At 43.1% G+C, this 144,179-nt stretch overlaps 2 protein-coding genes across 4 annotated transcripts; one reads left to right on the top strand and one right to left on the bottom strand.

The window, feature by feature from the left end:
• The first annotated feature begins 52,856 nt into the window (after window positions 1–52,856).
• Window positions 52,857–138,042, top strand: tsc22d1 (TSC22 domain family, member 1). Of its 3 annotated transcripts, none has more exons than XM_041844579.2 (3): window positions 52,857–56,278; window positions 134,864–134,915; window positions 136,357–138,042. In XM_041844579.2, exons 1-3 carry the CDS (start codon window positions 53,589–53,591, stop codon window positions 136,621–136,623), a joined length of 3,009 nt encoding a protein of 1,002 aa, XP_041700513.1. In that variant the 5' UTR covers window positions 52,857–53,588; the 3' UTR covers window positions 136,624–138,042. The 3 variants fall into 3 exon arrangements, with proteins under 3 accessions (XP_041700513.1, XP_041700516.1, XP_041700515.1); XM_041844582.2 differs by lacking the exon at window positions 52,857–56,278 and adding an exon at window positions 116,154–116,371; XM_041844581.2 differs by lacking the exon at window positions 52,857–56,278 and adding an exon at window positions 133,476–134,304.
• A 1,855-nt stretch (window positions 138,043–139,897) lies between these two features.
• On the bottom strand, window positions 139,898–143,231 carry serp2 (stress-associated endoplasmic reticulum protein family member 2). The gene is made up of 3 exons (XM_041843577.2): window positions 143,032–143,231; window positions 140,558–140,630; window positions 139,898–140,403 (listed from the first exon to the last, which is right to left on the bottom strand). Exons 1-3 carry the CDS (start codon window positions 143,113–143,115, stop codon window positions 140,363–140,365), a joined length of 198 nt encoding a protein of 65 aa, XP_041699511.1. The 5' UTR covers window positions 143,116–143,231; the 3' UTR covers window positions 139,898–140,362.
• Window positions 143,232–144,179: the final 948 nt, after the last annotated feature.

Here is a 144,179-nt window from a genome sequence, read left to right as displayed (position 1 = left end):
GGTCTAAGGCACTGCATCGCAGTGCTAGCTGTGCCACTAGAGATCCTGGTTCGAATCCAGGCTCTGTCGTAGCCGGCCGCAACCGGGAGACCCATGGGACGGCGCACAATTGGCCCAGGGTAGGGGAGGGAATGGCCGGCAGGGATGTAGCATTTGCAACGCCAGGGTTGTGGGTTCGATTCCCACGGGGGGCCAGTATGAATTTTAAAAAAAATACAAATAATGTATGCACTCACTAAACTGTAAGTTGCTCTGGATAAGAGCGTCTGCAAAAAGAAAAGAAAATAAACATTATTAGATTCAGTTAGCTAGGCAGCATAGCTACATGATGTAATACTTCCCAGACACATACATCTATAGATGAGGTGCCAAATAAAATCATGCTATGGCCACTGAATTTACTGTTACATTTTTCAAAGAGAGCAATGTTGTTTTACACAGAACTAAATGTTTGTGTAAAGTATGCTGCTTGGCACTGTTTAATATAATAGTCTTGTTAATTTGAAAGACTATCAGTCAGATATTTTTTTTTTCCTTGCTCCAATTCATTAACTGACATACAGTGGGCTGTACGTGACAAGTCAGTGATATCTGTGAAATGTATAAGTGCTCTTCTGTCAGCTGTAACTGAGATGTGTGTTTATGAAGTGGTGCCATGGAGGAGCTTGAACAGGTTGTTTCAGGTGTGTTTAACTTACCTATGTTCACAGTAATACAGTACATTACCAGTCAGTTATACATACTGCTCTGATCCTGCTCCTTGGACCTGTCTTTCTAGTCCAGAGGAGGAAGGAGGGCAGAGGCTGATCAGAGTGACAGAGACAGGGACATATTACATCTCTGTTTGATGATGTCCCTGTCTCTGTCACTCTGATCAGCCTCTGCCCTCCTTCCTCCTCTGGACTAGAAAGACAGGTCCAAGTATAACTGACTGGTAATGTACTGTATTACTGTGGGGGCTATCGTAGTATATGTATTGGTTGAAACTCAATGTTAAATTAAAATCTCCCTACCATCATATCTAAGCCAATATGACACCAATGTTGATGAACATTTGCAAATCAACTAGACTGGAGGTACACAACACACCCCCCGCCTCTCGTCATGAGCCGTCCGGCCGTTACCGAGAACCACATTCCAGATTTTTTAACAGGATTTTTAACAGGGTCGTTAGCATTATGAAAAAAAATGACAATTTCTTGCCCCGACCTAGCTCAATATCTAGGCGTCGGATAGGAACAACACTACAGCATCCATAAAGTGATCATTAGACTTGCCACTTTTTGCTAACATCTTTTCAGCTGAATCTCAGAGTTCTAAAACCAGACCAAATAACTTGAGATGCGCAGCAACAGCGCTAGTAGCTAGCTAACGCCAGTCGTCTGAGAGGAAATCTACAAGCAAAGGAAGCTAGCTATATTTTGCTATGGAAGGTTTTTCACATGGCTGAAATCATCTGAGTAAACTGTTGGCCTTGACACTAGCTAGCTAAGTAAAGTTCATAGTCAACACCAAACTATTGGAAACTGCCACACTGCTAATGTGTAATGGGCATTGTTCTTCTAACATGAACTAACGTTACTCCTGGATTGCTTAGCAATGTAAACTGAACAAAAATATAAACGCATCAGGTAAAGTGTTGGTCCCATGTTTCATAAACTGAAATAAAAAATCCCAGTAATTGTCCATACGCACAAAAAGCTTATTTCTCTCAAATGTTGTGCACAAATTTGTTTACATCCCTGTTAGTGAGCATTTCTCCTTTGCCAAGATAATCCATCCACCTGACAGGTGTGGCATATCAAAAAGCTGATTAAACAGCATGTTCATTACACAGGTGCACCTTGTGCTGGGGACAATAAAAGGCCACTTTAAATGTGAAGTGTTTTCCCACAACACAATGCCACAGATGTCTCAAGATTTGAGGGAGCGTGCAATTGGCATGCTGACTGCAGGAATGTCCACCAGAGCTGTTGCCAGAGAATTTAATGTTAATTTCTCTACTATAAGCTGCCTCCAATGTCATTTTAGAAAATTTGGCAGTACGTCGCACCGGCGTCACAACCACAGACCACGTGTAACCACGCCAGCCCAGGACCTCCACATCCGGCTCCTTCACCTGCGGGATCGTCTGAGGGAGGTGGGGGGAGTATTTATGTCTGTAATAAAGCCCTTTTGTGGGAAAAAAAATAATTCTGATTGGCAGGGGCTGGCTCCCCAGTGGGTGTGCCTCGCTGCACCCCTGCCCAGTCATGTGAAATCCATAGATTAGGGCCTAATGAATTTATTTCAATTGACTGATTTCCTTATATGAACTGTAACTCAGTAAAATCTTTGAAATTGTTGCATGTTGCGTTTATATTTTTGTTCAGTATAGCTAGCTATCTAACATTAGAGCCCTTACCTTATGCATTGATTTAGTACGCTTCCTCCTCTGTCAATGCAATTTTCTTCTTGTCATTAGAATCCACATTTGTGCTGACTGATTAACACAGTGTAAAATTACTTTTCAATATATTTCCGAAAACCTGAAGACTCCATCCAAGTAAAACGTAGCCAGGGGTGCGGGTGCAACCAGATGAAACAACACCAACATCATTGCTTGCTTGCGCGACATTTGCACAGTCAAAAGAAAATTCCATGCTTGCTAACTTGGTTAGCTATGTGACTGTTTTCAACACCAACTGTTTTAGACTATTTTTTTAACCAAGCAAGATAAATAAATGTTCAATCAGTACTGAGGGAATGAACAACAACAAAAGCTTCCTGTCATTACCAGACTGCCATGGGATCTGAAGGTCCTGGGTTTGCCTCATTCTCTTTCGTGTATAGTTTTGACACCCCCCTCCCAGTCTCGACAAACACACACACGGTGTGTGCTTATTTTCAATTATTAGGTGGCTCTTAACCCTTTAACAGGCTGCTCAACTGGGCGGTTGAGCTAATTTTGACAACCAATAATTTGTTTTTGTCCTTTGGATTTTTATTGATTTTTCCACTAATGTAATTCACCATAGAAAAATGAATACAAAAAATAAATGCAAAAGGCCCGGGGTTCAGGGATATATCACGTACAATACTCACAACACAATATACATACAGTTATGTCATAAGCACATTTAGTAGTTAATGTCCCAATACTGAGCCTCAAACCGTATCTATTTCTCCCATCTGTCGTCAAACTCGTTATCCCTCATTCTTAACAAATAAGTAAACTTTTGACATCCAATTTTTTATGAAATTAAACATATTAAAGAACAAATTGTGAGTGATTGAGGCCCGCAATTCTGGCATTCCTGCATGTTCCTATCGTTAGCTAGCTAGCTATCCAGCCTGCTGTGTACCGTAGTCCTAGTTATCTAGCTAACTGGCTAGCACCCAGTGTCCTTCGCTAACGCCTGCTGAACAACTGTCCTCGCCATCGTTAAGAGAATTGTGGGAAAACAGTGCCCAACAGGCGAGGGCAAAGGACACTGTCTACCATTGTCCCTAGCTAGCTAGCTAGCTGCCGGCGGTGTCGCCCCCTCCTCTTCTTCTGTGGGGTTTATCGGCGGTTGGCATCCAATGTTATGGTGCATTACTGCCACCTACTGTACTGGAGAGATCCCACCTGTGTACCGGAGTCCTACCTTAAAAATGGACCAATAGAAGTATGAAGATGCAGGAATGCCCACATGCAGGAAAGCCCAGAATTGTGTGCTGCAATTGCACCATTCTCCGTCTTGCTACTACGGAGGAGAGAACGGTGGAGACTGGAGAGACCAACTCTCAACTGTCAAGGAATACGTCATTGCCCTCATCCGTCAGATGCCCTCCACCCCTAAGGTACATCCCATGGACACACTGCTTAACTGCAGGGTGGCAGATTGTGTTCCCTGAAATGCGTACACCAGTTGATTGACGGAACCTGTTGATTTTTCAGTTCCCTCTGGAAAATCAGCTGTTAATATTAAATAAATACGTATAACTACATTATTTCAGTTGCCATTGTCATTCTTGTGTATTTTTACTTTACTTGTATTGCTGTCTTATGCTGTATTATATATAATGTTGTATAATAATGTTGCCTAATCACCTTCCGGTGTAAAAACCATGGAAAGTAAAAGCAAAACACTACGTTTTAAGTGAGAAGGCATTGGTTTGAAGGAAATTCACATGAGCACCACAATGCCTACCCCACCCATGCTCTACCAAGGTTTTCCAGCACACAGCTTTGACCTACTACAGTAGCTTTGTTGGTCTATTACTTCAAACAATGTGTATGCAGGTTGCTTAGGATTCAAACCTCCTCAAACAGCCTAATTCATAACTCTTAAGTGGAATAATGGACTTTACAGTGTCCTGCTATTAATGCTATTAAGCTTGTAACTCTACACATGTGTTGGATGCATTTGCTGTTTGTTTTAATTGTGTTTCAGATTATTTTGTGCCCAACAGAAATGAATGGTAAATAATGTATTGTGTCAGTTTGGAGTCAATGTTATTATAAATAAGAATAGAATATGTTTCTAAATACGTCTACATTAATGTGGATGCCACCATGATTACGGATAATCCTGAATGAATTGTGAATAATGATAGTGAGAAAGTTATAGACGCACAAATATCATACCCCCTCATTATTCACAAATCATTCAGGATTATCCATAATCATGGGAGCATCCACATTCATGTAGAAGTGTTTAGAAACATATTCTATTCTTATTTACAATAAAAGTGACCCTAAAAGGTTAATATTAGATTGTGTAGTAATGCAGGAAATGACCTTTAGATGCCCCAAAACATTCTGAGGGAGGACCCCCAGGTTATGTCCCCCCCATTTCTAAAACCAAAGTTGCGCCCCTGCTGACAGGTGTATAAAATCAAGCACACAGCCATGTAATCTCCATAGATAAACATTGGCAGTAGAATGGCCTTACTGAAGAGCTCAGTGACTGTCCATGTGGCACCGTCATAGGATGCCACCTTTCCATCAAGTCAGTTTGTCACATTTCTGGTCTGTGTGCTCGAATAATGGTCTGGGGCTATTTTTCATGGTTCAGGCTCCCCAGTTCAAGTGAAGGGAAATCTTAACGCACAATCCTGTGCTTCCAAATTTGTTGAAACAGTTTGGGGAAGACCCTTTCCGGTTTCAGCATGACAATGCCCCTGTGCACAAAGCGAGGTCCATACAGAAATGGTTTGTCGAGATCAGTGTGGAAGAACTTGACTGGCCTGCACAGAGCCCTGACCTCAACCCCTTCGAACATTTCAATAATTGAAATGACCATTATTCCCAGATCCCAGACTGTACCTTTAAGCTTTGTCATGTAGCTACTGTAGGCCTACCCATCATCTCAAGATGGAACTTTGTTGTTCACTGATTGTTATACAGTGGGGGGAAAAAGTATTTAGTCAGCCACCAATTGTGCAAGTTCTCCCACTTAAAAAGATGAGAGAGGCCTGTAATTTTCATCATAGGTACACGTCAACTATGACAGACAAAATGAGAAAAAATAATCCAGAAAATCACATTGTAGGATTTTTAATTTATTTATTTGCAAATGATGGTGGAAAATAAGTATTTGGTCAATAACAAAAGTTTCTAAATACTTTGTTATATACCCTTTGTTGGCAATGACACAGGTCAAACGTTTTCTGTAAGTCTTCACAAGGTTTTCACACACTGTTGCTGGTATTTTGGCCCATTCCGCCATGCAGATCTCTAGAGCAGTGATGTTTTGGGGCTGTCGCTGGGCAACACAGACTTTCAACTCCCTCCAAAGATTTTCTATAGGGTTGAGATCTGGAGACTGGCTAGGCCACTCCAGGACCTTGAAATGCTTCTTACGAAGCCACTCCTTCGTTGCCCGGGCGGTGTGTTTGGGATCATTGTCATGCTGAAAGACCCAGCCACATTTCATCTTCAATGCCCTTGCTGATGGAAGGAGGTTTTCACTCAAAATCTCACGATACATGGCCCCATTCATTCTTTCCTTTACACGGATCAGTCGTCCTGGTCCCTTTGCAGAAAAACAGCCCCAAAGCATGATGTTTCCACCCCCATGCTTCACAGTAGGTATGGTGTTCTTTGGATGCAACTCAGCATTCTTTGTCCTCCAAACACGACGAGTTGAGTTTTTACCAAAAAGTTATATTTTGGCTTCATCTGACCATATGACATTCTCCCAATCCTCTTCTGGATCATCCAAATGCGCTCTAGCAAACTTCAGACGGGCCTGGACATGTACTGGCTTAAGCAGGGGGACACGTCTGGCACTGCAGGATTTGAGTCCCTGGCGGCATTACTGATGGTAGGCTTTGTTACTTTGGTCCCAGCTCTCTGCAGGTCATTCACTAGGTCCCCCCGTGTGGTTCTGGGATTTTTGCTCACCGTTCTTGTGATCATTTTGACCCCACGGGGTGAGATCTTGCGTGGAGCCCCAGATCGAGGGAGATTATCAGTGGTCTTGTATGTCTTCCATTTCCTAATAATTGCTCCTACAGTTGATTTCTTCAAACCAAGCTGCTTACCTATTGCAGATTCAGTCTTCCCAGCCTGGTGCAGGTCTACAATTTTGTTTCTGGTGTCCTTTGACAGCTCTTTGGTCTTGGCCATAGTGGAGTTTGGAGTGTGACTGTTTGAGGTTGTGGACAGGTGTCTTTTATACTGATAACAAGTTCAAACAGGTACCATTAATACAGGTAACAAGTGGAGGACAGAGGAGCCTCTTAAAGAAGAAGTTACAGGTCTGTGAGAGCCAGAAATCTTGCTTGTTTGTAGGTGACCAAATACTTATTTTCCACCATAATTTGCAAATAAATTCATAAAAAATCCTACAATGTGATTTTCTGGATTTTTTTCCCTCATTTTGTCTGTCATAGTTGACGTGTACCTATGATGAAAATTACAGGCCTCTCTCATCTTTTTAAGTGGGAGAACTTGCACAATTGGTGGCTGACTAAATACTTTTCCCCCCCACTGTATACTGCAAAATTCACGTAGGCTGGTCTTCATTAAAATGCAAATCAATTTATAACATTTTTGACATGCGTTTTTCTGGATTTATTTGTTGTTATTCTGTCTCTCACTCTTCAAATAAACCTACCATTAAAATTATAGACTGATCATTTCTTTGTCAGTGGGCAAACGTACAAAATTAGCAGGGGATCAAATACTTTTTTCCCTCACTGTAACAACTCACACTGCACTGTCAAAAAATGTCAGAATATCGGTCTTTAATCGTTTGGCCGCTGGTTTCATCGTTTGATTCAGGTCTAGTGTGATTGATGCAAAAATAATAGCTAAAGTTTGTGAGCTATCTAGCTAATGTTAGCCAACTTTTGGCTAGCTCTAATGGTACATCAACTGGCGAAAAGTAGCCAAGTTAATGTACTTTTGTTGAAACGGGACAAAACAAAGGCTACAAAACATTTCCATACACACAACAGCTGTTAGATACTGCTACCTGACAGATACGGAGATAGCTAGAGGCTAGATTTTTTACATTACATTTACGTCATTTAGCAGACGCTCTTATCCAGAGCGACTTACAAATAGGTGCATTCACCTTATAGCCAGTGGGATAACCACTTTACAATATTTTATTTATTTATTTTTTTTAAATTTGGGGGGGGTGGGTTGGGGTAAGGGGGGTAGAAGGATTACTTTATCCTATCCCAGGTATTCCTTAAAGAGGTGGGGTTTCAAATGTCTCCGGAAGGTGGTGAGTGACTCCGCTGTCCTGGCGTCGTGAGGGAGCTTGTTCCACCATTGGGGTGCCAGAGCAGCGAACAGTTTTGACTGGGCTGAGCGGGAACTATGCTTCCGCAGAGGTAGGGAGCCAGCAGGCCAGAGGTGGATGAACGCAATGCCCTCGTTTGGGTGTAGGGACTGATCAGAGCCTGAAGGTACGGAGGTGCCGTTCCCCTCACAGCTCCGTAGGCAAGCACCATGGTCTTGTAGCAGATGCGAGCTTCAACTGGAAGCCAGTGGAGTGTGCGGAGGAGCGGGGTGACGTGAGAGAACTTGGGAAGGTTGAACACCAGACGGGCTGTGGCATTCTGGATGAGTTGTAGGGGTTTAATGGCACAGGCAGGGAGCCCAGCCAACAGCGAGTTGCAGTAATCCAGACGGGAGATGACAAGTGCCTGGATTAGGACCTGTGCCGCTTCCTGTGTAAGGCAGGGTCGTACTCTCCGAATGTTGTAGAGCATGAACCTACAGGATCGGGTCACCGCCTTGATGTTAGCGGAGAACGACAGGGTGTTGTCCAGGGTCACGCCAAGGCTCTTCGCACTCTGGGAGGAGGACACAACGGAGTTGTCAACCGTGATGGCGAGATCATGGAACAGGCAGTCCTTCCCCGGGAGGAAGAGCAGCTCCGTCTTGCCAAGGTTCAGCTTGAGGTGGTGATCTGTCATCCATACTGATATGTCTGCCAGACATGCAGAGATGCGATTCGCCACCTGGTTATCAGAAGGGGGAAAGGAGAAGATTAGTTGTGTGTCGTCAGCATAGCAATGATAGGAGAGGCCATGTGAGGATATGACAGAGCCAAGTGACTTGGTGTATAGCGAGAATAGGAGAGGGCCTAGAACTGAGCCCTGGGGGACACCAGTGGTGAGAGCACGTGGTACGGAGACAGCTTCTCGCCACGCCACTTGATAGGAGCGACCGGTAAGGTAGGACGCAATCCAAGAGTGAGCCGCGCTGGAGATGCCCAGCTCGGAGAGGGTGGAGAGGAGGATCTGATGGTTCACAGTATCAAAGGCAGCAGACAGGTCTAGAAGGACAAGAGCAGAGGAGAGAGAGTTAGCTTTAGCAGTGCGGAGAGCCTCCGTGACACAGAGAAGAGCAGTCTCAGTTGAATGACCAGTCTTGAAACCTGACTGGTTTGGATCAAGATGGTCATTCTGAGAGAGATAGCAAGAGAGTTGGCTAAAGACGGCACGCTCAATAGTTTTGGAGAGAAAAGAAAGAAGGGATACTGGTCTGTAGTTGTTGACATCAGAGGGATCGAGTGTTGGTTTTTTGAGAAGGGGTGCAACTCTCGCTCTCTTGAAGACGGAAGGGACATAGCCAGCGGTCAAGGATGAGTTGATCAGCGAGGTGAGGTAAGGGAGAAGGTCACCGGAGATGGTCTGTAGAAGAGAGGAGGGGATAGGGTCAAGCGGCCTACCGTCACAAGTCGCAAGATTTTATCTGGAGAGAGAGGGGAGAAAGAAGTCAAAGCTTAGGGTAGGGCAGTGTGAGCAGGACCAGCAGTGTCATTTGACTTAACAAACGAGGATCGGATGTCGTCAACCTTCTTTTCAAAATGGTTGACGAAGTCATCCACAGAGAGGGAGGATGGGGGGGGATTCAGCAGGGAGGAGAATGTGGCAAAGAGCTTCCTAGGGTTAGAGGCAGATGCTTGGAATTTAGAGTGGTAGAAAGTGGCCTTAGCAGCAGAAACAGATGAAGAAAATGTAGAGAGGAGGGAGTGAAAAGATGCCAGGTCTGCAGGGAGTCTAGTTTTCTTCCATTTCCTCTCAGCTGCCCGGAGCTCTGTTCTGTGAGCTCGCAATGAGTCATCAAGCCACGGAGCTGGAGGGGTGGACCGAGCCGGCCGGGAGGATAGGGGACATAGAGAGTCAAAGGATGCAGAAAGGGAGGAGAGGAGGGTTGAGGAGGCAGAATCAGGAGATTGGAGGGAGAAGGATTGAGCAGAGAGAAGAGATGATAGGATGGAAGAGGAGAGAGTAGCGGGAGAGAGAGAGCGAAGGTTGCGACGGCGCATTACCATCTGTGTAGGGGCAGAGTGAGTAGTGTTGGAGGAGAGGGAGAGAGAAAAGGATACAAAGTAGTGGTCGGAGACTTGGAGGGAGTTGCAGTGAGATTAGTAGAACAACAGCATCTAGTAAAGATGAGGTCAAGCGTATTGCCTGCCTTGTGAGTAGGGGGGACGGTGAGAGGGTGAGGTCAAAAGAGGAGAGGAGTGGAAAGAAGGAGGCAGAGAGAAATGAGTCAAATGTAGACGTAGGGAGGTTGAAATCCCCCAGAACTGTGAGGGGTGAGCCATCCTCAGGAAAGGAACTTATCAAGGCGTCAAGCTCATTGATGAACTCTCCAAGGGAACCTGGAGGGCGATAGATGACAAGGATATTAAGCTTAAATGGGCTAGTGACTGTGACAGCATGGAATTCAAATGAGGAGATAGACAGATGGGTCAGGGGAAAATTGAGAATGTCCATTTGGGAGAGATGATGATTCCTGTGCCACCACCCCGCTGACCAGATGCTCTCGGGGTATGCGAGAACACATGGTCAGACGAGGAGAGAGCAGCAGGAGTAGCAGTGTTTTCAGTGGTAATCCATGTTTCCGTCAGCGCCAAGAAGTCGAGGGACTGGAGGGTAGCATAGGCTGAGATGAACTCTGTCTTGTTGGCAGCAGAACGGCAGTTCCAGAGGCTGCCTGAGACCTGGAACTCCACGTGGGAGGTGCGTGCAGGGACCACCAGGTTAGAGAGGCAGCAGCCACGCGGTGTGAGGCGTTTGTGTAGCCTGTGCGGAGAGGAGAGAACAGGGATAGGCAGAGGCATAGTTGACAGGCTGCAGCAGATGGCTACAATAATGCAGAGGAGATCGGAATGAAATGAACTAAACATCTGGGAAAGGAGAGAGCGGGGCCTCCCTCACCACAACCCCCAAATATAACTCTCCCAACTTCCACCTCAGAAACTATAATTGTTGTAAACTACAGCGGTTCAATGTTTTCTAGGAATAGACTAACTAGTTTATTCAGCTAGCTAACTAGGTGCAGTATTATTCAGTGAAAATCGTCCGGGCACCTCGTCATAAGACGCCACAGCCAGCTAGCATGCCGGCCACAACAAACCACCAGTGTATCAACACGCAAGCAGATCGTTCGTGTCCGTGTCTAACGTTGTGGGTTAGTCCCGACAGCTTGAGCGAGTCCGTCGTCAACTTATTCAGCCAGTTAGTTAGCTAGAATAGTTAGCAAACTAGCTAGCCATTGCTTTCAGACAAAGAAGAACCCCTCCTTTCACGGCACGAACACACAGAGAGTGCCAAACTAACGTTAACTAGTCACCCATGTCCCGAATTCCTTGAACGATTCAGGGCTACCAATATGTAAAAAAACAAAACACAAATGTTGGTTATGACTTACCCCTAGCAGCTACTGTTAGCTAGCCAAGTGCAAAGCTAGCCACTGAATTGACTCAGCCAGTTCGCGTCTGTTCGCTCGGTCGTTCCAGCTATTGTTTACTAGTAGCTATCCAGGTAGCAACAAGCTAGCTAAATTTCAAGCACAGTAGCCACTTGCTACCTAACGTTAGCGGTTCAGACAATGAGGTTAGAAAACAGCTGAATGGTAGGCAATTATTGTATGTAATTATTGTAGGCAGTAAATATATGTCTCGCCCTGGCTCTGGGGACTCTTATATGTTGAGCCAGGGTGTTAGTTTCTATGTTTAGTGTTCTATGTTCATGTTCTAGTTCATGTGTTTCTATGTTGGCCGGGGTGGTTCCCAATCAGAGGCAGCTGTGGCTTGTTGTCTCTGATTGGGAACCATACTTAGGCAGCCTGTTTTGCACTTGTCATTTGTGGGATCTTGTTCCGGAGAGGTTTGTGTTTTGTTAACATTATCGTTTTGTTGTTTTGTATTAGTGTATAAGTACTCATTAAAAGATGTACGCATATCACGCTGCGCCTTGGTCCGTTACTTACGACGATCGGGACAGAAGATCCCACCAAATAAGGACCAAGCAGCGTGTCCAGGAGCAAACGCCGGAGGTAACGCTAGTGGATGTCCTCCTCTGTTGGGGGAAGATCACCGAGGAGGAGGCCGTCCGCTACCGGAGGGCGATGAGGGAGGATGCCCAGGCAGGAGAGGAGAAGCGGCGCCAACCGGGCCGTCGTCGGACAGGCGAGAGGCAACCCCAATACATTTTTTGGGGGGGCACACGGCATGGACGACGGGGCTGCTGGAGGCAGCTACAGGGCGAGTTTGTGGACTAGGAGAGGAGGCCACCAGGTTACGGGGGCCATTGGTCAGGAGGGAGAAGGAGAGTGTAGAGGCACGGCGAGAGGAACTGAGTAGGCAACAGAGGGAGCGGAGGTTTATGAGGAAACCCCGCTCCTCGCACCAAGCAAGTGGTGTGTGTCACCAGTCCGGTCCGGCCCGTTCCTGATTCCCGCACAAGGACAGTGGTGTGTGTTCCCAGTACGGTCAGGCCCGTTCCTGCTCCCCGCACTAAGTTAGTGGTGCGTGTTCCCAGTCCGGCCCGACCCGTACCTGCTCCCCGCACTAAGTTAGTGGTGCGTGTTCCCAGTCCGGCCCGACCCGTTCCTGCTCCCCGCAATAAGTTAGTGGTGCGTGTTCCCAGTCCGGCCCGACCCGTTCCTACTCCCCCGCACTAAGTTAGTGGTGCGTGTTCCCAGTACGGCCCAACCCGTTCCTGCTCCCCGCACTAAGTTAGTGGTGCGTGTTCCCAGTACGGCCCAACCCGTTCCTGCTCCCCGCACTAAGTTAGTGGTGCGTGTTCCCAGTCCGGCCCGACCCGTTCCTGCTCCTCGCACCAAGCCAGTGGTGCGTGTCGCCTGCCCGGCCCGGCCTGTTCCTGCCCCTCGCACCAAGCCAGTGGTGCGCGTCGCCAGCCCGGCCCGGCCTGTTCCTGCCCCTCGCACCAAGCCAGTGGTGCGCGTCGCCAGTCCGGCCCGGCCTGTTCCTGCCCCTCGCACCAAGCCAGTGGTGCGCGTCGCCAGCCCGGCCCGGCCTGTTCCTGCCCCTCGCACCAAGCCTGTGGTGCGCGTCGCCAGCCCGGCCCGGCCTGTTCCTGCCCCTCGCACCAAGCCTGTGGTGCGCGTCGCCAGCCCGGCCCGGCCTGTTCCTGCCCCTCGCACCAAGCCTGTGGTGCGCGTCGCCAGCCCGGCCTGTGCCTGCCTCCCGCACCAAGCCAGTGGTGCGCGTCGCCAGCCCGGTCCGGCCTGTTCCTGCTCCCCGCACCAAGCCAGTGGTGCGCGTCGCCAGCCCAGTCCGGCTTGTTCCTGCTCCCCGCACCAAGTCAGAGGTGCGCGTCGCCAGCCCGGTCCGGCCTGTTCCTGCTCCCCGCATCAAGACAGTGGTGCGCGTCGCCAGCCCGGTCCGGCCTGTTCCTGCTCCCCGCACCAAGCCAGTGGGGCGCGTTGTCAGTCCGGCACAGCCCATGCCTGTTCCACCGGTGCCTGGTCAGGTACCGGTCAGCTGCTCCACACCGGAGCCTAAGCAATCCGCTCCACCGATGTCCAGTCCAGCTCCAGCCAACGGGACCAGACCAGGGGCACTACGGAGGGGTAGCTAGAGAGTGGTGGTCACGCCCGGAGCCGGATCCGCCTCCGAGGCGGAATGCCCACCCGGCCCCTCCCCTGTTGGGTTTAGTTGGCGCGGTCGTAGTCCGCGCCTTTGGGGGGGTACTGTCACGCCCTGGCTCTGGGGACTCTTATATGTTGAGCCAGGGTGTTAGTTTCTATGTTTAGTGTTCTATGTTCATGTTCTAGTTCATGTGTTTCTATGTTGGCCGGGGTGGTTCCCAATCAGAGGCAGCTGTGGCTTGTTGTCTCTGATTGGGAACCATACTTAGGCAGCCTGTTTTGCACTTGTCATTTGTGGGATCTTGTTCCGGAGAGGTTTGTGTTTTGTTAACCTTAGGACTTCACGTATCGTTTTGTTGTTTTGTATTAGTGTATAAGTACTCATTAAAAGATGTACGCATATCACGCTGCGCCTTGGTCCGCTTCATCATGTGACGATCGTGACACTAGAGCTGAACTGGCTGTGGTAGCTACTAGCTAGCTACTGTAGCTCGTTCATTCACTTCAGGCAGAACTTCAGTCGAGAGGGTATGAAACATTAGCTAACGTTACAAGTCAGTTAGCTACACTACTAGCTCAGCACTGGGAATAAATTCTTTTTTTCCTGTTAAGTCGAACAGCAGTTACCTTGCATCAGTCAAATAAAGAGTAGCCAGTTTCTGCTCTGCTGGTTTTTACAACTTGGAGAAAAAGCGCAACACACAGCACCTGCCTCTGTTCATCTCTCCGTGATGGTCCGCTCTGTGGTGTCTGCATGGTCCTAAAGCCCACCGATACCTATTTTTGTATCATAGTGCAATGATAAAACTGGGGATAACAAAAATGCAATTCAGAATGTGTGGGGGTCTTGTCCCCCCCATCCCCAGTGAAAGTTGCACCCCTGCCTGTCAGCAATGGGTGTGGCTGAAATAGCCGAATCTACTAATTTGAAGGGGTGTCCACATACTTTGTATGTTTAGTGTATATATACAGTGGGGAAAAAAGTATTTAGTCAGCCACCAATTGTGCAAGTTCTCCCACTTAAAAAGATGAGAGAGGCCTGTAATTTTCATCATAGGTACACGTCAACTATGACAGACAAATTGAGAAAATAAAATCCAGAAAATCACATTGTAGGATTTTTAATGAATTTATTTGCAAATTATAGTGGAAAATAAGTATTTGGTCACCTACAAACAAGCAAGATTTCTGGCTCTCACAGACCTGTAACTTCTTCTTTAAGAGGCTCCTCTGTGCTCCACTTGTTACCTGTATTAATGGCACCTGTTTGAACTTGTTATCAGTATAAAAGACACCTGTCCACAACCTCAAACAGTCACACTCCAAACTCCACTATGGCCAAGACCAAAGAGCTGTCAAAGGACACCAGAAACAAAATTGTAGACCTGCACCAGGCTGGGAAGACTGAATCTGCAATAGGTAAGCAGCTTGGTTTGAAGAAATCAACTGTGGGAGCAATTATTAGGAAATGGAAGACATACAAGACCACTAATCTCCCTCGATCTGGGGCTCCACGCAAGATCTCACCCCGTGGGGTCAAAATGATCACAAGAACGGTGAGCAAAAATCCCAGAACCACACGGGGGGACCTAGTGAATGACCTGCAGAGAGCTGGGACCAAAGTAACAAAGCCTACCATCAGTAACACACTACGCCGCCAGGGACTCAAATCCTGCAGTGCCAGACGTGTCCCCCCTGCTTAAGCCAGTACATGTCCAGGCCCGTCTGAAGTTTGCTAGAGTGCATTTGGATGATCCAGAAGAGGATTGGGAGAATGTCATATGGTCAGATGAAACCAAAATAGAACTTTTTGGTAAAAACTCAACTCGTCGTGTTTGGAGGACAAAGAATGCTGAGTTGCATCCAAAGAACACCATACCTACTGTGAAGCATGGGGGTGGAAACATCATGCTTTGGGGCTATTTTTCTGCAACGGGACCAGGACGACTGATCCGTGTAAAGGAAAGAATGAATGGGGCCATGTATCGTGAGATTTTGAGTGAAAACCTCCTTCCATCAGCAAGGGCATTGAAGATGAAACGTGGCTGGGTCTTTCAGCATGACAATGATCCCAAACACACCGCCCGGGCAATGAAGGAGTGGCTTCGTAAGAAGCATTTCAAGGTCCTGAAGTGGCCTAGCCAGTCTCCAGATCTCAACCCCATAGAAAATCTTTGGAGGGAGTTGAAAGTCCGTGTTGCCCAGCGACAGCCCCAAAACATCACTGCTCTAGAGGAGATCTGCATGGAGGAATGGCCCAAAATACCAGCAACAGTGTGTGAAAACCTTGTGAAGACTTACAGAAAACGTTTGACCTGTGTCTTTGCCAACAAAGGGTATATAACAAAGTATTGAGAAACTTTTGTTATTGACCAAATACTTATTTTCCACCATAATTTGCAAATAAATTCATTAAAAATCCTACAATGTGATTTTCTGGATTTTTTTCCCTCATTTTGTCTGTCATAGTTGACGTGTACCTATGATGAAAATTACAGGCCTCTCTCATCTTTTTAAGTGGGAGAACTTGCACAATTGGTGGCTGACTAAATACTTTTTTCCCCACTGTACAGTATATATATCATTAGGCTATATGTATTTTTAGATATATACCTATTGTAAATGTGTATTATTGTAGTGTCACCACCAACAGTTACAGAAATCAGGAATGCAGACAAAGACTTCTATATATGAGTGACCGTGTCCAACACACCAAGGGCTGTGGCGGTCATGAAATTTTGTCAGCCGGTGATTGTCAAGCAATTGTTGTTTTGGCGGACGGTTGTTGTGGTTGGTCCTGTGTTTTCCCTGGCGTCCTTTCCCCCTTGCGGCAGGTGTGGGATGCAGGCGCGCGCTCGGCCCCTATCCTCCGCAATCAGCCATGTGGAAATTATCTCAACTGAGATAAATGTCCTCCTGTGTGCTACCTATATCCCCCCACTAGAATCCCCATACTTTAATGAAGACAGTTTCTCCATCCTGGAGGGGGAAATCAATCATTTCCAGACCCAGGGACATGTACTAGTCTGTGGCGACCTAAATGCCAGAACTGGACAAGAACCTGACACCCTCAGCACACAGGGGGACAAACACCTACCTGGAGGTGACAACATAACCAACAAAAACGGGTCACGACTCCTGCAGCTCTGTCGCACACTGGGTATGTACATAGTCAATGGTAGGCTTCAAGGGGACTCCTATGGTAGGTACACCTATAGCTCATCTCTTGGCAGTAGTACTGTAGACTACTTTATCACTGACCTCAACCCAGAGTCTCTCAGAGCGTTCACAGTCAGCCCACTGACACCCCTATCAGACCACAGCAAAATCACAGTCTACTTGAACAGAGCAATACTCAATCATGAGGCATCAAAGCCAAAGGAACTGTCACGCCCTGGCTCTGGGGACTCTTAAATGTTGAGCCAGGGTGTGTAGTGTCTATGTTTTGTTTTCTATGTGTTTCTTTCTAGATCGTTTCTTTCTATGTAGGCCAGGGTGGTTCCCAATTAGAGACAGCTGTGGCTCGTTGTCTCTGATTGGGAACCATACTTAGGCAGCCTGTTTTGCACTTGTCATTTTGTGGGTTCTTGTTCCGGAGAGGTTTGTGTTTGTTAACCTTAGGACTTCACATATCGTTTTGTTGTTTTTGTTATTATTAATAGTACTCATTAAAAGATGTACGCATATCACGCTGCGCCTTGGTCCACTCATTACGACGATCGTGACAGAAGAACCCACCATAACAGGACCAAGCAGCGTGTCCAGGAGCAGACAGCCTGGACTTGGGAGGAGATCCTGGACGGGAAGGGATCCTGGACTTGGGAGGAAATCCAGGCCGGAATGGATCGCCGTCCGTGGGAGGAGACTGTGGAGGCGCGCCATAGAGAGGAGCAGCGGCGCCAACCGTGCCGACGTCGGACACGCAAGAGGCAACCCCAAGACATTTTTTTTGGGGGGGGGGCACACGGCTTGGACGACGGGGCAGCAGGAGGCAGCTACAGGGCGAATCTGCAGAATAGGAGAGGAGGCCACCAGGTTACGGGGGCTATTGGTCATGAGGGAGCAGGAGTTAGTTGGTCAGAGGGAGGAACTACTGGAGGCGATAAGGGAGAAAGAGAGTGTAGAGGCACGGCGAGAGGAACTGGTTAGGCAGCAGAGGGAGCAGAGGTTTATGAGGAAACCCAGTCCCGCTCCTCGCACCAAGGAAGTGGTGTGTGTCACCAGTCCGGTCCGGCCCGTTCCTGATCCCCGCACTAAGTTAGTGGTGCGTGTTCCCAGTACGGCCCGACCCATTCCTGCTTCCCGCACAAGGCCAGTGGTGTGTGTTCCCAGTACGGCCCAACCCGTTCCTGCTCCCCGCACTAAGTTAGTGGTGCGTGTTCCCAGTACGGCCCGCCCGTTCCTGCTCCCCGCACTAAGTTAGTGGTGCGGTGTCCCCAGAACGCCCCAACCCGTTCCTGCTCCCCGCACTAAGTTAGTGGTGCGTGTTCCCAGTACGGCCCAACCCGTTCCTGCTCCCCGCACTAAGTTAGTGGTGCGTGTTCCCAGTACGGCCCGGCCTGTTCCTGCCCCTCGCACCAAGCCTGTGGTGCGCGTCGCCAGCCCGGCCCGGCCTGTTCCTGCCCCTCGCACTAAGTTAGTGGTGCGTGTTCCCAGTCTGGCCCGGCCTGTTCCTGCCCCTCGCACCAAGCCTGTGGCGCGCGTCGCCAGCCCGGCCCGGCCTGTTCCTGCCCCTCGCACCAAGCCAGTGGTGCGCGTCGCCAGCCCGGCCCGGCCTGTTTCTGCTCCCCGCACCAAGCCAGGGGTGCGCGTCGCCAGCCCGGCCCGGCCTGTTCCTGCTCCCCGCACCAAGCCAGTGGTGCGCGTCGCCAGCCCGGTCCGGCCTGTTCCTGCTCCCCGCACCAAGCCAGTGGTGCGCGTCGTCAGCCCGGTCCGACCTGTTCCTGCTCCCCGCACCAAGCCTGTGATGCGCGTCGTCAGCCCGGTCCGGCCTGTTCCTGCTCCCCGCACCAAGCCTGTGGTGCGCGTCGTCAGCCCGGTCCGGCCCATTCCTGCTCCCTGCACCAAGCCAGTGGTGCGCGTCGTCAGTCCGGCACAGCCCGTGCCTGTTCTACCGGTGCCTGGTCAGGTACCGGTCAGCTGCTCCACACCGGAGCCTAAGCAATCCGTTCCACCGATGTCCAGTCCAGCTCCAGCCAGCGGGGCCAGACCAGACCAGGGGCGCTACGGGGGGGTAGCTAGAGAGTGGTGGTCACGCCCGGAGCCGGATCCGCCTCTTGAGTTTGTGTGGCGTGGTCGCAGTCCGCGCCTTTGGGGGGGGGTACTGTCACGCCCTGGCTCTGGGGACTCTTAAATGTTGAGCCAGGGTGTGTAGTGTCTATATTTTGTTTTCTATGTGTTTCTTTCTAGATCGTTTATTTCTATGTTGGCCAGGGTGGTTCCCAATTAGAGACAGCTGTAGCTCGTTGTCTCTGATTGGGAACCATACTTAGGCAGCCTGTTTTGCACTTGTCATTTGTGGGTTCTTGTTCCGGAGAGGTTTGTGTTTGTTAACCTTAGGACTTCACGTATCGTTTTGTTGTTTTTGTTATTATTAATAGTACTCATTAAAAGATGTACGCATATCACGCTGCGCCTTGGTCCACTCATTACGACGTTCGTGACAGGAACTGAATAATATTAAGAAATGCTATAGATGGAAGGAAAGTAGTGTTAAAACCTACCAAAAAACAATTAGGAAACAACTAATTCAATCCATTCTAGACAACTTCCTGGACAAAACGTTCCACTGTAATAGTGAAGGTGTAAACTTGGCAGTAGAAAACCTAAACAGTATATTTGACCTCTCAGCTTCCCTATCAAATCTAATGAAGAATCCAAAAACCTAAGAAAGAAATTGAGAAACCTATCCAACCAAAAACATAGAGACCCAGAAAACCTGAGCCTACGCCTTCACTACGGTGAATCACTAAAACAATACAGAAATACACTACGGAAAAAGAAGGAACAGCATGTCAGAAATCAGCTCAATGTAATTGAAGAATCCATAGACTCTAACCACTTCTGTGAAAATTGAAAAACACTAAACAAACAACAACACGAAGAGCTATCTATCCAAAACGGAGATGTATGGGTAAACCACTTCTCCAATCTTTTTGGCCCTATAACAGAGAACAAACAGCAAAAAAAATATACATGATCAAATGCAAATCTTAGAATCAACTATTAAAGACTACCAGAACCCACTGGATTCTCCAATTACATTGAATGAACTTCAGGACAAAATACAAACCCTCCAACCCAAAAAGTCCTGTGGTGTTGATGGTATCCTCAATGAAATGATAAAATATACAGACCACAAATTTCAATTAGCTATACTTAAACTCTTTAACATCATCCTTAGCTCTGGCATCTTCCCCAATATTTGGAACCAAGGACTGATCACCCCAATCCACAAAAGTGGAGACAAATTTGACCCCAATAACTACCGTGGGATATGCGTCAACAGCAACCTTGGGAAAATCCTCTGCATTATCATTAACAGCAGACTAGTTCATTTCCTCAGTGAAAACAATGTACTGAGCAAATGTCAAATTGGCTTTTTACCAAATTACCGTACGGCAGACCACGTATTCACCCTGCACACCCTAATTGACAAACAAACAAACCAAAACAAAGGCAAAGTCTTCTCATGCTTTGTTGATTTCAAAAAAGCTTTTGACTCAATTTGGCATGAGGGTCTGCTATACAAATTGATGGAAAGTGGGGTTGGGGGAAAAACATACGACATTATAAAATCCATGTACACAAACAACAAGTGTGCGGTTAAAATTGGCAAAAAACACACACATTTCTTTCCACAGGGCCGTGGGGTGAGACAGGGATGCAGTTTAAGCCCCACCCTCTTCAACATATATATCAACGAATTGGCGAGGGCACTAGAACAGTCTGCAGCACCCGGCCTCACCCTACTAGAATCTGAAGTAAAATGTATTCTGTTTGCTGATGATCTGGTGCTTCTGTCACCAACCAAGGAGGGCCTACAGCAGCACCTAGATCTTCTGCACAGATTCTGTCAGACCTGGGCCCTGACAGTAAATCTCAGTAAGACAAAAATAATGGTGTTCCAAAAAGGTCCAGTTGCCAGGACCACAAATACAAATTCCATCTAGACACCGTTGCCCTAGAGCACACAAAAACTATACATACCTCGGCCTAAACATCAGCGCCACAGGTAACTTCCACAAAGCTGTGAACGATCTGAGAGACAAGGCAAGAAGGGCCTTCTATGCCATCAAAAGGAACATAAAATTTGACATACCAATTAGGATCTGGCTAAAAATACTTGAATCAGTTATAGAACCCATTGCCCTTTATGGTTCTGAGGTCTGGGGTCCGCTCACCAACCAAGAATTCACAAAATGGGACAAACACCAAATTGAGACTCTGCATGCAGAATTCTGCAAAAACATCCTCAGTGTACAACGTAAAACACCAAATAATGCATGCAGAGCAGAATTCGGCCAATACCCGCTAATTATCAAAATCCAGAAAAGAGCCGTTAAATTCTATAACCACTTAAAAGGAAGTGATTCCCAAACCTTCCATAACAAAGCCATCACCTACAGAGAGATGAACTTGGAGAAGAGTCCCCTAAGTAAGCTTGTCCTGGGGCTCTGTTCACAAACACAAACAGACCCCACACAGCCCCAGGACAACAACAACAACAACAACACAATTAGACCCAACCAAATCATGAGAAAACAAAAAGAGAATTACTTGACACATTGGAAAGAACAAACAAAAAAACAGAGCAAACTAGAATGCTATTTGGCCCTAAACAGAGAGTACACAGTGGCAGAATACCTGACCACTGTGACTGACCCAAATTTAAGGAAAGCTTTGACTATGTACAGACTCAGTGAGCATAGCCTTGCTATTGAGAAAGGCCGCCGTAGGCAGACCTGGCTCTCAAGAGAAGACAGGCTATGTGCACACTGCTCACAAAATGAGGTGGAAACTGAGCTGCACTTCCTAACCTCCTGCCAAATGTATGACCATATTAGAGACACATATTTCCCTCAGATTACAGCGATCCACAAAGAATTCGAAAACAAACCCAATTTTGATAAACTCCCTTATCTACTGGGTGAAAAACCACAGTGTGCCATCACAGCTGCACGATTTGTGACCTGTTGCCACAAGAAAAGGGCAACCAGTGAAGAACAAACACCATTGTAAATACAACCCATATTTATGTTTATTTATTTTCCCATTTGTACTTTAACTATTTGCACATTGTTACAACACTGTATATATACATAATATGACATTTGAAATGTCTTTATTCTTTTGAAACTTCTGAGTGTAATGTTTACTGTTAATATTTATTGTTGATTTCACTTTTGTTTACTATCTACTTCACTTGCTTTGGCAATGTTAACACACGTTTCCCATGCCAATAAAGCCCTTAAATTGAAATTGAATTGAATTGAAATAAATGCAGTCAGAGACCTACTTGAGCAGTACCGCCCCCTCAAGATTCTGAGCCTGCCTGGCAGGGTTGGTCCTACAAAGCCAGAGCCCCCGATGGGGGAGCATAATATACAAGGAAATTCTCAAAGCTGCTAATGAGAACATTGACGACCTTGTAGCTAGCCAGTGGGGATTCCGGTGGGGTACCCCCACCCAGGTAGTGGCAGTGCTGGCAACACTGGCTGCAGTAACCCATGGGGAGGGGGTCACACTCGGACAATCAGAGAGGGGGCTTACTATTGTGGCCCAAGTGGCACAAAATAATCAAAGGTATGACTGCACGGAGATGCTTGGGAAAATGGTTACAACGGGGGACCAGAGTGTTTGTGTCTCAGGTGAAGAGGGTGGATCTGATCTCCATCACCTAGGATTTAACATAGATTAAATAGATTAATCAAATCTCACATTGTTGTTCACTTTTGCTCAATCTTGCATGCTTTCTCAAACGGCTGTAACTGTATATGCATTCGTAAATCAGGTCCTTTCTTGAGTTGGGCTCTGGGTTGTATCAACCATTGAGCATCTGATCTTGTGGCTGGTTGTGGGGGGGGTTGAGTGTGTGAGCGTGTGTGCGTGTGTGTGTGTGTGAGTTTTAGTCCAGCATATGTTGCGGGCGGGGGGGTTGAAAATATTATGTAATACAATGGCAATTTGGGTTATAGGTTAAAATCATACGCATGAATGCCGACATTATTACGCACATTAATTGATAATGATGGAAAAATAAGATATGCAAGATATTTGAATAGATCTTTTTTAAATAGCTATATAAATATATTGAGGTGAGAGCATTGGAAATGCTTTTGGCGGTTGACCTGCTTCTGTTTTGTGGGTGGCACAATGTGATGTTTTCGATGGATGGGTCCTGGCCACTCGGGGGCATAGGGATCCGGGGGGACAGGGGTGGTATCCTGATCACTGGGATTACGGCCCAACTTGGGATGGGGAGGGGTTTTAGCTGGGGAATTAGTAGAGAACAATTGGAGGGTTATTTAGTAACATTGCAAATATCATGGTATAACTATATGGACACTCAATCACTATGGTATTTTCTATTGGTAAATTTACAAACATATATAATGACAAATAGATTTGAAACTTGTATCTCATTATGGTATGTGGTGAAATAAGTATAGCCAGTTATAATTGTAATGTCTTAGCAGATAACAACAAAAGAAGAACAATATTTACATGGCTCAGAGAGAAGGAATATAATATCTATTGTTTACAGGAAACCCATTCAACAATTCTAGATGAAGTTGCGTGGAAAAAGGAATGGGGGGGCGAAATATACTTCTCCCATTGTCACGATCGTCGGATACAGAGGACCAAGGCGCAGCGTGGAAGGCGAACATACTTTTATTTATTAGAATAATCACCCGAACAAAACAACAAATCGATACGTGACGTCCTCGGTTCAAACACAAACCTACACTGGAACAAGATCCCACATAAAACAATGCCAAACGGCTACCTAAGTATGGCTCCCAATCAGAGACAACGAGCTACAGCCGTCTCCGATTGGGAGCCACCCTGGCCAACATAGAAATACAACACTAGAACAAACAAAGAAAACTCACACCCTGGCTCAACATACAAGCGTCCCCAGAGCCAGGGCGTGACAGTACCCCCCCCCCCCAAAGGCGCGGACTCCGACCGCGCCAACCAAACACCACAGGGGAGGGACCGGGTGGGCACTCCGCCTTGGCGGCGGATCCGGCTCCGGGCATGATCCCCACTCCCTCTCTAACCCCCCAAAGTACCCCTGGTCCGGTCTGGCCCTGCTGGCCGGAGCTGGACTGAACACTGGTGGAGCGGATTGCTCTAGCTCCGGCATGGAGCAGCTGACCGGTGCCGGACCAGGCACCGGTGGAACAGGCACGGGCTGTGCCGGACTGACGACGCACACCACTGGCTTGGTGTGGGGAGCAGGAACGGGCCGGACTGGGCTGACGAAGCGCACCACCGGCTTGGTGCGGGGAGCAGGAACGGGCCGGACCGGGCTGACGAAGCACACCACTGACTTGGTGCGGGGAGCAGGAACGGGCCGGACCGGTTGACGGGCGCACCACTGACTTGCGCGGGAGCAGGAGCGGGCCGGACCAGGCTGACGAAGCGCACCACTGACTTGGTGCGGGGAGCAGGAACGGGCCGGACCGGTTGACGAGCGCACCACTGACTTGGTGCGCGGGAGCAGGAACGGGCCGGACCGGGCTGACGAAGCACACCACTGACTTGGTGCGGGGAGCAGGAACGGGCCGGACCGGGCTGACGAAGCGCACCACTGTCTTGGTGCGGGAGCAGGAACGGGCCGGACCGGGCTGACGGCGCACCACTGGTTTGGTGCGAGGGGCAGGAACAGGCCGGACCGGGCTGGCGACGCGACACCACAGGCTCGGTGCGAGGGACAGGAACAAGCCGGACCGTACTGGGAACACACACCACTGGCCCTACGCGGGGATCAGGAACGGGCCGGACCGGACTGGCAACACACCCCAGTACCTCTCGCCGTGCCTCTACATCCTCCTTCCCCCTGGTGACCAGTGACTCCCGTAACCTGGCGGCCTCCTGCTGCCCCGTCGTCCACGGCGTGAGCCCCCCCCTAAAAATGTTCTGGGCGTCTCTCCTCCCCGTGGGCCAGGCCTCCATAGCTCTCGCCAGACTTTCGCTCCTCTGCTTCCAAGTCTAGCCTCTCTCCTCCTCCCGCGGCTTGACCCAGTCGAGGTGGATATCCGCTAGCGATACCTCTGGCGTTGGCTCCTGGACACGCTGCTTGGTCCAGTCTTGGTGGGATCTTCTGTCACGATCGTCGGATACAGAGGACCAAGGCGCAGCGTGGAAGGCGAACATACTTTTATTTATTAGAATAATCACCCGAACAAAACAACAAATCGATACGTGACGTCCTCGGTTCAAACACAAACCTACACTGGAACAAGATCCCACATAAAACAATGCCAAACGGCTACCTAAGTATGGCTCCCAATCAGAGACAACGAGCTACAGCCGTCTCCGATTGGGAGCCACCCTGGCCAACATAGAAATACAAAACTAGAACAAACAAAGAAAACTCACACCCTGGCTCAACATACAAGTGTCCCCAGAGCCAGGGCGTGACACCCATGGGCTAAGAAACTCAAAAGGGGTGATGATATTAATTAACAGTAATTTCGATCCGAATGTGCAAATTGTCCAAACAGATACGCAAGATAGATGGATTATTTTAAATATGTTATTGGACCATAAACAAATATGGCTCATTAACCTTTACGGACCAAATAATGATGATCCACACTTCTTTGAAAATATATATAATAAATTATCGACCTTGCAAGCAATTCAAGACTCTATTATTATGGTGGGAGATTATAATACCGTTTTAAATAGCTCGATGGACTGTAAAGGAAATCACAATACAAACAATTTTTTCTATTGATAATGTAAAATTAACAGCCATACAGAAAGACTCATGTGAAGGTGAAATTACAGAGGAGGAACTTCTGGATGCAATTAAAGACTTTAAGTCCGGGAAAACGCCAGGGTTGGATGGCATACCAGTCGAGGTATACCAAACCTTTTTTGATATACTCAGAGGACCGTTATTAGCATGTTTTAACCACTCCTATGTAAATGGTAGATTATCAGACACTCAAGAAGAAGGCCTGATTTCATTACTGAAACAGGATACAAGTGGAAAATATAACGATCCAGTCCATTAAAAAAATGGCGGCCCCTTAAACTTCAGTGTTGTGATGCAAAAATTCTAGCAAAATATACAGTGGGGAGAACAAGTATTTGATACACTGCCGATTTTGCAGGTTTTCCTACTTACAAAGCATGTAGAGGACTGTAAAAATCCAGAAAATCACATTGTATGATTTTTAAGTAATGAATTTGCATTTTATTGCATGACATAAGTATTTGATACATCAGAAAAGCAGAACTTAATATTTGGTAAAGAAACCTTTGTTTGCAATTACAGAGATCATACGTTTCCTGTAGGTCTTGACCAGGTTTGCACACACTGCAGCAGGGATTTTGGCCCACTCCTCCATACAGACCTTCTCCTGATCCTTCAGGTTTCGGGGCTGTCGCTGGGCAATACGGACTTTCAGCTCCCTCCAAAGATTTTCTATTGGGTTCAGGTCTGGAGACTGGCTAGGCCACTCCAGGACCTTGAGATGCTTCTTACGGAGCCACTCCTTAGTTGCCCTGGCTGTGTGTTTTGGGTCATTGTCATGCTGGAAAACCCAGCCACGACCCATCTTCAATGCTCTTACTGAGGGAAGGAGGATGTTGGCCAAGATCTCGCGATACATGGCCCCATCCACCCTCCCCTAAATATGGTGCAGTCATCCTGTCCCCTTTGCAGAAAAGCATCCCCAAAGAATGATGTTTCCACCTCCATGCTTCACGGTTGGGATGGTGTTCTTGGGGTTGTACTCATCCTTCTTCTTCCTCCAAACACGGCGAGTGGAGTTTAGACCAAAAAGCTCTATTTTTGTCTCATCAGACCACATGACCTTCTCCCATTCCTCTTCTTGATCATCCAGATGGTCATTGGCAAACTTCAGACGGCCTGGACATGCGCTGGCTTGAGCAGGGGGACCTTGCGTGCGCTGGAGGATTTTAATCCATGACGGCGTAGTGTGTTACTAATGGTTTTCTTTGAGACTGTGGTCCCAGCTCTCTTCAGGTCATTGACCAGGTCCTGCCCTGTAGTTCTGGGCTGATCCCTCACCTTCCTCATGATCATTGATGCCCCATGAGGTGAGATCTTGCATGGAGCCCCAGACCGAGGGTGATTGACCGTCATCTTGAACTTCTTAAATTTTCTAATAATTGCGCCAACAGTTGTTGCCTTCTCACCAAGCTGCTTGCCTATTGTCCTGTAGCCCATCCCAGCCTTGTGCAGGTCTACAATTTTATCCCTGATGTCCTTAAACAGCTCTCTGGTCTTGGCCATTGTGGAGAGGTTGGAGTCTGTAGGTTTGAGTGTGTGGACAGGTGTCTTTTATACAGGTAACGAGTTCAAACAGGTGCAGTTAATACAGGTAATGAGTGGAGAACAGGAGGGCTTCTTAAAGAAAAACTAACAGGTCTGTGAGAGCCGGAATTCTTACTGGTTGGTAGGTGATCAAATACTTATGTCATGCAATAAAATGCAAATTAATTACTTAAAAATCATACAATGTGATTTTCTGGATTTTTGTTTTAGATTCCGTCTCTCACAGTTGAAGTGTACCTATAATCAAAATTACAGACCTCTACATGCTTTGTAAGTAGGAAAACCGGCAAAATCGGCAATGTATCAAATACTTGTTCTCCCCACTGTATAGCGCATAGAATTAAAAAGGTATTGTCGGACATTATTCATTCTAATCAGACAGGTTTTTTACATGGGCGATACATTGGAGATAATATAAGGTAAGTACTGGAAACAATAGAACACTATGAAAAATCTGGGAAGCCAGGCCTACTATTCATAGCAGACTTCGAAAAGACATTTGATAAAGTACGACTGGGGTTTATATATAAATGCCTGGAGCATTTCAATTTTGGACAATCTCTTATAAATTGGGTTAAAATCATTTATAGTAACCCTAGGTGTAAAATAGTAAATAATGGCTATTTCTCCGAAAGTTTTAAACTGTCAAGAGGAGTGAAACAAGGTTGTCCACTATCGGCATATCAATTTATTATTGCCATCGAGATGTTAGCTATTAAAATCAGATCCAACAATAATATCAAGGGATTAGAAATCCAGGGCTTAAAAACAAAGGTGTCATTGTACGCTGATGATTCATGTTTTCTTTTAAATCCACAACTTGAATCCCTCCACAGCCTCATAGAGGATCTAGATACATTTTCTAACCTCTCTGGATTACAACCAAATTATGATAAATGTACTATATTACGTATTGGATCACTAAAAAATAAAAATTTTACATTACCATGTAGTTTACCAATAAAATGGTCTGATGGTGATGTGGATGTACTCGGAATACATATCCCAAATTGATAGAAGAATTTGGTAATGACTAATTATTACACCCCGAAACTTTGGGAAATGTGTTAGAATCATAAGACTATAATCTGATAATGTGTGTAGTACAATGAGGCAGTTGTCTTATTTTTGTAGTTAGGCAAGCAGAAGTGCAAAACGATTGAAACCAATAACAGGAGACCGGTTTCAAAAACAGATGTCCCCACACAGGAAAAGGGAGTGAGAGGCTTGCAGAATATTGTGAGAACAGCGATAACTATGTATGGGAATAGAGAAAAAATGCAGCCTGCCCGAGAAAGGAGTAGGCTATGATAAGAACGTGTGTGTGTGTGTGTGTGTGTGTGTGTGTGTGTGTGTGGCCTGATGGTCAGGAGTGCAGAGGATAACCACATGAGCTGAACCCAGGTGTGAGTTTACAAGATGTGTACAGTGGAAAAATACAGCCCGCCTAAAGCGGGGTGGGATTTTTCCTCAGATGTATGTGTATAAAAAGATTGTGCGCTCATTTTGGGACAGAGCGCTCTCTGAATAAACATACTGACCATTGCAGAAAGGAGTCTTTGTTAATTCATTATTTAAACTAGAGATTTACAACCTCTGGGAATTATTCAAAGATTTGAGAAGTAGTTGACCAACCATTGAGATAACAAAATTCTCGTGACAATTGGTCCTTCGAGCTGGATCTCAAGACCCGTTGTTGTCATCCCAGGGAACCCCGAAACCATGCACGGGCGGATCTAGGATCCGTGAGACAAAGACCTGACATCTGAGATTGATGGTTTAATTCAGGCCGGTGGTGACTTGGTTCACGACAGGAATGGTGACGAGATCTAACCAAAATTGAAAATCCCACCCTGCAAGAATAAGGTCAGTAATCTTTATTCATGGATTTTTGGGGAATTGAATCTGTAACCTACAGTAAAAATTAATAGTTTAAATTTGCTGTAGTGAGTTTCCGTCAAATAATCCAAAATGGGATCGACATTGCGGTAGCCCGTTTTAGACGTTTATCTAGAGAAAACCCAATGAGCTAGTATTCTAGATAAATATAAAACGGGGAAAGGCTGGGTGTAAGATCAAAACTGGAGTGGGGGTCCGAAATTGACTCCAGGTAATTGAGGCCATTACCAAAAATAAACTAACCTTGTGTTGTGTTCAATCTGGGATTGTCAATAGTACCCAGGAATGAAGTAAACTTTGGCGTTTTTAGACGTTCATCTAGAGAAAACCCAATGCGCCAGTATTCTAGATAAATATAAAATGGGGGTGAAACTTCAAGGAGGGAAAGAACTATTATCGTGAGAGATAGATACATTAAACAAGTCAAAAGTCATAAACAACTGTAGATTAGCCGTAACGCTATCCATTTCAGTGAAAACTGGAGCCTTACAAACTCCAGGTTACCGATAGTGTTAACTAATAATCATATAAGGTTGTGTACGTGTGAGACCTAATGATCCATCGAAAGTCGCGATAATTAATTGTTTCAAGGAAGGGACTGAAATAGGTCACGTGAGAAAGGTTACTACAATTGAGTATTTTAAGAGAGGTATGGATTCGAGGGGCGTCTGGACGCAGACCAACTCGAATCCATGGTAAAACAGATGCACAAGGTGTGTAAAGGCAGAGCAGAGGGAGAGCAAATGGAAGGGCTAGATACGGCCAGGGTGTGGCTCTCTGAGGCTCGAAAGAGAAAAGAGGGAGAAAGACAGAAAAAAGGAAGTGAAAGAGAAAGAAGTGGAAAGTAAGAAAGAGAAGGCTAAGACAGAACCCACAGCTCCCCCAGTAGAGCGGTCCAGATTCAGAATATATCCCTCCCTGGTAGATCAGGCCTGGAAGGAGAATCCAGACGATGAAGTGGTTGTGGTGGGGGAAGGGTGCCACAGCAGGCTGCTTCCGTGGAGCCTCCATCCCCTTACCAGAACCAATGGGAAGCTGAGGGAGGACAGGGAGTAGGAGAGGATAAGGTAAAGGCAGAAAATACAGTTGAGGTTCTTAAAAAACTTTTGGAACAACAGCAGCAAACCCAATTGGAATTGCAGAAATTAGAGAGAGAGAGAGAGACGGAAAGAGAAGACTAAGAAAGTAACTAGAGTACTAGGGTACAATAGGGGGGTCAAGGGACCGAAGGGTGGAAGACCCAGGTCCCTGAGGAGACTTGAACCCCATAACAAAAGTCCAGTTAGGAGGGAAGAACAGGAGGATTCAGAGCTGAGCTCAGGAGGGAGTCAGGAGATGAGGGAGTAGGAGGGGGCTGGTACCCAATGATAGCCTTACCCAATCCATTGGCAGGGGCTGAGGGATCCCCGGCAACCTTAGATGTATACAGGGCATGGACGCAGAGAGATGTGGTCCGAGCCGTAGAAGGGGTGGTACACCCGAAAACAGGAATAGAGGGATTCAGGAGAGATATGGAAGGGCTCACTGCAAGGTTTAAGTTAAACACGGGGGAATTGGAAAGGGCAGTGAGACAGATAGTGGTAGGAAAGGATTGGGCAGCTGTGAAGGGAGACTGGAACCCAGGAAGGGGGGACAGAGTTATTTTACAGTGGGCGGTAGACGGAGAGTATCGAGATAAACTTAATCAACTATGTAACAATCTCAGAGATTACTACCATAGACATACAGATTTTTCTAAAATCCATGAGTGCAAACAGGTAGCAGATGGGCCGTATCATCAACAATTAAAAATAGCCTTTTTAAGAGGAATAAGGCCTGAAATTTCTCAAACAATGAAAAATACCCTGATTGGCTGGCGCAAAGCAACACTGATTGAGGTTAAAAGGTATGCCGTTCACCAAGAGCAGAACAGGAGAGAAAAGAGGAGTAAGAGAGACCTGAAGGGAGTTGAGTATCTCATGCCAACTCTCGGGGAGATAGGAGGCCAGAACAAAGGGTCTGTTTTTTGTCAGTTCTGCTGGGAGTATATTTGATGAAGGGGATTTGTGTTGAATGAGAGGCTAGAGATTTCATAAAATAATAATTGGAATAATAATAATATATTAACTTGCTCACCCAAATGTAGACATACGTCATGGGTGAGACATAATTAATATGGGTTTTCTGAATCAACTGACCATAAACTCCCGAGTGGCGCAGTGGTCTAAGGCACTGCATCGCTGTGCCACTAGAGATCCTGGTTTGAATCCAGGCTCTGTTGTAGCAGGCAGCGACCGGGAGACCCATGGGGCGGTGCACAATTGGCCAAGGGTAGGGGAGGGGATGGCCGGCAGGGATATAGAGCATGGCGTTTGCAACGGCAGGGTTGTGGGTTCGATTCCCACGGGGGGCCAGTATGATTTTTTAAAAATGTTATAATGTATGCACTCACTAACTGCTAAATGACTAAAATGTAAATGTAATGTATAAGTAATGTGGTTAAAGACGTAAATTATAATATTGTACAAAGCCAATTTAGGGTTTCCATTAAGGAATGTCATTTTGTATCAGATCAAACCATTGTGATAGTAGTGGGATTTATTTGTCATTTTAATCACATAGAGTGAATAAATCTGTCTTTATGAGTGTACATCATCTGCTGGTATGTGTTGCTGGAACGGATACTACAGAGTATCTGGTTTGGGGATGTATAAGGGAAGGTTTGAAACGTTTGCGTGGTAGTCATTTATTTATTTGTTTATTTCGTTGCCTAAGGGTTTGCTAGAGTAATGTCTATAAATAAATTGGATATTGATAATATGGATATGAATTCAATATATGATGGTAAAATACAGCAAGTGTTCGGTGTTACTTGTAGCCTACTTAGAAAGGACAGATGCCTAGATCTGCTGTATTCTAAACAATGACGGATTGGGGGTTTCATAAGAGGTGGCTATTATTTTAGTTGATAACAGAGGTAATAGGATGTAGTTTACGACGCCTAGAGAAGCGAATGTCTTATATTCATGGGTAGTGAAGTAAGGGAACTCAGAGAATAATAGTGTCACGAACGTTAGACGGAGTAGACCAAGGCGCAGCGTGATGAACGAACATCTTTCTTTATTTAATGAATACACGATAAACAAAACAACAAACGATGACGTGACGTCCTAGGTTAACAACCAACACGGAACAAACCAAACGGAACAAGATCCCACAACTATTGTGGGAAAACAGCCTGTATAAATATGGCTCCCAATCAGAGACAACCAGCAACAGCTGACACTCGTTGCCTCTGATTGGGAACCACTCTGGCCAACACAGAAATACAAAACTAGAATCCCGACATAGAAACACAACACATAGAAATATACACACCCTGGCTCAACATATAGAGTCCCAGAGCCAGGGTGTGACAAATAGGAGTATTAAACAAACACTAAGAATAATGAAGCAGTGTTGGAAGAAAGCAGAGTATGTAAGATAACATCGACTAACTGGTCTAATTGATACGTTTATACGAAAGAGATTATCCTAGCAACACATGGTGGATAGTATAACATAGTAGTTTAAGTTGCATCTCTGGGAATAGATGTTTTGTTTGTTTTGACTATAACTTAAAAATAATTGGTTATCTGTTAAAGCAATGTTAGATGGAAAGACAGCGGTAGAGGATAGAGATTGTACAGCAGGGTTCTTCAATCCTGGTCTGGAGGGCCGAAACACCTCTGTTTTTCATCCTCTCCTTCTAATCAGGGGCTAATTCAGACCTGGGAAAACCAGGTGAGTGCAATTAACTACCAGGTAGAAATAAAAAAACAGAAGTGTTTCGGCCCTCCAGGACCAGGATTGAGATTGTACAGGGTTTCCTGTGTAAAAAAAAAAGGTGAGTTATGCAGACAGTTCACATTGAACAATGGGTCACGCCCTGGCTCTGGGGACTTTTATATGTTGAGCCAGGGTGTTAGTTTCTATGTGTTAGTTTCTGGGTGTTAGGTTCTATGTTTCATTTTCTATGTTCTTGTTCTAGTTTATGTGTTTCTATGTTGGCCGGGGTGGTTCCCAATTAGAGACAGCTGTGGCTCGTTGTCTCTGATTGGGAACCATACTTAGGCAGCCTATTGTGCACTTGTCTTTTGGTGGGATCTTGTTCTGTGTAGGTTTGTGTTTATGACCGAGGACACACGGCATGGACGACAGGGCTGCTGGAGGCAGCTGCAGGGCGTATCTGCAGAATAGGAGAGGAGGCCACCAGGTTACGGGGGCTATTGGTCATGAGGGAGCAGGAGTTAGTTGGTCAGAGGGAGGAGCTACTGGAGGCGATAAGGGAGAAGGAGAGAGTAGAGGCACGGCGAGAGGAACTGAGTAGGCAGCAGAGGGAGCGGAGGTTTATGAGGAAACCCAGTCCCGCTCCTCGCACCAAGCAAGTGGTAAGTGTCACCAGTCCGGTCCGGTCTGTTCCTGCTCCACGCACCAAGCCAGTGGTGCGCGTCGTCAGCCCGGTCCGGCCCGTTCCTGCTCCCCGCACCAAGCCAGTGGTGCGCGTCGTCAGCCCGGTCCGGCCCGTTCCTGCTCCCCGCACCAAGCCTGTGGTGCGCGTCGTCAGTCCGGCACAGCCCGTGCCTGTTTCACCGGTGCCTGGTCAGGTACCGGTCAGCTGCTCCACACCGGAGCCTAAGCAATCCGCTCCACCGATGTCCAGTCCAGCTCCAGCCAGCGGGACCAGACCAGGGGCGCTACGGGGGGTTAGTTAGAGGGTGGTGGTCACGCCCGGAGCCGGATCCGCCTCCGAGGCGGAATGCCCACCCGGCCCCTCCCCTGTTGGGTTTAGTTGGCGCGGTCGCAGTCCACGCCTTTGGGGGGTACTGTCACGCCCTGGCTCTGGGGACTTTTATATGTTGAGCCAGGGTGTTAGTTTCTATGTGTTAGTTTCTGGGTGTTAGGTTCTATGTTTCGTTTTCTATGTTCTTGTTCTAGTTTATGTGTTTCTATGTTGGCCGGGGTGGTTCCCAATTAGAGACAGCTGTGGCTCGTTGTCTCTGATTGGGAACCATACTTAGGCAGCCTATTGTGCACTTGTCTTTTGGTGGGATCTTGTTCCGTGTAGGTTTGTGTTTATGACCGAGGACTTCACGTTTCGTTTTGTTGTTTTGTTTCGTGTTTTGTAAGGTACTCATTAAAAGATGGACGCATATCACGCTGCGCCTTGGTCCACTCATTACGACGACCGTGACAGGGAGATCGTTTTTACTATTAGGCTGATGGCATGGTAAACATTTTTCGTAGGTTCTGGATTTATTAAACAATAGGTTTATATTTTAATAAATTAATGCAACAGGTTTAAATCAGTAGATTACCGGAAAATGGTTATGGGTTTGCTATTTATAGGTTTAGTGAATTTAATGAAACGTGGAGTTATCCGATGTGTTCTTGTCACGCTCTGACCTATATAACTCTAGTTAGTTTGGTCAGGGTGTGCATGTTTAGTTCGATGTTATGGTAGATCTATGTTTAGATCTATGTTTTATACGTCTATGTTTGGCCGGGTGTGATTCCCAATCAGAGGCAGCTGTCGCTCGTTGTCTCTGATTGGGGATCATACTTAGGCAGCCAGTTTTCCTGCCTGTGTTGTGGGATCTTGTTTGTGTTCGGTGAGTTTGGGCTTGTGTGTATAGCCTTCCGCCGTCACGTTTCGTTGACTTTTGTTGTTGGTTTAATGTTTATACGGTTTTATAAACATGGATGCATTTCACGCTGCGCCTTGGTCTGACCCGTCCTTCAACGTCCGTGACAGTTCTGAGGGAGTGTTTTTTTGTTTTCCTTTCTTTCCCAGGATTGATGGAAATCCCCTACAGTATATGTTAAGGGACAGTAGGAGACAACGTATCAAACATTTTAAAAAATAGATGCCTGGGATAAAATATCACTGCTTACTTACACGGAGTAAGGGATTATATTGGCAAATGAGTGAAATATGACATTAAGAAGGGTGACTGGAACAATATGGGGAAACAGATATTTCCTATGTTCTTGATCAAGTAAAGAAGACAGGTTAAAGAATTGAACATGTGGAAAAAGAAGGGGCAATCCTACGAGATCTATTAAAGTCACTGTTTTGATATGCGGAAATATTGACACATTGGTAAAGCCATGTGTCAACAGAGGGGATGGTAGAGCAGGTTAGGAAACACTTTGTGGCCTATGGTATAACGAACTACTAAAAGATGTGTCATCTGTGCACAGAATAATCACCAAGTTAGAGAGAGCACCCCAGGGGGAATATCCCCTGGCAAAATATCCAGTCCAGCAATTGGAAATTGATTTTTATAGAGTTATCACGGAGTGAAGGGAAGAAATTGGGTACAATGCCTACCAATAGTGTTGATCACCATTAGAGTAACCCTAGATAAAGATGGTTTATCCCCCATCGAGAAGGTATTTGGGAGACCATACAGAATGCCTGAGTTAGTCGGACCAGAGCAGGCAGAGATAGAAACTGAGCGCACCCTAGCCGAACACATGAGAAGGTTGTTTATTAACCACACCCGTATGTCAAAGGTTTTGTGCCCCACAGGAGAACTAAAGGAGAAGGTAACCCACTCTATCCAACCAGGTGATTGGGTGTGGATCCAATCCCTAAAGACAAAGGACTGGAAGCAGCCCCGTTGGGAAGGTCCATATCAGGTCCTGTTGGTGACGGCCTTCGCTGTAAGAATTGCGGAAAGATCCACCTGGGTGCATGTCACACACTGCAAAAAGGTAAACCCAGCCACACCTGACGAACAAACACAGAGTTAGGAGAAAGAACCGATCACCACTAGGGCTCGGGGGTTGGCTCCTTAATAAAGATTCCCTTACCCTGTCTGATCATCCCTGTGTTAGTTCGATAAAAGGTAAAGCAATGGGTTGGCCTCTTGCGTCTGACATGTTTGCAGGACGAGGGTGGGGATTTACATGTTTCCTGACAGTAGGTGGCTGTCTGATTGTGGGAGCCAGATTCCTAGCACACCCAAACCCGCCTGATCCGCCAGAAGTAGCAGTTAACCTAACTCAATTTAGGAAGGTAATGCCCGGGGAAAGCAAAAGCAGGCAGAAAAGACAACTTGATGTAGGGAAAGTTTCAGTGGTTGAAGGAAAGGACGCCTCATTCGAGTTCTTTATAGACCAAGTGGGGAATCTGGCCGATTGGCAGGCTAAGAGTCTCACAACCTGGGGACGATATGTCTGTATGTCACCATGTAACTCCTGGGATCATGTTGTGGCTCATACAGAGCGTGCAGGGTATGTAAATTTGAACACCCGTTACGGTCCAGATGGACGGTTGTGAAGGCAGGGAAATATATCCCAAGTCATGAGTGTAACCCCAGACGACAGAAATATTGTTTAAAAGTACGGATGAACATAAAAAAGGTACAGCAGATGGATTTTGGTCTATGGTATGTAGGGTTTGACCAAAATGGAGTGGATACCGTAGTGCCCCTATGGGTAAAAGAGCAGCAGGTCAAATCACAATACATCCTTACCACTGATAATACAATAGTGAATTCCTCTAAAGGTCAGGGAATTGAACCATTCAATTCGATGGAAATGATACAGGTAGTGGAGACCAAGGACCTAAAAGAAGTGGTGGAAGTGGAGACTGGGTTCCGGGATCCGAACCTATGGTTGGAATGGATACAGTATACGGTAAGAACTATGTCCAAATAGGACTGTTACGCCTGTGGAACAGCTAAACCTAGGTTAACCACTACTCCGTTCCCCTTGACGGCCTTTAACTCTCCGTCAGGTTTATCCTGCATGGTTAAATTGTTCAAGCCACCTGGGAATGTGGTGAATGAGTCTTGTGTTAACTTGCACTATCTGTATCCCCCGGTAACGAAGTCTCCCCGACCTAGATTACCTCCGTTTGAAGTCTCAGGGGAATCTTATTATTGTTTTTCTAGGATGAATAAGATAGGGTAGGGCATCTTAGCTCCTGCTCCCACACAGAGAATGTCACAACTAAAGAGACCATGGCTAATCTCTCCTCTTTGTTGCAGCCAGAGGATTTTAGGTACCAAAATCAGGCCCGCGCTGACATCTGGTGGTTGTGTGGTGGTAACAGACTGTGGCCCAGACTACATGTAAATTGGACTGGAACCTGTGCGTTAGCTCAGCTGATAATGCCTTTCACTCTCATCAAACAATCTAACAGGTCAAAGACTGGTGGGTTGTCGCGTAGAAAGCGAGACCTCCTCCCGGGATCCTTTGATGAGAGAGTGTATATCGATGGGATAGGAGTACCTTGAGGGGTTCCAGAATAATTCAAAGCTAGGAATCAGATCGCGGCTGGGTTTGAGACAAGTCTTTTAAATTACATCTACTACAACCAGCAAAGATTTATTAACCACACTCGTGATGCGATAAAGGGATTGGCTGAGCAGACAGCGGCAACTAGCTTAATGGCATGGCAGAATAGAATAGCTTTAGATATGCTTTTGGCTGAGAGGGGCGGGGTTTGTGTTATGTTTGGATCTATGTGCTGTACATTCATCCCCAATAAAACAGCACCTGGTGGGTCAGTGACCAAAGCTCTTCAGGGACTCACCACGCTGGCGAACGAACTGGCTGAGAACTCTGGTATTGATAACTCACTAACCGGTTGGTTTGATAACATGTTTGGAAAATGGAAAGCTATTGTTGCAACTTTATTAGGGGGGGGCTCTGACTGGGATGTTCATGTTGATGTTATGTGGATGTTGCTTAATTCCGTGTGTGAGAGGTCTTGTGTTTAGGTCACTGGAGAAAGCAGTGACCCAACAGATGGTGAGGTATGGACCCATTCCAGACTCAGACCAATGGAACGACAACCTATATCCTCCCGCTCTGGTGGACGATGCAGACGATTTCAATCCTGATGAACCTGAATTGGATGAGACAATTATTAATGTTTAGTATACTATCTTTTCAATGAAGATCATATCGAAAATCCTAACAAGAAGTGTCATGATTGGAAGTAAAATTTGGTAGTATGCCAGGCAAATTGTGTTATTATTGTGTGTTTTGTACTAGTGATTCATTTTATATGCAAATCAAGTTATATGCTTCGATGTGTGTGTTTCATTTTATAACAATGTATATTCTGAGTGTATGTGTGTAATATTTAGTCAAAGGGTGGATTGATAGAAGAATTTGGTAATGACTAATTATTACACCCCGAAACTGTGTGAAATGTGTTTCATAAGACTTTAATCTGATAATGTGTGTAGCTTAGATAGAAGTACAATGAGGCAGTTGTCTTATTTTTGTAGTTAGGCAAGCAGAAGTGCAAAACGATTGAAACCGAACAGATTGAAACCGAACAGCGATAACTATGTATGGGAATAGAGAAAAAATGCAGCCTGCCCGAGCAAGGAGTAGGCTATGATAAGAACATGTGTGTGTGATTGTGTTTACTTGATAGCTACCTACACATAATTAGCTACCTGGAATAAAATGTGTTTAAGATAAAAAATTCATTAAAAGTCTTAAAAGCAATACAAATCCATTTGTCCAGTAGGCATCTACAGAGGGAGCTAAGAGCTGTGTTGTCTGTCATTTCCCAGCAGCTTCAGTAGAAAGGCAGAGCCTCGGGAGGACTTAGCAGAGACACGTTGCCAAACTTTGATGGTCAGGAGTGCAGAGGATAACCACATGAGCTGAACCCAGGTGTGAGTTTACAAGATGTGTACAGTGAAAAAATACAGCCCGCCTAAAGCGGGGTGGGATTTTTCCTCTGACGTATGTGTATAAAAAGATTGTGCACCCATTTTGGGACAGAGCGTTCTCTGAATAAACATACTGACCATTGCAGAAAGGGGTCTTTGTTAATTCATTATTTAAACTAGAGATTTACAACCTCTGGGAATTATTCAAAGATTTGAGAAGTAGTTGACTTCAACCATTGAGATAACAAAATTCTAGTGACACAAATGAAATAAATGATCTCACTCCAAAAAAATTTAATAGAAAGTTAGCAAAAATAGATAAGATCTTGCTACCATGGAAAGGTAAATACCTGTCAATTTGCGGGAAAATCACCCTGATTACTTCTTTAGTATTATCCCAGTTTACCTATTTGCTTATGATCTTGCTAACGCCTAGCGAACAGTTTTTTAAATTAAATGAGAAGAAAAAAAATCCATTTTATTTGGAACGGCAAGCCAGACAAAATTAAACGGGCCTATTAATATAATGAATATGAATTAGGAGGACAGAAATTATTAAATATTAAAGCATTAGACCTATCACTAAAAGCTTCAGTCATACAAAAATTATACTTAAATCTGAACTGGTTCTCTAGCAAACTAGTAAGATTGTCTCACCCAATGTTCAAGAAGGGACTTTTTCCCTTTATTCAGATTACAACCCCTCACTTTCAGGTATTTGAAAAGGAAATAATCTCCCAAATATCACTATTTCTAAAACAAGCCATAGAAATTTGGTTGCAATTTCAATTTAATCCTCCAGAAATGACAGAACAAATATTGCAACAAATATTGTGGTTAAACTCAAATATACTAATTGATTAAAAAAACGTTCTTTTTTGAGAAAATGTTCAAAAAAAGGTATAATCTTCTTAAATGATATTATCGGTAGGAATGGTGGAGTTATGTTGCACATGCAGCTAACAAAAACATATGGAAATGTCTGCTCTACCCAAAATTACAACCAAATAATTGCAGCATTACCGCAAAAATGGAAGAGGAAAGTGGAAGGAGGAAAAAGTAAGGAACTTGTCTGTCGGCCTTGCATTAAAGAACATAATTGGTTAAAGAAAATTGTGATAAATAAAAAAGTTTACCAGTTTCATTTAAGGACCAAAAGATTGACAGCCGTCCCATACAGATTGCAAAATAGTTGGGAAGAGATTTTTGACGTACCGATTCCATGGCATAGTGTTTATGAACTGATACGCAAAACGATGCCGGATTCAAAACTTTGAATTTTTCTATTTAAATTATTATATAAAATTCTTGCTACCAATAGAATGTTATTTGTATTGGGGATACAATCTTCCCAGCTCTGCAGATTTGGCTGTGAAGAGACATAATCATTAGTTCATTTGTTTTGGTACTGTCCATTTGTAGCTTGTTTCTGGACACAGGTCCAGGAATGGCTGAAGGATTGCAATATTTGCATGGAGTTGACCCTGCAGATAGCACTACTGGGTGATCTGAAAAGTCATAGTCAATCGATCAATAATATAATAATACTTTTAGCAAAGATGTTTATTTTCAATTCACAAACTGTAGAAACAATGAGAATAGAAAGGTTCAGAACTTTTGTAAAACATCACAGTACAGTTGAAAAATATATGGCAAATAGAAATCCAATATGGATGGTGTTAAGAGATAGATGGGAGGTGTTGAATGGAGCTGAAGGATGGGACTAATAACAACAACTAATAACAACAAGATAACTAGTGTAAGACATGCTGTGTCCATAATAAGTATATAGGGTATATATTGTGAGCTTTTGTGAAAGAGCACAGTTAGAAAGATATGGCATATAGAAGCATACCAGATGGACATCATGAAAATGATCGGAGGAAGTTCAGAAGTAAAAACAAACAAAATATAATTAGTGACTGTGTCCATAAAATGTATATAGTATGTATAAGCATGAAGTAGAGGCCTAAGCATTGTTGTTCACTAGTTTACTCCAATTAGAGAGGGGATGGTGGGGTTGGAAAGTAATAAAGGGAAATATATATATTTTTAAAGGATAAGTATGTATGTATATATGTACAGTGAGGGAAAAAAGTATTTGATCCCCTGCTGATTTTGTACGTTTGCCCACTGACAAAGAAATGATCAGTCTATCATTTTAATGGTAGGTGTATTTGAACAGTGAGAGACAGAATAACAACAAGAAAATCCAGAAAAACGCATGTCAAAAATGTTATTAATTGATTTGCATTTTAATGAGGGAAATAAGTATTTGACCCCCTCTCAATCAGAAAGATTTCTGGCTCCCAGGTGTCTTTATACAGGTAACGAGCTGAGATTAGGAGCACACTCTTAAAGGGAGTGCTTCTAATCTTAGCTTGTTACCTGTATAAAAGACACCTGTCCACAGAAGCAATCAATCAATCAGATTCCAAACTCTCCACCATGGCCAAGACGAAAGAGCTCTCCAAGGATGTCAGGGACAAGATTGTAGACCTACACAAGGCTGGAATGGGCTACAAGACCATCGCCAAGCAGCTTGGTGAGAAGGTGACAACAGTTGGTGCGATTATTTGCAAATGGAAGAAACACAAAATAACTGTCAATCTACCTCGGCCTGGGGCTCCATGGAAGATCTCACCTCGTGGAGTTGCAATGATCATGAGAACGGTGAGGAATCAGCCCAGAACGACACGGGAGGATCTTGTCAATGATCTCAAGGCAGCTGGGACCATAGTCACCAAGAAAACAATTGGTAACACACTACGCCGTGAAGGACTGAAATCCTGCAGCGCCCGCAAGGTCCCCCTGCTCAAGAAAGCACATATACATGCCTGTCTGAAGTTTGCCAATGAACATCTGAATGATTGAGAGGAGAACTGGGTGAAAGTGTTGTGGTCAGATGAGAACAAAATGGAGCTCTTTGGCATCAACTCAACTCGCCGTATTTGGAGGAGGAGGAATGCTGCCTATGACCCCAAGAACACCATCCCCACCGTCAAACATGGTGGTGGAAACATGATGCTTTGGGGGTGTTTTTCTGCTAAGGGGACAGGACAACTTCACCGCATCAAAGGGACGGGGCCATGTACCGTCAAATCTTGGGTGAGAACCTCCTTCCCTTAGCCAGGGCATTGAAAATGGGTCGTGGATGGGTATTCCAGCATGACAATGACCCAAAACACACGGCCAAGGCAACAAAGGAGTGGCTCAAGAAGAAGCACATTAAGGTCCTGGAGTGGCCTAGCCAGTCTCCAGACCTTAATCCCATAGAAAATCTGTGGAGGGAGCTGAAGGTTTGAGTTGCCAAACGTCAGCCTCGAAACCTTAATGACTTGGAGAAGATCTGCAAAGAGGAGTGGGACAAAATCCCTCCTGAGATGTGTGCAAACCTGGTGGCCAACTACAAGAAACGTCTGACCTCTGTGATTGCCAACAAGGGTTTTGCCACCAAGTACTAAGTCATGTTTTGCAGAGGGGTCAAATACTTATTTCCCTCATTAAAATGCAAATTAATTTATAACATTGTTGACATGCGTTTTTCTGGATTTTTTTGTTGTTATTCTGTCTCTCACTGTTCAAATAAACCTACCATTAAAATTATAGATTGATAATTTATTTGTGAGTGGGCAAACGTACAAAATCAGCAGGGGATCAAATACTTTTTTCCCTCACTGTATGTACAGTGGGGAGAACAAGTATTTGATACACTGCCGATTTTGCAGGTTTTCCTACTTACAAAGCATGTAGAGGTCTTATCTATATAATATTTTTATTTGGAATTTGGGAGAAATTTTGTCAGTAGTTTATAGAATAAAACAAAAATGTTAATTTCACCCAAACACATACCTATAAATAGTAAAACCAGAGAAACTTATATTTTTGCAGTGGTCTCTTAATTTCTTCCAGAGCTGTATACAGTGGGGAGAACAGGTATTTGATACACTGCCGATTTTGCAGGTTTTCCTACTTACAAAGCATGTAGAGGTCTGTCATTTTTATCATAGGTACACTTCAACTGTGAGAGATGGAATCTAAAACAAAAATCCAGAAAATCACATTGTATGATTTTTAAGTAATTAATTTGCATTTTATTGCATGACATAAGTATTTGATCACCTACCAACCAGTAAGAATTCCGGCTCTCACAGACCTGTTAGTTTTTCTTTAAGAAGCCCTCCTGTTCTCCACTCATTACCTGTATTAACTGCACCTGTTTGAACTCGTTACCTGTATAAAAGACACCTGTCCACACACTCAATCAAACAGACTCCAACCTCTCCACAATGGCCAAGACCAGAGAGCTGTGTAAGGACATCAGGGATAAAATTGTAGACCTGCACAAGGCTGGGATGGGCTACAGAACAATAGGCAAGCAGCTTGGTGAGAAGGCAACAACTGTTGGCGCAATTATTAGAAAATGGAAGAAGTTCAAGATGACGGTCAATCACCCTCGGTCTGGGGCTCCATGCAAGATCTCACCTCGTAGGGCATCAATGATCATGAGGAAGGTGAGGAAGTTATATGGAATTGTTTTAAAAAGGTAATGCCAGGATTATTTAGCTATTTCATTTAGAATATAAAAAAGTAAGTATATAAAGTATATAAAATACAAATACAAATGTATTTGATGAAACATTATTTTTTTCCTTACTGCTATTAGCACATACAAACCCATTGAATAACAGATTCACTACATGGAACAACAGATAGTCCCAAGATAATATCAAAAGGAAGTTTGTTCTGAAGTGTCTCTCCTACATCTGAGAAATATTTTTTGGCATTAAACAGTCTCCATATGAACTTCCATTAATTTTTTCAACTGGTTTTGGGGACCTTCAGATGAGTCTTGTGAGGCCTGTGGGTATCCTAGAGCAGTGTGTAGCCCAAATGGATCGGACGCTACAGACAGATCGGCTGTACCGACTTAAGAGGAGTCTCCTGACACTTGTCAAAACGGAAAACACCATTGTGTTCTTGAGAGTCTCATCTTTCCAGAGAGGGGTCATAATAGTTTGTATGCCAAACCGTTCAGATGCTACAGATTATTTTGTGAGAAGACTGATTTTCGGGATGTCTCATGGTCTGACAAACACCGCTATAGCGCTGTCACTTTCCACCGCAGATGCGGAAGTGCGACATCGGTGGGGCGGATGCGGCGGATTGAGACGCATCCAATGCAAAACCAGATATCTCTAGCTTAAACTGACAGATTCTTATGGGTATTTTTTTTTAATGCTTATTAGATTTCCATGGGGGCGCAGACATCGACCTTAGGGGGCTAACTTCTATGCGGTCCCAAATCACGTTATTGTAGGAGCACCTACTCTAAGCGTATGAATGACGCTGTTTGAGAAGGTTTGAATCCTAAGCAACCTGCATACACATTGTTTGAAGTAATAGACCCACATAGCTACTGTAGTAGGTCAAAGCTGTGTACTGGAAAACCTTGGTAGAGCATGGGTGGAGTAGGCATTGTGGTGCTCGTGAATGTCCTTTCTTTTTCGGCTTCAGACCAATGCCTACTTCTCACTTAAAATGTAGTTTTTGGTTTTTAATATACTATATACAGAGGGGAGAACAAGTATTTGATACACACTGCCGATTTTGCAGGTTTTCCTACTTACAGAGCATGTAGAGGTCTGTAATTTTTATCATAGGTACACTTCATCTGCGAGAGGCGGAATCTAAAACAAAAATCCAGAAAATCACATATGATTTTTAAGTAATTAATTTGCATTTTATTGCATGACATAAGTATTTGATCACCTACCAACCAGTAAGAATTCTCACAGACCTGTTAGTTTTTCTTTAAGAAGCCCTCCTGTTCTCCACTCATTACCTGTATTAACTGCACCTGTTTGAACTCGTTACCTGTATAAAAGACACCTGTCCACACACTCAATCAAACAGACTCCAACCTCCCCACAATGGCCAAGACCAGAGAGCTGTGTAAGGACATCAGGGATAAAATTGTAGACCTGCACAAGGCTAGGATGGGCTACAGGACAATAGGCAAGCAGCTTGGTGAGAAGGCAACAACTGTTGGCGCAATTATTAGAAAATGGAAGAAGTTCAAGATGACGGTCAATCACCCCTCGGTCTGGGGCTCCATGCAAGATCTCACCTCGTGGGGCATCAATGATCATGAGGAAGGTGAGGGATCAGCCCAGAACTACACGGTAGGACCTGGTCAATGACCTGAAGAGAGCTGGGACCACAGTCTCAAAGAAAACCATTAATAACACACTACGCCGTCATGGATTAAAATCCTGCAGCGCACGCAAGGTCCCCCTGCTCAAGCCAGCGCATGTCCAGGCCCGTCTGAAGTTTGCCAATGACCATCTGGATGATCCAGAGGAGGAATGGGAGAAGGTCATATGGTCTGATGAGACAAAAATAGAGCTTTTTGGTCTAAACTCCACTCGCCGTGTTTGGAGGAAGAAGAAGGATGAGTACAACCCCAAGAACACCATCCCAACCGTGAAGCATGGAGGTGTAAACATCATTCTTTGGGGATGCTTTTCTGCAAAGGGGACAGGACGACTGCACCATATTGAGGGGAGGATGGATGGGGCCATGTATCGCGAGATCTTGGCCAACAACCTCCTTCCCTCAGTAAGAGCATTGAAGATTGGTCGTGGCTGGGTCTTCCAGCATGACAACGACCCGAAACACACAGCCAGGGCAACTAAGGAGTGGCTCCGTAAGAAGCATCTCAAGGTCCTGGATGGCCTAGCCAGTCTCCAGACCTGAACCCAATAGAACATCTTTGGAGGGAGCTGAAAGTCTGTATTGCCCAGCGACACCCCCGAAACCTGAAGGATCTGGAGAAGGTCTGTATGGAGGAGTGGGCCAAAATCCCTGCTGCAGTGTGTGCAAACCTGGTCAAGACCTACAGGAAACGTATGATCTCTGTAATTGCAAACAAAGGTTTCTGTACCAAATATTAAGTTCTGCTTTTCTGATGTATCAAATACTTATGTCATGCAATAAAATGCTAATTAATCACTTAAAAATCATACAATGTGATTTTCTGGATTTTTGTTTTAGATTCCGTCTCTCACAGTTGAAGTGTACCTATGATACAAATTACAGACCTCTACATGCTTTGTAAGTAGGAAAACCTGCAAAATCGGCAGTGTATCAAATACTTGTTCTCTCCACTGTATGTAACTGACTCTCTCCTGTAGTATACTATCCCTGTTTGTGTGCACGAGAGCAATCTGAATGCAAGGACCTAACCCTGCCAACTTCTACAGGCTTGGATTCTCTCTTCCATTATTAAATACAGTATTTCCAATGGCTATTCTCATGTTTCCTTTCAGTCAACAGCCAGACAGAAAAGATAAGGTTACGTTTTTTAACATTTACAATCTGTAGAGAATAGAAAGGTTCAGAACTTTTGTGAAACATCACAGCACAGTTGAAAAATATATGACAAATAGAAATCAAAAACCGGATGGTGTTCAGAGATAGATGGGAGGGGTTGAGTGGAGCTGAAGGTTGGGACTAAAACTAACAAGATAACTAATGTAAAATATACTGTGTCTTTAAAATGTATATAGTATGTAGAAGCTGGAAGTTGAAGCCTAAGTGTTGTTGTCCATTAGTTTACTTCAATTAGGGGAGGGGTGGTAGGGTTAGGGGAAAATAATAAAGGAAAATATGTTTACAAAATACAAAAATATATATATGGGGGATTGGAAATGATTCAGACAATTACATTGATGGAAGCCACAATATATCTGCAATATTACAGCTGTAGGAATTATGTGATGACTTAAGCACAATGACAATGTGTTCATTTAGCATGAATATCCCAAATCAGGATTTCTTTCCTGATCGATTATTATAATTGAATAGGATGTTGATTACCCAGAGTGATTATATGGGGTAGAACATTCCATGACTTCTGATGCAATCTGCTCCATATGTGGGTGTGTTCTGTCATGTTGAGGTACCGTTGAGACATCATACTGTACCTTGTGGACTTGGCCTTGATGTGCTTTGTCAAGGCAGTTCATTATGAGATAAGAGTGCATACCTGTTGGAACGGAATTCTTTAGGTAAAGAACACGGCTGTCACATTTGAAAGACGTCCTCAGGGCTGTTCCCCGACAAACATTGAAAGGTCACATATAACATGTACATTTCTATAGCTGACTCTATGGGTCTTTGTTTATTGAGTAACCTGGAACATTCCAGGTTGAATATACTTTCTCAGTGAAGCGTAATCCTTCTACTCAACATAACATATCATATTCAACATATTAATGTATGATAAGATACTATTTTATTCCAGAGCACTGTAGCAGTGGGGCTCTATATACTACACTAGCCAGGGCCATAGCCTATGTGAAAAGAAAAACTAATGAATAAATATGCTGAGCTACAGGGTATTTAAAGTACCTAGTACAACATACACATTTTCTGGTAGGAGGACTGTCCAACAAAAACAAGCCATTGGTTCCCATTAGGAGCGGACACACACACACACACACACACACACACACATACACACAGGGGCGGCTGAGTGGACACAAGGCCCAGACAGAGGGCCTGGGACCGGCACAGACACTCCACCCCGCATCACTGGGCATGGCCCGCTCCTCTTCTGGCCCTAAGCCTCTGTTGTTTCAGAAATTCCTCCTCTGTTAACCAGTCACCAGCATGCTGCACTGAAGTACATGCACATCAGCCTCCTTAATATCAAGAGCTGTGAAATACAGTATAGCCTATTGGTTTGCCTTTGAGTTAAGTTTTTATTGTGGTATACACCGTCCAATGAAATGCTTACTTGCAGGTTCCTTCTTGACAATGCAACAACAACAAAAAAAACATAGCTGCAAGCAGCAATGCCGAGGTTCAGCTGTGGGACCACTGTGCCACCCTCAGGACAAATTGGACACATCGCCCTATGATGAGTTACTTCTGCACTGTTTACCACACTTGCCAAATATCAGAACTCAGAATCAAACTGATCATGCAATATGCTTATGATGTATTTTGTACAATTTGTATTGATGTTGATAACTTTAAACAGCTTCTCCAGAACTGCTGGACCAATCAGCACCAAATTTGGTATATAGCATCTATGGATGCACAACTTCAACATTTTCCAGCTTGCATTAATGTTTTTAGCGCCACCATGCGGGCAAAACTGAACCATACTTTCAGGTTAGCTAGACTCATCCCTGAGCATGTGTGACCAATTTCATCACTCTAAGTCAAACAGATCAAAAGATACAAACATATGGCCCTTATAGCGCCACCGTGTGGTCGATCTAAATGTGTCCGCATGTGTTGAGTCTTCACAGTGGTTGGAACGTGTACTAAGGTGTTACAATTTGAATATCCGTGATTGATTTATACGTACAGTACCTGTCAAAAGTTTGGACACACCTACTCATTCAAGGGTTTTTCTTTATTTTTTACTATTTTCTACATTGTAAAATAATAGTGAAGATATCAAAACTATGAAATAATACATATGGAATTATGTAGTAACAAAAAAAGTGTTAAACAAATCAAAATATATTTTATATTTGAGATTCTTCAAAGAAGCCACCCTTTGCCTTGATGACAGCTTTGCACACTCTTGGCATTCTCTCAACAAGCTTCATGAGGTAGTCACCTGGAATGCTAACAGGTGTGCCTTGTTAAAAGTTAATTTGTGGAATGACAAGGTAGGGGGGGTATACAGAAGATAGCCCTATTTGGTAAAAGACCAAGTCCATATTATGGCAAGCACAGCTCAAATAAGCAAAGAGAAACAACAGTCCATCATTACTTTAAGACATGAAGGTCAGTCAATACGGAACATTTCAAGAACTTTGAAAGTGCAGTCGCAAAAACCATCAGACTAGCTATGAAACTGGCTCTCATGAGGACCGCCACAGGAATAGAAGACCCAGAGTTACCTCTGCTGTAGAGGATAAGTTCATTAGAGTTACCAGCCTCAGAAATTGCAGCCCAAATAAATGCTTCACAGAGTTCAAGTCACAGACACATCTCAACATCAACTGTTCAGAGGAGACTGTGTGAATCAGGCCTTCATGGTCGAATTGCTGCAAAGAAACCACTACTAAAGGACACCAATAACAAGAAGAGACTTGCTTGGGCCAAGAAACACGAGCAATGGACATTAGACCGGTGGAAATGTGTCCTTTGGTCTGGAGTCCAAATTTGAGATTTTTGGTTCCAACCGCTGTGGCTTTGTGAGACGGTGTGGGTGAACGGATGATCTCTGCATGTGTATTTCCCACCGTAAAGCATGGAGGAGGAGGTGTTAGGGTGTGGGGGTTTGCTGGTGACACTGTCTGTGATTTATTTAGAATTCAAGGCTAACTTAACCAGCATGGCTACCACAGCATTCTGCAGCGATACGCCATCCCATCTGGTTTGGGCTTAGTGGGACTATCATTTGTTTTTCAACAGGACAATGACCCAACATACCTCCAGGCTGTGTAAGTGCTATTTTACCAAGAAGGAGAGTGATGGAGTGCTGCATCAGATGACCTGGCCTCCACAATCCCCCGACCTCAACCCAATTGAGATGGTTTGGGATGAGTCGGACAGCAGAGTGAAGAAGAAACAGCCAACAAGTGCTCAGCATATGTGGGAACTACTTCAAGACTGTTGGAAAAGCATTCCAGGTTAAGCTGGTTGAGGGAATGCCAAGAGTGTGCAAAGCTGTCATCAAGGCAAAGGGTGGCTATTTGAAGAATCTCAAATATAAAATATATTTTGATTTGTTTAACACTTTTTTGGTTACTACATGATTCCATATGTGTTATTTCATAGTATTTATGTCTTCACTATTATTCTACAATGTAGAAAATAGTAAAAATAAAGAAAAACCCTGGAATGAGTAGCTGTGTCCAAACTTTTGACTGGTACTGTATTTATGTGCCAGACCACTCCCGCGTGAATGCTTATTGATCAATAGCGGCCATGTTGTTTTAGGTCTGGAAAATATTGCGTTGGGAGAACTTCGCTGCTGAACCCCTAATAATAAAAGATAATAATACGAACATAAAGTAAATTGCTCAGTAGAATAAAATAAACATTTTGGCATAAATACACTGAACAAAAATATAAACGCAACATGTAAAGTTGACCTTACAGTGAAATGCTTACTTACAAGCCCTTAACCAACAATGCAGTTTTAAGAAAAATAAGTGTTGAGTAAAAAATTTATAAGTAAAAATAAAAAAAATAAGAAAAATAGAAAACGAACATGGAGTGAATACAAAAACAGGAGAAGCGTCGGAAATTGTCCATACGCACAAAAAGCTTATTTCTCTAAAATTTGGTTCACAAATCTGTTTACATCCCTGTTAGTGAGCATTTCTCCTTTGCCAATATAATCCATCCACCTGACAGGTGTGGCAAATTAAGAAGCTGATTAAACATCATGATCATTACACAGGTGCTGGGGACAATAAAAGGACACTCTAAAATGTTCAGTTTTGTCACACAACACACTGTCACAGTTGTCCAAATTTTTGAGGGAGTGAGCAATTGACATGCTGACTGCAAGAATGTCCACCAGAGCTGGTGCCAGAGAATTTAATGTTCATTTGTCTACCATAAGCCGTCGTTTTAGAGATTTTGGCAGTACTTCCAACTGGCTTCACAACCGCAGACCACGTGTAACCACGCCAGCCCAGGACCTCCACATCCAGCTTCTTCACCTGCAGGATCGTCTGAGACCAGCCACCCAGACAGCTGATGAAACTGTGAGTTTGCACAACCAAATAATTTCTGCACAAACTGTCAGAAACCATCTCAGGGAAGTCTTGACCTGACTGCAGTTTGGCATCGTAACCGACTTCAGTGGGGCAAATGCTCACACTGGAGAAGTGTGCTCTTCACGGATTAATCCCGCTTTCAACTGTACTGGGCAGATGGCAGACAGCGTGTATGGCGTCGTGTGGGCGAGCGGTTTGCTGATGTCAACGCTGTGAACAGAGTGCCCCATCATGGCGGTGGGGTTATGGTATGGGCAGGCATAAGCTACATTCAACATTTGACCGTCAAAGGTCGTCAGAGGCGCTACCCCATTGTAGCGAGCTCATTCACGTGCGCATCAACAATTGTTTTTTGTTTGTCTTGCGTATATTAGTTTGTTTTGTAGTTGTACCGACGGCACTAAGAAGATGGAGTACTGGAAGTATTTGTTTACACTGTTGTTAGCTGCAGTGAGTTTAGAGACTGTAGAGTGTACCAAACACTCGGATAATGCAGAGACCTTGATAACATACAGCCGGGATGAACTCCATGCCCTACAGCCAAGTAAAGTTGGCCGACTACAGCTAGAGCTGCCCCCTGAGATTAAACAGTACAGTTGTCCGACTACAGCTAAAGCTGACCCCTGAGGTCCCAGCCACAATGGCTAACCACGTTGCGGGCTGCGTTCAAGCCCACAAGAAAACCCAGCTAGCTTGATAGGCTGCTAGCTAGCAGCTAGGCTAGCTGTTACGCCAAACAGCTCCTCAGACCCGGCCTTGGTCAGCAGGATCACTGGACAGATAGTAGCGGTCCCAGCAACTGATGCCAACCGCGTCGCGGGATCCAAATTCAAAAGGTAGATAGCTAGTAACCAAACTTTTTCAATAGACTTCCCAAAACAACAAACCGAGCTCTCCCTCATTGCATGTTCAAGAGGAAGTGACGAGCACCGCCTCTGGATGTGAAAACCAAAGACGAGGTGGGAAAGATTTTTTTGTCATTCCCATCAAAGAAATGAGTGTTTACAAAATGACAGCCGTGCCGGGTGTATAAATTGAGCATTATTGTTACGGCAGGACAATAGTGCTCAGTGTGTTTTGTTGTGGAGTGCCAGAGTGATTTAAAGCTGCTGACTGCACCAGACGCTTACATCGCGCTCGCTTCTCGCTGGCTCTCTCTCCCTCCGTCATTTGTATGGATGAGCGCAATCTGTCTGCCTGCATGGTCTGGTCACAGCCTGCTGCTGCCTGTCTCCCTGCCAGTCACCCACAATGGGCACATGCTCTCACTCGCTCTCAATTCAATCGTCTATTGCTCTCTCTCTGTACTGTCTATCTCCCCCATAGTCGCTCTCTCTGATTCTCTCTCTATTTCATTCACTCACTTAATCTTCCTCTCTCCTCTCCACAAACACATCCCTCTCTCTCCCTAACTCCTCTCACCATACAGCGTCCCACCTGAGTGTAACAGTCCTGAGTGTAAGAGTCCTGAGGGCCTTCTGGTGTTTTAATTAACTAGCTGGTGTCTGTGACTGAGCAAATTAGTCAGGGATGGGAGGAGGTGAGAGGAGAGTAGAGGAAATAGGATGAGAGGAGAAGAGAAGAGAGAATAGGAGGAGAGGAGTATGTCATGACAACGATAGTCAGAGAAGTTGGCCAAACAAAGCACATTCAGATGGTACCAGACTATCTGCTGTTATACACTAAGACATTCCCAACAACAGGTAGGTCTGGTCTCCATGGCAGCCCACACTGATAAAACAGAAGGCACCAGAATACAGGGAGGTGGAGGTACAGTGTACACATCCAGAACACACTTCCTGGCGACGGGAGGGGTTTTTGACCTGGAGTACCCACCACAATAAACACACACACACACAATACATGCATGTAGAATAATCGTCAGTGCAGTGAACACGTCTGGCCGCTCCATTCTGTCTGCAGAATAGTCCAGTACCTCTCTGCATGCCTTTGTTTCACAATAAAAACACACAACTGATCTTGTTGTTTGTGTTGTTAGAGTTTTGTTCAGACCAAAACATTTCATTTTGTTGTTTTTGTTAGAAGTTAAAGGTAAAACAGAACTCTGAGGCCCTATGAAAACGACATAACAATATGGCTGATGGAACATACACTTTTTGAGTGATTTATCGCACCATGTTGATACTCTTGTCTACTGTTCATGAAAATTATGTGATTGGCATTATGACACCCATAACACATTTCCCTATCCATCTCTCATAAGCCTATTTGAAATCATGACAAGCTGCAAGCACATGATTTTATCCAGTTGAGTTGCACAAGGGTAAAGGAATGGGAATATGCTGTAAGAGTCGTTTTGCCCCACTGTCTCTGTCCCTTGGTATTTTAGGCCTACTGAAACTCTTTTTTTGTCCGTTGCCTGCCTCTCCCCTGTTGTTCCTCATCCTCTTCTCTCCAGACTGCTTTTTGTCTAGCTTGTCTGGGCGTCAGAGAGCATGCGCGGTCGCCATGTTAGCAAGTTCTCTCCTCCTCGGTCGTCACTAGTTACCACAGCCACAAATTCATAAACCACGCCCATTTCTACAAATTGTCTTCCGATTTTAAACCTAACCCTAACTTCAACCACACTGCTAATATTATGCCTAACCCTAACCTTAAATTAAGACCAAAAAGCTTTTTTGTTTTCATGAATTTTTACGATATAGCCAATTTTAACGTTGTGGCTGTGGTAACTATGTAGAAAGCCTCCTCCCGTCACACTCCAACGGCTCGAGCCACAGTGCAAGAACAAGAAGGCGGACTGGCTGTGGATAGCTTTTGGAAGAGGGAGTGATACAGCAAACATTGGACTAGCTAGCTATAACAAAGACTTTTCAGAATGGATTAACCCGTTTTGCGAGACAATTAAGTGGATATATTCTCCTAAGGACAACATTATATCGGTAAAGGATTGCTTGTTTTCATTTTTTGCTTCTGAGAAATTCAATAATGCAACTCACCACAGTGTGTGGATAGTGATGGAGTTAACGTTGCACTTCTGTATCAGCTCTCGTTTTGGATGTGTACTGCTTACTCAGTTTGTGTTATAACAATTTATTTTACCTATTGAGATAATATATTAAACGACGAAATGTTGGCTTGTATGTGAGAACATACGCGTCTGTAACTGGCTAGCAAGCCCAAACGCGGATGTTAGACTAGCTAACTAGCTAGTTAGCTTGTTAGCATTTCGGCTCGTCAACTGATTGTCAAACGCGAGCATTCTCCGTCACGAGGGGAGACGTTTAGATAATCCAAAAAGCTAAATAATTTGACCTTGTCTTTCAGACGGATTATTTATTGTCGGTTGATATATTGTTAAATATCAGTCTTTGTCAAAACGGCGGCCCTAACGAAGTGTAACGTAAACCCTGGAATCTTTCAAAATGCACCATCCTCATTCTGCAGGAGACTCTGGCAGCGTCAGAAAGATGGCGCACCCGGCGAATTTTCCTAGAAGGGGTAACGTTAGTAACATTAACACCGGCGCCGGGAGTGTTCCCACGTTGTCAACACCGACTAGTTCTGCTGTTAGCAAAAGCCACGTTCCCATTGAAGACTACCAATCCCCCCTCTTGATGCAGTCTCAACCCCCTGTTGGATCATCCTCCCCCGGGCCTCAGCACCCTCCCCACAGCCTGAACCTGCACTCCCAGCCCCCGCCACAGCCCCAGCCCCAGGCTCCCTCCTCTGGGTCTCAGCTGATGAAGAAGAAGAGCGGTTTCCAGATCACCAGTGTGACTCCAGCCCAGATCTCTGTGAGCACCAACAACAGCATAGCAGAGGACACAGAGAGCTATGATGATCTGGATGAGTCTCATACAGAGGATCTGTCCTCTTCAGAGATCCTGGATGTCTCCCTCTCCAGGGCCAATGACATGGCCGGGGGCGCAAGGAGCTCCTCGGAGGAGACGCTGAATAACTTCCATGAGGCGGACACCCCCGGGGCCATCTCCCCCAACCAGCCCCCCCACTCCTTACCCCAGGGACCCCAGCCCGGAGGGATGGTGAACGGAAATGTGCACCACTACCATCATCACCAGGGGCAACATAATCATCCTCAGCAGGCCCTGGCTCAGCCTCCTTCCTCTGCCCCCCACTCTACCCCCACCCCTGGAGGGGCTGGGGGTGCCCTAAAGATACCTTCTACCATGGATGTCCCTCTAGAGAATGTTTCAGTGGGTTCTGCCAGTGTTGCTACTCAGCCTGTAGCAGCTGTCTCTCTCCCTGGAATGCACAGCTCTGCTGTGGTAGCTACCGTTAGCATAGCTAATCCCCTGACCAGCAATGTTTGTAATGTGAATATGTACAGTTCTTCCAATGTGCCTGTGATGGGAGGTGTTAGCACCAGTGCTAGCAGCAGTGGTGGTGGCTTCCCCCCTAGTGTGATGAGTAGCGGTGGGGGGGTTGGAGGTTCGATGGGGAGTAACTTTGGCAACACCAATGTCAATCCGATCCAACACCAAAGCTCTGGAACTGTGAACTCGAGCGTCACTATGCCTTCTGCTGCTGCCAGTGCCTCTGTGGTGTTGGGGCCCTCCAGTGGCACACAGGGTGGAGGAGCTGCCATGCCCCAGCCAGGGATGAGCTCCTCGGGCATGGCTCTAGCCTCTGTCCCCTCCTCTCAGCCAGCCCCAACCCCAGCTCCTGCCACCACCAGCTCCCGTTTCAGAGTGGTCAAGCTTGACTCCAGCTCAGAGCCATTTAAAAAGGGCAGATGGACATGTGCTGAGTACTATGACAAGGAGACCCCAGCTTCGGCCCCTGCCCCCATGTCCTCTGAGGCTACTGCCCCTAGTGGCCGGGTTGTGGAGAGCATGCGGCCGTGTGGGCCTGAGAGTGTGAAAGGGGGGTCGGAGAGGGAGGGCACCAGTGGGAGTTCAGTGACCAGCACACTGAGTCACTACATAGAGAGTGTGGGCAGTGGAGAGGCTGGAGGCCCCCCATTACTCCAGCCCCACCCTCACTACCAGGACTACGCCAACCCCCCTCAGGCCTTCCAGACCTCCCACCCAGGTTTCCCCATGGGGTTGTCCCACCCCCAGTCTCACCTGCTGACCACCGTGGCTCCCTCAGTCCCTGCCAGCATTCACCAGCCTGCCCCCATCAACATGGCAGGCCTCCAGACCACCATAGGCCACCCTACCACTCCTATGCCCCAGCAGCCGCTCACCTACGCCCAGGCAGCCTCGATCCCGGCCCCAGGCTCAGCTCAGGGCCTAGTGGGGGTGTCCCAGCAGCAGATGGGCTATGCTCTTACCCAGCAGGCTTCTGCGCCTCCCGAGGTAGCCCTAGCGCACAGGCTGAGCGAGGGAGGGGGCATGCCTCCAGACTACCCCCAGCCCCAGGCAGGCCTACCCCAACCTGCTGTCCCGCAGACCCTGCCTGGACCCGGGCAGATGATGGGAGTCTCGCAGCAGCAGGTGGTTGGCTCCGTGCCCCAGCTCCAACCCCAGGGTCTCGTCCAACAGCAGCCCCAGCAGTCCTCAATCCAGGCCTCTGCTATAGGAGGGGGGTTAATGCCTCAGATGGGCCCAGGAGGAGTGACCGGGTTTGGGCAGCAGCCACAAGGACATACTCTCCCCCTGGACCACCAACATCAGCAACAACAGCAGTCATTCCCAAGCCAAGCCCAAGGACTTGCCACCCAGCTGTCCAACACTTTCCCCCCTAATCAGGGCTGCCTAGTCTCCAATGTGCTTCCTCCTAACCCCCAGAGCGACCCCCAGCCCCAGAACGGCGGTGGACTGGCCCAGTCTCATCCCCAGGTCAGCATGCTCCAGGACTTCAGCAGTGCCCAAGCCCACACCCAGGCTGTGGCTTCCCAGGCCAGTGCCCTATACGCCAGCCTGCCCTCCTTCACCACCACCCAGCTGGAGGATGCCCAGCGCCTGCTTTTCCAGCACCAGTCTGCCCTGCTGGCCCAGGCCCTGCCCAAGCTGGCTGTGGAGGGTGGCTCTGCGACGGGCACAGGCCTGGGGCTGGGGACCGAAAGTAACGCTGCCGCCGCCACGGCGGTCAGTGCCTTAACCTCCTCCGCTGGACTCTTCAAAGCCATGGACAGCGACGATGATGGGTGAGTCCCAAATCAGTGCCTTTTAGTATATGTTTTTGATCTATTTATTGATTTTTGGGGTATAAAAGTGACAGTAGGCCCTACACTAGTAGGTCTGCTGATAGACAATATCACTGAAGAGATGGTCCCATTTTGTCTCCTTTCTACCTTCAGCATACTGCTTTTAAAATTCCTTCCCTAATGTTGGATCTGATGTGCTGAATGGCATTTAGACCATGAAATGTTTAGTCAGCGTTGGCCTTAAAACACAGTGTCCTGAACATGACCTTGCATTCTAGCCTTCGAGGGGGCGGGGGGGTTTCTTCCTAGTGGAGTGATGCAGCCTGCTGAGTGCCTGGTGGTTGTTTGGTTTGGGTAAATCCAGGTCGCCACGGCAGCACCGTGTGTGGGTGAGTGGGATGCCAGACAGTGTGTATGTGAGATGGCAGACAAAACCATGTGTGCACTCTCACTGTCTGAGAGCGCTCTATGCTACTCTGCCTCTCCTCCTCCTTAGACACTAGACAGGGCATGCTTAGCTGGAAGTGACATTTTGTTTACTTCAGACTGCAGTGACTCTGCATTTAAAACACACAGACTAGGGATGTGACAAATTGACAATTTTGCTTGATGTAAAAAAAACCCCACCAATTTCAGTTTTTCTATTCACAGTGCAGAATAATGGTCCTATTAGGTATGTACGAACGCTAGGGCCGGGCAGTCATGTACCCTTGAAAGCGCCTCAGCTACGGCATGTTTGTCTGTAAGGGTACACTACTGCTTTTTAAATGCCGACACAAAACCTTCTCTGGAGATAGTTTAGAAGCGCCACTGAACGGCATTTAACTTATCTGTAAAGGATTCTGCTTCTGAAGCGGGACTAACGTCCATCACTAGGCGGCCAGAATTTTCAATCAAATAATCTCGACCACTCTATCCTAAAAAAGTACTTTTAAAGTTTGTTAAATACCGTAACTTACCAAGACATTTAGTATAAAGAAAACGCATCTTCTGCTAGGAATCGACTCTTAAGATTCAGTATTTTTGGAACGGAGGAGACTGATTAATTGCAGTACTTCAGAGAACACAAACACTCGCATCTTTCATAGTGAGCTAGCGAGGGATGGAGAGAGAGGGTTCGGCCACCAGGAATGCTGTATTTCGCAGTTTCTTGGCTTGCGTTGTCTCAACTTCAATAAAGCATAGCCTATCATCAATTAATAGGCTAGGATATTTTACATGCAACAGACTGAAGGCTGAACACACACTCACTCATTAGCGAAGAGAGAGCAGGCGAGCCAGCTGCACTGTGATTTTAATTTTGTGGTGGAAAACCACCACAAAATGTTTCTTAATGTTAAGGATCCCAATTTAGTTTAAACGTTCACACCCCTAACACACACATAGGTACACACACACACAAACTGCCCAAGTCGTGTCAGCTTTTGACAGACATGCATCACAGACAGATTGATCCATCCCTGTCTGCTGCACAGAGCAGTATTTCTTCTTCTACCATGTTGTTTTCACCTTTTCCGATCTGTGCAGATGAGGAGGGGAAAAATAGAGAGGCTGGATTGCCCTATACACTCAGCACTTTGTTTTACTGCACTGGAAAGGGGGTTTAGGTTTCATACACATTTAATGATCTGACACAGGCCTAGAGGTGGTATAATGCAGGTGGATGCAGCAGTACTATAGGAAACTTCTTATGTTATGCTGAAGAATGAACTGTTAAATTGTTGAGACGGATGTAATGCTTTGGCAGTGCTATGAATGTAAGGGAAAGCCAATGGAATTTCACTCTAATATGTTTAGAAATCAGTATTTGAGGTTAGTGGGGAAGGAATTGTAATGTGCTTGCCTTTGCAGCAGAAAGTTATCAGCGTTTAGGTTACTAACCTTCTTAAACCTCTATTTTGTCTAGAACTGGCTCTCATGTGATGGTGTTGGAATATGGTGCCACCATGTGATCTTAAAGCCAGCGTGTAGAGCATGTTTTAGACAAAGTGTAGTGAACCAGGGATATGGACCAACAAGAACTTTGTTTCTCATTTTGAATATTCTACAGCCAGCTAGACGTGGTCATATGGCGGTCTTTGCCACTTAGCCGTAGCGATATTGGAGCTGAGGGATGGCTGCTGTTGTCACATGATGATGTACTCTGAGGAATGTATAATCTAGGAGGATAATGTGGATTACAGTCTTTAATAAATGCAGTGTTTGAGCTCGCAGCCCAAAGCCCTTCACAAATGAGCAGATCATCTTGGTGAATTAGCCTCCTAGCCAGTGGTTTACCTTCTGTATGACATTGACTTGTATTGAGTTTAGCCTTAGCCACCTCAGGATAATCTATTAGTTTGTGACAAGAAGTACAATTAAATGTTCTGCAAATGGGGGTAGTATGATAATTGATGTTTGTAACATGTAGATGTATAGACCTAGTTTTTTCAGTACCTGACAGAGCGTGCTGTAGCAGATGTCAGTAGGATATGATGATGATGATGATGAGTGGCTGTGTCAGTGACACACCTAAACAGCCCAGGCAGCTCCACTGTCAGAGTTCATCAGCACAGGCAGGCAGCAGGAATTAATGAATGCTTACTCTGTGTTAACCCCTCATTACACACGCCGCTATGCTGCACACTCAACCAGGGTGTTACACCTCGATCACACTGACAGCTTCATTGCGTTTTGGTACAAAAGAAGTACATTCATTTCCAATTGAACTCTGAATTTGCCTTGCAGCATTACGTTGCAGAGGCAGTTACAGTGCGTTCTGTGTGGTGCATACGTTGGATTTATCGAACGTGTGCATTAAACTGTATGTGTAGACAGCTTGACAGAAATGTTGAACTTTTGTTGCACACATATCCAGATGCGGTTACCATTTTGCGCAATGACGCTGTCGGTGTGATCGAGACCTTAGTGTTAGGAGATGGATAACTAATGACTGCCTTCTGAAGTTGGGCCTCTATTGTACTAGGCTAATTGACATCATGCCTTGCATCGTTTTACCTTTCGTTCTTGTAATGCTGATAGCGGTCAGATTTTTTCAGCCCTGAAATGCAAGGTATATTGAGTCATATTGCTGACGTCGTTTTCTGTTTAGTTGGATCCCCAAAACACATAGGCCTAAGGTTTCATCACGTTAGCATCTTCGTTTGCAAACCCTGCAAGAACCCACTGCTCTGGTCCCTTGCCAATAATTCTCCTTGTGCTGGCAGATTTCTCAATTTCACTGATTTGCATCTCTTTATTAGGGCCAGGAGGTTTTTTTTCACATTAACAGCCCAAACTCTGATGATGTAGGACATAATGATAAAAACTCACTGAATTGTAATGTTGTTAGTTTGGACAGGCATTTTTGGGAGAACAGACACATCGACAAAAGTCTGTATCTCAAAGTCTTAGGGTAAAATATGAATAGCCACTTTGAAAGGAAGGCTTGGCTACACACAAAAACAACAATAAGGAAAATATTCACATTTTCAAATATACCATGTATTCAGACCCCTTGACTTTTTCCACATTTTGTTACTTTACAGCCTTATTCTAAAATGGATTAAATTGTTTATTTTCCCCTTATCAATCTACACACAATACCCCATAATGACAAATCAAAAACAGGTTTTTAGAAATGTATTTTTTTATTTGGTATTTAATTTTTTTGTAAATTGTATTATTTTTTTTTGTCAGATATTTTTTTTATTTTTTTTTATTTTTTTAATCGGGGGGATGGATCAGCTTAATATTGCAGATAGATTGTATCTTCTATCAATGTAATTGTCTGCATCACTTCCAATCCCCCATGTTTTATATATATATATACTCCCCTTTATTACTTTTCAACCCCGCCATCCTTTCCCTACTTGGAGTAAATTAGTGAACAACAATGCCCAGGCCTCTACTTCCGATCTATACTTACTATCTACACCTTATAGACAGAGTTAATTTTACATTAATTCTATTATATATATATATATATATATATATATATATATATACTTTTTTATTTATTATTTTTTGCTCCTGAACAACTTCTACTCTCAACCTCTCCGATGATGTCCATCCGGTTTGCTTCTATATGCCATATCTTTCTAACTGTGCTCTTTCCCATAAGCTCCCAACATACAACGTATATACTTATTATGGACACAGTATGCTTACATTATTAGCTATCTTTGTTATTATTTGTTGTTATTGGTTATTAGTCCCATCCTTCAACTCTATTCAATACCTCCCATCTATCTCTTAACACCATCCATATAGGATTTCTATTTGCCATATATATTTCAACCGTACTGTGATGTTTTACAAAAGTTCTGAACCTTTCTATTCTCATTGCTTCTACAGATTGTGAATTAAAAATAAACATTTTTGCTAAAAGTATTATTATATTATTGATTGATTGACTATGACTTTTCAGATCACCCAGTAATGCTATCTGCAAGGTTAGCTCCAGGTAAATATTGCAATCCTTTAGCCATTCCTGGACCTGTGTCCAAAAACAAGCTACAGATGGACAGAACCAAAACAAATGATCTAATGATTCTGTCTCTTCACAGCAAAATCTGCAGAGCTGGGAAGATTGTATCCCCCATATAAATAACATTCTATTGGTAGCAAGAATTTTATATAATAATTTAAATTGAAAGATTCTCATTTTTGAATCCGGTGTCGTTTTGCGTGTCAGTTCATAAACACTATGGGATCGGTACGTCAAAGATCTCTTCCCAACTATTTTGCAATCTATATGGGACGGCTGTCAATCCTTTGGTCCTTAAGTGAAACTGATAAATAAAAAAGTATATCACAGTTTTCCTTAACCAATTATGTTCTTTAATGCAAGGACGACAGACAAGTTCCTTACTTTCTCCCCCTTCCACTTTCCTCTTCCACTTTTGCGGGAAGGCTGCAATTATTTGGTTGTAATTTTGGATAGAGCAGACATTTCCATATGTTTTTGTTAGCTGCATGTGCGACAACTCCACCAGTCCTACCGATGATATCATTTATGAAGATTATACCTTTTTTTGTCAATTAGAATATTTGAATTTAACCACAATATTGGTTGCATTATTTGTTCTGTCGTTTCTGGAGGATTAAATTGAAATTGCAACCAACTTTATATGGCTTGTTTTAGAAATAGTGATATTTGGGAGATGATTTCCTTTTCAAATAACTGCAAATGAGTTGTTGTAATCTGAATAAAGGGAAAAAGGCCTTTCTTGAACAGTGGGTGAGACAATCTTACTAATTTGCTTGAGAACCAGTTCGGGTTTAAGTATAACTTTTGTATGACCTGAAGCTTTTAGTGATAGGTCTAATGCTTTAATATTTAATAATTTCTGTCCTCATTCAAATTCATTATATAAATATGCCCTTTTAATTTTGTCTGGCTTGCCGTTCCAAATAAAATTGAATATTTTTTTCTCATATAATTTAAAAAACTGTTCGCTAGGCGTAGACAAGACCATAAGCAAATAGGTAAACTGGGATAATACTAAAGAGTTAATCAGGGTGATTTTTCCACAAATTGACAGGTATTTTCCTTTCCATGGTAGTAAGATCTTATCTATTTTTGCTAACTTTCTATAAAAATGTATTGAAGTGAGATCATTTATTTCCTTTGGGATATGTATTCCGAGTATATCCACATCACCATCAGACCATTTTATTGGTAAACTACATGGTAATGTAAAAAGTGTATTTTTTTAGTGATCCAATATGTAATATAGTACATTTGTCATAATTTGGTTGTAATCCAGAGAGGTTAGAAAATATATCTAGATCCTCTATGAGGCTGTGGAGGGATTCTAGTTGTGGATTTAAAAGATAACATGAATCATCAGCGTACAATGACACCTTTGTTTTTAAGCCCTGTATTTCTAATCCTCTGATATTATTATTGGATCTGATTTTAATAGCTAACATCTCGATGGCCACAATAAATAGATATGCCGATAGTGGACAACCTTGTTTCACTCCTCTTGACAGTTTAAAACTTTCTGAGAAATAGCCATTATTTACTATTTTACACCTAGGGTTACTATACATGATTTTGACCCATTTTATAAGAGATTCTCCAAAATTGAAATGCTCCAGGCATTTATATATAAACCCCAGTCGAATTTTATCAAATACCTTTTTGAAGTCTGCTAAGAATAGCAGGCCTGGTTTCCCATATTTTCAATAGTGTTCTATTGTTTCCAATACTTGCCTTATATTATCTCCAATGTATCTTCCATGTAAAAAACCTGTCTGATTAGAATTAATAATATCCGACAATACCTTTTTAATTCTATGCGCTATACATTTTGCTAGGATTTTTGCAACACTGAAGTGTAAGGGGCCTCCAATTTTGTAAATGGACTGGATCTTTATATTTTCCACTTGTATCCTGTTTCAGTAATAATGAGATCTTCTTCTTCAGTGTCAGATAATCTACCGCAGTGGTCTAAGGCACTGCAGGGAATGGCCGGCAGGGATGTAGCTCAGTTGATAGAGCATGGCGTTTGCAACGCCAGGGTTGTGGGTTCGTTTCCCACGGGGGACCAGTATGAAAAAAAAAAATATATATATATATATATATATATATACAGTGCCCTCCACAATTATTGGCACCCCTGTTTAAGATGTGGTCGAGGACTTCCAAAAATTCTCCTTTTTTTTAAAACAACATAGAACCCAAATGCAAAAAAAGAGAAAAATCCAACCTTTTATTTAAGTACATTACTTTGGTGTAAAAAAAAAATCACACATTTAGAAAAAAAAAAACCGTGAAATCATGTGTCCCACAATTATTGGCACCCCTGATGTTAATACTTTGTACAACCCCCTTTTGCCAACAAGACAGCACTTAATCTCCTCCTATAACATTTCACGAGATTGGAGAACACAGAGAGAGGGATCTTTGACCATTCTTCTTTGCACAATCTTTCTAGATCATCCAGTGTCCTGGGTCCTCTCTTATGCACTCTCCTCTTTAGCTTGCCCCACAGGTTTTCGATTGGGTTGAAGTCTGGGGACTGAGATGGCCATGGGAGGACCTTGAGTTTGTGACTGCTGAACCATTTTTGTGTAGATTTTGCCACATGTTTTGGATCATTATCCTGCTGAAAGACCCAATGACGACCCATCTTCAGCTTTCTGGCAGAGGCCATCAGGTTTTTATTTAAAATGTCCTGGTAGTTCAAAGCGTTCATAATGCCATGCACCCTAACAAGGTTCCCAGGGCCTTTGGAAGAGAAACAGGCCCACAGCATCACAGATCCTCCACCATACTTCACGGTGGGCATGAGGTGCTTTTCGGCATACTCATCTTTTGTTTTACGCCAGACCCACTTAGAGTGTTTGTTGCCAAAAAGCTCAATCTTAGTCTCATCTGACCAAAGCACACGATCCCAGTTGAAGTCCCAGTGCCGCTTAGCAAACTCCAGACGTTTACGTTTGTGAGTGTTAGTGAGAAAAATGCTTTTTCCTTGCATGCCTCCCAAACAGCTTGTTGGCATGTAGAGAGCGTCTGATGGTTGTTTTGGAGACTTTGTGACCCCAAGATGCCACTCTTTGATGCAATTCTGTGACAGTGAGCTTAGGACTTTTTTTTACTTCTCTTACCATCCTCCTCACTGTGTGTTGTGGCAAGATAAACTTGGGACCTCTTCCAGCCTTGTTTGTCACTGTTCCAGTTGTTTTAAACTTCTTAATGATTCCTCTGACTGTAGATACGGGCAAGTTAAGGCGAGTGGCTATTTTCTTGTAGCCATTGCCTGACTTATGAAGGTCGACACAAATCTGCCTTACTTGAATGGTGTGTTCTCTTGTCTTTGCCATGTTGACAAATGGGTAAGAGAATTAGGCCTCTGTGTCACGTCATATTTATACCCCAGGGAAACAGGAAGTCATGAATTACTAATTAAAAGTTCCTAGATACCCTGACCAACTTTAGCAACTACAGAAAAATATATATTTTTAAAAATCAATTAACATTTTCAGCGGAATTGTTAGGGGTGCCAATAATTGTGGGACACATGATTTCAAGTTATTTTTTTTCTAAATGTGTGATTTTATTTTTTTTACCACCAAAGTAATGTACTTAAATAAAAGGTTGGATTTTTCTCTTTTTTTGCATTTGGGTTCTATGTTGTTTAAAAAAAAATGAGAATTTTTGGAAGTCCTCGACCACATCTTAAACAGGGGTGCCAATAATAGTGGAGGGCACTGTATATATATATATATATATATATATATATATATATGTATTCACTAACTGTAAGTCGCTCTGGATAAGAGCGTCTGCTAAATGACTTAAATGTAAATGTTTACATAGGAGTGGTTAAAACATGCTAATAACGGTCCTCTTAGTATATCAAAAAAGGTTTGGTATACCTCGACTGGTATGCCATCCAACCCTGGAGTTTTCCCAGACTTAAAGTCTTTAATTGCATCCAGAAGTTCATCCTCTGTAATTTCACCTTCACATGAGTCTTTCTGTGTGGCTGTTAATTTGACATTATCAATAGAAAAAAAATCTCTACAATTAGCTTCAGTTAGAGGAGATGGAGGCGACTGAAAAGAAAACATATGCTTAAAGTACTTTGTTTCTTCCGTCAAAATATCATTTGGTGATTTATGGGTGACTCCGTCAATTGTAACCAGTTTCATTAAGTTCTTTTTGGTAGCATTCCTATGTTGAAGATTAAAAAATAATTTTGTGCATTTTTCCCCATATTCCATCCAGTTTGCTTTATTTTTATAATATATTACACTTGATCTTTCTTGAATAAGTTTCTCCATTTCTTTTTGTTTTTCCTCTAATTTATTCTGAGCCTCTATGTTACACTTTTTATTGCCATTTATCTGTTCTGTTAGACTTTCAATTTTTTTTTAGAAATGTTTGCAAATTGTTTAAAAATAAAAAACAGAAATAATACATTTACATAAGTATTCAGACCTTTTACTCAGTACTTTGTTGAAGCACCTTTGGCAGCAATTCCAGCCTCGAGTTTTCTTGGGTATGACGCTACAAACTTGGCACACCTGTATTTTGGGAGTTTCTCCCATTCTTCTCTGCAGATCCTCTCTCGCTCTGTCAGGTTGGCTGGGGAGCGTTGCTGCACAGCTATTTTCAGGTCTCTCCAGAGATGTTAGATCGGGTTCAAGTCCGGGATCTGGCTGGGCCACTCAAGGACATTAAGAGACTTGTCCTGAAGCAACTCCTGCGTTGTCTTGGCTGTGTGCTTAGGGTCGTTGTCCTGTTGGAAGGGGAAGCTTCACCCCAGTCTGAGGTCCTGAGCGCTCTGAAGCAGGTTTTCATCAAGGATCTCTCTGTACTTTGATCCGTTCATCTTTCCCTCGATCCTGACTAGTCTCCCAGTCCCTGACGCTGATAAACATCCCCACAGCATGATGCTGCCACCACCATGCTTCACTGTAGGGATGGTGCCAGGTTTCCTCCAGATGTGATGCTTGGCATTCAGGCCAAAGATTTCAAGCTTGGTTTCAGCAGACCAGAGAATCTTGTTTCTCATGGTCTGAGAGTCCTTTAGGTGCCTTTTGGCAAACTCCAAGCGGGCTGTTGTGCCTTTTACTGAGGAGTGGCTTCCATCTGGCCACTCTACCATAAAGGCCTGATTGGTGGAGTGCTGCAGAGATCGATGTCCTTCTGGAAGGATCTCCACAGAGGAACTCTGGAGCTCTGTCAGATTGACCATCGGGTTCTTGGTCACCTCCCTGACCAAGGCCCTTCTGCCCTGATTGCTCAGTTTGGCCGGGCGGCCAGATCTAGGACGAGTCTTGGTGATTTCAAACTTCTTCCATTTAAGAATGATGGAGGCCACTGTGTTCTTGGATCTTCATTGCTGCAGAAATGTTTTGGTACCCTTCCCCAGATCTGTGCCTCAACACAATCCTGTCTCGGAGCTCTATGGACAATTCCTTCGACCTCATGGCTTGGTTTATGCTCTGACATGCACTGTCAACTGTGGGACTTAATATAGTCAGATGTGTGCCTTTCCAAATCATGTCCAATCAATTGAATTTAACACAGGTGCACTCCAATCAACTTGTAGAAACATCTCACGGATGATCAATGGAAACAGGATGCACCTGAGCTTAATTTCAAGTCTCATAGTAAAGGGTCTGAGTACTTACTTAAATAAGGTATTTTTTTATTTATTTATTTGTAATACAGATGGAAAAAAAATTAATAACCTGTTTTCACTTTGTCATTATGGGGTATTGTGTGTAGATTGATGAGGGAAAAACGTTTATTTAATCAATTTTAGAATAAGTCTGTAGCGTAACAAAATGTGGAAAGAGTCAAGGGGTCTGAATACTTTCCAAATGCACTGTATATCCTTAACTAGGCTTGTCACGATACCAACATCTTTACAAACTATATACCAGGCCAAGCATCCTGTCAGCCCCGTCCCCCGGACGCTTGTTCGTGTTTTCTAAACATTCTCCACAAACTTGTCACTGGAATTCATACTTCTACGCAATACGACACATTGAATTTAACTTCAGTGTACAATAGAATACTGTATAGAATGGCTGATTTGCAAATGTTTGCAAAGGCCTACCTGTGATTTGGCTGGAGGAAGGACTATACATCAGTGGAGGCTGCTGAAGGGAGGATGGCTCGTAATAATAGCTGGAACGGAACAAATGAAATGGCATCAAACACATAGAAACACACACACTGCTCACAACTTTTTAAAATGTTAGGCACCAAACAGAATTTAAGGAGCATCAGAAATAAATAGATTTTTGATAGTTAAGAATTACATTAGGCCTATATGAATCCTACCTTTTGAACAACGTTGTTTGTTATCAAACCGATAATTAGCGACACGGGATTAGTTTAAAACAGCCCGCGACATGGTTTGTGAAATTATATAAAATGCGTGCGAATTCCGATTATTAAAAAAATAAAAAAGGGCTTCTCCGGTAATATGGGTCTTTTTTTTTTTTTACTGTTTAGGCTAGAGACAAACTGGTTTCTTTGCTGTAAAGCTGCAAACATGCCTGTCGCGAAGCGGTGCTCCATTGTCCCTCTGACACTCAGAGGCTGCATGACAGTGAACTTGCAAAGTCTACTCAGACTGGTCTGTGCTCTTGGTTATAACAGGCGCTGAAATGATACAATGTTTCAATATTGCTTGCTTTGCGCACTGCTCCAATGTAACAAATATACAAATCTAACAACAGACTCATCAGGTTGTGGGTCTGCATCCCCACTTGCCATCACAGCTAAATTATATAATTGTTTTACTGACTGAGTAATAGCGTGAGGAGCGAAAGGAGAGAAGCAGGTGAGAGGAGCGGGCTGGTAGGGGTACAGCTGCCACAAGTGATATGTGCATGAAAGTGAAGTGGATATTATTGGACCTGCCATACGAGACTAGTGACTGTTGCTTAAATTCAACTGAATTTATAAACAAAACTGAATTTCTAAACATTCTAAACAGGCACCAGCAGGTTCTTTAGATCGGTAGGGCTGAAAAACTTGGTAGTATCATATGAAACGGTACTACAGTATTCTCAAATTCTGGTATCATAAGTATCATGACATTTTGGTACCGTGATATTTCCGTGGTACCGGTATACCGTGCAACACTACCCCTAACCCTAGACTCAGGAATTGATACACCCATTTAATTTCCATGTTTATTTTGAGCTAGCTGCTCTCATTCCTCACTCATTCCTTACAGTGGAGAAAAAAAGTATTTAGTCAGCCACCAATTGTGCAAGTTCTCCCACTTTAAAAGATGAGAGGCCTGTAATTTTCATCATAGGTACACGTCAACTATGACAGACAAATTGAGGAAAAAAAATCCAGAAAGTCACATTGTAGGATTTTTTATTAATTTATTTGCAAATTATGGTGGAAAATAAGTATTTGGTCACCTACAAACAAGCAAGATTTCTGGCTCTCACAGACCTGTAACTTCTTCTTTAAGAGGCTCCTCTGTCCTCCACTCGTTACCTGTATTAATGGCACCTGTTTGAACTTGTTATCAGTATAAAAGACACCTGTCCACAACCTCAAACAGTCACACTCCAAACTCCACTATGGCCAAGACCAAAGAGCTGTCAAAGGACACCAGAAACAAAATTGTAGACCTGCACCAGGCTGGGAAGACTGAATCTGCAATAGGTAAGCAGCTTGGTTTGAAGAAATCAACTGTAGGAGCAATTATTAGGAAATGGAAGACATACAAGACCACTGATAATCTCCCTCGATCTGGGGCTCCACGCAATATCTCACCCCGTGGGGTCAAAATGATCACAAGAACGGTGAGCAAAAATCCCAGAACCACACGGGGGGACCTAGTGAATGACCTGCAGAGAGCTGGGACCAAAGTAACAAAGCCTACCATCAGTAATACACTACGCCGCCAGGGACTCAAATCCTGCAGTGCCAGACGTGTCCCCCTGCTTAAGCCAGTACATGTCCAGGCCCGTCTGAAGTTTGCTAGAGCGCATTTGGATGATTCAGAAGAGGATTGGGAGAATGTCATATGGTCAGATGAAACCAAAATAGAACTTTTTGGTAAAAACTCAACTCGTCGTGTTTGGAGGACAAGGAATGCTGAGTTGCATCCAAAGAACACCATACCTACTGTGAAGCATGGGGGTGGAAACATCATGCTTTGGGGCTGTTTTTCTGCAAAGGGACCAGGACCACTGATCCGTGTAAAGGAAAGAATGAATGGGGCCATGTATCGTGAGATTTTGAGTGAAAACCTCCTTCCATCAGCAAGGGCATTGAAGATGAAACGTAGCTGGGTCTTTCAGCATGACAATGATCCCAAACACACCGCCCGGGCAACGAAGGAGTGGCTTCGTAAGAAGCATTTCAAGGTCCTGGAGTGGCCTAGCCAGTCTCCAGATCTCAACCCCATAGAAAATCTTTGGAGGGAGTTGAAAGTCCGTGTTGCCCAGCGACTGCCCCAAAACATCACTGCTCTAGAGGAGATCTGCATGGAGGAATGGGCCAAAATACCAGCAACAGTGTGTGAAAACCTTGTGAAGACTTACAGAAAACGTTTGACCTGTGTCATTGCCAACAAAGGGTATATAACAAAGTATTGAGAAACTTTTGTTATTGACCAAATACTTATTTTCCACCATAATTTGCAAATAAATTCATTAAAAATCCTACAATGTGATTTTCTGGAATTTTTTCTCTCAATTTGTCTGTCATAGTTGACGTGTACCTATGATGAAAATTACAGGCCTCTCTCATCTTTTTAAGTGGGAGAACTTGCACAATTGGTGGCTGACTAAATACTTTTTCCCCCACTGTATCTCTACACTGTAAACCCCAAGGCATTTTTAACTCAAATACTTCTAGTAAGTTGAACTCAGTCAGTCATTATTACTTAATGTTTGTGGTACTGACTCAACTAAATGAGAAGTCACATCAACTAAAATTAACTTTTTACCCAGCATGCTCTACTGCAGTACGTTTTTGGGGGAATTGTTTTTATCTGTGTTTTAGCGTGTACATTGAGTGATTTGATTTAATCTTATGCTACATAAAGATAAATAACATAAATTTTCCTAAACTAATCCAATCATTTGTTAGATTTTCTGCACCTGTTACTGAAATTGTTGTTCCAGTTTAAATGGCTTAGGTAGTTTCCTCACACTGTTCCTAACCCTGGCATTCATTATGAATCCAGGTTGCGGATGAATAAAAATTCCATCTGTTGGATATCCTGACTCTGGCTGGATTCCAATAGGAATTACACATCACTTTGCAAGCCAGCAAAATGTGGGTTGCAAAATTCGGGTAAATTTTCCAGGTTTTCCAGAAATCTCGGTTGGAAGATTCCTGGAAATCCTCCAACGAAGATTAATTTTTGAATCTGCGGATTTTGGCAAAGTTAGTGGAATTTTGTAACCCTACTTGCAGGCCTGATGTGGCCTTTAAACCATGACTTTCGTGCCACTGTATGAGGTTAAAGCTAGGCCTCAATTCACTCAAATGCAAGGCACACTGGGAAATGATTTTGGAGGCGTGGCTTAGTGGGGGCGTTACTGAAGAGTTTCAAACTGATACAACTCAGGATCACAGTGACTTGGTTTGAGTAATGACTACAAAATCACTTTATGTAACTGTACTCAGATATATTAAGTGCAACGGGTTTCCTCAGAAGTTTTGAGTAATGACCATACATGAAGGGTTAAACTGTTCTTAATTTTCATTACCTGAAATGGTTAAATAAATACGTTTCATTGAATTATAACCTACCAGAGCGCAGGGTTCTCACTTTCTCCAACATTTCTTGTCAGATCGTAAATCACCTCAGGCTTGACAGCTGCAGTTCACAAGTGCCTCTAGCGCCGCAGGGCCGACCACACAGATACAGACCAATATTGTCACTGGGGGGTCCCCGTACTTACTCAAGGAAGTAAACAGACTAGGGCTGTCCCCGACAAAAAAAGAAAGTTATTTTGACCAATCGATTGGTCGAAATGGTAAAACGTGTATTGTTCCATATATAGACACACCCTATGTGTTTTAATAAAATCATCTATATTTGTATTGACCTTGTCTGATGCTTTAAGCGCAATGTTTGATGAAATAAGACACAAATGACTCAAGAGGGAGCCAGAGATCAAGATAACCAGAAAACCTAACCCGACCATCCTCCTCCCACTCCTACTGGCTTTCGCAGATTCTGCCGTTACTGTCCTGAAGTTGCCGGTAATGGGCTACACAAGGAATCGGCAACCTTTCTCATGTGGAGTGCCAAATTATCTTACAATTTCACCAATCTGCCAGTTATGGTTTTAATATGCACATTTTCGTGGAGCCGTTTCATTTCATTTATAATAATGTCTTCGTATCTCAAATTCATTGTCATGTGGTTAATCAAATTTCAATCCAAATATACATTTAAATGATACTGTCTAGGTTTGTAACTTCTATTGCCATTGTCAACTACAGTAGGTAAAAATAGCTTATAAAGCCAACAAATAAAAACATTGCAGCCTGCAGGTACAAAATATCCTGATTTTAATATAAATATCCTATACAATTATTCTGGGCCCTCAGTTTCCGGTAGGCCTATTTTATGATGTTTTTATTTATTTTTATTTCACCTTTATTTAACCAGGTAAGCCAGTTGAGAACAAGTTCTCATTTACAACTGCGACCTGGCCAAGATAAAGCAAAGCAGTGCGATTTAAAAACAACAACACAGTTACATATGGGGTAAACAAAACAGTCAAAAATACAACAGAAAATATATATACAGTGTGTGCGAATGTAGTAAGTTATGGAGGTAAGGCAATAAATAGGCCATAGTGCAAAATAGTTAAAATTTCGTATTAACACTGGAATGATAGATGTGCAAAAGATGATGTGCAAATAGAGATACTGGGGTGCAAATTAGCAAAATAAATAACAATATGGGGATGAGGTAGTTGGGTGGGCAAATTTCAGAATGGCTGTGTACAGGTGCAGTGATCGGTAAGCTGCTCTGACAACTGACGCTTAAAGTTAGTGAGGGAGATAAGTCTCCACTGGATCAGAGCATGACATTTTTTTCCCTTTCACGCTGAGTGGTTATTGAAAGGGAGAGAGCTGGAAATATTTTTCAACTACATTGAGGAACTATTTTCAGTCTCAATGGATGTAAAAACAGACTTCGCTTGCTGTTTGAGGTGAAGAAAACATTACTTTGAGAAGCTCCACAGCTCATTAGTTGTGGTGCGTTAAGCCAATCAGAAATACTATCAGGTCTCCAAATTGCACATTTATATGCCTACATTTGCGCGCAGGCCAGGTAGCCTATAGACCTATTTCAATGCATAATCAGGTGCGCATGCTTTTTTAAGTCTTTGCTATGCTATAATTAAAGGCTTTACACTTTTTGTTTTGTTAGAACGGCCTCTGGTATTGTTTAATTTATTTAGTGTTTACACTGTTCCAAATTGTCAGAAATTATATTCATAATAATAACCCTCCTTTTTCTTGATCATCATGTTGTTGTTGTTGTTATTATTATTATAATTATTATTATTATGATCATCATTATAATAACAAGTAATGTCATTATAATTAGGAGGCAGTAGGCTTAGTATAGCAGCCTTGTATAAACACCATTGAGCTGTAGGCTCAAGAGTGCATCCTGTTTAGTTTTAATACCGTAACTTACTTAGGCCTATATTTCAATAGTTACAGTGCATTCGGAAAGTATTCAGACCCCTTGACTTTTTCCACATTTTGTTACTTTACAGCCTTATTCTAAAATTGATACAATTATTTTTTCCCTCATCAATCTACACACAATACACCACAATGACAGTGGAAACAGGTTTTTACATTTCTTTTGTACATTTATTTAAAATAAAACACAGAAATAACTTATTTACATAAGTATTCAGACCCTTTGCTATGAGACTCAGAATTGAGCTCAGGTGCATCCTGTTTCCATTGATCATCCTTGATGTTTCTACAACTTGATTGGAGTCCACCTGTGGTAAATTCAATTGATTGGACATGATTTGGAAAGGCACACATCTGTGTATATATAAGGTCCCACAGTTGACAGTGCACGTCAGAGGAAAAACCAAGCCATGAGGTCGAAGGAAAGGAATTGTCCGTCGAGCTCCGAGACAGGATTGTGTCGAGGCACACATCTGGGGAAGGGTACCGAAAAATGTCTGCAGCATTGATGGTCCCCAAGAACACAGTGGCCTCCATCATTCTTAAATGGAAGAAGTTTGGAACGACCAAGACTCTTCCTAGAGCTGGCCGCCTGGCCAAACTGAGCAATTGGGGGAGAAGGGCCTTGGTCAGGGAGGTGACCAAGAACCCGATGGTCACTCTGACAGAGCTGTAGAGTTCCTCTGTGGAGATAGCAGAACCTTCCAGAACGACAACCAAGATTGAACTCTTTGGCCTGAATGCTAAGCGTCACGTCTGGAGTAAACCTGGCACCATCCCTACGGTGAAGCATGGTGGTGGTAGCATCATGCTGTGGGGATGTTTTTCAGAGGCAGGGATTGGGAGACTAGTCAGGATCGAGGGAAAGATGAACGGAGCAAAGTACAGAGAAATCCTTGATGAAAACCTGCTCTAGAGCGCTATGGACTCAGACTGGGGTGAAGATTCCCCTTCCAACAGGACAATGACCCTAATCCCACAGCCAAGACAACGCAAGAGTAGCTTTGGGTCAAGTCTCTTAATGTCCTTGAGTGGACCAGCCAGAGTCCGGACTCAAACCCGATTGAACATCTCTGGAGGGAACTGAAAATAGCAGTGCAGCAACGCTCCCCATCCAACCTGATAGAGCTTGAGAGGTTCTACAGAGGAGAATGGGAGAAACTCCCCAAATACAGATGTGCCAAGCTTGAGGCAGTAATCGCTGCCAAAGGTGCTTCAACAAAGTACTGAGTAAAGGGTCTGAATAATTATGTAAATTTGATATTTCAGGATGATTTTTTTATATATACATTTGCAAAAATGTGTATAAATCTGTGTTTGCGTTGTCATTATTGGGGTATTGTGTGTAGATTGATGAGGAAAAAAAACAATTTACTCATTTTTAGAGTAAGGCTGTAACTTAAGAAAATGTGGAAAAAGTCAAGGGGTCTGAATACTTTCCGAATGCTCTGTATATAGGCTACTGTATCAATCAATCATTAATTTGTTCATGTCGTCACAAAGCATACGAGTCATTCATGATTTGAAATGCAATCAAGCATTTTAGTTTCAAAATAAAATAACAAAGCTATCCTTGAATAATTTAGCGTAAACCACAAATAAACCGTTCAATTTTGGAAATTGCATTCCCGAATGAATGGGACTGTTTTTAGCCTTTGCTGTAATAAAGGCTTGACATTTTGTTTTACAACAGACTCTGGTACGCTTAAAGTTTTAGTGTTTACATTGTTCCAAACGGTTAGAAAAATGATATTGTAATCTAACTGTACATGTTTGGCACACATAATATGCATGCAGTGCTTGCTCCTTACCTTCTTTTTCTTGACCTCCAATATTTTCCACAACTACATTTTACATTTTAGTCATTTTAGCAGACGCTCTTATCCAGAGCGACTTACAGTTAGTGAGTGCATAAATCTTTTAATACTGGCCCCCCGTGGGAATCGAACCCACAACCCTGGCGTTGCAAACGCCATGCTCTACCAACTGAGCTACATCCCTGCTGGCCATTCCCTCCCCTACCCTGGACGACGCTGGGCCAATTGTGCGCCGCCCCATGGGTCTCCCGGTCACGGCCAGCTACGACAGAGCCTGGATTCGAACCAGGATCTCTAGTGGCACAGCTAGCACTAGCACTGCGATGCAGTGCCTTAGACCACTGCGCCACTAGTCAAATTTATTCCACACATCTGACTTCCCCTTTACCTCCTGAGCAACCAGTAAACATTCCGCCGTTTGGAGTTTATTTGTCACGTCCTCTGCATCCATTTAGCTGTCAATGTGTTCTGAGTTTGTTTTAACCAATTTATTCATGTGATTATGATAGGCTTTAGGTCAAGCCCTATTGGTAACGTGCATGCGATGCATACATGTCATGTAAAGAGGGCAAGGGTTGAGGGAATAGGGAATATTTTTCCTAAACAAATGCGATTTTTTGGTAACAGAACTTTTCAGTCAGATGGCTGTAATTATGTTGCAGCTTCAGCAACGCGGACAGTGTGATAAACACTGATGTTCTGCGGTGGTCGCTGCAGCAGGGAGGAGAGAGCGAGACAATGGGTGCTAGTCACAGTCACTCGCTGTCATTTATTTATTCATTTATTTAACACCACGCAGCAAGTCTGAGCCTGGCACAATCGAATCAATTGCGGTATTACCCCCTCTAGTCATTTGTCAGTCTTAGTTATTTCATCATTATTTTCATCACTGCATATAGTTGATTTGATTAAAACACATAGGATGTGTCTATTTACACTACCGTTCAAAAGTTTGGGGTAACTTAGAAATGTCCTTGTTTTCAAAAGAAAAGCAATTTTTTGTCCATTTTAAAATAACATCAAATTGATCAGAAATACAGTGTACACATTGTTAATGTTGTAAATGGCTATTGTAGCTGGAAACGGCTGATAAATTATTTTTTTTTTGAATATCTACATAGGCGTACAGAGGTCCATTATCAGCAACCATCAGTCCTGTGTTCCAATGGCACGTTGTGTTTGCTAATCCAAGTTTATCATTTTAAACAGCTAATTGATCATTAGAAAACCCTTTTGCAATTATGTTAGCACAGCTGAAAACTGTTGTGCTGACTAAAGAAGCAATAAAACGGGCCTTCTTGAGACTATTTGAGTATCTGAAGCGTCAGCAATTGTGGGTTTGATTACAGGCTCAAAATGGCCAGAAACAAATAACTTTCTTCTGAAACTCGTCAGTCTGTTCTTGTTTGAGAAATGAAGGCTATTCCATGCGAGAAATGAAGATCTCGTACAATGCTGTGTACTACTCCCTTCACATAACAGCGCAAACTGGCTCTAACCTGAATAGAAAGAGGAGTGGGAGGCCCCGGTGCACAACTGAGCAAGAGGACAAATACATTAGTGACTAGTTTGAGAAAGACACCTCACAGGTCCTCAACTGGCAGCTTCATTAAATAGTACCCGCAAAACACCAGTCTCAACGTCAACAGTGAAGAGGCGACTCCGGGATGCTGACCTTCTAGGCAGAGTTGCAAAGAAAAAGCCATATCTCAGATTGGCCAATAAAAAGAAAAGATTAAGATGGGCAAAAGATCACAGACATTGGACAGAGGAAGATTGGAAAAAAGTTATGGACAGACGTATCGAAGTTTGAAGTGTTCGGATCACAAAGAGAACATTTGTGAGACGCAGACCAAATGAAAAGATGCTGAAGGAGTGCTTGATGCCATCTGTCAAGCATGGTGGAGGCAATGTAATGGTCTGGGGGTGCTTTGGTGGTGGTAAAGTGGGAGATTTGTACAGGGTAAAAGGGATCTTGAAGAAGGAAGGCTATCACTCCATTTTGCAAAGCCTTGCCATACCCTGTGGACGGCGCTTGATTGGACCCAATTTCCTCCTACAACAGGACAATGACCCAAAGCACAGCTCCAAACTATGCAAGAACTATTTAGGGAAGAAGCAGTCAGCTGGTATTCTGTCTATAATGGAGTGGCCAGCACAGTCACCGGATCTCAACCCTATTGAGCTGTTGTGGGAGCAGCTTGACTGTATGGTACGTAAGAAGTGCCCATCAAGCCAATCCAACTTGTGGGAGGTGCTTCAGGAAGCATGGGGTGAAATCTCTTCAGATTACCTCAACTAATTGACAACTAGAATGCCAAAGGTCTGCAAGACTGTAATTGCTGCAAATGGAGGTTCCTTTGACGAAAGCTAAGTTTGAAGGACACAATTGTTATTTCTATAAAAAATCGTTATTTCTAACCTTGTCAATGACTACATTTCCAATGCATTTTGCTATATTTCCTATTCAAACTCATTTCATGTATGTTTTCATGGAAAACAAGGACATTTCTAAGTGACCCCAAACTTTTGAACGGTAGTGTGTGTGTGTGTGTGTGTGCACACACACACACACACACACACACACCAGTACCAGTCAAAAGTTTGGACACGCCTACTCATTCAAGGGTTTTCTTTATTTTTACTATTTTCTACATTGTAGAATAACAGTGAAGACATCAAAACTATGAAATTACACATATGGAATCATGTAGTAACCAAAGAAGTGTTAAACAAATCAAAATAGATTTTAGATTTTAGATTCTTCAAAGTAGCCCCCCTTTGCCTTGATGACAGCTTTGCACACTCTTGGCATTCTCTCAACCAGCTTCACCTGGAATGCTTTTCCCACAGTCTTGACGGAGTTCCCACATATGCTGAGCACTTGTTGGCTGCTTTTCCTTCACTCTGCGGTCCAACTCATCCCAAACCATCTCAATTGGGTTGAGGTCCGGTGATTGTGGAGGCCAGGTCATCTGATTCAGCACTCCATCACTCTCTTTCTTGGTCAAATAGCCCTTGCACAGGCTGGAGGTGTGTTGGGTCATTGTCCTGTTGAAAAACAAATGATAGTCCCACTAAGCGCAAACCAGATGGGATGGTGTATCGCTGCAGAATGCTGTGGTAGCCATGCTGGTTAAGTGTGCCTTGTATTCTAAATAAATCAGTGTCACCAGCAAAGCACCATCACACCGCCTCCTCCATGCTTCACGGTGGGAACCACACATGCAGAGATCATCCGTTCACCTACTCTGCGTCTCACAAAGACACGGCGGTTGGAACCAAAAAGCTCAAATTTGGACTCATCAGACCAAAGGACAGATTTCCACCGGTCTAATGTCCATTGCTCGTGTTTCTTGGCCCAAGCAAGTCTCTTCTTCTACTTATTGTCCTTTAGTAGTGGTTTCTTTGCAGCAATTCAACCATGAAGGCCTGATTCACGCGGTCTCCTCTGAACAGTTGATATTGAGATGTGTCTGTTACTTGAACTCTGTGAAGCATTTATTTATTTGGGCTGCAAACTGAGGTGCAGTTAACTCTAATGAACTTATCCTCTGCAGCAGAGGTAACTCTGGGTCTTCCTTTCCTGTGGCGGTCCTCATGAGAGCCAGTTTCATCATAGCACTTGATTGTTTTTGCGACTGCACTTGAAAAAACTTTCAAAGTACTTGAAATGTTCCAGATTGACTGACCTTCAATTCTTAAAGTACCGTAACTTTCGGACTATATGCCGCACCTTTTTTCCCATTTTTCGACCCTGCGGCTTATATAACTGTGCGGCTAATCTATGGATTTTTACAGCTAACGGCCACTAGAAGACCTCCTAAATCTATGGATTTTACAGGTTACAGTCCACCAACTTTAACTCTATGGGCTCTATGACCGGTCCGCGCCCCCCACCTTTAAGCGGCGGGCTCCAGCAGGAAAAGCTGGAGGCCGGAAAAGAGTGAGACAGGTAGCGCGCAAAAGTAAAAGTGGAACCGAGAGTGGTACGAGCGACAGAACGAGAGACAGAACGAGAGCAAGACAGACAGACATTACGAGAGCGAGACAGTTTGTCTCTTTCCCGACAATCCCCTCTGTGCACGAACCCTTACATATGGTAATTAAACATTAAAACACCTGCGGCTTATAGTCCAGTGCGGCTTATATATGTACACATCATTCAATATCATTCAATTTAGCTGCTGCGGCTTATACTCCGGTGCGCCTTATAGTGCGGAAAATACGGTAATGATGGACTGTCTTTTGTCTTTGCTTATTTGAGCTGTTCTTGCCACAATATGGACTTAGCCCTATTTGGTAAAATACTATATTCTGTATACCAACCCTACCTTGTCACAACACAACTGATTGGCTCAAATGCATTAAGAAGGAAAGAAATTCCACTAATTAACTTTTAAGAAGGCACACCTGTTAATTGAAATGCATTCCAGGTGACTACCTCATGAAGCTGGTTGAGAGAATGCCAAGAGTGTGCGAAGCTGTCATCAAAGCAAAGGATGGCTATTTGAAGAATCTCAAATATAAAATATATTTTGATTTGTTTAACACTTTTGGTTACTACATGATTCCATGTGTTAGTTCATAGTTTTGATGTCTTAACTATTATTCTACAATGTAGAAAATAGTAAAAATAAAGAAAAACCCTGGAATGAGTAGGTGTGTCCAATCTTTTGACTGGTACTGTATATGGAAAAGTGCACCTCTTTAAAACTTTGACCAATCGATTGAACAGTCTACTCTCGGTCTACCAAGATTTTCGGGACAGCCCTAATATATTTGCTGCTGCTCTACAAAAAAAATCTTGGTCGACCAACAGCTTATCGACCAATCAATCGACCAGTCGAATATTTGCGGTCAGTCCTAAAAAAAACTTAGCATGCCGGTGAAAGTTTCTTATGGATTTTTAAGACCTTTTAATTATGTTTATGTATTTAAGATATTTTATTATGCCATGTGATGTGATCACATGCAATGCTCCAGTTAGCAGAACAACGTGTGATTGCAGTTCATATGAGAACGTGAGTAATACCAGAAATGGATCACAATCACACAGAGTAAGATTGCCTGCTATCTAGTTTGCTAACATAAGCACACTTCAGAAGCAGTAGGAAAGGCATGAACATTTATCATGATCGCGTTATGCAATGATGCTGACTAGTCCATGATCATGCTGTGAAGTGTCCGTAACGGTCACAGACTAACAAAATTACAATTCACTGTGAGAGGTTTTTATCATAATGTTCAACAAAATCAGAGTTAGTGAATGTGAAAAAGTTAACTTTGCACAGAAAGTTTGCATACAATCATACTTGAAACGAATCTACAATAACAACTTTTACTCAAAAACGTTATGGACTTGAAACACTGCCTGTCCAAATCATAGTTTAATCTTTACTAGCTTGTATAATTCTGTACTAACACTCAATGGACTAAAATTAGTTGGATATTGTTTCATTAACCTTCCAACTTGGTCAGAAACACGGGGACAGATGTGAGTACCTAAAAAAGTTATGTAAGCCATTGCCAAAGGCTATGAAATATGGTTGACTGAAAAGCCTTATTTTGAGACTTTGTATCCTACTTTATGTTAAAAATAACATTCAATTTGGCAAATATAAAGGCCAAATGTAGCCTGTACTTCAAAATATAAAAGTAGTTTAATTTTAATGTTTTTTTCATGCTCAGGTTGACCTAACTATGGAATTGCTCCTCTGTGATGGAAGCGTTGTTTTTCTCCATGTAGACTGTAAATGAAAGTCATATAGCAGCCAGAAACACTGTGTCGTAGGCTGGGATTCCTCTTTGATCTAATGGCCAGAGCCATGCCATTCTAGCAGGCCATTAGGTATTTGTCCGATTTACCTCATTAATGCTAGACATGTTGTAGACTGAAGGGGGCGTGGTGGTGTGTATGTCACACACACTGATTGATTGACTGCAATGCTAAAAGGCTTTTAATGTCAACATGGTTACTTTCGTTTAGCAGATTGAGAGGCGCTGCATGGTGTGCTGACTGTGTATGTATGCATGCATGTATGTACAGTGGGGGAAAAAAGTATTTAGTCAGCCACCAATTGTGCAAGTTCTCCCACTTAAAAAGATGAGAGGCCTGTAATTTTCATCATAGGTACACGTCAACTATGACAGACAAAATGAGAAAAAAAAATCCAGAAAATCACATTGTAGGATTTTTTAATGAATTTATTTGCAAATTATGGTGGAAAATAAGTATTTGGTCAATAACAAAAGTTTCTCAATACTTTGTTATATACCCTTTGTTGGCAATGACACAGGTCAAACGTTTTCTGTAAGTCTTCACAAGGTTTTCACACACTGTTGCTGGTATTTTGGCCCATTCCTCCATGCAGATCTCCTCTAGAGCAGTGATGTTTTGGGGCTGTCGCTGGGCAACACGGACTTTCAACTCCCCTCCAAAGATTTTCTATGGGGTTGAGATCTGGAGACTGGCTAGGCCACTCCAGGACCTTGAAATGCTTCTTACGAAGCCACTCCTTCGTTGCCCGGGCGGTGTGTTTGGGATCATTGTCATGCTGAAAGACCCAGCCACATTTCATCTTCAATGCCCTTGCTGATGGAAGGAGGTTTTCACTCAAAATCTCACGATACATGGCCCCATTCATTCTTTCCTTTACATGGATCAGTCGTGCTGGTCCCTTTGCAGAAAAACAGCCCCAAAGCATGATGTTTCCACCCCCATGCTTCACAGTAGGTATGGTGTTCTTTGGATGCAACTCAGCATTCCTTGTCCTCCAAACACGACGAGTTGAGTTTTTACCAAAAAGTTCTATTTTGGTTTCATCTGACCATATGACATTCTCCCAATCCTCTTCTGGATCATCCAAATGCACTCTAGCAAACTTCAGACGGGCCTGGACATGTACTGGCTTAAGCAGGGGGACACGTCTGGCACTGCAGGATTTGAGTCCCTGGCTGCGTAGTGTGTTACTGATGGTAGGCTTTGTTACTTTGGTCCCAGCTCTCTGCAGGTCATTCACTAGGTCCCCCCGTGTGGTTCTGGGATTTTTGCTCACCGTTCTTGTGATCATTTTGACCCCACGGGGTGAGATATTGCATGGAGCCCCAGATCGAGGGAGATTATCAGTGGTCTTGTATGTCTTCCATTTCCTAATAATTGCTCCCACAGTTGATTTCTTCAAACCAAGCTGCTTACCTATTGCAGATTCAGTCTTCCCAGCCTGGTGCAGGTCTACAATTTTGTTTCTGGTGTCCTTTGACAGCTCTTTGACAGTATGAAAAATGTATGCACTCACTAACTGTAAGTCGCTCTGGATAAGAGCGTCTGCTAAATGACTAAAATGTAAATGTAAACGGGTTTAGAACCTCTAACCCTGGCAATTTGACACCTACCATCTTGCTCTGTTTAATTAAACAGTTTAGTGTTTGGTGCTTAAGGTACACGCGTGACTGTTTGTGCGCGCATACCTGCCTGTGTGTGTGACTGTGGAGTGCCTTCATTAAGTATTCTACCCCATGATTTATTCTACATTTTGCTCTCGACCTTCGCCTCTCCCAAGTCATCTGTACGGGAGTTGCAGCGATGGGACAAGACTAACTACCAATTGGAAATCACGAAATTGTGGAGAAAAAGTAATAATTATTAATTAAAAAAACAAATATATATATATATATATATATAAATAAAATAAAGACATGGTAAAAAAAAATTTGGGGACCTAATGGTTCCTCATTGCATTTTTTTAAATTGTATTTTAAATGTAGCCTATATTAAAATCCAGATGCATCTTATTCAAAAGACAGCCTATAGGATAGGCTAAAATGTTCTGTCAAACCTTGAAAGACTTTGCACTTTTTCTTTCACTAATTTAGGTTATTTTGGTACTTATTTTGTTTGGGCTACTTTATTTATTTTATAACTTGTATGCCTATATTTAGGATTTCTACAGTTCGATAGGCAAAAGCCATATTCCAATAGGCCCAGGCTGTTATAAAGAATGTTAAAACACATTTATTTAGCTAATATCTTATTGTTGACTTTTATATAAATATAAAAATAAAGTTGTTTGTGTGACAACTACGACACCCTGCTGATTGAACGTGCTGCTATGGGAGCTTTTATGCCATATTGCCCGTTGCGCAATTCAAGGACATTAATAAACACTTAGTAAATATTAGTTTAACTTGTCAAAGTAATGTTTAGTCTACTGCAACTTTTATTGACAGTAGCCTATATGTAGGTCTATAGCCTATTATTGGCTTTTTGGTTTGCCAGGAGGAATTTTCCGACTCTTTTACACTTTTCTCAAGTGGAGCATTAGGGTATCAGGTTAGTTTAAACTTCCTATTCTATTAGTCTATCTTGCAATTGTTTGTTCTCTCGTTATTACTATACTATGTTTTTATTTAGGCTATTCGCAAACAACTTTCTGAGATGGAACTCCGTAAGGCCTATAGATTCATTTGATGTTTAATCATGAAAGACTAGGCTATGCGTAGGCCAACAAGTCACATTCAAATCGAATGGGGATTGGGGAGAAAAAGGGGAAATTTAAGATTTTAAAATGATAAGCCAGACAACGGAGTGTCCGCTGTAAAAGGCCTATGATCATCCGACATTGGAGAGGAGAGAGGAAAAAACACGTTAGGCCCTATCGGACATTTTGCGCTGCTTTGGTGCTCTCCGTTCTTTATACAATCTACATTGTTCTCTTGCATTAGCCTATGTTAGTAGTCGAAGTGCCACATATGTATTGAACATTTAGGCTATGGCAAATGGGGAATAGGCCATTTGGCATGTCTCCCTGCTGTGTGCTCACTGCACTGCACTGCAGTGCTCTGCCAGACTCAAATATGCTAAAACATAGTTTGTGACATCATGATGACGTCACCATCGATGATGGCTATCAAACATCGTTGATAGACGATGCAATCGTAAAATCGCCCAACCCTAGTATGTACACTGAACAAAAATATAAATGCAACATGCAACAATTTCATATAAGGAAATCAGTCAATTGAAATAAATTCATTAGGCCCTAATCTATGGATTTTACATGACTGGGAATACAGATATGCATTAAAAAAAGGTAGGGACGTGGATCAGAAAACCAGTCAGTGTTTGGTGTGACCACCATTTGTCTCATGCAGCGCAACACATCTCCTTGGCATAAAGTTGCAGGCTGTTGAATGTGGCCTGTGGAATATTGTCCCACTCCTCTTCAATGACTGTGCAAAGTTGCTGGATATTGGCGGGAACTTGAACACGCTGTCATACACGTCAATCCAGAGCATCCCAAACATGGGTGACATGTCTGGTGAGTATGCAGTAAGTAAGTAGCCTTGCACAAGCCTTGGCTTGTGCGAGCCGGAACGACTCACAGGGCAGGAGCCTATCTCCTGTTTCTGTAGCGTGAGGCAGCTTGATGTACAAGTACACCCCCTGGACAGGACGCGTGTCTATCGCAGGGCCTTAGCCCCAATCTATCTCCTTAATGCTGAGTGCCAAGCAGATTTGTACAGTCTTTGGTATGACTGGGCCAGGGATGGATCTCACAACCTTTTAATCTCAGGGCAGACACTCTAACCACAAGGCCACTGAGTTGTTCTTGAGTATGCAGGCCATGGAAGAACTGGGACATTTCAGCTTCCAGGAATTGTGTACAGATCCTTGCGACATTGGGCGGTGCATTATCATGCTGAAACATGAGTTAATGGTGGCAGATGAATGGCACAACAATGGGCCTAAGGGTCTCATCACGGTATCTCTGTGCATTCAAATTGTCATCCATAAAATGCAAGTGTGTTCATTGTCTGTAGCTTATGCCTGCCCATACCATAACCCCACTGCCACCATGGAACACTCTGTTCACAACGTTGACATCAGCAAACTGCTCGCCCACATTACACCATAAACACTGTCTGCCATCTGCCCGGTACAGTTGCAACCGGGATTCATCCTTGAAGAGCACACTTCTCCAGCGTGCCAGTGGCCATCGAAGGTGAGCATTTGCCCACTGAAGTTGGTTACGACGTCGAGCTGCAATCAGGTCAAGACCCTGGTGAGGACGACATGCATGCAGATGAGCTTCCCTGAGACGGTTCCTGACATTTTGTGCAGAAATCTTCAGTTGTGGAAACCCACAGTTTCATCAGCTGTCCGGGTGGCTGGTCTCAGACGATCCCGCAGGTGAAGAAGCCGGATATGGAGGTCTTGGGCTGGTGTGGTTACACGTGGTCTGCGGTTGTGAGGCCGGTTGGACTTACTGCCAAATTCTCTGGTAACACCTCTGGTGGACATTCCTGCAGTCAACATGCCAATTGCACGCTCCCGCAAATCTGTGGCATTGTGTTGTGACAAAACTGCACATTTTAGAGCAGCCTTTTATTGCCCCGGTACAAGGTGCATCTGTGTAATGATCATGCTGTTTAATCAGCTTCTTGATATGCCACACCTGTCAGGTGGATGTATTATCTTGGAAAAGGAGAAATGCTCACTAACAGGGAGACATTTGTGCATAAAATTAGAGAGAAATTAGCTTTTTGTGCGTATGAAACATTTCTAGGATATTTTATTTCAGCTCGTGAAACATGGGACCAACACTTAAAATGTGCATTTTATATTTTTGTTCAGTGTATATATTGTTTATGTATGTGTTGGGCTTTATGAATTGTTTATTTTTATGTGTTTGGGCTTTGGCTGAGATTATTCTTTACGGAGTCAAGTATATTTGTCCAGGCCTGAATTGTTCCTTGACTAGCACCGTAACTTCTAATAGTAACTGTATCCACTGACTAATTGGGAGAGAGTAAGGTGATTGCCATCTAAGAGCCAACATCTTTTTTGCTGCAGTGCTTTCTGCCAGAAGTAATCATCTCTGATTGCTTGAGAGATTCAAGGATCTATCATCCTTAAGTAACATAATAGATGCAAAACATTGAATATTTACATTTATGCACTTCTAAACAAATTTGGTAATTTTGTGCCAGAAGCATCTAACTGCAGGGCGCTCCCACATCATATGGCGGAATGTGCCTAGCTGATTTAGGGGACACAGTGAAGAGTTGGGGCAAATTTCATCTTAAAAACGTTTCCTTGGTGTTAAATACAGTCCGTGAACAAACTTCAAATGTATAAATTGATGGTTTGCATTATAGGATGCCAAGGTCATATTTTTCCATGTTCTGTACCAGTTAAAGGTTAGTTCAGATTCAGTTAGATCTCTGCACCATACTTTTTTAATGGCTAGCTCAGAATATGAGCTTTCCAAAAGCTGTTTATATATTATTGAGATCAGTCCTTTTGGGAGCCCTCCAGATCGCATAGCGTTATTGTGAAATATTGGAGTATGGGCATGCCATTTTGATTCCCAGTTACATTGTTTTTAAATTTTGCGCCAAATATAAATTGTGTGAGAAATAATAGGACCAAAGCGTAGTTTACATTGTTTAAGGGATATATCAGTGAACACCACCTCTTCCAGGGCAATAGGAGACACCATATTTCTCTCTATACTCAGCCAGTGGGTGCATGAATCATGCCTAAACCAATTTAGGATGGGAGGAAATGCAAGTGCCTGGAAATACAATTTAACGTTTGGTACGGATAGTCCCCCTACGGCTTTCCTTCTTTACATGTTTGTTACCTTGCCATATACATTTTTAAACCGCACTATGGATTTTATCCCAATAGCCAGAAGGGTGATACAAGGGAAGCATTGAACTACAGAAATTCAGCCGTGGCAATATATTCATTCTGCTGGTTAAAGCAACTGGGATATTAGTCCATCTACTGAGGTCGGCTTGATCTGAAGGTTCTTGCAATGGTTTTGTCTAAGGAATCAAATATCTATTCCCAAATATTTAAAATGGGAAATGACTGGGATTCCATAAGTAGAGATGGAGTCCTCCATCGTGTCTTGAGAGGCAGTAGGGCAGATTTAGTTAGATTTATTTTATAGCTTGAGATGGAGCTGAATTTGTCTATGATCTTCAAAGCCTTTGGGAGGGATTGAGATACATTGGTGAGATGGGATCACCTTGCCTGCTACTTCTAGTTATTCTGAACAAGGGGCTTATTTAATCATGAATTAAGACCCATTGAAGTATAAAAATAAATATATATATATATATATATATATATATATATAACTTTGCTATATTATTTTTGGCCTTACTGCTATTAGCCTGTACAAAAGCATTGAATAACAGATTCACTACATGGATCAACAGATCGTCCCTCAAAAAAATCTAAAGGAAGTTTGTTCTGAAGTGTTTGTCCTATATCTGAGAGATGTAAGAAAGATCAGGAAAACATTTTTTGTATTTAACCCCATATTTTGGCAAGGATTGTTTGTAATCTGTAGCCTCATTAAATCAGCTAAAACAATTTCAATAACTCAATGCATGCACACACTCCTATTGAAATAATATGTATTCACTTGATTTGTGAACAGACCTAGGCTACATATTGATTTACCCAGTTTATCAATAGAGATTTACCATTCAAATAAATGATTAACATTGTTGTTTTGTAGTTAGTTTGGTAAAAAAAAAAACGATTGTATAATTGATTCAATTAATGCATACATGGCTGTAAAAAAAGAAATGGACATAAAAACGTTTAAATTTAAAGATATTGAACTCAAAGATTCCCAAAGATTAAACACAACAGTAGCTGAGTTTATCTGTCTGGATCAAGTGCCGTTCTGTAACTGGCTGTTTTTTTGGGGGGGGGGGTATTTAGTATCATGATGGTATCGAGTATTGTGGTACTAAACCTGGTATCTGTATCGGTCAAAATTCTTGTATCGTGACAACACTAGTGTGTCTGTGTGTCTCTTTGTTCCTGGAGCGCTAAGATAAATGGCTCCTTTAGCAGGACTGAAACACGATTTAGTACTAAATTGTACTATTATGTGTGTTTTTTTTGCGTTATTTGTAATTTATTCTGTACATAATGTTTCTGCCATCGTCTCTTATAACCAAAAAGAGCTCTGGATATCAGGACAGCGATTACTCACCTCGTATTGGACGAAGATTTTTTCTTCAACGAGGCAGCCGCGAAGGATATCCTACAGACACCCGACAAGGCCCAAATCCCCGTCATTCACAGGAGAAAGAGACAGAGATATCGTGGACGTAGGTCGGGGTGCCTCGTAAGGATCCGACGGCGAGCGAGTAAACTGCCTCTTCCATCAATCCTATTAGTCAATCTTCAAACATTGGAAAATAAATTAGATTACCTACGATTATGCTTATCCTACCAACGGGACATTAAAAACTGTAATTTCTTATGTTTCACCGAGTCGTGGCTGAACGACGACATGGACAACATACAGCTAGCGGGCTATACGCTACATCGGCAGGATAGAACGGCTGACTCCGATAAGACAAGGGGTGGCGGTCTGTGTATATTTGTAAACAACAGCTGGTGCACAAAATCAAATACTAAGGAAGTCTCGAGGTTTTGCTCGCCTGAGGTAGAGTACCTTATGATAAGCTATAGACCACAATATTTACCAAGAGTTTCCATCTATATTTTTCATAGCTGTCAATTTACCACCACAAACCAATGCTGGCATTAAGATTGCACTCAATGAGCTGTATAAGGCCATAAGTAAACAGGAAAATGCTCATCCAGAGGCAGCGCTCCAAGTGGCCGGGGACTTTAATGCAGGGAAACTTAAATCCGTTCTACCTCATTTCTACCAGCATGTTAAATGTGCAACCAGTGGGAAAACAAACTCTAGACCACCTTTACTCCACACACAGAGACGCATACAAAGCTCTCCCTCGCCCTCCATTTGGCAAATCTGACCATAACACTCTCCTCCTGATTCCTGCTTATAAGCAAAAACTAAAGCAGGAAGCATCAGTGACTCGGTTAATAAAAAAAAGTGGTCAGATGACGCAGATGCTAAGCTACAGGACTGTTTTGCTAGCACAGACTAGAACATGTTCCGGGATTCTTCAGATAGCATTGAGGAGTACAACTACATCAGTCACTGGCTTCATCAATAAGTGCATCGATGATGTCGTCCCCACAGTGACCATACGTACATACCCCAACTAGAAGCCTTGGATTACAGGCAACATCCGCACTGAGCTAAAGGGTAGAGCTGCCGCTTTCAAGGAGCGGGACTCTAACCCGGACGCTTATAAGAAATCCCGCTATGCCCTCCAACGAACCATCAAACAGAGAAAGAGTCAATACAGAACTAAGATTGAATCGTACTACACCGGCTCTGGTGCTCGTCAGATGTGGCAGGGCTTGAAAACTATTAGACTACAAAGGGAAGCACAGCTGCGAGCTGCCCAGTGACACAAGCCTACCAGATGAGCTAAACCACTTCTATGCTTGCTTCGAGGCAAGCAACACTGAAGCATGCATGAGAGCACCAGCTGTTCCGGATGACTATGTGATCACGCTCTCCGTAGCCGATGTGAGTAAGACTATTAAGCAGGTCAACATTCACAAGGCCCCAGGGCCAGACGGATTACCAGGACGTGTACTCCGAGCATGTGCTGACCAACTGGCAAGTGTCTTCACCAACATTTTCAACATGTTCCTGACTGAGTCTGTAATACCAACATGTTTCAAGCAGACCACCATAGTCCCCGTTCCCAAGGACACTAAGAGAACCTGCCTAAATGACTACCGACCCGTAGAACTGACGTCTGTAGCCATGAAGTGCTTTGAAAGGCTGGTCATTGCTCACATCAACACCATTATCCCAGAAACCCTAGACCCACTCCAATTTGCACACCGTCCCAACAGATCCACAGATGATGCAATCTCTATTGCACTCCACACTGCCCTTTCCCACCTGGACAAGAGGAACACCTGTGTAAGAATGCTATTCATTGACTACAGCTCAGCGTTCAACACCATAGTGCCCTCAAAGCTCATCACTAATCTAAGGATCCTGGGACTAAACACCTCCCTCTGCAACTGGATCCTGGACTTCCTGACGGGCCGCCCCCAGGTGGTAAGGGTAGGTAACAACACATCTGCCATGTTGATCCTCAACACGGGGGCCCCTCAGGGGTGCGTGCTCAGTCCCCTCCTGTACTCCCTGTTCACCCATGACTGCATGTCCAGGCACGACTCCAACACCATCATTAAGTTTGCCGACGACACAACAGTGGTAGGCCTGATCACCGACAACGATGAGACAGCCTATAGGGAGGAGGTCAGAGACCTGGCCGTGTGGTGCCAGCATAACAAGCTCTCCCTCAATGTGACCAAGACAAAGGAGATGATTTGTGGACTACAGGAAAAAAAAGAGGACTGAGCACGCCCCCATTCTCATCGACGGGGCTGTAGTGGAACAGGTTGAGAGCTTCAAGTTCCTTGGTGTCCACATCACCAACGAACTATCATGGTCCAAACACACCAAGACAGTCGTGAAGAGGGCACGACAAAACCTATTCCCCCTCAGGAGACTGAAAAGATTTGGCATGGGTCCTCAGATCCTCAAAAAGTTATACAGCTGCACCATCGAGAGCATCCTGACTGGTTGCATCACCGCCTGGTATGGCAACTGCTCGGCCTCCGACCGCAAGGCACTACAGAGGGTAGTGCGTGCGGCCCAGTACATCACTGGGGCCAAGCTTCCTGCCATCCAGGACCTCTATACCAGGCGGTGTCAGAGGAAGGCCCTCAAAATTGTCAAATTCTCCAGCCACCCTAGTCATAGACTGTTCTCTCTGCTACCGCACGGCAAGCGGTACCGCAGTGCCAAGTCTAGGTCCAAAAGGCTTCTCAACAGCTTCTACCCCTAAGCCATAAGACTCCTAAACAGCTAATCATGGCTACCCGGACTATTTGCACCCCCACCCCATCTTTTTACGCTGCTACTCTGTTAATTATTTATGCATAGTCACTTTAACTCTACCCACATGTACATATTACCTCAACTAGCCGGTGCCCCCGCACATTGACTCTGCACCGGTACCCCCCTGTATATAGCCTCCCTACTGTTATTTTATTTTACTTCTGCTCTTTTTTTCCTCAACACTTTTTTGTTGTTTTATTTAACTTTTTTATTAAAAAATAAATGCATTGTTGGTTAAGGGCTGTATGTAAGCATTTCACGGTAATGTCTACACCTGTTGTATTCGGCGCATGTGGCAAATAAAATTTGATTTGATCTGGGAGCCAAAACAGCATCAGCAGAGACGGTCTCACTGTCACCTGCCCTGCCTGTCTTGTCCTGTCCTTTCCTTACACAACCTCAGCTGTCTGTGTGGACAGCAGTATTGGATTTATTCAGCTGACGTATGTGGTTAGCTACCTCTTGTGTTTAGATCCCTGGCTTGCTGGATACTAAAATACTTGTCATGGTCTGCAAGCATTGATTATAGGCCTCCCTATTAGACTACCATAGCAGCATACACATTGAGCTTAGTCATAAATTGCAACAGGGTGGAGAGCGACACAATGATGCTATATTTAAGGTATTAGTTGGGATCCATTAATTCTGGAATATGTATCTTCATGTAGCGTATGTGTTGCTCTCTCTGTTATTATACTACCAGTGTTGGAACCCAGACAACATACTTAGACTCTAGTATTTCCATTTAGCAGTCAGTGTAGGCATAAATTAATACTTAAGTACTGTTGCAATACTCCACTGTCTGTGCTCCAGAGGGATCAATGAGTTAGCCAGCTAACTTTGATAAACAGACAGAAGTAACTATTGATTTTCTGATTATTTAAGAAAGCTTAAGTTAGATACAGTGGGGAGAACAAGTATTTGATACACTGCCGATTTTGCAGGTTTTCCTACTTACAAAGCATGTAGAGGTCTGTAATTTTTTATCATAGGTACACTTCAACTGTGAGAGACGGAATCTAAAACAAAATAGCAGAAAATCACATTGTATGATTTTTAAGTAATTAATTTGCATTTTATTGCATGACATAAGTATTTGATCAAATCAAATCAAATTTTATTGGTCACATGCGCCGAATACAACAGGTGCAGACATTACAGTGAAATGCTTACTTACAGCCCTTAACCAACAGTGCATTTATTTTAAACAAAAAAAAGTAAGAATAAAACAACAACAAAAAAGTGTTGAGAAAAAAGAGCAGAAGTAAAATAAAGTGACAGTAGGGAGGCTATATATACAGTAAAATAAAGTGACAGTAGGGAGGCTATATATACAGGGGGGTACTGTTGCATAGTCAATGTGCGGGGGCACCGGCTAGTTGAGGTAGTTGAGGTAATATGTACATGTGGGTAGAGTTAAAGTGACTATGCATAAATAGTTAACAGAGTAGCAGCAGCTTCCTTTTCACCTACCAACCAGTAAGAATTCCGGCTCTCACAGACCTGTTAGTTTTTCTTTAAGAAGCCCTCCTGTTCTCCACTCATTACCTATATTAACTGCACCTGTTTGAACTTGTTACCTGTATAAAAGACACCTGTCCACACACTCAATCAAACAGACTCCGACCTCTCCACAATGGCCAAGACCAGAGAGCTGTGTAAAGACATCAGGGATAAAATTGTAGACCTGCACAAGGCTGGGATGGGCTACAGGACAATAGGCAAGCAGCTTGGTGAGAAGGCAACAACTGTTGGCGCAATTATTAGAAAATGGAAGAAGTTCAAGATGACGGTCAAACACCCTCGGTCTGGGGCTCCATGCAAGATCTCACCTCGTGGGGCATCAATGATCATGAGGAAGGTGAGGGATCAGCCCAGAACTACACGGCAGGACCTGGTCAATGACCTGAAGAGAGCTGGGACCACAGTCTCAAAGAAAACCATTAGTAACACACTACGCCGTCATGGATTAAAATCCTGCAGCGCACGCAAGGTCCCCCTGCTCAAGCCAGCGCATGTCCAGGCCCGTCTGAAGTTTGCCAATGACCATGTGGATGATCCAGAGGAGGAATGGGAGAAGGTCATGTGGTCTGATGAGACAAAAATATAGCTTTTTGGTCTAAACTCCACTCGCCGTGTTTGGAGGAAGAAGAAGGATGAGTACAACCCCAAGAACACCATCCCAACCGTGAAGCATTGAGGTGGAAACATCATTCTTTGGGGATGCTTTTCTGCAAAGGGGACAGGACGACTGCACCATATTGAGGGGAGGATGGATGGGGCCATGTATCGCAAGATCTTGGCCAACAACCTCCTTCCCTCAGTAAGAGCATTGAAGATGGGTCGTGGCTGGGTCTTCCAGCATGAAAACGACCCGAAACACACAGCCAGGGCAACTAAGGAGTGGCTCCGTAAGAAGCATCTCAAGGTCCTGGAGTGGCCTAGCCAGTCTCCAGACCTGAACCCAATAGAACATCTTTGGAGGGAGCTGAAAGTCCGTATTGCCCAGCGACAGCCCCGAAACCTGAAGGATCTGGAGAAGGTCTGTATGGAGGAGTGGGCCAAAATCCCTGCTGCAGTGTGTGCAAACCTGGTCAAGACCTACAGGAAACGTATGATCTCTGTAATTGCAAACAAAGGTTTCTGTACCAAATATTAAGTTCTGCTTTTCTGATGTATCAAATACTTATGTCATGCAATAAAATGTAAATTAATTACTTAAAAATCATACAATGTGATTTTCTGGATTTTTGTTTTAGATTCCGTCTCTCACAGTTGAAGTGTACCTATGATAAAAATTACAGACCTCTACATGCTTTGTAAGTAGGAAAACCTGCAAAATCGGCAGTGTATCAAATACTTGTTCTCCCCACTGTATGTGTTTTTAGTTTAGTCAATTAGATCATGCCCACTGATATTTAGTCATGTATAGAGTAACTTTGATCGCCAATGACATTGTTGTGAATTGCGAAACACGACGTTCATAAATTCAGAGCGTTATGTTCCTCAATTAATCTATCTATCTGCTCCCATACAACACAGCCCAGAGAACACCAGAACACAGCAGAGCAGCAACGTGTGTGTGTTGCATTGTATGAGAGGCCAATTATTACCACTCTTTGATCCAGGTGCAGATGTGCCTTTTCTTTCGGACTTTTTATTTCTCTCTGTTTTGATGATTTCTGTTATTCAAGCCGTAAAGGGAATCGATTGGTGCATGTGCGTGTGTGTAGGCCTAGTTATTGCTAATAGGTTATAATGGACTGTTTGTAGTCTACCTTTCATCTCAGAGGCCTTAGAACTTTAGATAACATAACATCCTCTTTCACCAATAGATAGGAGTAGGAGGAACCACCTTTATATAAAGCAGATGTGGGATGCCATTTTAGGCTACACATTTTCAACAGGCACAGCTCCTCCTTTTAGGCCTTTTATCTCTTTGAAGGGGTATGACATTGTATTGGAACTCTTCTAATTTGAGCAGCGTTTAATTTAAACTTCAGTCATTGAATGAAACGTAGGGGTAAGTCTCTCTCGGTCTCTGTCTCTGTGTGTGTCCCTGTATTAGTATTGAATGGTGTTGATAGAGGTCGTCTACTAGTCTGTTAGCTCTCTGAACACTGTAATGTGCTGAATCATGCCTGGAATTCCTGTGACCAATACGCTGTTGGGTCCTGGACACAGGAATGTACTCGTGCACATAGGCACACGCACTTGCAATGGATTACTTTGCACATCACACACTGTCTGCCTCAACTTACCCCACCCCCCCTCTCTCTAATGCTCTCTCTCTGTGAGCATGCTGCTGCCTTGAGTGAAGGCCCATGTGTCTCTTCTGCTCTGGTGAGCAGGCACAATTACATTTCCCCTCCTTGTGTCACCGGCTGAACAGCCCCAGTCTAACCAAGCCATGGAGCCCTCCCTAACCCAGCCTGCCCGGCCCATGTCAAATGAGGTCACGGGGGGAGACAATAGCTTGGCACAAAAATAATTTCTCCCCCTCCTTTCTTTTTCTCTTGCTCGCTCTCTCGCTGCAGTCTCTCACTTTATTACCTGAACCTAAAATCCAAGAATGAAGTTCTTCTGAACTCAAACTCTCACTCCTAAATGAGCTGCCTCAAATCTCCACTTTCCTGCTCAGTAGTACGTAGTCTCACATTTCTGAAGGACCTGAGGCACATCATGTTTGGGTTTTAACTGCCATTAGATATTGATGTTGGAGCCTGGCGCAGGTTAAATTACAGCCTTGGGCTCTAAAACAATGTCTATTTAAATGTATCCATATCATTTGATAGGATTATACCCCACATATGACCTGTCTCAATGGATTTGATAGCTGCTCCCCCTCACTTTGTGTGAGCTAATCCCCTTTTCTATGGTGACAGAGCTGAATGCGAGCCCAGGGGTTTTGTGACTCTGTGGCTAGCATGTTAGCATTAGCATACAGCATGACCCTTCTCTGTTAGCCTTTAGTGTAGCCTTTAGCTTAACCTTTAGATTACCAATAGAAATAGCTCCTCTGTAGCATGCTCATCCCCTGTGCTAGCCTTCAGCACTGAGTAGCCCTTGTTTTAGCCCTTAGCTTAGCAGTGAGTCATTTTTTAGCATCAATGCCAGAGCTTGCGTGGCTGCCTGCCTGCCATGTTCTCACCCCTCACCACACCTCTGACTGCCTCTTTTCTCTGGCTGGTCAATGATTCATTCCTTTCGATTCATTCTATTTCTATGCATTTAATCCTATCCGATTCTAGATAGATAACTTTTGAAAACTGGGCCCCAGCGATTGAGCCTTCAGTCAGCCATGTAACCCCCATCTAAACCCGAGCCCCTCAGAAGCCTGTTCAGGCAGTCAGCTGGGTTAACCAACCTATGATGATGACGACAGGGCTGTTCTGTCTGTATATGTCTGACATGTTGTATTTACTGCGGTGTTGCCCCGGATACATCTTACCGTACCTGCTTATCTGGGCTCCTTGCCCAATTTTTTCCTCCTATAATTAATTAGAATTTGTTTGTTTATTCTTTCACTCAGGTTTTTTTCACCACTGCAACCAGGTGCGTGTGTCTGTGCGTGTGTTTGGTGTGGTAGGTGCTTTGAGTTTTTATCTAAATTTAAGAGGCTGGTGACTGCTTCTGAATAACAGGCAGGCATGACAGTCAATCTGATCTTTGCACTGCAGGTTGTGTGCTTGGGTGCGTGTGCCAGGTCATAAATTGGGAACTTGTCAATCAGTTCTAATCGTTGCTGGTTCCATAGCAAGTGTTGTCTGACTGTACCCAGGTTCTGAGCTCTTCATATTTATAACGTATACAATCACAGATTATTTTAAGAGTTCTGTTATTTTACAAGCAGTTTGTGTTATGATGACACGTTTTCATGGTACCCAGTCTGTTGTGCCACATTGTACACATGCATAAGCAGACACACTCACACATTGAGCTCCAGTGTTAGTATCATGCAGTATTGATGAATAACTTTTCCTGTGGACACGCATACTAACACACACACAGGCTTGCACTGTGAGCTGTAATAGGTAACGTGTGAGGTAGGTTGGTTGGGGGGGTTCAGGCATGGCTGTTTGATGTTGCCGTCCTGTTGATAGATGAATATATCACGTGCATCAACACAGTTCTGCTCTGTCACAACTGTTTATTGTTGCATCAGAAACACATGACTCACAACAGGGTGAATGTCCTGCAATAACCACAAAACAGTTTGTTTTATTAAACCTCCTGTTTAGTCTCAAACGCACACTGAGGTCATGGGCAGTGAGTCATGCTGATCTCAGTGAGTCAGACCTTTGTTAAAGCCCTAATATTACACAGATTCATTTGCAGAGATCATATTTTCCACCTGGTTCCTACATGGTGAAATGCGTGTGTGTGTGAGAGAGAGAATCGGTTTGATCATGTCTTGTCAACTGACATAACACACCCACAGGCAGAGAGGGCACTGAAGGCACTGTGTTATTTTCTAAAGCTGCATGGATTGGACACTCACACTCACCCACCTAGCTTCACCCATGCAGTCCTGTGGCGATAGAGGTGTAGGTATATCTCTGATGGATGTGTTGTGTTCAGAACAAGAGAGTCGTTTTAACATTACTTACTTTGTGCTGTTTGTTTTTGGGCCAGCTAGTTACATTAAACCAACCTTTACATGCTCATGCACACATACTCAAATAGTCAGTGAAATGATAGCTCTGTAAAACATTCATGCATCACCTATATGCACAACACCTCTCATGGACTATTTATTGAAACATATTTTTTTAAGGCACACTGATGCTTTACCTTGACACTCTTTCTAGGTCTTTGTTACCATAAAGGTTGGGCAAAATGGAGGAATGGTTTACAAAGTTTCTGTTTCAAGAGGAGCATTTTGCTGCAGTGTAGAGGCCTGGGTGAGCAGAGCTGTTAGTTACAGGGTTAGTATTATCTGCAGACTGGACAGAACTCAGGAGGTAATATCTATGACGGGGCAGAACTGAGGAGAGAGAGGTAATGGGTCTATTGTATTGATTCAGCCATTACTGTCACTGAGTAGTGTTTGTTAGTCTCTTGCTCCATCTAGTGCCTATTGGCTGTCAGGAAGTTGTTTTATATTCAGTTTTCATATTTCACAAATATTTCATCTACATTCCGTTGTATACAATATCAGATCACGTCATATATTCAGATGGGTCATGCACAGTCAAGGACATTGTTGGAGGGAAATGCTTCCCAACTCCTGGCCCTGGGAACCCAAAGTGGTGCACACTCTCACATTTTTTCTAGTTTAAAAAAGTGAATCAAATCGTGCAGCCATCGACTGTGCAATGGAGGGAGGCCATTTTTATACTCAAGAACTATACGTCTCTTCGAGGATAGTAGAGAAAGCAAGAGCATCCTGCATTGGTCTGGACACAATTAACCCAGTAGGTGGTAGACCAAAAAGGGCCACCAGAGAACTCAATTCTACATTAACTTGAAAAATTTGATATTGATGCAAAAACACTGGACCAAAACATAACCATCTTGGGACCAAAACATATGAGTAAGAGCTGCAGAAGCATCTCTACATCAGTCACATAGAGGGTCTAGGTTTGGATATGTTTATTTAGCCTGGACTTAGTCCAATAGATTCGATGTAGCAGCTTGAACTGAACAAGTGCATGTCTAGCACAAATATACGATGAATGAACCCCCTCAACAATACTTGCTTCCATTCCTCATCTGAGAATTCAGAGTTCAGATCTTCCCATTTTGTTTTAATGTTCAGAATAGGGGAGGGTTGTACCAATATGATGGAGGCATATATTGTTGCAATTTTCACCTTTTCAGGCCCTGGATTAAAATTGTATCTAATAGTGAAGCTGGGGGGAGTAAAAGAAAGGTAGTGAAGGTCCTACTCACAAAGTTGCGTATCTGAAAATAACGAAATAAATGATGTTTTGGAAGATCAACTTTTTTGACCAGTTGGTCAAACGAGGCAAAATTATTGTCCAGAAAAATATCAATACATGAATGAACACCTTTCTTCTGCCATACATCAAATGCTCTGTCTTCACATGATGGAGGGAACATATGGTTGTTGTGTAGTGACATGCCGAGTGAAGCAGAAAATGTTTTCGAAATTTGATCCATATTATCATACATTGTTTAACAATGGGATTAGATGTGTACCTGGATATCGGCAGAGGTATGGGTGAACATAACAGTGTGTCACAGGCTGAGTATTCAATTTACACCCAAGAGGGATGACGTGAATAATTGAGAGTCAAGCCAGTATATAATATTTCTGATGTTTGCAGACCAGTAGTAGAACTATAAAATGAATGAGGTAATAACTTGATCTAGATTGTTGAAGGGTTTAGAAAGGGAAAAACTGGAACACATTGAAATAGGTGAATAAACCTTGGAAAGACATTCAATTTCACAGTATTTATGCGTCCAGATAGCGAAAGGGGGAGAAGCGACCAGCGCTCAAAGACAAGTTTAGTATGTTCTTGTAGTTTTGAAAGTTTGCCTTTAGGAGGTCTTTAAAATGGCGGTTAACTGAAACACCCAGATATGTGAATTTGTTTGTGACCCTTTTGAATGTTAGTGTAGCCAAACTGGTGCATCCATCATGCTGGAGAATACAAAACATTTCACATTTATGCAGATTCAGTTTATACCCAGATATTTTCCCCAAGATTTCAAGAGTATTCAAAACCATTGGTGCAGATAACATTGGATCAGAGATAAATAAAAGTATATAATCAGCATGAAGTGAGATTTTGTGTTCGAGACGACCTCTTATCACCCCTTTCACTACCTCACCGCTACGTAGAGCGATGGCTAGTGGCTCTATGGCTATAGAAAAAAGGAGTGGAGACATCGAACAGCCCTGCCCAGTGGAACGTTGTAAAGGAAAGTATTCAGAAAGGATGCCATTAGTTCGAACTGAAGCCAGTGTAGATTTGTATATTATTTTAACCCATGAAATAAATGCATCTCCAAAACCAAAGCCTTTTAATGCTTGGAATAAATAATCCCATTCTATACGGTCAAATGCTTTTTCTGCATCCATCGAAGTAACTGTTTCTGAGTTTGCAGAGGGTGGAGTATTCCATGCCTTCAAAAAGTATTCAGACCCCTTGACCTTTTCCGCATTTTTTTTTATGTTACAGCCTTATTCTGAAATTGATTAAATCGTTTTTTCCCTCAATCTACACACAATACCCCATAATAAGTTTTTAGATTTTTTTTGCAAATGTATTACAAAAAAAAAACGGAAATATCACATTTACATAAGTATTTAGACCCTTTACTCAGTACTTTGTTGAAGCACCTTTGGCAGCGATTACTTCTTGGGTATGACGCTACAAGCTTTGCACACCTGTATTTGGGGAGTTTCTCCCATTCTTCTCTGCAGATCCTCTCAAGCTCTGTCAGGTTGGATGGGGAGCATTGCTGTACAGCTATTTTCAGGTCTGTCCAGAAATGATCGATCGGGTTCAAGTCCGGGCTCTGGCTGGGCCACTCAAGGACATTCAGAGACTTGTCCCAAAGCCACTCCTGCGTTGTCTTGGCTGTGTGCTTAGGGTCGTTGTCCTGTTGGAAGGTGAACGTTCGCCCCAGTCTGAGAACCTGCTCCAGAGCGCTCAGGACTTCATCAAGGATCTCTCTGTACTTTGCTCCTTTCATCGTTGCCTCGATCCTCACTAGTTTCCCAGTCCCTGCCACTGATAAACATCCCCACAGCATGATGCTGCCACCACCATGCTTCACCGTAGGGATGGTGCCAGGTTTACTCCAGACGTGATGCTTGGCATTCAGGCCAAAGAGTTCAATCTTGGTTTCATCAGACCAGAGAATCTTGTTTCTCATGGTCTGAGAGTCCTTTAGGTGCCTTTTGGAAAACTCCAAGCGGGCTGTCATGTGCCTTTCACTGAGGAGTGGCTTCGGTCTGGCCACTCTACCATAAAGACCTGATTTGGTGGAGTGCTGCAGAGATGGTTGTCCTTCTGGAAGTTTCTCCCATCTCCACAGAGGAACTCTAGAGCTCTGTCAGAGTGACCATCGGGTTCTTGGTCACCTCCCTGACCAAGGCCCTTCTCCCCCGATTGCTCAGTTTGGCCGGGCGGCCAGCTCTAGGAAGAGCCTTGGTGGTTCCAAACTTCGTCCATTTAAGAATTATGGAGGCCACTGTGTTATTGGTGACCTTCAATGCTGCAGACACTTCCCCAGATCGGTGCCTCGACACAATCCTGTCTCTGAGCTCTACGGACAATTCCTTTGACCTCATGGCTTGGTTTTTGCTCTGACATGCACTGTCAACTGTGGGACCTTATGTAGACAGGTGTGTGCCTTTTCCAAATCATGTCCAATCAATTGAATTTACCACAGGTGAACTCCAATCAAGTTGTGGAAACATCTCAAGGATGATCAATGGAAACGGGATGCACCTGAGCTCAATTTCGAGTCTCATAGATCAGGCAGTATAGACACCACATTTTTTCAAGAAGTTTTTATATATCTCGTCCACATTGGGGGCATTCCAGATCCTCTTCTGACTGATCAAAAAAGAGTAGCTAATGTTTCTAGTCAAAGCTTGAAGCAATAAATGACTCACCACCTGACTGAATCAGTGGCTGGTGTTCAGACGCTATCACTGTTTGTATAAGTGATGGGTATTGTTACCCTAGGAACGTTTGTCATTTTAATGTGAATTGGTAATGTTAACTTAGATAACTATGTACTAAATTTAATATTTCACAGATCTGGTACTGAAGTATACTGAACAAAAATATAAATGCAACAATTTCAAAGATTTTACTGAGTTACAGTTCATATAAGGAAATCAGTCAATTGAAATACATTCATTAGGCCCTAATCTATGGATTTCACATGACTGGACTGGGGTGCATCCATGGGTGGGCCTTGGAGGGCATAGGCCCAACCACTGGGGAGCCAGGCCCAGCCAATCAGAATGAGTTTTTCCACACAAAAGGGCTTTATTACAGACAGAAATAGTCCTCAGCACCCCCACTCAGACGATCCCGCAGGTGAAGAAGCTGGATGTGGAGGTCCTGAGCTGGTATGATTACACGTGGTCTCCGGTTGTGAGGCCGGTTGGATGTACTGCCAAATTCTGTATAATGACGTTGGAGACAGCTTATGGTAGAGAAATGAACATTCAATTTTCTGGCAACCGCTCTGGTGGACATTCCTGCAGTCAGCATGCCAATTGCACGCTCCATCAAAACTTGAGACATCTGTGGCATTGTGTTGTGTGACAACTGCACATTTTAAAGTGGCCTTTTATTGTCCCCAGCACAAGGTGCACCTGTGTAATTATCATGCTGTTTAATCAGCTTCTTGATATGCCACACCTGTCAGGTGGATTCAGCTCATGAAATGTGGGACCAACACTTTAGATGTTGCATTTATATTTTTGTTCAGTGCATGTCAGTGCTTTCAGAAATTATTCATACCTCTTGACTTTTTCCACATTCTGTTGTGTTATTCTGAATTTAAAATGGATTAAATTGAGATTGTCACTGTCCTACACACACAACCCTATAATGTCAAAGTGGAATTGTTTTTTTTAGACATTTTTACAAATTATTAAAATATGAAAAGCTGAAATGTCTTAGTATTCAACCCCTTTATTATGGCAAGCCTAAATAAGTTCTGGAGTTAAAATATGCTTAATAAGTTGCATGTTTGTCATGATTTTTGAATGACTACCTCATCTCTGTAACCCACACATAAAATTATCTGTTAGGTCCCTCAGTCGAGCAGTGAATTTCAAACACAGGTTCAATCAGAAAGACCAGGGAGGTTTTCCAGTACCTTACAAAGAAGGGCACCTATTGGTAGATGGGTAGAAATAAAAAAGCAGAATATCCCTTTGAGCATGGTGAAGATATTAATTACACTTTGGATGGTGTATCAATACACCTAGTCACTACAAAGATACAGGAGTCCTTCCTAACTCAGTTGCCAGAAAGGACGGAAACTGGATAGGGATTTCACCACGAGGCCAATGGTGACTTTAAAACAGTTAGTTTAATGGCTGTGATAGGAGAAAACTGAGGACAGATCAACATTTTAGTTACTCCACAATACTAACCTAATTCAAAGAGTGAAAAGAAGGAAGCCTGTACAGAATGAAAATATTCCAAAACATGCACCCTATTCGCAATAAAGCACTAAAGTAAAACTGCAAAAGATGAATACAAAGCATATGTTTGGGGCAAATCCACCACAGCACATCACTGAATACCACTTTTCATATTTTCAAGCTGGTGGTGGGTGCATCATGTTATGGGTATGCTTGTCATCGGCATGGACTATGGAGTTTTTAAAGATATAAATAAACTAAATAGAGCTAAGCACAGGCAAATCCTAGAGGAAAACCTGGTTCAGTCTGCTTTCCAACAGACACTGGGAGACATTCAGCTTTCAGCAGGACAATAACCTAAAACACAAGGCCAAATATACACAGGAGTTGCTTACCAAGATGACGTTTAATCTTCCTGAGTGGCCTAGTTACAGTTTTGACTTAAATCTGCTTGAAAATCTATGCCAAGACTTGAAAATGGCTGTCTAGGGGCCTGAGGGCACACACTTAATGTGTTGGGAAATCTGTTGTGAATGTATTGTAATGTTTAAAAAAATTGTATAACTGCCTTGATTTTGCTGGACCCCAGGAAGAGTAAATCCATTACAAATGCAAGTACAACAACCAACTTGACAGAGCCTGAATAATGTTAAGAATAGTGTGCAAATATTGTACAATCCAGCTGTGCAAAGCTCTTAGAGACTTACCCAGAAAGACTCAGTTATAATCACTGCCAAAGGTGATCTTTTGACATCTTCTATCGATTTGAATGGGCTTAATTTGGGACTACAGGGGAGGGATAAAATGGTTTGTGCAGTTTGTTATAGAGACTTATCCGCAAAAGCTAGTCAACTGAGATATGCCATGCATAAAAGGTTTATATGTGTAACAAAACAAGACAGAGAAAATATCAAAATGATATTGAAATAGAAAATAGAACAGAATATGATGCTGGTCAACTGATATGCCATGCATAAAATGTTTGTTTCCTATGTGTAAAAAAAAAAAAAAAAAAAAGATGAGGCTATGTATGTAAAACGGACAGGAAGTTGAAATGAATTAATGTGATGCAGGTCAACTGTGTTCCATTATTTAATGAACTGAATTAGGCTAATCTTAAAGCACTTAAAATGAACTTTTAGCAACATTTAATTTGAATAAAATTACGTTATAAGATTATAATTGTTGCGCATTGTTTTTTATACCGATTTTAGGAAGAGTAATGAAAATGTCTGGCTCCCCTGTAAATAACCTTTTTCCAATCTGGCCCTTGCCTAAAATATCATTATTTTGTTTGCCATTGTCCTCTAAAACCTCGATTTGTATAATTGGCAGTAATCTGGAAGCATAGGGCCCTAGACTATTTCTGGCATTTAGCTAGAGATCAAATTCATGTTGGCAAGACAACCAATGTGTTGCATACATCTGAGACCTGTGAACTATGCTGTTACCTCTGATGTCCACCAGTTGTCAGTGTCACTCCTCTAATCAGCCTCCTCCCTCTACTGCTCACTGGATAATCTCCCTGATGGGTTGAGTTTGTCTGCTAGTTTTGGAGGAAGAGGAGAGAGAGAGAGATGGCATGGGTGGAGAGAGACCTAGAGAGAAAGGACAAAACGTAGCCCTATACGTGTAAATATTCCCCACGGGGTATATTGAAGTGGTCGGTAAAGATGTGCTGTACTGGTGTGAACTGGGAGGAGGCCAGTGGACAGTTACGTAATGATGTCAGCACATGGACTTTGAGCTAGGGCTGGGCGATATGGCCTAAAACTAATCTCACATTTTTCAAATGTATGGGCGATTCACGAGATGGATATATATATATATATCTTGATCGATCAATTATTATTATTTTTTAATCTAATTAAGCTTTGTTGTACAATTTAAAGGTCAAATACACTGCATTTAAAACAGTCAGCAATAATCCTAATGAATTCAGAGCTTATGAAATTATACCTAGGTTGAATATATGCCTTCCACAACCATAAGACCTACTACATTTTTTTTATTTTTTTTATTACAATGATCACTGATCTGGATTTCAGGTCTGTCTATAAAAATGCCCTTTTTTGTTACAAATTTAACCAGAACCATGCATAATGCACATTCACTAATAATGTAGCAGGCATAAACAATCTCTCAATACAAGCCCACGTGCTAGTGAGTAGCCAGCTAATATTTATATTTCAAGTTTAGCCAGCTTGGATCTAGGTATAATTTCACAAGCTCTGAATTCAGATAACAAGGCAAAACAGTTGAATTTTTATGAACACAACTTTCTTAACTTCTCCAACTGTTTGAACAGCATGCTAGCCTGTCCACTTTGGTCAGATGTTGAAATCAAGTAGCCTACCTTATCAGAATGAGAACGTGTTGGCAATTCCTTTATATAATTGTTTTATGCATATTGCACATTTATAAAACAGACTAAACAGCTAGTATAACAATCTTTATTTGACTAAAATGCTGCTAGCGATACGTGGTACTGTAATGCGTGCGCGACAAACTGAGCATTAACTTTCCAGAATGAATGTTCATTGGTACATCCGTTTTAGTAGTGTCTGCTCTTCTCGAAATTTGAGGAGTTGAAACATAAACAGGGTATGGTTCGAAAGGTTAATTTCTCTGGTGTAAATGGGAAGGTGCACAGCACAGAAGGAGCGAACGAGACGAGACCAAAAAGACTCATAAAAAAAAAAAGCTCATAAAAACAAAAGATACAAAAAACCTAGATTCTGCAATACAGGCATTTGAAATATTGCGCAAAACATACATTTGAATTAATTAGTTATCGCCTAACCCTACTTTGAGCCCGGGAAACACCAGCAAGGTGACTGTTTGATTGATTGATTGATTGATTGATTGATTGATTGATTTGAGAATGAGTAACCATGACAAAACTACACCCTGGCCTCAGTCTGCCTTTGAATGTATGGAACACAAAGCCTTAAACCTAGTCATGGCCTATAGATGTAATGTATGCCTATTTATGGTCATGATGTAGTGTTGATTTAGATTAGGCTGAGTGAGGATAGGCCCTGTGGCTCTGGGTTGAACGAGTCTACAGGCTTAGGGACTAAAGAAAGGAAGAGTGAGCAAGAGGGTGTGTGCATGTGTGGGGTGACTCACAGGTGGCAGGGGTATCTATACTATGTGGGAATTTATTAAGAAGTGATTTTCTGTGGTGTAACTGTGTGTAGCCTACACACAGAACTACCATTATTTGTTTTGCTCTACCCTCCCCTTTTAGCCTAGTCACTGGTCCTGTCCTGCCCTAACCTTAACCTTGCCTAACACAAAACCCCTCATACATCAACACCTACACACTATTTGCCTGTGTATTATACACACATATTTACTGTAAACCTATGGGCAATTCCGTAGCAACGGAATTACGCTGAAACTCCGATTTTTCACTTTAAAATGTATACCAAACAAAAACCATTGATTTCAAAGTTTAACAAACCATACAACTCTATGCACAAGGAATACTTTTAACAATTTTCGCTGAACATTTTACAAAAACACATTTACATGAAGAACTGTGCAGATATACATTTTGATAACAGAATGAAACAAATTTTACCGTAATTTTTCCAGTAAATGTGTTTTTGTGAAATTTTCAGTAGAAATTGTTGAAAGTAGTCCTTGTTCATAGAGTTGTATGATTTGTTAGACTTTGAAATCAATGGTTTTTGTTTGGCATACCTTTTTAATGTGAAAAGTCTGAGTCTGCATAATTCCGTTGTTCAGAAGTGACTCGTGGCATGGTCGCACAATTGTAGAACCGTGTGTGTGTACTATATGTTAATCTGTTTGTCTCCCTCTCTTTTTTCCATGTTCTCTCCTGACCTGCCCTTTCGCTAACCATCTGCAGGTAAGAGTTATCTTTCTCTGCCATTACATAAAATTGTGAAGTGTGTTAGAAATGTTAACTTAAGACTTCACTTTGACCACTTGACAGCAGTTTGGCAGGGTTGACCAGTAATGGCATCAGGTGGTGGACCCCAAATGGCCCCAGGCCCTATGTTTACCAGTCAGCCCTGTGCTTTTACTTACTACTGCAGGCCTCTGGCTAAAGCATTCTAACTGTCCTGCAGGGATGTAATGTTGTAAAAGGGGCTGTCCTTTCAACTCTCAGTAAGAGTCACAGCCGACCGGTTCAAACCGGCCGCATCCACCCACGCACCACAGCTACTCTTTCTCTCGCTCCATCACTCTGGCTTTCTCTTAATTTGTTATTCTCTCTTTCTCTTTCCCGCTGACCTCTGCTTTCTCAATATCATAATATAAACACACTCTCAAATGCTCACAGCAACTCCATTGGCCTCAACAGTAGTAGATAGGCTATAGGTTGTATCTGTGAGTGTGTTACAACCCAGGACATAGGACTCAGGCCAGTGTCTTTTGAGTTAACTAGCATATAAATACCTTTTGTGATTTCCTGTGAAAAGTAGCATACCGGGAGATGGACTCTCTCTCTCACTGTGTTGGTGGTCCATAAATACACACTCAAGGTATATATACCAGTCCATGAATGGAGCTGCAGCCACTGAGCCGTGTGTGTGTATGTAGGATCAAGCACTGCTTATGTTAGCCCTCTGTTGTCACTGCCTTTGGCCTGACGCAGTCTCTAGTTAGTCCACTCGCTTCTTCCTCTCTCTCTGGACATCTAATAAGATGCAGCGCACACACGGAGGAAGGACGGAAGGAATGGGTCAGATCCTATAGTTCTACAGGCCAGGGTTTAAGCTGGACAGCCTCCCAGAATGAACTGCAGAGTACAGATCAACAAAGCTCAGGTGTTGATCAACTCATCTCTTTAAGTCAATACCAGATTCAGAGCAGGAGAGAAATGATAGTGGTCTGTAGTACACACAGACCTTTTCTAGCTAGCATCAGTCATCCAATTTACTGAAAGGGCTATTCAAGAGTTAATCTAGTTGGTGTTTAAGTGATAGTGTACCAGTTTTCACTCTTCCACCTGCTCTTTAGGCTTTCTACAGGTCCAGTTTCACACACAGTGAACACTGGTGGATTTGAGAAGGAGCAGTGACTACTCTAATGGGTGCATCTTACAATGTGGAAATGATGTAATTTCTCCTATATTCTGGCCTGACAGACAGACCTATGGGGACTGGGTATTGGAGCATGTAATCAGGAGCTTCAGTAGGCTCGTTCAGGGAGCTAAGCACTATTATTATATAGACCTTTTCAACTGTCAAAACAATAGCACGTTCTATATGCACGCGCAACCAAGAGGTTCCCCAGTAAACATCCGGTGCTGCAGCGCTCCATAATTGCTAGCTAGCTAGTTATTTCTTGATCCAACCAAAAAACGGAACGAACGAGTTATATACACACATTGACTTGTTGCTATCAGATCTACTAAACAAAATCATCAAACAATGTTTATTTCCTGTTTTATCTGTTTGCTCTGGTGGTGTTGTCTACATTTGGCTAGCACAGCAAATAGCCTCGTTAGCCAGCTAGATAGATGAATTTCTCTCACGACAGCCAACAAAATAACTAATTGTTTACATCAAAAGTTGGCTAGCAGCAGTACTATCAACCTTTCTCCCCCCTCACCAATCTGTCTCTCCTAGCTCTTAATTTGCTTCCTCCAAAACGCAACTATATTTTACCCAGGTGTATTGCCCACTTAGTTTCAATTAACAAACATACTGTAGTTTTTATTAACTGCTAGCTTGTGCTAGGCATGTATTATCAACCTCATGTTACGAGACCTAGCTAATTGTGGTGATAATTGTGAACTGCATATTAATTAAACATAACATGAAGCAAACAAATTGCAACTTTATTTCAAGCAACATGTATTTTGAAATTAAATCAAATTAACCTTAACATATTCCTTTCTGCACACCCTCATGATAGTGATATTTGCTAATAATGTCTCTCCTGTGCATGTCATCCTTAAGGCCTACCTTCATTACAAGGGTGGGGCTTGCACTAATCCGTTTCATGACTGCATGTACAGTAGCTATAGAACTCTGGTATCCTTCAACATGGTTAGCCTCATTAATTGTCTAATGAAAAAGAAAAACCCACACACTGATCTTGCTAGTATCAGCCTTTTCTTTTCTTTCAAGTTATTAGCAAATTATTCCCACACACAAGTGCTCAGATGTGCAAGTGCTTTTCCTATTTCTAATTGTATCATTTAAAATGGAGAAAACATCTCAACAAAATGTAAACAATGTTTGAGGATTTGTTAATCCTGTTTCAGTATAGAAATGACAAGCCACATGTACAAGTGCATTGGACATGCCCACGAGACCAATACTAATCCCATTATATGTCTGCATTGGGCATGCATGCCATAAATAATCTCACATTCACTGTAACCAAGAGGGTAGAGCAAGGATAGTGGAAGCAAGAGAAAAATATCCTGGAGAGTGACTACAATGAAGGGTCACTTTTACATGGGCTGCAAAGTAGCCATGTAATGTATGAGTTCCATCCCTGTATGGTTGGCCGGGACACAAACCCTAATCAAATTACACTTGTAGCTAGCATGCCAACCACTGGAGAGTGTAGCAGAATGAAGCAAATCGGCTCAAAATTGCAGGAAGAGATCCTCCTGCAGCAGAGATGCTTACGGTATTAAAATATGCTGTAGATACATTCATGATAGACAGGAGGAGACACTACTTCAAGTTTCAGGGGGTATCACATCAGTGGCTACTAGAACTCACCTGCAGCTTACCTCTGTGTGCAGTCACACCCCTTTCACCACCTCCTACGCCACCGACAGTATAACTCAGCCACCGACTGTGTGATCTGAGTCAATGTAGCAGAATGAAATACCCAATGTATTATGTGGGTGCTAGATTGACTCAGTTCATACAGTCTGCTCTGCTGGCTACTGAGGTTGAAGCAGAGAAGGAGGTCAGTGATCATAGCAGAGGGCTGAGTGTATAGTACATGTGAGCTAGTTGACAGGCGAGTGCTAGGCTCTTTCTCAATTCATCCTTCCTCGATTCCTCTCCTCGCCTCATTGGAGAAGAAGAGTAGAAGGAAGGGACCTTGTACCTTCTCCATCAATACAGTTGCGATACAATACAGGTGAGGAGATAGGATGCGAGTAATCAAGGAAAGACAAAGTGAGACAACCCTAGGAGCCAGCGTGTGGTGATGTCACCCTCCCTGAGACCTAAAGTACTGTTATCCTAGCCCAACCAAGGCCATTGTTTTGGTAGGATAATGGACGCTGCTTTGTGGGTATGAAGTGCTGTTGTGGACAGGGGTTGCATTCTAGGTCAGCCATACAGGGATTGTCACACCCACACCAGTGATCAAGGACATCAGCTGCAAATCTGTGCAATATCACCAGACAAAATGAAAGTGAATGACAACCGAGTAAAACAGACACACGGAATGTTCAATGACTAAAAAATACACTATACTTAAATCAAAGAATCAACACTTTATTTAATATCATACAAAGAATGCCTGTGTAAATGGTTAGTGGGTTTAGACATTCATCTTACTCCAAAACAAGAGATAATTGAATAGTTAAATTATTATTTTCTAATACAAATAATAAGCAGAATGTCAGGGTTGGGCTGGAACAGAAACATGTGCACCAAGTAGCCAGTTTGGCCATGCATGTTCTAGGTCTATGCATTGTTACTTTTAACAGTATTTTTGTAGTCTTACAGCCAATTCTAACAGTAAACCAATAGCATATAAACCCATTGGAGATATACCCACTCCAGGACTTGGGACTTTCTTTGGGACCTTTATCCGCAGACAGGGTTTAACAGCTTTCACAGGTCTCTGTATCTGAGGTTAGGAAACATAGAAATTAGACTAGGACTTGCTTCATTATTCTCAAGCGATATAACATTTTTATATTTTGTTGCCATTGTGTTTTTATATTGTCATAGTTCTCTCTTATGGACTGGAAGTGTGTTCATTAGATAGCTAGTTTAGCTACTAGCTAGGTAGCTAGCAATGTTGTTTTTAGCAGATCATGCTAACGTTTGCGTCATTAAAAAAACCGAATATTGGATGGCTGTCTATCCTATTTATATCTAGCTAGCTGACGTTACCTAGAATAGATGGTTAACTTGATAAAAAAGCGTACCTGTGTGCTGCACATCATCCTGGCGCCGCCACCTCCTGCTGCTAAAGTTACTATCCATGCAGGCAATGCAGCCCCCTGCGATGCTTCTTTGGGAAATCTATTAACTTTAATTTTCAAAAATAGATTTGTCCTCGGACATGAGGACCATCCCACCCACGCATACTATGGTCAAAACCTTGAGAAAACAACTAGACTAAGTTACCTAATTTAGCTAGCTAGCTGTTTGCAACCGCGACATAACAGCTGTTGTTTACAAACGCACCGGAAGTGTTTGGGGTTCCACGGTTCACTTCCGCTGCTCTTCAAACAGCTGTTAAAAAGGTCTATAACATGGACCACCGCTTATTACACTATGTGCTGATTGTATTAGTCCCTTAGTTAAACCACTTTATGTAACGTCCTCGTCCAATAATGTGCAGATGGATACATATTATTAGGCTATACTGTAGCATTTCAGAGAAGCGGTGAGGAAAAGCCATATTGAGACCCTCTGGCTCAGAAAATGTTTGAGGCTCCGTTAGGTGTGTATGTGTGTTTGTGGCTCTTGGTAGTAGCCTATCTGTGTTTTCTCTGTGTGTACATGAGTATAGAGCCTGATAGAGTGAATGATGAGGGGGTTATATCACTGAGCCCCAGTAGTTAATGTGTCTCTGTGGGAGGGCATGGATGGGCAGGGCTGGGTGATAAGCTGGCAGTGGGCAGCAGCTATGTCCTCTCTATACCCTCTACCCTCCTCTACTATCAGTTATCTGCTGTGTCATGGAGCTGTATGTTGGAAAGCTATTTGGCTGTGTCCTTCTCTCCCTCCCCTTCTCTCTCTCCATCCAAACCGGATTGTAGGACAGAGCAGGGCAATTCCACGGTAACGGAATTACGCTTTGACTCATTTTATTCACTTTAAAATGTATGCCAAACAAAAAACATTGATTTAGAAGTTTAACAAACCATACAAATCTATGCACAAGGACTACGTTTAACAATCTCCAATGAAAAATGTACAAAAACGAATTTAGTGTAAGAACTGTACAGATGCAAACTTTGATAACGGAATTACGGTAAAATCTCCCTCAGGTATTTTATGCGACCACATTTTCCAAAAACTCTTAAATATCTACTCCAAATTAAGATTCAAAGATGTCTGCAGAAAGAATGGGATGTCAGCTATGACATGCCACCTTGAGTTTGAAGAAATCTCTTTTGGTTATTGAACTAGAGCAAGTGAAGTGGATTTACACCTGGTACAGTAACGGATTACATCATGGATCCCTGATCTCTACTACACAGAAATGCATAATTATGGATATGAATGTCATTCTCCTCATGTTTCACAAGTTTGGACATCACAGCAGAACACAGTAGACTACAGTGCAGTACAATACAGCACAGAATAGCAAAGCAGAGTAGGGTAGAGTTCAGTGCAGTGCAGTAGAGTGCAGTGCAGTAGAGTACAGTACAATATACTATACTCTACTGTACTATACTCTACTTTTCTGTACAGTATTGCACTATATTTTGCTGTACTATTGTACTGTACTCTACTGTGCTCTACTCACTGTACTGTAATGTACTGTGCTATCAAACTTGTGAAACATACTTCTATGATGGGTACAGATTTGGTCCAATCCGGTTCGTCTGTGGACGTTAACATCAAGGCCAGGGTGGAGTGACCAAATTTCAACTACTTTTCAACGTCCATGGACGTCCTGTGTCGGTCGGTGCTCAGTGGGTGAGGATGCTGGTTACAGTAAATGGAAAGAGAGGGGGCTCATGGGTAGGTGTCAGTAGGAGCTGGGAGAGGTGACATTAACTATAGAGTGAGAGGGAGGGAGGGGTTGTCCAATCTCTGACTGTTTTTAACTCTCTTGGTTTGACAACCAGACAACAGAAATACAAAGAAAACCGTTATGAGCTGAACATAACAGTATGCCAGTGGAAGGGAGGACATTAGCAGGTGACCCAACTGTGGTTTGTGACTATTATGATTTCCCATTGTAGCCAATTCAGTTGCAGTAATTCCGTAACAGATTTTTGGGTAATGGTAACGGAATTACGAGTTTTAATCACGTAATAATTCATGAACAAAATTGATATCAGTAAAATCACTGTAATTGGTAGGTCTCATCATGAGGGAGAGAAATTAGAAAATATTTTGAAGATATGTGGTTTTTTGGTAACAGAATTACAAGGCACAAGGCAATATTTCTTAAACTTAAAGAAGGCAATCAATTTAACTAAATATAAGTGTTGATATTACGTCAACATTATTGTGTTTTGATGCATTTCTGATACCTGTTAAGACTTTTTCTGGTAGTTGTTTTCTAAAACCCCTTTTCCATCTGTTTATCCAGAAATCAAAGCCTTTACTTATGCCTCATTTTTCAGATGGAAAATGGTTAAAAAATGTATATGCCTAAATTTCTCCAAAATCTATACTCTTAGCTTTCATTTGACACCCAATTTTATATGCTTCTATGAACTTCACATGTTGGTGCTCATGGGTCGTTTTCGTTGGAAATGCCCATCAGTCATCAGCCTGACCAGACAGATGGACAGATGAAGAGGGGGAAGGGGGAGAGGGTGGGCAGGAGGAGTTTGTTGAGCCGTAAATCTGGTAGTGTAGTAAGTGTTATTTTGGGGGATCTCCATTAGCTGTTGTGATAGCAGCAGCTACACATCCTGGGGTCCACACAAAACATGAAACATGACATAATACAGAACATTAATAGACCAGAACAGCTCAAGGATAGAACTACATAAAGATGAAATCCCCTAGTTAGGACAGAGAGAGGCTATATTGTGGAGAATAGGGATTAGAATGGGGATGTTCTATTTGAAGAGGTTAGAGATAAACACTAAAACATTCTGTATGGAGGGATTTGGCCTTGCTTTTCTGAAATATCACACAGAGTTCTGACTACGCTCTGTGTACTTCACACTATATTCTCTCTTGTGTATGTGAGTGGGGGATGGGTTGTGTGTTTTATTGCAGTATTTGTGTTCTGAAGTCTCCTTGCCGATGCCAGGTAAAAGCTGCTCAGTAGAACATGAGCTGCACAGGAGTACACAGCACATCACACAAACATGCACACAAATGCATCCACAGACACGCATGCATGAACACACTGACCTCCTCTAACAGAGCAACAGTCCACAAGAACACAATGTCCCCAACTTATAGTACACTTGACACGTGTGTGTCAGCTGCTCTAGTTCCGAAGAATCTTTGGGAAAAGCACAAACACATAATCTCACACACATAGCCTGTCCAATGCATTTAAAAGCAGGTGGCTAGTTTACACTCTACATGAACTGTACACATCTGCCCTCAGCTTAACCCTTCTGTCATCGGTGGCAGTATGAATGTAAGGGAATATGGCTGCGTTCACACAGGCAGCCCAATTCTGATATTTTTTCACATCAAATCTTTTCACATCAGATCTTTTTCATAGCTGATCTGGTTGGCCAAAATACCAATTAGAATTGGGCTTCCTGTCTAAACGCAGCCTAATTGTGTGAGAGCGCTTGTATGTGGTGCATTTGGCATTGTTGATTACTGACAGTCTGTTCATTTAGATAGCTAGTTTATACTGACAGTATATATTGATGAGGACCTGTACTAGGTTACTTCACATGTATACTGTATGATTTTTTTTTTTAATGCATTTTTATCTAGACTTATCAGCTCTAATTTCCCAGAAAATAAAAACAATTGGTATGTAATAGATTACGGATTATGATCTATTATCTGGTTCAAACCAGCAGGTAGTGTGAAGCCCTGGTCTGGAGTTACAATCACAAACAACCCATCTGCCCCATCTGTGTTTATGTCTTGTGTGTCCTGAGGTTAATAGTGTGGAAGGGCCAACCAATCCTGTTTTGATTAAGCTATCACGCAGGGTGGTCCATATAATGCACTATATAACATGTGACTGACCCTAACACTTGATGAGTGTGCAGTATTATACATCCAGCTCAGCTTAGCCCTCCCAATCCCCTCAGCTGCTGCAGTGGAAGTAATGTTCTGGTTTGACTAGCCGTCTGGAGCTAGAACATCATGTTCTAGGCCAATATATAGATCCCCCTCCTCTCTTTTTTCTTTCCCGCTCCTCCTCTTCCCTCTATCGTCATCGCCCCCTCTTTCTCTCCCATCGCCCCAAATCGGACAGCTCTGCCATTGTCTCTGTGGATAAGCCCCAGTTCACACCGCACATACACACACAAACATTGAAGTGGCCTAGCCGTGTTGGTGATTGCGTGTGGAGGGGAGCAGCATTTGGTTCTAGGCTATAGTAAAGGCCTCTTACATCACCCCTCGTGTCACTTCTCATCAACAGCCCAGTGGCACCACACAAAGACTGACTGGAGGGACGCTACTGTTACAGATGCAGGCACGACTGACTGTCTCTGTCCCCCTCTCCCTGTCTGTCCCCCTCTCCCTGTCTGTCCCCCTCTCTCTGTCTGTCCCCCTCTCTCTGTTTCTCTGTCCCTCTCTCCCTTTGTCCCCCTCTCTCTGTTTCTCTGTCCCTCTCTCTCTGTCTGCTTTCTCTGTCTCTGACTTCTCTGTCTTCCCTCTCTCTGTTGCCCCTCCTCTCTCTTCATGGTTCATGTAAGAATCACCAGCTTTTCCGCCCCAGGTCTTTCTCGTTGAGCGCTGTGTTCAACAGGTCTTTGAGCAGTGCATCGTGTGTGTTTGTTTTCTGAGTGTTAGTCCTGCTAATACCAGGTTTCACGCCACATTAGTCATACCTGCTGCCCTTGTTTTTCTTACAAACACCTATGTAATGACCGCTGTGTGGATCAGCACGCACTTTCAATCAGACACCTCTCCAGTGATCTCTATCAGACCATACATGCGCATAGCAGAGCACCTATGTGATAGCTCAGCTTAGTAGACCTGTACTGATCTTAGTAATGTTTGGGAATACTTGTTGAATGGTGGGCTTAAAGCTCCATCTGAACTTATCAAGATGTATTGGATCCAGTTGACCACATGATGTTTAGTGATGGGGGGAAAAAACTATACAGGAACATATCACAATATTATTTTGGACGATATTATATCAATACTTGACTCCATACTTGTTTATTTTACTAGGTAGCGTTATCTAGCGCTAGTAGGGTGTACCTGCGTCATAACTCTGGTATTTTTCATCATATAGCTTGTTCCCCATCTTCTTTTTAAATAGTGAGCCAACATGTTTTCAGCACTTTTATTTCCGTGACTGATCAACTCATTTTATCATGCTCTCTCGTCTCTCTGCAGCAAACATATAGTGAGCAATATGTTCGGACATCAAATCGCAGTAATATTGCAGTATCAAATCGCAATACATATAGAATCATGAGAATCGCAATACATATCATATCGGCACCTAAGTATCGTGATAATACCGTATCGTGAGGTCCCTGGCAATTCCTATCTCTCGCTCTCTGAGACAGAGCAACGTGCTGAGGCAGTGTATCTGGTTCATTCTCCCCTGGTGAGAGCTGGAGAGAGCAGGACTCAGCTCTGTTGTTTGACCTGCTGCTGTCAGCCCAAATGTTCAAATGGAACCTCTCACCCTCTCCCTTTCTACCTCTCTCACGCCACCACGTAATGCCAACATGGCTACTCATCATTTTGCCACAGTGAATTACTCTATCCATAGTTGTCCTATCCAGGCCTGAAACTTCCGGTATAGTCTGCATTTTTGGGCTATGGAAATGAGAGCCTAGATATCCCATTGGTGATATGACCGTACTCTGTATAAACTGGGGGATATTCTTAAAATGGCGTCTCATTCTTAAAATAGACCTACATGGAATCACCATCAGACAGTGAATGTTACGACTTGCTATTTATAAACTGGTGGTTACGTAAGAAGTAGGCTACACATTCATAAACATTGGGCACACACACACACACATATATGGTAGGGATTAGACTGAAAGGACAGGGGCAGCATCTTTAACACGCTGTTTCCAAAATCCCAAATTTCCCAAAATAATACAATATGACTGGATCAATCCCCTCAGGGTTAATTTGGGGGGGGGGGAGGCCAGGGGTCTGTCCTAAACACAGAGAGGGCTCCAAATGTACCCCACCCTGGAGGGAGGGAGACCCAGGACTCACCGGAAAGGAGAGAGAGAGAGAGGGAGAAGAGGAGGAGAAGCGGTGCTCATCAGGGCAGAAGCTAATCTGTGTTGATGCTTTATGTAAGACTAGGTCACATGACCTCGCAGTGCTGTGATGTCACGGCTGCCCTACACTTGTTTTTGCTCAATCAGTCGCTAGTTCTCCTGCCTTGGCGATCCATGCAGAGGATAGAGAGACACACACACTCCAACTGACACACGCAGCCCTGGCTTGTCCCCTCATCTCTACCAATGCTCTCCACACTCCGGTGGGACTCAGAGAAGAGAAAAAGAAAGGGAGCGAGGGACTAGAAAATAGGAATATCTGATTCTATTGAAGGAGAGTGAACGGACAGCCCGATGAGAGAGCGGGTGGTCCGGGTGCAAGGCCAGGACGAGATGGCCATGAAGCTGTTGTTCTGGGAACTGGAGCAGCACCTCAAGAGGTAAACTAAGACTTAAACTGGAGATAAACAATACCGACCTAGTCCTCCCTTACTGGAGCTAGTCTACTGTTGACAATGCCTAGTCCTCCCTTAGTGGAGCTAGTCTACTGTTGACAATACCGACCTAGTCCTCCCTTAGTGGAGCTAGTCTACTGTTGACAATTCCGACCTAGTCCTCCCTTACTGGAGCTAGTCTACTGTTGACAATACCAAGCTAGTCCCCCCTTAGTGGAGCTAGTCTACTGTTGACAATACCGACCTAGTCCTCCCCTACCATGTCTGCTAACAACAGGGTTAGTGTCTTAATACTGTAGCTGAAGAGGTATAGGCTCTGTCTGTCTGCTCTTACTGTACAGGAGTCTGGAAACAAACCAAGGAAGGGACGGACTAAGCTGCATTGTCTCTTTCTTTTGGCTTGGTCAGACTAATGATTGGTCTGACGATTGGTGTTAAGTGTAGAGATGGGCATTTGAAAAGATTTCAGAATTTGAATAATAACATTTTTTTCAGGATATCCAGATAGTCTAAATAAATGTTTTAAAGAAAAACGTTATTTTAAAAAGTCAATGGAGACCTGATCATGTGACTCGAGAGAGCGCTGGTGCGCTGCGCTCTGCTTGTTTTAGCAGAAGGGTGGGGGAGGAGCAAGAGAGGAGCAGGGGCCGGTGTGTGTGACAGTTTGTGTCTGGCTGTGTGTGGCGCGGAGGAAGAGAGCGAAAGTAGCCAAACAAACTCGTGCTAGTTAGACACACTTGTTGATGCCATAGGTAATCTATCATACCATCTGGTAGTGCCTGTCTTGACTGCATCAAATCATTGTAAAGAAGCTAGCTAGCTACAGTAGCCAGCTAGCTAGCTAAAGTAGCAAGCATAGCCGCGGGAAGTAGTTTGGGGGTGGGGGTGCAACTTTTTTCACGGGGGGACAGGTGCTGGAGCAACGTTTTGCCAACGCTGCAGACTGCTATATCGGTCCGCTATTAAAGGACTATAAAATCCCAGTGCACTATTGTGGAATAAAATATATCAATATTGTTTGATTTTCAGGGGGTGCTGCAGCACCCTCAGCACCCCTACTTCCAGCAGCTATGGTAGCCAGGCTGATTGAGGCTATTTTGTTGGCCTAAATGTGTCAACATGTTTGAGGTGTTTGCAGCTTCATACGCTATTCTCGTTGAGCAGTGGCAACATACTCTCTCTGTCCATCTCCATTGTAATCTACTGGGAAACCAAAATGTTCCAAAACTGGAGATTTAACCCAAAAATAGTCTAAGCCAGGGGGGTTTACTACTAAGCTATATGGAATTGTTTTAAGAAGGTCATACCAAGGATCATTTTGCTATTTGATTTTGAATTGTAAGACCCCTTGAAGTATAATTTTGGCCTTACTGCTATTAGCCCATATAAATGCATTGATTAACAGATCCACTACAATGGATAGTCCCCCCCCCCCCAAAAAAAAATGAAAGGAAGTTTGTTCTGAAGTGTCTATCCTATATCTGAGAGATATAAGAAAGATCAGAAAACATATATTTTTCAAACATGTATTTAACCCCTTATTTTTGTCAATAAACAGTCTCCTCCATATATACTTCATTACGTTTTTCGACTGGGGCGTCCAAGAGGCCTGTGGGCGTCCAAGAGCAAAACGTGTTTGTGAGAGTCTCACCTTTACACAGAGGGGTCTTATTAGTGTCTAGCCCAAACTGTTCGGACGCTACAGACAGAAGTTGGCAGATCGGCCCAAACCGTCTGTACGGTTTGGCTCTACAACCAAGGGTTGTAGAGCCAAACCGTACAGACGATTTTGTGAGAAGAGATGTCTCATGGTCTGACAAACACTGCTCTAGCTCTGTCACCTTTCACCGCAGATGCGGAAGTGTTACATAGGCGATTCTTTATTATTATGCTAATTAGATTTCCGCGCGGGCATCGACCTTAGGGTAGTTAAACGATGATGGAGAATCCTTCTGGTTTATCGACACTACCACTCGCCATAATACAGAACTAGTTCCTGGCTGCATATCACAAAAGGACAGTTTGAAATGCGCCAATTAAGATTTGAATTGTGATTACAACATGCAAATAGGCTCTTTCTTTTTTAACGGAATAGGGTCAATAATAATTTCAGCTCAGATTTACTCGAGGCATACAAAATCAGTGTAGGTAAGGCCTATAGGCCTAGTAATATAATAATAATAATAATAATAATAATAATAATAATAATAATAATAATACAAAAATGTATTCATTCGGGTTCACAGTGCAGACCGAACCCAAAGTCCCCATACCATTCGGTACGAATACATGTACCATTACACCCCTACAAGTAATCGAATATTGACGCCTGTTTGGATATTCGAATAACCATCCCTAGTTACGCGTTTCATTTTAATCTTGGTAGGTGATTAGTTTAGAGCATAGACATTGAATTGGAATGTGCATTTCAGTATTTAAAAATGGACTGTACAATAGTGTTGTCTGTCATGGAAAAAAAATCATTATGAATGATACTTAGTAAAGATATTATGTAGTGTAAGGGTTAATTGTTTGTGTTTATTACAGAAAAACATTTAATTTTTAGTTTGTCTCATTTTGTTATCAAATTTAACCAGGGCAGATACTGTATGTAAACTTTTTTGTGTTGATAGTTGTGTGACTGTTCAGTTGTTTTAATAGCTGCATGGTTTAGGGCAGGGGTTCTAGGGCTGTCCCAGACCAACAAAAAAAACGACAATCTTGGTTGACCGAAAGTTGCCTGTTCTTTCGACCAATCGTTTGGTCTAAATGTTTAAACATGTTTTTAATGAAATCAACTATATGCATTGAGCTTGTCTGATGCTTAAAGCTTACGGTTTTATGAAATAAGACAAATGCCTCGAGGGTGCCAGAGATCTAGAAAACCAGAAGAAAAAATAAATTAACCTGAACCAACTATTCTCGTCCCGATCCTGCTGGCTTTTGCAGATTCTGCCATTACTCTCCTGAAGTTGCCGGTAATAGGCTACACGAGGAGTCTGCAACCTTTCTCATGTGGAATGCCATTTTATCTTACCATTTCTACCGATCTGCCTGCCAGTTATGGTTTTCATATGCACATTTTCGTGAAAGTTTCATTTAATTTATAATAGTCTTCATATCTCAAAATCATTGTCATGTGGTTAATCAAAATGATATCCATTGCCAATTATGTAAAAATAGCCTACATAATGCCAACAAATAAAAACATTGCAGCCTGCAGGTAGAAAATATTCTGATAAAATAAATATCCTATAAATAACATTGGCTACACATGGCCTGTCTGCAACAAACTTGAAACATTGTATCAACTATTAACTTGGGTCTGGGCCCTCAGCGCCAGTGAGCTCGGGACAGACACAGCTGTAGGCTATTTGCGCAAGGGATAAGAAGCAGCGCTTGACTTGGGCAGGAGCTCACCGGAGCCGACTACCGGCACCTCAAGTTTTGTACTGCTTGAGCTCCTGTTCCTCTTTTTATAGAATATTAGCTCAAAACTATTGTGGAGCTCCTGCACCTAAATATAAACAGTACCAGCACCCAAAATGAGTACCGGAACCTATTTCAGTCCAAGTCAAGCACTGATTAGATGTAATCAGGTATGCCTATTTGATGACATTTCCACTGGGTCCGAGCATCACATTTTTCCCTTTCACGCTGATTGGTTATTGAAAGGGAGAGCGCTGAAAATATTTTTCAAATACATTGATAAACTATTGTAATTCTCAATGGATGTAAAAACAGACTTCGTTTGCTTCCTGTTTGAGGTGAAGAAAACATTACTTTGAGAAGCTCCACAGGTGGTGGTTCATTAAGCCAATCAGAAATACTATCAGATCCCCAAATGAGCACATTTATATGCCTACATTTGCGCGCAGGCCAGGTAGCCTATAGGCCTACTTCTATACGTGCGCGTCCTTACTCAACATTGACAGGAGCACTCCAAACAAAAGACAAAGACTAAATTGACAAAACTCGTAAATGGAATGAAATAAACCTAAACTTGTTTCTCACAAGTGGCGAAAGTATTCACCCCCATTGGCATTTTTCCTATTTTGTTGCCTTACAACCTGGAATTAAAATTGATTTACACAACATGCCTACCACTTTGAAGATGCAGAATATTTTTCTTGTGAAACAAACAAGAAATAAGACAAAAAAACAGAACTTGAGCGTGCATAACTATTCACCCCCCCAAAGTCAATACTTTGTAGAGCCACCTTTTGTACCAATTACAGTTGCAAGTCTCTTGGGGTATGTCTCTACAGGGAGGGGAAAAAAGTATTTGATCCCCTGCTGATTTTGTACGTTTGCCCACTGACAAAGAAATTATCAGTCTATAATTTTAATGGTAGGTTTATTTGAACAGTGAGAGACAGAATAACAACAAAAAAATCCAGATAAACGCATGTCAAAAATGTTATAAATTGATTTGCATTTTAATGAGGGAAATAAGTATTTGACCCCCTCTCAATCAGAAAGATTTCTGGCTCCCAGGTGTCTTTTATACAGGTAACGAGCTGAGATTAGGAGCACACTCTTAAAGGGAGTGCTCCTAATCTCAGTTTGTTACCTGTATAAAAGACACCTGTCCACAGAAGCAATCAATCAATCAGATTCCAAACTCTCCACCATGGCCAAGACCAAAGAGCTCTCCAATGATGTCAGGGACAAGATTGTAGACCTACACAAGGCTGGAATGGGCTACAAGACCATCGCCAAGCAGCTTGGTGAGAAGGTGACAGCAGTTGGTGCGATTATTCGCAAATGGAAGAAACACAAAATAACTGTCAATCTCCCTCGGCCTGGGGCTCCATGCAAGATCTCACCTCGTGGAGTTGCAATGATCATGAGAACGGTGAGGAATCAGCCCAGAACTACACTGGAGGATCGTGTCAATGATCTCAAGGCAGCTGGGACCATGGTCACCAAGAAAACAGTTGGTAACACACTACGCCGTGAAGGGCTGAAATCCTGCAGTGCCCGCAAGATCCCCCTGCTCAAGAAAGCACATATACAGTGGGGAGAACAAGTATTTGATACACTGCCGATTTTGCAGGTTTTCCTACTTACAAAGCATGTAGAGGTCTGTAATTTTTATCATAGGTACACTTCAACTGTGAGAGATGGAATCTAAAACAAAAATCCAGAAAATCACATTGTATGATTTTTAAGTAATTAATTTGCATTTTATTGCATGACATAAGTATTTGATCACCTACCAACCAGTAAGAATTCCGGCTCTCACAGACCTGTTAGTTTTTCTTTAAGAAGCCCTCCTGTTCTCCACTCATTACCTGTATTATCTGCACCTGTTTGAACTCGTTACCTGTATAAAAGACACTTGTCCACACACTCAATCAAACAGACTCCATCCTCTCCACAATGGCCAAGACCAGAGAGCTGTGTAAGGACATCAGGGATAAAATTGTAGACCTGCACAAGGCTGGGATGGGCTACAGGACAATAGACAAGCAGCTTGGTGAGAAGGCAACAACTGTTGGCGCAATTATTAGAAAATGGAAGAAGTTCAAGATGACGGTCAAACACCCTCGGTCTGGGGCTCCATGCAAGATCTCACCTCGTGGGGCATCAATGATCATGAGGAAGGTGAGGGATCAGCCCAGAACTACACGGCAGGACCTGGTCAATGACCTGAAGAGAGCTGGGTCCACAGTCTCAAAGAAAACCATTAGTAACACACTACGCCGTCATGGATTAAAATCCTGCAGCGCACGCAAGGTCCCCCTGCTCAAGCCAGCGCATGTCCAGGCCCGTCTGAAGTTTGCCAATGACCATCTGGATGATCCAGAGGAGGAATGGGAGAAGGTCATGTGGTCTGATGAGACAAAAATATAGCTTTTTGGTCTAAACTCCACTCGCCGTGTTTGGAGGAAGAAGAAGGATGAGTACAACCCCAAGAACACCATCCCAATCGTGAAGCATGGAGGTGGAAACATCATTCTTTGGGGATGCTTTTCTGCAAAATGGGACAGGACGACTGCACCGTATTGAGGGGAGGATGGATGGGGCCATGTATCGCAAGATCTTGGCCAACAACCTCCTTCCCTCAGTAAGAGCATTGAAGATGGGTCGTGGCTGGGTCTTCCAGCATGACAATGACCCAAAACACACAGCCAGGGCAACAAAGGAGTGGCTCCGTAAGAAGCATCTCAAGGTCCTGGAGTGGCCTAGCCAGTCTCCAGACCTGAACCCAATAGAAAATATTTGGAGGGAGCTGAAAGTCCGTATTGCCCAGCGACAGCCCCGAAACCTGGAGGATCTGGAGAAGGTCTGTATGGAGGAGTGGGCCAAAATCCCTGCTGCAGTGTGTGCAAACCTGGTCAAGACCTACAGAAAACATATGATCTCTGTAATTGCAAACAAAGGTTTCTGTACCAAATATTAAGTTCTGCTTTTCTGATGTATCAAATACTTATGTCATGCAATAAAATGCAAATTCATTACTTAAAAATCATACAATGTGATTTTCTGGATTTTTTATTTAGATTCCGTCTCACAGGTGAAGTGTACTCATGATAAAAATTACAGACCTCTACATGCTTTGTAAGTAGGAAAACCTGCAAAATCGGCAGTGTATCAAATACTTGTTCTCCCCACTGTATGTATATATATATATATATATGTGTATATATATATGTGTATATATATATATATATGTGTGTATATATATATATATGTGTGTGTATATATATATGTGTATATATATATATGTATGTGTGTGTATATATATATATATATATATATATATATGTATATATATATATATGTATGTGTGTGTATATATATATATATATATATATATATATGTATGTGTGTGTGTATATATATATATATATATATATATACGTATGTGTATATATATATATACGTATGTGTATATATATATACGTATGTGTATATATATATACGTATATATATATACGTATGTATATATACGTATGTATATATATATATACGTATGTATATATATACGTGTATGTATATATATGTCGCTCTGGACAAGAGCGTCTGCTAAATGACGTAAATGTAAAAGTAAATGTATATACATACATACATACAGTTGAAGTCGGAAGTTTACATACACTTAGGTTGGAGTCATTAAAACTCGTTTTTCAACCACATATTTCTTGTTAACAAACTATAGTTTTGGCAAGTCGGTTAGGACATCTACTTTGTGCATGACACAAGTAATTTTTCCAACAATTGTTTACTGACAGATTATTTCACTTATAATTCACTGTATCACAATTCCAGTGGGTCAGAAGTTTACATACTGTTGACTGTGCCTTTAAACAGCTTGGACAATTCCATAAAATGATGTCATGGCTTTAGAAAATTCTGATAGGCTAATTGACATCATTTTAGTCAATTGGAGGTGTACCTTTGGATGTATTTCAAGGCCTACCTTCAAACTCAGTGCTTCTTTGCTTGACATCATGGGAAAATCAAAAGAAATCAGCCAAGACCTCAGAAAAAAATGGTAGACATCCACAAGTCTGGTTGATCCTTGGGAGCAATTTCCAAACGCCTGAAGGTACCACGTTCATCTGTACAAACAATAGTATGCAAGTATAAACACAATGGGACCACGCAGCCGTCATACCGCTCAGGAAGGAGACGCGTTCTATCTCCTAAAGATTAACGTACTTTGGTGTGAAAAGTGCAACAATCCCAGAACAACAGCAAAGGACCTTGTGAAGATGCTGGAGGAAACAGGTACAAAAGTATCTATAACCACAGTAAAACGAGTCCTATATCGACATAACCTGAAAGGCCGCTCAGCAAGGAAGAAGCCAATGCTCCAAAACAGCCATAAAAAAGCCAGACTACGGTTTGCAACTGCACATGGGGACGAAGATCGTACTTTTTGGAGAAATGTCTTCTGGTCTGATGAAACAAAAATAGAACTGTTTGGCCATAATGACCATCGTTATGTTTGGAGGAAAAAGGGGGTTGCTTGCAAGCCGAAGAACACCATCCCAACCGTGAAGCACGGGGGTGGCAGCATTATGCTGTGGGGGTGCTTTGCTGCAGGAGGGTCTGGTGCACTTCACAAAATAGATGGCATCATGAGGAAGGAAAATTATGTGGATTTTTTTAAGCCACATCTGAAGACATCAGTCAGGAAGTTAAAGCTTGGTCGTAAATGGGTCTTCCAAATGGACAATGACACCAAGCATACTTCCAAAGTTGTGGCAAAATGGCTTAAGGACAAACAAAGTCAAGGTATTGGAGTGGCCATCACAATAGGCTTTGTTGTGCCCTCTTCACGACTGTCTTGGTGTGTTTGGACCATGATATGGACACCAAGGAACTTGAAGCTCTCAACCTGTTCCACTACAGCCCCGTTGAATAGAATGGGAGCGTGCTCAGTCCTCTTTTATTTCCTGTAGTCCACAATCATCTCCTTTGTCTTGGTCACGTTGAGGGAGAGGTTGTTATCCTGGCACCACACAGTCAGGTCTTTGTCCTCCTCCCTATAGGCTGGCTCATCGTTGTCGGTGATCAGGCCTACCACTTTTGTGTCGTTGGCAAACTTAATGATGGTGTTGGAGTTGTGCCTGGCCATGCAGTCATGGGTGAACAGGGAGTACAGGAGGGGTATTTTCAGACTCAGTCAGGGACATGTTGAAAATGTCAGTGAAGACACTTGCCAGTTGGTCAGCGCATGCTCGGAGTACACGTCCTTGTAATCTGTCTGGCCCTGCAGCCTTGTGAATGTTGACCTGCTTAAAAGTCTTATTCACATCGGCTACGGAGAGCGTGATCACATAGTCATCCGGAACAGCTGATGCTCTCATGCATGCTTCAGTGTTGCTTGCCTCGAAGCGAGCATAGAAGTGATTTAGCTCGTCTGGTAGGCTTGTCACTGGGCAGCTTGTGGCTGTGCTTCCCTTTGTAGTCTGTAATAGTTTTCAAGCCCTGCCACATCCGACGAGCGTCAGAGCCGGTGTAGTACGATTCAATCTTAGTCCTGTATTGACTCTTTGCCTGTTTGATGGTTCGTCGGAGGGCATAGCGGGATTTCTTATAAGCGTCCGGGTTAGAGTCCCGCTCCTTGAAAGCGGCAGCTCTACCCTTTAGCTCAGTGCGGATGTTGCCTGTAATCCATGGCTTCTAGTTGGGGTATGTACGTACGGTCACTGTGGGGACGACGTCATCAATGCACTTATTGATGAAGCCAGTGACTGATGTGGTTGTACTCCTCAATGATATCGGAAGAATCCCGGAACATATTCCAGTCTGTGCTAGCAAAACAGTGCTGTAGCTTAGCATCTGCGTCATCTGACCACTTTTTTATTAACCGAGTCACTGGTGCTTCCTGCTTTAGTTTTTGCTTATAAGCAGGAATCAGGAGGATAGAGTTATGTTCAGATTTGCCAAATGGAGGGTGAGGGAGAGCTTTGTACGCGTCTCTGTGTGTAGAGTAAAGGTGGTCTAGTGTTTTTTTCCTTCTGGTTGCACATTTAACATGCTGGTAGAAATTAGGTAGAACGGATTTAAGTTTCCCTGCATTAAAGTCCCCGGCCACTAGGAGCGCTGCCTCTGGATGAGCGTTTTCCTGTTTACTTATGGCCTTATACAGCTCATTGAGTGCAATCTTAGTGCCAGCATCGGTTTGTGGTGGTAAATAGACCAAATATAGATAAAAACTATCTTGGTAAATAGTGTGGTTTACAGCTTATCATGAGATACTCTACCTCAGGCGAGCAAAACCTTGAGACTTCCTTAGTATTAGATTTTATGCACCAGCTGTTGTTTACAAATATACACAGACCGCCACCCCTTGTCTTACCGGAGTCAGCCGTTCTAACCTGCCGATGTAGCGTATATATCCCGCCAGCTGTATGTTATCCATGTCATCGTTCAGCCACGCCTCGGTGAAACGTAAGATATTACAGTTTTTAATGTCCCGTTGGTAGGATAACCTTAATCTTAGGTCGTCCAATTTATTTTCAAATTATTGAACATTGGCTAATAGGATTGATGGAAGAGGCAGGTTACTCGCTCACCGTCGGATCCTTACAAGGCACCCCGACGTACGTCCACGATATCTCTGTCTCTTTCTCATGCGAATGACGGGGATTTGAGCCTTGTCGGGTGTCTGTACTCGTGTCGTCCGACTCGTTGAAGAAAAACTCTTCGTCCAATACGAGGTGAGTAATCGCTGTCCTGATATCCAGAAGCTCTTTTTGGGCATAAGAGACGGTAGCAGAAACATTATGTACAGAATAAATTACAAATAACGCGAAAAAACACACATAATAGTACAATTGGTTAGAGGGCTGTATAACGGCAGCCATCTTCTCCGGCACCATTCTGCGCCTTGATGACAGCTTTGCACACTTTATATTATATATATATATATATATATATATATATATATATATATATATATATATATATATATATAGTGGGGGAAAAAAAGTATTTAGTCAGCCACCAATTGTGCAAGTTCTCCCAGTTAAAAAGATTAGAGAGGCCTGTAATTTTCATCATAGGTACACGTCAACTATGACAGACAAAATTAGGGGAAAAAACCCAGAAAATCACATTGTAGGATTTTTTATGAATCTATTTGCAAATTATGGTGGAAAATAAGTATTTGGTCACCTACAAACAAGCAAGATTTCTGGCTCTCACAGACCTGTAACTTCTTCTTTAAGAGGCTCCTCTGTCCTCCAATCGTTACCTGTATTAATGGCACCTGTTTGAACTTGTTATCAGTATAAAAGACACCTGTCCACAACTTCAAACAGTCACACTCCAAACTCCACTATGGCCAAGACCAAAGAGCTGTCAAAGGACACCAGAAACAAAATTGTAGACCTGCACCAGGCTGGGAAGACTGAATCTGCAATAGGTAAGCAGCTTGGTTTGAAGAAATCAACTGTGGGAGCAATTATTAGGAAATGGAAGACATACAAGACCACTGATAATCTCCCTCGATCTGGGGCTCCACGCAAGATCTCACCCCGTGGGGTCAAAATGATCACAAGAACGGTGAGCAAAAATCCCAGAACCACACGGGAGGACCTAGTGAATGACCTGCAGAGAGCTGGGACCAAAGTAACAAAGCCTACCATCAGTAACACACTACGCCGCCAGGGACTCAAATCCTGCTGTGCCAGACGTGTCCCCCTGCTTAAGCCAAGTACATGTCCAGGCCCGTCTGAAGTTTGCTAGAGTGCATTTGGATGATCCAGAAGAGGATTGGGAGAATGTCATATGGTCAGATGAAACCAAAATAGAACTTTTTGGTAAAAACTCAACTCGTCGTGTTTGGAGGACAAAGAATGCTGAGTTGCATCCAAAGAACACCATACCTACTGTGAAGCATGGGGCTGGAAACATCATACTTTGGGGCTGTTTTTCTGCAAAGGGACCAGGACGACTGATCCATGTACAGGAAAGAATGAATGGGGCCATGTATCGTGAGATTTTGAGTGAAAACCTCCTTCCATCAGCAAGGGCATTGAAGATGAAACGTAGCTGGGTCTTTCAGCATGACAATGATCCCAAACACACCGCCCGGGCAACGAAGGAGTGGCTTCGTAAGAAGCATTTCAAGGTCCTGGAGTGGCCTAGCCAGTCTCCAGATCTCAACCCCATAGAAAATCTTTGGAGGGAGTTGAAAGTCTGTGTTGCCCAGCGACAGCCCCAAAACATCACTGCTCTAGAGGAGATCTGCATGGAGGAATGGGCCAAAATACCAGCAACAGTGTGTGAAAACCTTGTGAAGACTTACAGAAAACGTTTGACCTGTGTCATTGCCAACAAAGGGTATATAACAAAGTATTGAGAAACTTTTGTTATTGACCAAATACTTATTTTCCACCATAATTTGCAAATAAATTCATTAAAAATCCTACAATGTGATTTTCTGGAGAGAAAAAATTCTCAATTTGTCTGTCATAGTTGACGTGTACCTATGATGAAAATTACAGGCCACTTTCATCTTTTTAAGTGGGAGAACTTGCACAATTGGTGGCTGACTAAATACTTTTTTTCCCCACTGTGTGTGTGTGTGTGTGTGTGTGTGTGTGTGTGTGTGTGTGTAATATATATATATATATATATATATATATATATATATATATATATATATATATATATATATATATATATATATATATATAATATTTTTACAATTTTCATGCGACTAAAACCGTCTTGGTCGACCAACAGCCTAACGACCAAACAATCGACCAGTCGACTAATTGGGGTCAGCCCTAAGGGGTTCCCAAACCTTTTCACTCGGGGGCCCACCTTTCCAGCATTGGGGAACATCCTGCGCCCCCCCCCCTGCACGCATGCCATATCTATTTCTATGGGCACAAGCACTGTTCATGACACAAACTGTTCACACCCCTCTTGTTGGTGGAGAGAATTTAGCAGGTTTAAAGCTTATTTCCTGCAATTCTACACATTTTGTCATGGGGCGCAAAAGAAATGTGGTTTTAAAGCTCATTTTCTTGCAATTCTATACATTTTGCCATATCTAATGTGTATTCATGTGATATTTGAGTGACAAAAAAATTACAACAATATCTATGGGGTAAAAAACCTAAATAGAAAAACGTTAGCTGACATGTTCTAGTTGATCTGGACATTTCTGACAAGTTATAAATAGCTCTCTAAGGTATGCAGTAACTAACATGACAAGAGGAACGGAGGATGCACTACCCAGTTTCGAAATTGCACCTTGTGCATTCTGCTATTACAACTTTCAAGAGTACGTTTTACAGCCGGACTGAGTTCCTTTAAAAAATAAATAATGTTTTGGAACCACTGGTTTAAAGGATTGATGGTGTCACTTCATTTGTCAGTTTACAGTTGTGTGATGGTTGCGTAGTGGTTGCATGCTGGTTGCATGGCATCGGTCAGTATGTGGTTGTTGCATGCATGATGTAGGTGAGTGTTTTCCTGAAATTAGTGTTGGATTGGGATCAGAGCATCACTGTGACTTCAGTAGGTCTCCAACCTAACCATGTATGGCACAGCAATGTGGCACAAAAGGCCCTGCTACATAGTGGTCAAAATGTTAGACTACATGGAGCCTTTAATAGAGTGTATCTTAGATCTGTGTTTAAGGAACCTCTACATCTACCTATTGAGCCCATACTCCATGCCATCATACCATAAACTGCTTGTCAGAAAATCACACATTGAATGGACAATGTGCGCAAATACATGAACTAAGTAAGCCTGGGTCCGAGCCAGAATGGCCCATGTACATTAACTACTTATTTTTTTATTAGAATACGTTTTTATTTAGGGTTCGGGTTAAGAGTAAGGGTTAAGGGTAGGGTTGATAAAAATCCCTTCTATGATTGGAAAATGCTGTTCTTCCAACCTTTCCATCATTCCAGATAGTGACCTCCGACCTCAGCTATATGCTGCTTGTCATTGGCTGCGTACGTACAGGTCAGTGACACTGAGAAGGTACAGAACATTGGTTAAGCACAGCTTCCTGAAAGCCTGTCCCAGTATGGCCCTGGGTGCTTTATGAATGGAGCCCAGGATAGCTCAGGGCTAAGTAGCTTTGGTCACAGTGTCACTGTTGTGTTAGGTAGACTGAGGTTAGGTTGTGCGCTTCCCAGGTGTATATTTGGGTGTGTCTAATAGGTTAAAGACACCTCCAGTCAAAGAGGACAGGAAGAGATAACAGCACATTGTGCTGCTCTGTTTAATTAATTAATTAGGATCACTGCTCTACACAGAGTGTACAAAACATTAGGAACACCTGCTCTTTCCATGACATAGGCTGACCAGGTGAATTCAGGTGATAGCTGTGATCACTTATTGATGTCCCCTGTTAAATCCACTTAAATCAGTGTAGATGAAGGGGAGGGGACAGGTTAAAGAAGGATTTTTAAGACTTGAGACATGGATTGTGTATGTGTGCCATTCAGAGGGTGAATGGGCAAGACAAAATATTTCAGTGCCTTTGGACAAGGTATGGTAGTAGGTGCCAGGCGCACCGGTTTGAGTGTGTCAAGAACTGCAACCCTGCTTGGTTTTTAACGTTGAACAGTTTCCTGTGTGTATCAAGAATGGTCCACCACCCAAGGACATCCAGCCAACTTGACACAACTGTGGGAAGCATTGGACTCAATATGGGCCAGCATCCCTGTGGAACGCTTTCAACACCTTGTAGAGTCCATGCCCTGACGAATTGAGGCTATTCTGAGAGTGAAAGGGGGTGCAACTCAATATTAGGAAGGTGTTCCTAATGTTTTGTACACTCAGTGTATATTCACTGTTACTGTTGGATGGACTCCGTAGAGTACTGAGCACTGGGCTATGTTTGAACCTCAGGCTAACGCCAAGCCAAGTTCTGCAGAATTAGATAACTTGCTGTGAATTGTGTGTAAAGATGGATGCCTTTCCTATGACTGATAGATCTGTGAATAACGAAATGGTGGCCTTAATTACTATGTAGTAGCCTATTTTGTGTTTATCGTTAATAATGCGTAGTATGCAGTTAGTATCGGATCTTAATATCATGTGGTGAGCCTTTTTGTCTTTCCTATGAAACCACACACCCCTACTTCATATTCTATTTTTCTCAATGTGTAAGGCTCTAGTGTGTCTCTCTCTAACTTTCTATCTCTGTTTGGTATTAATCCCTACACCCTGCTGGCAGGATTAAGACATTCTTTAACAGTGGCCTCCACCCTCTCTCTCCCTCTTTCCCTCCATGTATCCAACCCTATCTCTTTCCCTCTATGTATCCCACCCTTCCTCTCTCCCTCCTTTCCTCCCAGGTAGGGTGTGTAAAAGAGGGCACACGCATAAATCACCCCAGCTCAGCACACAGCCTGTACACAGCGGGGGTCAGATTTCTGTCGTCTGTGACTGTGTGTGGAATATAAGATGTGGGGTGGGTCGAGGTGTGTGAATGAAATCAGTGTGTGAAGCGTTATGGCTGCATGTAGGGGTAAAGTCTGTTTTTGAGTTGTTTGAGATCTGTGTGTATATGATGTCTTGGATATGTGGATGAGTGTTGACCAGACAACACTGTTCCATTCTTCCCCCAGAAGTACTGAGACTGCAACACTCAATCCCCTGTATGTGTGAAGGCCTTTTCTGCTGCACATAGTAGGCCAGCCAGAGTGCTCATCCACATCCTTGTTGTGTTATGGTTTGGTTTGCATTCAAATGAATATAGAAACTAGGATGTCTATGGTTATATAGTTCATGTTCTGGATTTCAACAAGAACGAAACCCTCCCTAGGCCTTGTGTCTTCTTATGAGATAAACTGTGCTCTCATAGCTTTAGGCCTACTTTAGGGACTCATAAGGAGAATGTGCAATCCTCTCTCCCCTGGAATGTCAAGTCCATATTCACAGATTCTAGGTCCCTGAGGCAAGCCTGCGCAGCCAAAACTTTTCCAACAGTCTTGAAGGAGTTCCCACATATGCTGAGCACTTGTTGGCTGCTTTTCCTTCACTCTGCGGTCCAACTCATCCCTAACCATCTCAATTTGGTTGAGGTCGGGGGATTGTGAAGGCCAGGTCATCTGATGCAGCATTACATCATTATTCTTCTTGGTAAAATAGCCTTTACACAGCCTGGAGGTGTGTTGGGTCATTGTCCTGTTGAAAAACAAATGATAGTCCCACTAAGCCCACACCAGATGGGATGGAGTATCGCTGCAGAATGCTGTGGTAGCCATGTTGGTTAAGTGTGCCTTGAATTCTAAATAAATCACAGAGAGTGTCACCAGCAAAGCATCCCCACACCCTAATACCACCTCCTCCATGCTTTACGGTGGGAAATACACATGTAGAGATCATCCGTTCACCCACACCGCGTCTCACAAACAAAAACTTTTGACCGGTAGTGTATATTTATTTGATTTCAAGCTATAGTTTGGTATAGTTAAGACGCCAATGTTTCAGCAGCACTGAACAAATATCAGCCTGTGATGGCTGATGCGTGTGACGAGCTTATCTCTGGTGCAAAATGGCTGCCATGGCATCACCCAGTTGCTTGCTACACACGGATAATGGATATGGTGTGTTTCTTTGTCCCATACAATAGAAAGTGCTTGGAGCATCTGGAAAAGCGCTATTTAAAATGAACCCCTTAATTGAGTTGATGGATATCTCCTACTTCAGACTCAAAAAATCTAAAGGTTCTCCTTCCAGCTCTTATTTCAGAGGAGGTGTAGTTTTGGGTCAGGGAGAAGCCACCTCACCAGGCACTAGCCTATAGTATCGTTTCTAAGTCTGTGAATACGAGGAAGTGATCAGTTGAATCCGTGCTCTGGGTCTGATGGTGTGTTTGTGCTGTCTTTGATAGAAAGGGTGGTAATGTTATCTTGGTTTATCATGGTGGCATGAGTAGAAAAAACCCTATCTCCAGTAATGGTTGTCATAAGGTGTGTAGGGCACAGGGCAGGCTAATGTCTGACTTAGTGTAAACAAGTCAAGGACTCTGGATGGACAGTCTACGGCAGTTTCCCAAACCTCTCCTCAGCTGATTTGACTCATGAGAGGCTTGATGATTAGGTGACCATTTGAATCAGCTGTGCTAGTTATGGAATACATCAAGTACTGGCTGAGGATACTGAAGGAGGTTTGGTAAATACCGGTCTACGGTCTCTGATTTGATTTTTCTAACATTATTTTCATGAGGACATTAACGAAACAAGTACATGTTATTATCCATCTTGCCCGTCAATTCACTTACCCACTCCTTAGTGTTTTGCTTACAGTCAACAGGAATTTTGTGAGGATACACACAACAGGTCTTCTCCTAATTCCTGGAGCACTAATCAAATGAGCAAATGCATCTCTATCAAAAATGGTTTGAGGCATGGTGCAAGGAGCACTTCCCTCATGTGAAATGGGTTAGTGTCTGACTCATCTATGGTCTGAGGGGCCTGTGTTCCTGGGACATATACAAAACATGTGCTGGAAGAGCGCTGAATGCATCTGTTTACTTTTTGTAATTGTGTATTCTTAACTGGTTTGGGTAAACCCTGTGTGGACTGGAGCGTTATTCTTGTCTTGTGTGGGGCTGTGCTAATAGTAACCGCCAGGGGGCGGCATGTTGACGTGCAGACTTTGTATACAATTCAAATATGTTCAGTTTTTGCACCTACAACGGTCTTGAAATGATTTTTTCTACTATGTGAATGATTTAATTCGTTTTTGTTCATAATATCCACTTTCATCGCGTTTACAGTCATTTTGGTAGTTGTAAATGTACCAAATACGTCAGTTTGCATTGTCATCTTTCTCGTGTATAATTCCTGGCATTCAGACAATTCTTGGTAGCCTGATTCTCGATAAGTAAACATGTCTCTTCTTTGTGTCTTTGAAGTACTGTTGTGTTCCTCCCCATCTCATCCGGTTTTTCCCAGTTTCGGCAGAGGGTGCATACTCTAAATAATTTATGAAAATTAAGTCGGCTGAGCGGTAGGTAGGGGCGTTCCTACATAGATTATGCAAATATCAGTATCCCTCCACCAATGGGGTGCATCGGAGTGCTGTTTTTCTTAGATGCATTATGCAAATCTCCCCGGGCTGCAGGTTTTCAACCGAGCGTAGATGAGTTGACCTTGGAGATTCTTTGTGCTGCAGCGGTAGATAGATGTTCAGGCTTCCAGGGATACGAGGCTTTTCTGAAGGGATACAAAGTGCCTGCTAACGCCTCCGAACCACGGAACTAAAGAATGTGATTTGTGAAACACGATAATCGTCGAGAGAGGAGTTTTTCGTTGCTTAAAGCTTGGTTTATATCTGTGAAATAGCATGAATAGTCCGTACTATACAACAGTGGCGATGGATCTCGGTGTTTGCCAGTTAAGGAATTTTTCTATCTCGTTTTTATCTTCGTTACTGAGCACGGATAGTTCACCTGTCAGGCTCGACAATAGGTAAATATATTTTCTGAGAAGGACATTGTGCTGCAAGGAGGATGACTATTGTTGGCAGCTAATATTCTTTCTTTATTCCCGAAAGAAGCACTGCTTTATACACTGATCATTCAACACTGAGTCTATGTATTATAGAGAACTTGATTATTAAATGTATAGCCAAATGCCTTTGTATGACATTAATGCTGAGGCTGCCATTTTGATTGGGCTCAGTGAGAGAGAAAATGCACTTGTCGTGATGGGGCATCACTAGGTTGGCATTGCTTACTGCTGGCCCAGGAAATGCTGTAGCTGAACCCCTTAGTTGATTTACACTGATGACAGTAAAATTACATGTACGGCTTATTTGTGGCATTTGAGAGGAATATTGTCTACGGTCTTTTTAATACACCCTGAACACTTGGCTCTAGAATGGTCTTTAGTCGAAGTGACGTCACCTGTATAAGGATATTTATACTGTATTTCATTGTATTGAAATGGCTGGTGTTAGACCTGCAACATCGACAGTACATTCTTACCGATGCAGTGTATTAAGACTTTTTTCTTTTCATTCTTCCAGTTCGTCAGGAGCCAGTGTGGTGGCCATAGACAACAAAATCGAACAGGCAATGGTAAGTTTATACATTCTAAAACTCACTTTTCTTATCTGCAATCTATACTACACAAATCACATGCAAATATAACTTATTTCGAAGAATACATTCGGAGAATGATCAGTTAAAAGAAAAGGTTGCTTCAGTTTGCTCAATGAATGGATTACATAACCACGTAACCACCTAGAACTGGGAAGTCACGCAATATACTGCCTTTTGCTGATTCTCTTTCTAAACGCTACTGGAGTTGAAAAACCTCGGATCACTCTCGATTTGCTCGTTACTTTGTAACCAATTTAATTTGGTGTTACATAGATCGAGAATAGCTTGATGCTCTGGCAACAATGTAGCAGCATATGGTGTTATTATGCGCCCAGATGTCAATGTAATATTTAGTTTGCCAAAGTGTATTTATGGGGGCCTAGGCCTTAGCCAAGTTTGTCATCACTCAGTCGTATCATAATTACATGCAATTTCACATCCATATTACCATGGTAGCACATGGGCCATATGTAAATAATAATATGCCATTTAGCAGACGCTTTTATCCAAAGCGACTTAGTCATGTGTGCATACATTTTTACGTTTGGGTGGTCCCGGGGATCGAACCCACTACCCTGGCGTTACAAGCGCCATGCTCTACCAATTGAGCTACAGAGGACCACATAAATGTATGTAATAATATTACTATAATAATACATGTATGTCATGTGTAGTATCCACTTTTGTAAAACATTGTTTCGATTTCTACCTGAAGCTACCGTTTATTTAAATAGACACGTTGACACAGGGAAAACGAGATGAGCGTGCGTGCGTGCAGGATTTTATTTTCATATCCTGTGTTCTAGTGTTTTATTGTCCCTGGATCCCTTCCCGCTCAGGACGCTCTCTCACTCGCGCCATACTGTGCTTGCCTTTGTTGCTAGGCAAACAGAACATCTTTGACGCCTGGATATAGGATATAAATATCTCAGGCTCTGATAGGCTAAAACGTATATGTGGGCCGGCCATTTTGTCTGTTTGGTGACGTTGCGTCCTCGGCATGGCTTTAAGAGGAAGGGGAGTTTTAGACCCTGGGAATATTTGGCTCAGAATCTACAGAATCTTTCTTTTGATTTTAACCAAATGCTCAGCAGATTATGTGTTTAAGATCCACTTCTTATATTAAAACAAACAGAAGCTAGCTACAATAATAAACATATGTTGTATTACATTGTAATAGTAATTCCCACAGAAAGAGCAGTAGTAATGCTATGCTTACATTATTATCATTGTATCAAGAGTATAATGTATATTTATGGTCTTTTAAAAACATTGTTTTTGTATGTCATTGTTGTCATTTGAGAAGCAGAACACTATCTTTGTCTTCTTTCATATTATATATTTAATTATTGTCATGTTAAAAAAACTCAGCACTAATGTCTCTGTGTTCTGTTTGTTCATCTCTCTGTCCCTTTAGGACCTGGTAAAGAGCCACCTGATGTACGCGGTGAGGGAGGAGGTGGAGGTTCTGAAGGAGCAGATCAAGGAGCTGATTGAGAGGAACTCCCAGCTTGAGCAGGAGAACAGCCTTTTGAAGACACTGGCCAGCCCAGAGCAGATGGCTCAGTTCCAGGCCCAGACCCAGACAGGCTCCCCTCCCACCTCCACACAGCCTCCAGCCCAGGCACCAGCCCTACCCCCGACCCAACCCCAGCCATCACACAACTCTGGACCCTCTGCGTAGCATCACCTCCTACCCCCGGAGAGGGGTAGATGAGGAAGCCTATCAACCAACCAGGGCCTGACTGACTGACAGTCCACAGACAGACTCCTGTTCTAATGCTGCAGAACAAACAGGCCTCCACTGCAGGGGGCTACGCTGTTAAGACAAGAATTTGCACATATTTAACTTTGAGAGCGGCGACGGGTGGTGTCGTCGTTTCAAGACTATTAAAACACACTATCAAAGACAATCTGCATAGGAGAGGAGGGAAAGGGGCTGTAATAGGAGAATTAACATTGCCAAAAAAATGCATGGACTTAGGAGAAAATAAACAAGATTGTCTGACTAAGAAAAACAAAACCAACATAAAAGTGGACATGACTTAGTCACTGTGCCTGTGTCAATGGATTTCAAGTGATGTCGACTTCAGTGGTAACGATGATGGAGGGAGATAGTAACGGCCATGCTTTGCTGAATCCTGATAATGTAAATAAATACAGCGGTTCTCTTCTGCCTGCGCGCTACAGAGCGAGAGAGACAGACAGAGAATAGAGCACCTCTCATGGTGACACTGTGAAAAATCGGAGGATTATCATGGTGTGATAGTCCCCATCTGGCAAGGGGCGAGTGGAGTGGAGGAGGTCAAGAGGGAGAACACAACAACACTTCCTTGGACGTCATCAAACTGTGGGGTTGAAGGGAGTATAGTAGCCTACACTTGCTTATTAAAAGAGAGATGATGATTATGAAATTCTTTCATTATTTAAGTTTCAGCCCCTCAGACTTGCGCCCTGTTAAACCTATCATGGCGGCTTCTCTTCTCATGTAAAGGAGCACAGGGGCTGAGATGTTGGGCTAAGCTGCATTTTCAAAGAGAAGTTGATGGGCGTTCTACATTATGTATATTTCTGTATATTTAGTGTAAGTACTGTGTAATATAGTGACATAAGGAGAGAAGACGGGATGCTATTTAGATTATGTACAAATGGAGAGTGATCTAGGCCTAGTAATGGGCTGGTCTGAAGATTTGTGCCGTCTCTTTAATGCTGTAATTCAGGACTATAGAGAGCTGTGGAGGTTATTTAACTGACAGACAAAAATCCAGTATCCATATCCTCGGCTGCAACATTAACACCTACTGTAAACCATCGTTCACTTTATTTGAAGTATTGCACCCCTTGTGAATTTTTTTTTCTTTTCTTTTCATTTTTTGAAGGTGAATACTTCCGTATGATCAGCTCTTAAACATAACAAACACGTTACTCTGAATATCATAAAGAAAAACTGAAATGGAATTTTTTGCATTCTATGTATAAGTTGTATGCTCATGTTCCATGCATGTTTCCTCAAACCAGATGAGATATTGTAAACATACTTAACACAATTGCACTTGACAGTTTCACTTCACAACTTTCAATAAAAATGTTAAAGGAATAATAATTATCTTGTTCATGCCTCTTCTTGCTCTTCATGCTTACTTCCATATTTCAATAATTCATCTTCATTTACTTCTGTAGTGTAAATAATTAACCTTATTTAACCTGTAGGCCATTTAACATCAACTTCTTACTTACAATGATGACCTGCCAAGTGAACAAAAGTTGAGGTGTTATGAATGAACTTGTGGTCCTCCTTGGCCTACTGGTTGCATGGATACCACATGCCTGTGGGTGAGGTTTATGAAAATAACAAACCAGCCCCTGGTCCCTGATTGGAGGCATGTTATAGCTGCAGGGCGGGATGAGCTCTGCCACATATTGCCATGGCTAGGTTATATTTCAGGAGTGAGTTAGGGAAACCCTGTTGTATAGGATAGGAAACACACACACAGATCTGTGTAGGACAGGCCCAGGCAGTGTTTGCGTTCTCTATCTCCCCGAGACAGAGAAATGCCAGGCCGAGCATTGACCTCATGGTGTTCAGCAGACACTTTGCTGTGGGTTACTGTTGTAATAATCAGACCTGTCTGTCTGCTGGTTACTTATTGCAGAGTCTCTCTCTGTCCTCATACTGTAGCATGCTTCAACACCGCTGTGCCAGGGATGTCAGCAGAATTAAGCAGCAGTTTAACCTTAGTCCCAACCTTAACCATTATGGAGGGGAAATGTAAAACTGACCTTAGTTCAGTGTCTGGGCCAACATCTTCCTACTGTGTACTGAAGAGAGAACATATGAAACAGACAGCAACAGAGCACTGCCTGAGCTCTTCCTCTCTCTCTGCTTTTCACCAGGGTCAGCCTTAGCTAACAGCTGCATAGATTACATGGTCCACAAATCACCCCAACTGAGCATGAACACACCTTGCTCAGGCCGATGATTTCAAGTGAACAAACAGCGATTGTATAACTCCACAACTCACCGCACTGGATAAATGTGTGAACAGCATTCCATTCCTTGAAGAAGGATGGTTAAGGGGAGACAATGTTGAGAGGCTGAGTAACAAGACATTCCCCCTGGTGTCATACAGGTATGTTGGAGAAAGGACATGACAGAATCCTGGTAAATAGTCGATGCTTTAGCACGTGGAATTGAGACATTAAGACGCCTGACATTCCATGAAGGCGTGGTTCTTTAGTGATAAGTTAACACGCACACACATACACACACACATACCAGGAAACAAAGAGCTAGGAAGCCCCAAATGAACCACACTGTTAGCAAGCTGAATTTGTGCACAACATGCGCTGGGATAGGAGCAGCCAAAGTGGAACTGAAAGCAGACAAACAGACATGTCCCAGACAAGTCACATTTATTTGAAAAAGGTTCTCACACAACACAGATATACACTCACCGGCCTGTTTATTAGGTACTTCCATCTAGTACCGGGTCGGAACCCTGTTCCATCTCATCCAAAATATACTTTATTGGGTTGAGGTCTGGGGACTGTGCAGGCCACTCAAGTAAACTGAACTCGCTGTCATGTTCCAGGCAATGTTTTTCCACTCCTCAATTGTCCAGTGTTGGTGATCGCGTGCCCACTGGAGTCGTTTCTTAATGTTTTTAGCTGATAGGAGTGGAACCCAGTTTGGTCGTCTGCTGCAATAGCCCATCCGTGACAAGGATCGACGAGTTGTGCATTCCGAGATGCCATTCTGCACACACCATTCTCGGTAAACCCTAGACACTGTCATGCGTAAAAAGCCCAGGAGGGCGGCCATTTCTGAGATACTGGATCCGGCGCGCCTGGCACCGACGATCATACCACGCTCAAAGTCGCTTAGATCACTCATTTTGCCCATTCTAACGTTCAATCGAACAGTAACTGAATGCCTAGATGCCTGTCTGCCTGCTTTATATAGCAAGCCACGGTCACTGTCTGTAGGAGAGATCCATTTTCGTGAACAGGGTGGTGTACCTAATAAACGGTCTGGTGAGTGTATATAGAAACACAGCAGTATTGCACAACAGCCAGTCACATCATCGACTTCACAAACACACACATACATTCACAGTCTCACACACATATATGAGCAGGTGTAAAACACACTGTACGGGGTTGAGCCAGCCAGTGGTTGTGGTTTAGACTGTCAGTAGAAAAGCTGTCATCTCCACGGCCTGGAACTCTGTAAACGTGATGGAAAACAGAGAGGGGGGAAGGGGGGTGGTCCACTCATCTCTCAGGCCTTCCCTGATGGACACAGAGCTGTCCGGACCTCCAGGCCTCCTGGAGGTGTTAGGGAGGTACGTAGGTTGGTGAGCAGCCCCAGGTCTGATGAGGGAGTGTAGGGAGAGAGGGCAGAGTCTGGTGGGGCCTATGGATCACATTCCCATCCTGATGCTCTGGATGATCTGAAAGATGGCTGAGAGAGAAAGTGGCTGTTGTTACACAAGACAACATCCAGTTAAGCAAAGTAATTTAGCAGAAAACTGAAGTGGTAAACCAATGTTCCCTAGGTGAGTAATATCAAGGCTAATGTGAAACAGAATGTTGAACACTGGATGTTTGGGCCTTACCTGATCCACAAACGACGAAGACGAACAGAGCCAGGAGCCACGGCCCCACAGGGTACTTCTCCTCCTGAGGTCGCTGAGAGGAAGTGGGGAGAGAAAACAACAACAATGTTCAACCCCTGAGACATACAGGTCAAACGTCATTCAAATGTCACTATTTATGTAATATGTCTTGTCTTAGGACCCCTTTCGAAACAACAGGATCCTTCGGAATTAAACAGTTGTGATAGGAGTTCTTCCGTTAGTTAACTATTTTAGTTGTAGAGATATGTCATTTTAGGACCTGATAGGGCCTGAACCCCCAGTGAGCAAGTTTAGTGTTAACAATGGCCAGGAAACCTCCACTGTAGGAGGAGGAAATCTTGAGAGGCATCCTCCTCTGACTGGCCACACACACCAGACATAAGGTCGGACATAAGGTCAGAGTTACTATGAAGGTCAAGGTCGGACAGTTGTTGTTCAAGGGCAGTCAAAACTGGCCAGAATATGCGACTACAGGACACACAGCTTGGTGGAGGAAGACCAACCAGGTTGAACAAACATCCATTGGATGAAGTTTCATACAGTGTTATGACCTTTAGGCCTACATCAACAATACGTGCTGAATAGGACACGTTTCCAACCAGATAAGAGGTTAGTCCAGTCTCAGTCTGACTGTTTTAAACCCTGTCCTCATTACGGTGTGGATGTTTTGTACCCAGTTACACCAGAATAGACTGGATCTAATAATAAACTGAGTTCTGCAGAGTTAGCATTTAGCCCCTCAGACTCAGCTATGAACACATCTAGTTCTTATGGAAAACAGGAGTGGAAACCAAACCACTGATGTAAAAACATTTGATATACAATATGTCTCTGGAAACCCTCAGCCTGCCTGGCTGTCTAGACCAGCAGCATGAGACTCACCATCATAAACTATCACAACCACAAGATGTGGTCTGGTGTGGGTGATGTCATAATACAGTTGGATAGCACCCATGTGCTTTCTGATGGTGTTATGGTATTATTGTGAATGACACAATAGCTATCTAGAATATACAGTGCAAACCCCAAGGATTCCTTTATTCTAATACACACAATGACAACAATCTCTATCCCACAGTGAGCTATTCCATTCAGTGTCACCTTGCACAATGCAGTCATGTTGAAGGCCTGTAAAGATTTCTGGTATAGTTTCATAATTCAAGGTTGTCAGAAGAAAAACGGACATCTTAAGGAACACCAAGAGAACAAATCAGCCAGCCGTAAAAAGGAATCTGTTGGAGGGTGGATAGATTGGGAATCAAATGCTATAACATTACATTCAGCAGTTATGATAATTTAATAAATTATGAACACCTCCCATTTCCCTAAGGCTATACGCTATTACAGCACAATCATACAAGTGCTTAGTGTACACTATCTAAACCAATACAGGCCAGTGTAACCAATCCACATGAGGAAGTGAAACCTACATTCCAGCGTTACTTAATAATCAGTATCACTACCTGTCCTATATCATCTGTGTGTGTGTGTGTGTGTGTGTGTGTGTGTGTGTGTGTGTGTGTGTGTGTGTGTGTGTGTGTGTGATTTGTTTAACTATCCTTGTGGGTACCAGAAGTCCTCACATGGATAGTAAAACAAGGAAAATGCTGGGGACATTTTGCTGGTCCCTACAAGGAAAAATGCTATTTTAGGCTTAGGGGTTAGGTTTAGGGTTAGAATTAAGGTTAGGGGTTACGGTTAGGTTTAGGGTTAGAGTTAGGGTTAAGATTTAGGGTTAGGGGTTATTAGGGAAAATTGGATTTTGGATGGGAATCAATTATTTGGTCCCCACAAGGATTGCAATACAAAACTGTGTGTGTGTGTGTGTTTGTGTTTGTGACCTGGTCAGGATAGAGATGGACCATAGAGTTCATCAACAACCTTATGCTTTCTTTATGGACTGAACAACCAGATGATGATGCCATCCTTGTTGACAATCTCCACCGTTATCTACGTGGCATTGATCTCTCATTAATTATTGATCAGGAGAATACCGGGCTGTAAACCCTGTGGCAAACCGCGGGTTCAAGATAATAGACCATAAAGGAAACATACAGCCATCAGTAGTGATAAACCAACCAACCAACGGCCCATGAATTACAATGGCCCATGAATTACAATGAATGGAGAATAACTTGAAAACTCATTCATTGCGGCTTGTACGTGTCCTGTGATTGATCAGAATGATTATAAATGAATCATATTAGATAGGCTACAACATGCGGGTTTTTTTATGTGATGAGAGAGATGAGCTGCGTTATCGATACCCAATTAGAACCATAACATTAGATAGGCCTACACAATCAATAATTTATCATTATGAAATGGATGTGTCACATTTATTGAAATCATGCAATTCTTAGTGATGATTAACTGAATCGGTGTCATCATGCTTGCATCTCCTTTCGTCTGATGATGGAACACACACAGCCTGAAGAAAAGCTTCGCCTCACCAGGGTCTTTGCAACGTTGCCTCTCTGCGTGATGTTTTTGCTGTGCTTTTCGTTTGCCATACGGATCCTTTGTTTTGCTACCATTTTCTGAGAATGTTATATTGATGTAAAATTGTTATATGCCGGCGTAATTTTGATGCAGTGATGATGAAGCCGCGAAACCCCACACTCCTCTCTGCACCTGCTGACGTGCGCGCGGACGGAAGTGCGCTTCCATGGTGCGTGGCGCGCGCGAGCCGGTAAAGAGCTTTTTTTCTGCCTCACCTCTCAATCTAACCAGCCATTGGCATTTAGTCAAACTATTTATTCTTTAACATGAAATGCATAAATAGTTCTGCCATTTGCCATAGAAACAGACTTTTAAACTGTAGCCTAACCCTCAGTTGTCACCAATACTCAATCAGTAGGCTAAAGTTCTTCTACCTTTCTCAAACAGAAGCTGTTGCCAGGGCCTTGCCTGTGTGCTGCACATGCCTGGAATGTCTGGAGAAACAGCATTATGTGTTTATCTGAAAAATAGCTTACATACAGGACATTGAGTGTGGTGGCCTAGAAAATGGTGCAAAATTAGGTTAGAAACATTTGAGTGACCTGTTTTTTTTTATTTTAAAGACAAAAGTTTAAGTTAGAATTACAACCACCTACGCCACTCATAACTATCAGCTTCTGGGGTTTCTAATACTCACAAAATGATATAATATCTTCAAATGTGATTAGCTTAAGTACCGATAAAGAGAGGAGAGAGAGAGAATAAGAATAAGATGAGAGAGGAGAAGAGAACAGCACTGTAGTCAGCAGTGCTGCACTTGGACCCATGGTGCTGATAAGAGTGGTTGCCTAGCAACTGCATCTAGGGGTGGGCCACCCAGGGTTTCACAGCAGCACTGTGCCTTGGCAGGGAAGACTTCAGACATAGCTGGCCCACCACTTGATTCAGTTGATAGGCAACCGCTCTTTTCAGCACCATGGGTACAATAGCTCAACCCATGGATGGATTCCATTCGCTTTACTTTATTTACATACAATTAATAAACGTCTAATAACATTGTCTTTATCTATTAAAAGTCTGTTACTGTATGTAAGATTTCCAGTAATTTCAACCAATGAAAAATGTGTTCTGTGTGCACAGTGTGTAATGCTGACTTCAT

The sequence above is a fragment of the Coregonus clupeaformis genome, chromosome 23 (genome assembly GCF_020615455.1).
Source record: "Coregonus clupeaformis isolate EN_2021a chromosome 23, ASM2061545v1, whole genome shotgun sequence".
NCBI lineage: Eukaryota > Metazoa > Chordata > Actinopteri > Salmoniformes > Salmonidae > Coregonus > Coregonus clupeaformis.
This window is presented reverse-complemented; position numbering and strand designations above follow the sequence as displayed.

Coding starts and splice junctions, on each gene's coding strand:
- serp2 (XM_041843577.2), bottom strand. CDS start 143,115: ATGGTAGCAAAACAAAGGATCCGTATGGCAAACGAAAAGCACAGCAAA. Junction 140,631..143,031: donor GCAACGTTGCAAAGACCCTG/GTGAGGCGAAGC, acceptor ACTTCCTCTCAG/CGACCTCAGGAGGAGAAGTA. Junction 140,404..140,557: donor CTTCGTCGTTTGTGGATCAG/GTAAGGCCCAAA, acceptor TTTCTCTCTCAG/CCATCTTTCAGATCATCCAG.
- tsc22d1 (XM_041844579.2), top strand. CDS start 53,589: ATGCACCATCCTCATTCTGCAGGAGACTCTGGCAGCGTCAGAAAGATG. Junction 56,279..134,863: donor ATGGACAGCGACGATGATGG/GTGAGTCCCAAA, acceptor TCATTCTTCCAG/TTCGTCAGGAGCCAGTGTGG. Junction 134,916..136,356: donor ACAAAATCGAACAGGCAATG/GTAAGTTTATAC, acceptor CTGTCCCTTTAG/GACCTGGTAAAGAGCCACCT.